Source organism: Salvelinus namaycush, chromosome 29 (assembly GCF_016432855.1).
Source record: "Salvelinus namaycush isolate Seneca chromosome 29, SaNama_1.0, whole genome shotgun sequence".
Taxonomy (NCBI): domain Eukaryota; kingdom Metazoa; phylum Chordata; class Actinopteri; order Salmoniformes; family Salmonidae; genus Salvelinus; species Salvelinus namaycush.
The window spans coordinates 355,924-500,102 of record NC_052335.1 but is presented as its reverse complement, the minus strand read 5'-3'; the positions used below and the strand labels follow the sequence as shown (position 1 = coordinate 500,102).

The 144,179-nt window shown below is 42.2% G+C and overlaps 2 protein-coding genes and 1 long non-coding RNA gene across 5 annotated transcripts; 1 reads left to right on the top strand and 2 right to left on the bottom strand.

Annotated features, from left to right (window-relative positions):
* Positions 1-23,741: 23,741 nt before the first annotated feature.
* On the bottom strand, positions 23,742-45,355 carry LOC120024434. 2 transcript variants are annotated; one of them, XR_005472836.1, is made up of 4 exons: positions 45,220-45,355; positions 45,075-45,127; positions 24,823-24,885; positions 23,742-24,706 (listed from the first exon to the last, which is right to left on the bottom strand). It is a non-coding gene; the product is annotated as an uncharacterized LOC120024434 (long non-coding RNA). The 2 variants fall into 2 exon arrangements; XR_005472835.1 differs by lacking the exon at positions 45,220-45,355 and having other exon boundaries at positions 45,075-45,206.
* Positions 45,356-50,920: 5,565 nt separating this feature from the next.
* On the top strand, positions 50,921-91,116 carry LOC120024366 (sorting nexin-3-like). Its single transcript, XM_038968594.1, has 4 exons — positions 50,921-51,395; positions 87,583-87,678; positions 87,808-87,932; positions 90,223-91,116. Exons 1-4 carry the CDS (start codon positions 51,234-51,236, stop codon positions 90,326-90,328), a joined length of 489 nt encoding a protein of 162 aa, XP_038824522.1. The 5' UTR covers positions 50,921-51,233; the 3' UTR covers positions 90,329-91,116.
* Positions 91,117-94,171: 3,055 nt separating this feature from the next.
* On the bottom strand, positions 94,172-104,774 carry LOC120024600 (nuclear receptor subfamily 2 group E member 1-like). Of its 2 annotated transcripts, none has more exons than XM_038968890.1 (9): positions 104,717-104,774; positions 101,961-102,106; positions 101,191-101,278; positions 100,692-100,927; positions 100,153-100,299; positions 99,853-99,949; positions 99,446-99,595; positions 97,935-98,040; positions 94,172-94,334 (listed from the first exon to the last, which is right to left on the bottom strand). In XM_038968890.1, exons 1-9 carry the CDS (start codon positions 104,772-104,774, stop codon positions 94,172-94,174), a joined length of 1,191 nt encoding a protein of 396 aa, XP_038824818.1. The 2 variants fall into 2 exon arrangements, with proteins under 2 accessions (XP_038824818.1, XP_038824819.1); XM_038968891.1 differs by having other exon boundaries at positions 104,750-104,774.
* Positions 104,775-144,179: the final 39,405 nt, after the last annotated feature.

The window sequence follows — 144,179 nt, the reverse complement described above, 5'->3', positions numbered from 1 at the left end:
TTTAATAACTGGTTGACCCTTCTTTGGCAGCAATAACCTCAACCAAACATTTTCTGTAGTTGCAGATCAGACCTGCACAACTGTCAGGAGGATTTTGGACCATTCCTCTTTACTAAACTGTTTCAGTTCAGCAATATTCTAGTGTGAACTGCTCTCTTGAGGTCATGCCACAGCATCCCAATTGGGCTGAGGTCAGGACTCTGACTGGGCCACTCCAGAAAGCGTATTTTCTTCTGTTGAAGCCATTCTGTTGTTGATTTACTTCTGTGTTTTGGGTTGTTCTCTTGTTTTATCACCCAACTTTTGTTGAGCTTCAATTGGCGAACAGATAGCCTAACATTCTCCTGCAAAATGTCTAGATAAACTTGGGAATTCATTTTTCTGTCGATGACAGCAAGCTGTCCAGGCCCTGAGGCAGCAAAGCAGCCCCAAACCATGATGCTCCCTCCAGCATACTTTACAGTTGGGATGAGGTTTTGATGTTGGTGTGCTGTGCCTTTTTTTTCTCCACACATAGTGGTGTGTGTTCCTTCCAAACACCTCAACTGTAGTTTCATCTGTCCAACACCCAGGTGCATTTTTGCAAACTCCAGACATGCAGCAATGGGTTTTTTTGGACAGCAGTGGCTTCTTCCATGGTGTCCTCCCATGAACACCATTCTTGTTTAGTGTTTTACGTATCGTAGACTCGTCAACAGAGATGTTAGCATGTTCCAGAGATTTCTGTAAGTCTTTAGCTGATACTCTAGGATTCTTCTTAAACCTCATTGAGCATTCGGCTCTGTCCTCTTGCAGTACCCTTTGCAGAACGACCACTCCTATGGAGAGTAGCAACAGTGTTGAACTTTCTCCATTTACAGACAATTTTTCTTACTGTGGACTGATGAACATCAATACTTTTGTAACCTTTTCCAGCTTTAAGCAAGTCAACAAATCTTAATCTTAGGTCTTCTGAGGTCTATTTTGTTCGAGGCATGGTTCACATCAGGCAATGCTCTTGTGAAAAGCAAACTCAAAATTTGTGAGTGTTTTTCATAGGGCAAGGCAGCTCTAACCAACATCTCCAATCTCGTCTCATTGATTGGACTCCAGGTTAGCTGACTCCTGACTCCAATTATCTTTTGAAGAAGTCATTAGCCTAGGGGTTCACATACTTTTTCCAACCTACACTGTGATTGTTTAAATGATGTACTCAATATAGACAAGAAAAAAACAATAATTGGTGTGTTATTAGTTTAAGCACACTATGTTTGTCTATTGTTGTCACAACAATAGACAAACATAGCGTGCTTAAACTTATAACACACCAATTATTGTTTTTTTCATTTAATAAAAAATTAAAAAATTTGATGACCAATTTATGCAGAAATCCAGGTAATTCCAAAGGGTTCACATACTTTTTCTTGCCACTCTACACGCTGTATCATTTAAAAAATATATATTTCACCTTTATTTAACCTTTACTTAACACCCATCCCGGATCCGGGAGCATCCTCATCAGTAAAAGCTGACTAGCATAGCCTAGCATAGCGCCACAAGTAAATAATAGCATATAAATATCATGAAATCACAAGTCCAATACAGCAAATGAAAGATTAACATCTTGTGAATCCAGCCATCATTTCCGATTTTTAAAATGTTTTACAGAGAAAACACAATATGTATTTCTATTAGCTAACCACAATAGCCAAAGACTCAACCGCATATTTTCACCATGTTTCTACCGCATAGGTAGCTATCACAAAACCGACCAAAAATAGATATAATTAGTCACTAACCAAGAAACAACTTCATCAGATGACAGTCTACATGTTATACAATAAATGTATGTTTTGTTCGAAAATGTGCATATTTGAGGTATAAATCATAGTTTTACATTGCAGCTACCATCAAAAATATCACCAAAGCAGCCAGAATAATTACAGAGAGCAACGTGAAATACCTAAATACTCATCATAAAACATTTATGAAAAATACATGGTGTACAGCAAATGAAAGATAAACATCTTGTGAATCCAGCCAATATTTCCGATTTTTTAAGTGTTTTACAGCGAAAACACAATATAGCATTATATTAGCTTACCACAATAGCCAAACACACAACCGCATTTATTCACCGCATAGATAGCATTCGCAAAAACCAGCAAAAGATATAAAATTAATCACTAACCTTGACCAACTTCATCAGATGACAGTCTTATAACATCAGGTTATACAATACACTTATGTTTTGTTCAAAAATGTGCATATTTTGAGCTGCAAACCGTGGTTATACATTGTGAATATGTAGCATCGATTCACCAGAATGTCCGGAGCTATTTTGGACACTCACCTAATCTGACCAAAGAACTCATCATAAACTTTACATAAAAATACTTGTTGTATGGCAAATGAAAGATACACTGGTTCTTAATGCAACCGCCATGTTAGATTTTTTAAAAATAACTTTACCATTACAAACAGCTTGCGTTATTGCGAGACAGCGCCCGCCAAAACGGCAGAGAATAGGAATAAAATTTTCCACAGAAATACGAAATAACATCATAAATTGTTCTTACTTTTGTTGAGCTTCCATCAGAATCTTGTACAAGGAGTCCTAGGTCGAGGATAAATCGTTGTTTGGTTTTAGAATGTCCTTTTCTCCTGTCGAATTCGTGCCACAATGCTAGCCAATGTTGATGACGTTCCCAGTTTCTCTCGACGCAAAGAACGGAAAACTCCAAAAGTCCCAATAAACGTTGAATAAACTGATGAAACTCGGTTGAAAAAACCTACTTTATGATGTTTTTCTAATATGTATCAAATAAAAACAGAGCCGGAGATATTAGCCGTGTATACCGAACGCTTATCATAAGACAATATGGAGGTACTTCCCGCGCCTTGGTAGACAAAGGAAATTCTGGACACGTCATTCCAAGAGCTCTTGTTCGACCTCAGATCAAGCTAGACACCCCATTCCACCTTCCACTGCCTGTTGACATCTAGTGGAAGGCGTATGAAGTGCATGCATATCGATAAATACTAGGCAATTGAATAGGCAATGCCTTTCACAGAGACCCATTTCAGAATTTTCACTTCCTGTTTGGAAGTTTGCCTGCCAAATGAGTTCTGTTTTACTCACAGATATAATTCAAACAGTTTTAGAAACTTCAGAGTGTTTTCTATCCAATAGTAATAATAATATGCATATCATATGATCTAGGACAGAGTACGAGGCCGTTTAAATTGGGCACGATTTTATCCAGAAGTGAAAATGGCGCCCCCTATTTCCAAGAGGTTGTTCTTAACTGACTTGCCTAGTTAAATAAAGGTTAAATAAAAATTAAAAATTAAAGTGGGTGCTTCATTTTGGTAGTAGTGAAGGAGTAGCTAGCTAGTTACCTACTACGGAGTTCATGGACAGCGAGACACCTTGATGAGACCGCACTTCCTGCCTGCCTACGGACTTTCTCTCCCCGCTTGACAACCTCCCTCAGATGACCACTCAAGCCATGAACTTTCTAATGACTGTTCATCTGATGATGTTGTTTTTCTAAATTACTTGTCCTTTTTTTGTGTGCTTTGAAGAGCTGAGATTCTTTGAAAAGCGCTTTATAAGTTGAATAATAATAATAATGTATTATTACTATATTGTGTTTCATGGAATTTTAGTGGTAATTAAATATAATTTATTTAGAATTTATCCAAATAAATTTTCAGAAAATAATTTTACCAGCTCCGTGTATTCTCAAATTGAAAAAAGTAAGGGAGAGCCGCTCCTGTTTGTGTGTGTGCGTATAGGTCAACACATGACAGCTGATCAGCGTCATGAGTCATTTCTATTCTCTCACCCTGGTCATGGTCATGGTCACACACACACACACACACACACACACACACACACACACACACACACACACACACACACACACACACACACACACACACACACACACACACACACACACAACCATCATCAACAATCCCTCGAGGTTGAGGATGATCTCTTCTTCACAGGTTTTTTGGGTGGCGTGCCTGTTGTGGATCCTGCTGTGGTTCAGCAGGCCGATAGTGGAGCCACTGTAGTCGCCAGGTGGATCTGTTTATAGCGTGGAGTTCCCAGTTTGTTTTTATGTTGCATTTTTTTAGGTTAGATTTCAAGGTGTCTTTTTATCTTGTCTTTTGTCCTCCTTGTGTCCCCTCTGCCAGTTGGTCGCAGATCAGTTGTTTGGGCAACCTTGAGTCGCACTCGCACACACCACTACACCTGACTGCAAATGGTCACAAAGCGGATTTCTGTCGAGGATAAGTATCTAAGCCAACGTGGTGAAGCTGAGCTAATCAATTAAACAGACTGAGTGAAGATAACGCCAATGAAAGCGAGAGAATGAGAGAATGAGACAGAAAGAAAAGAATAACAAAAAAAATGTAAGCAATATGAATTCGAACAGGGGCCACCATGGCAAACAAAGCAACTCCACAGATGGCCGCACACAGGTGTGTGAAGTGTTTGTGATTGTGTGTGATGGATGTCACTTTGTGAAGAGGGCCCTGACAGCGTTATTGTCCATGAGCTGCTGCTGGCCCACGCAAGTACTCTACTGTCATTATCTATTAGCACTATGGAACAGCTGCCCTTTCCAGCTCCAACACTGCATGGCAGTACAGTGAATCAATCAACGCATCATGTCAAGAGGACATTGACAAACATATGAGCAACTGATTAAATGACTATCTTGCCAAAGAGTAAAACTGTACTGTATTTCCATTCCCCCCAATATCTCTATGATCAATATAATCAATCTCCTTGGTCAAATCCACTCTAATGTATTTCATTAGGAATGAAGAAGTCCATGTAGAGAAGTACAGTAGGGTTGATGAACTTGTAGATAAAAGGAAGGGTATTCCTTTTATCTTATGGTCTCTCCCCCTCCTTACCGTCCCTCTCTTTTCCTCTCTTTTACTTCTCCGGTTTCATACAAACACTTATGACTGCCATACCCACAGCTTAAGCTGCCTTTCTTAGCCTGGAGTGTCTTCGGCTTTCGCATGCTAACCCCTCTGCCCTCTGCCAATATTACATTAGCATCTCAGCTAAAGCCTTGATTTTGCTACAGGGCAGCAAGAGGCACTCTCCTTACAGCAAATGAAGGTGTGTCTGTGTGTGTGTTACATCCACATAAAGCAAAGGTGCTGGGCCCTATATACTCACTGAATAGGCCTAATTTCCTCCAGCCGCTGTTTTTTATTTTCATTTCAAAAGAATCATCTAATTATAACCTTTTATCAAACCTGTATTTGTTTATTCATGGGCCCTAAACACACCGCACACTCCAAGGGCTGATTTTGATTGCTGAATATGAAGAGAGAGAGAGAAAAAGAGAGAGGGAGGGAGCGAGAGAGAGAGAGAGAGCGAGAGAGAGATAGAGAGAAAGGTTTCCAAGAGAAAAAGAAGAGAAGGGGGGGCTAACATACAGCACTTGTGCAACTGAAAAATGGTGCACCGCAGCCATAACCGCTGTCGATATTCAAATGAGCATCCAATTACTCTAGCGGGGAGTCAGTTTACTGCAACGTCGCACTTGGGTGCCAAATTAAGCCTCTTTTGATCTTACACCCCTTTATGTACAAAACAACACAACCTATAAGTAAATTTCACAAATAGGCCTCACTGACTGGGGGTCTGAGACAATGAAAGTCTGAAGCACTTTCTTCCCACTCTCTCACTCTTCTGTCTCTCTTCTCGGTCTCTTTCGCTCCATCTCTCCATCCCTCTCTCCGTCTCAGGCTTCCTTCTCAATGGACAGTATTCATTAGGGAGACTTGGAGGGGGGGCAAAAGTGGGGAAGACTACAAATTACTGATAATGGCACGCTGCTAATGAAGAGAATGGAGAAATGTCATTAGCATTTAAGAGGATAAGATCCATCTGACCTGCTGCCGCCGCCAGTCGCTTTCCAGTGCCACTCACTTAAGGAAGCAGGAGAGTGCGACTGATACCCAGATAGCCTCATTTGCATGGCTGAGTGGAGGAGGATGCTGATTGCTATGGACCCTCAACCACCCCACCTTGTTCCCCACTCCCTCCCTCTCGCCGTCCTCTTGTTTATGCATCACAAACAATGACACACGTGTGCGCTGTCCATATTCGCTGGTAGCAACAGTCGACAAGCAAAGAAAGCAAAGCAGGATGCAAGAGAAGAGAGAGAGAGGAGCTGCATGTGCGGCAGTTTAAAATGTGAAAAGGCAGAATGAAAGGAGATGCTCTTGATCCACACAGATGCACCCTGAGAGTGATTAGAGAGACAGTGCCTATGATGACCTTTGACACCCCCCCCCCCCCATAAGGATGAATGAAAGTAATAGTCATATTGTCACTCACTGAGAATCAAGGCCATATGTCTCTCAATGTAGATGGCACCTAGCTAACATGTCAAAGAGCTAAAGAGCAGAGTAGTGAATAAATCATTACTGTTAGAATTGTTGAGAAGGCAACAGCAGTTATTTTAATGCTTTTAAGAGGTTATTTTAATGCTTTTAAGAGGTGCATATGATCCAGAGTGAATATGAATATGTGCGGTTGCAGCTTCCTTGATATAATGAATAGCCATGTTAAAGGAGCAGTGCAGGCAAATATATGCTATTTTTCTGTGTGCATTAGGATAATGCACTTTAGGTGTAAGAGCAGTTTGAAAATACTGCCTAAAATTTCAGCTTTTTTGCTGGCTGGGATTTTTGGACTACCTGTTGATGTTAATATACCAATAACAAAGTTTGTCCTCTTTTCTGCCAATAACAGCTAGTTTTCAGGTTACACATCCCTCCCATTAGGCTCCTCCAATTAGCCCCCTCGCTCAGACCACTCCCAGACAGCCCTGGCAAAATGTTTGCTAAGAAGCTATTTCTGGTTACTTTTTACCCTTTTAATTGAAAACAATCACAGTAAGGTACTTAATTGTTACCCAGAAATGATTTGATATTGAGATAAAAACAGCTGCATTTGGACCTTTAAACATCTCTGTTTCAGTGCCTGATTGTGCCTGAGTATGATCTCACACGAACCGCTAGGTGGCTACAGACCTGTTTATGTGAGTCTGAGGAGAATCATTACTAAGCCCTCAGATGGCTCTGTAAGCAACAGGAGAACATGAAAACATGCTTCAGAGCCATTAGCCTGAGTATGATAGCCTCCTGTTCATTAGTATAAATGAGATGTTAATGTTTTGAAGGATCTGACAATTCTGCCTACCACATCACCAATAAATGGCACATAAAACTCCACAGATGAATTTGCCAATCTATCTTATTAGTTTGTGCAGTTCATAGTTGTGCTGTTTGTTACCTACTGTATAGCTTGTGTCCAAAAAGACCTGCTTGAGTTACCTCAAGTCCCCCTCCTTCACACACACATGCGAGCTCACCTGAAACTGTTCAAAACACAAGAGGCAGGTTTCATTGCTGATCTCCATGGTAACCGGCTAAATGGGGTCATAGGTGAACATTTTCCCTAGCCTTTGTTGAGGAGTGCTTTGTTTCCTTCGGTGGATCCCTTTAACAACGCTGCATAAGCGTCAGACACAAACATCTTAAAGCACACCTGCATCTGACACGTATCTGCGGTAATATAATTTATATGCATAATCAGAGTTAGGTAGGTTACTTTCTAAATGTAATACATTACAGTTACTAGTTACCGGTACAAAATTGTAATCAGTAATGTAACTTTTGGATTACATTCAGTTACTTTTAGATGACTTTCCCCTTAAGAGGCATTGGAAGAAGACAACAAATTTTGTTACCAATTGCACGACATCTGTTCAATAAATCAATGTTAAAGTTTACATAGCTGGCCATATATGGATGTACAATTTTACTTTATGGATTGGTTATGTAGGCTTTTCTAACCCATCGCTTTCTACTACATATAATAATATGATTCAATTATATATTTACATTAATAACCAAAGTCTATCAGAATTCCAGTCTTTCCAATAAATGTTATACCCCTTGATCTTCAAGAATAGAACTTGGAAATATGGAAGAATATATTAGCCAAATTGTTTTACCTGAGCATGACCCCAAAACTAAGGACTTATTAGCCAACCCTACTCTGTTGTTTATGATTTTATTGTCATGGAGGACTGACTGGGCTCATTGATTCGAGTTCAAAAATAAATGCTGCGCTCATGGAATGGCATGCTTTGAGCACGACTGAAAAAGTGCTATTTACATGTGAAAAATGTATGTAATTTGATTTAGGACTATTGTTTACCTTTTTGTTGGTGACACTTTGATATCTTGACAATATACAGCTGTTTAAAGGGCAAATCCAAAGATGAAACAATAACAAAACAATTGCCCCACCTCTGTTTTGGTAAAAAGCTGAGGGATGGGTCTGGAGAAATATAACCACTCTCAGATTAATAGACAGAGCTATGGATGCAAGGACTGACCATCCATGATATCAAAATTATAGTTTTAACCATGTTTTGTTTGTTTGCATTTACTTTGTTTACAAACATTGGAGTAAAACTAGCTTAAATTTTGGGTTCTCGTGGAGTGAAACAGTTGAACTAAGCTCATGAGGATTTTATAAGTTATTTTCGTCAGGAATCAATAGAGATATATATGTGGCACCTGTCAAAAGTTTGGACACACCTACTCATTCAAGGGTTTTTCTTTATTTTTTTTTATTATTTTCTACATTGTAGAATAACAGTGAATACATCAACACTATGAAATAACACATATGGAATCATGTAGCAACCCCCAAAAATTGTTAAACAAATCAAAATATATTTGAGATTTTTTTCAAAGTAGCCACCCTTTGCCTTGATGACAGCTTTGCAAACTCTTGGCATTCTCTCAACCAGCTTCACCTGGAATGCTTTTCCAACAGTCTTGAAGGAGTTCCCAAATATTCTGAGCACTTGTTGGCTGATTTTCCTTCACTCTGCGGTCCAACTCATCCCAAACCATCTCAATTGGGTTGAGGTCAGGTGATTGTGGAGGCCAGGTCATCTGATGCAGCATTCCATCACTCTCCTTCTTGGTCAAATAGCCCTTACATAGCCTGGAGGTGTGTTGGGTCATTGTCCTGTTGAAAAACAAATGATTGTCCCATTAAGCGCAAACCAGATGAGATGGCGTATTGCTGCAGAATGTTGTGGTAGCCATGCTGGTTAAGTGTGCCTTGAAATCTAAATAAATCACAGACAGTGTCACCAGAAAAGCACCCCCACACCATCACACCTCCTCCTCCATGCTTCACGGTGGGAACCACACATGCGGAGATCATCCGTTCACCTACTCTTCGTCTCACAAAGACACAGCGATTTGAAGCAAAAATCTCAAATTCGGACTCATCAGACCAAAGGACAGATTTCCACCGGTCTAATGTCCATTGCTCATGTTCCTTGTCCCAAGCAAGTCTATTCTTATCTTCTTATGGCTGCAGTCCCGTTAACAGCCAGTCGAAGTGCCGGGCGCCAAATTCAAAAAACAGAAATCTCATAATTAAAAATCCTCAGACATTCATGTGTCTTATATCATTTTAAAGATAATCTTGTTGTTAATCCCACCAAACTGTCCGATTTCAAATAGGCTTTTCAGCGAAAGCACTACAAACGATTATGTTAGGTCACCACAAAACCACAATAATCACAGCCATTTTTTCCAGCTAAAGATAGCTTCACAAAAACCAGAATAGAGATAAAATTAATCACTAACCTTCGATTATTTTCATCAGATGACACTCATAGGACTTCATGTTACACAATACATGCATGTTTTGTTTGATTAAATTCATATTTATATCAAAAAATCTGAGTTTACATTGAGGCGACTAGATTCACTAACGGCAAAAACATCAAGTGACTTTGCATAGCCACATTGTTTCAACAGAAATACTCATAAATATAGATGATAATACAAGTTATACACATGGAATTATAGATATACCTCTCCTTAATGCAACCACTGTGTCAGATTACAAAAAAACTTTACGGAAAAAGAAACCCACGCTATAATCTGAGACGGCGCTCAAAAGTAAAACACCACAGCCGCAAAGATGGCGTCAACATAAACAAGAAAATATATGATAAATATTCCCTTACCTTTGATGATCTACATCAGAAAGCACACCAGGAATCCCAGGTCCACAATAAATGTTTGTTTTGTTCGAAAAAATCCGTTATTTATTTCCAAATACCTTCTTTTGTTAGCGCGTCTGGTTTACATATCCAAACGCTAATTCTGGTCAGCGTTATATCGGACAAAAACTTCAAAAAGGGATATTACCGGTCGAAGAAACATTTCAAACTAAGTATAGAATCAATCATTAGGATGTTTTTAACATATAGCTTCAGTAAAGTTCCAACCGGAGTATTCTTTCTTGTCTTCGTGAGCAATGGAACGCAAGTGAGTACCATGAAGAAAAAGCATGATCAGAAAATGGCTGCTTGATGGACACCTGACTGATTCTGCTATCATTCTCTCCCACAACATCATAGAAGTCTCATTATAATTTCTATTGATGGTTGACATCTAGTGGAACCCCTAGGCAGTGCACAATCATTCATATCTCAAGGGAATTTCATTAGGGACTCAAGCTCAGATTTCATACATACAAGCTCAGATTTCTGACTTCCTGTTTTGATTTCAACTCAGGATTTTGCCTGCCAATAGGAGTTCTGTTAATCTCACAGACATAATTCAAACAGTTTTAGAAACTTTAGAGTGTTTTCTATCCAATACTAATAATAATATGCAAATATTAGTAACTATGACTGAGGAGCAGGCACTGAGCATGGGCACCTTTCATCCAAGCTACTCAATACTGCCCCTTCAGCCATAAGAAGTTATTATTGGTGTCCTTTATTAGTGGTTTCTTTGCAGCAATTCGACCATGAAGGCCTGATTGACACAGTCTCCTCTGAACAGTTGATGTTGAGATGTGTCTGTTACTTGAACTCTGTGAAGCATTTATTTGGGCTGCAATCTGAGGTGCAGTTAACTCTAATGAACTTATCCTCTGCAGCAGAGGTAACTCGGGTCTTCCTTTTCTGTGGCAGTCCTCATGAGAGGCAGTTTAATCATAGAGCTTGATGGTTTTTGCCTACTGCACTTGAAGAAATTTTCAAAGTTCTTGAAATTTTCCGGATTGTCTGACCTTCATGTCTTAAAGTAATGATGGACTGTCGTTTCTCTTTGCTTTTTGAGCTGTTCTTGTCATAATTGTCACGGTCGTTGAAAGGAGTAGACCAAGATGCAGCGTGGTATGTTTCCATCCTTTATTTTGGAATCGAAAACTTAAAGAACAAAAAAAATATATACAGTGTGTGCAAATGAGGTAAGATTAGGGAAGTAAGGCAACAAATAGGCCGTAGTGGCGAAGTAATTACAATTTAGCAATTAAACACTGGCGTGATAGATGTGCAGAAGATGAATGTGCAAGTAGAGATACTGGGCTGCAAAGGAGCAAAAAAATAAAAAACAATATGGGGACGAGGGATGTGGGATGGGCCATTTACAGATGGGCTATGTACAGGTGCAATGATCTGTGAGCTGCTCTGACAGCTGATGCTTAAAATTAGTGATGAAAAGATGAGTCTCCAACTTCAGTGATTTTTGCAGTTCATTCCAGTCATTGGCAGCAGAGAACTGGAAGGAAAGGCGGACAAAGTAGGAATTGGCTTTGGGGGTGACCAGTGAAATATACCTGCTGGAGCACGTGCTATGGGTGATCAGAGAATCACCAGTAGCAAGAGCGACATCATTGATGTATACAGAGAAAAGAGTTGGCCCGAGAATTGAACCCTGTGGCACCCCCATAGACTGCCAGAGGTCCGGACAACAGGCCCTCCAATTTGACACACTGAACTCTGTCTGAGAAGTAGTTGGTGAACCAGGCGAGGCAGTCATTTGAGAAACCAAGGCTGTTGAGTCTGCCGATAAGAATGTGGTGATTGACAGAGTTGAAAGCCTTGGCCAGGTCGATGAATATGGCTGCACAGTATTGTCTTTTATTGAGAGCGGTTATGATATCGTTTAGGACCTTGAGCATGGCTGAGGTGCACCCATGACCAGCTCGGAAACCAGATGGCATAGTGGAGAAGGTACGGTGGGAATCGAAATGGTTGGTGATCTGTTTGTTAACCTCTAACGCCTACCTAACCCGGATCCGGGATCCCCCCCATCACAAAAGCTGACTAGCATAGCCTAGCCTAAGGTTACAGGGATATCATAAAATAAAATGTTCATGAAATCACAAGTCCAAGACACCAAATGAAAGATACAGATCTTGTGAATAAAGCCATCATTTCTGATTTTTAAAATGTTTTACAGGGAAGACACAATATGTAAATCTATTAGCTAACCACGTTAGCAAAAGACAACTTTTTTTTACTCCACCATTTTCTTACTGCATCAGTAGCTATCACAAATTCGGCCAAATAAAGATATTGATAGCCACTAACCAAGAAAAAACCTCATCAGATGACAGTCTAATAACATATTTATTGTATAGCATAGGTTTTGTTAGAAAAATGTGCATATTTCAGGTATAAATCCTAGTTTGCCATTGCAGCCACCATCACAAATCTCCCCAAAGCGACTAGAATTACTACAGAGAGCAACGTGTATTACCAATTTACTCATCATAAAACATTTCTTAAAAATACACAGCGCACAGCAATGGAAAGACACAGATCTTGTGAATTCAGACAATATTTCAGATTTTCTAAGTGTTTTACAGCGAAAACACAATAAATCGTTATATTAGCATACCACATGTGCAAACGTTACCCGAGCATTGATTCAAGGCAAAAAGAGCGATAGCGTTATCATCACCAAAATATATTAATTTTTTCACTAACCTTCTCAGAATTCTTCAGATGACACTCCTGTAACATCATATTACACAATCCATATAGAGTTTGATCGAAAATGTGCATATTTAGCGGCACAAATCGTGCTTACACAATGGAAATACTGTCCAACTACTCAAGCAATCTGCCCGGCGCCATCTTGGAAAGACACCTATTTTTATCGAAAACTATTCATAAACTTGACTAAAAAAATACAAGTTGGACAGCAATTGAAAGACAAATTAGTTCTTAATGCAATCGCTGAATTACATTTCTAAAATTATCCTTACTGTGCAATACAGGGTGCGCCAAAGCGAAGCTACACAAAAAAAAATGGCGATATATGCGTTTAACATTTTTCAACAGAACAACGATTTATCATCATAAATAGTTCTTACTATGAGCTGAGCTTCCATCAGAATCTTGGGCAATGTATCCTTTCTCCGGTCTAATCGTCTTTTGGTCGAAAGATGTCCTCTTGTCCTGTCGAAATGGCCACTAACGTTCGGCATGTACTGGAAAAGTGCCCAGCTCTTGGAAGTGCGTCACAAAGAAATGCCAGAAAATCGCACTAAACGGATATAAATTGCTATAAAACGGTTTAAATTAACTACCTTATGATGTTTTTAACACCTATAACGAGTAAAAACATGACCGGAGATATATTACTGGCTAAACCAAAGCTTGGAAGGAGGCCAGTCCGACGTCCATCGTGCGTCAGGCACAGGGAGGAAAAGAAATGTACTTCCGCCCTTTGGTCTTTTATACAGTCCCCGATTGCGCAATCGACTCCATTCAAATTGTCACCACTTACTGACATCTAGAGGAAGGCGTAGGCAGTGTTTGTATCCCCATAGCATTCACAGGGACCTTAAAACTGACCTGGGAACAGGGGCCAAGATTTCTGAAATCTCACTCCCTGTCAGGAAAAGTGCTGTAGAATGAGTTCTGTTTCACTCAGAGACATAATTCCAACGGTTATAGAAACTAGAGAGTGTTTTCTATCCAATAATAATAATAATATGCATATTGTACGAGCAAGAATTGAGTACTAGGCAGTTTAATTTGGAGACCAATTTTCGCTAAGTCGAAACAGCACCCCCTATATTCTCAAGAAGTTAACTTGGCTTTCGAAGGCCTTAGAAAGGCAGGATAGGATAGATATAGGTCTGTAACAGTTTGGGTCTAGAGTGTCTCCTCCTTTGAAGTGGGAGATGACCGCGGCAGGTTTCCAATCTTTAGGGATCTCAGACGATAAGAAAGAGAGGTTGGACAGGCTAGTAATAGGGGTTGCAACAATGGCGGCGGATAATTCTAGAAAGAGAGGGTTCAGATTGTCTAGCGCAACTGATTTGTAGGGGTCCATATTTTTCAACTCTTTCAGAACATCAGCTATCTGGATTTGGGTGAAGGAGAAATGGGGGAGGCTTGGGCAAGTTGCTATGGGGGGTGCATGGCTGTTGACCGGGGTAGGGGTAGCCAGGTGGAAAGCAAGGCCAGCCGTAGAGAAATGATTATTGAAATTGTCAATTATCGTGGATTTATCGGTGGTGACAGTGTTTCCTAGCCTAGACTTTACAGTGTCCCAAAACTTTTGGGAGTTTGTGCTACAGAATGCAAATTTCTGTTTGAAAATGCTAGCTTTTGCATTCCTAACTGCCTGTGGTTCCTAATTTCCCTGAAAAGTTGCATATCGCTGGGGCTTTTCGATGCTAATGCAGTATGCCACAGGATGTTTTTATGTTGGTCAAGGGCAGTCAGGTCTGGAGTGAACCAAGTGCTATATCTTTTCCTGGTTCTGGCTTATTTAAGATGTTGAGGAAAGCACTTTAAAAGAATAACCAGGCATCCTCTACTGACGGAATGAGGTCAATATCCTTCCAGGATACCCAGGCCAGGTCGATTAGAAAGGCCTGCTCGCTGAAGTGTTTTAGGGAGCGTTTGACGGTAGCGAGGGGTGGTCGTTTGACCGCAGACCCATTACGGATGCAGGCAATGAGGCAGTGATCACTGTGATCCTGGTTGAAGACAGCAGAGGTGTATTTAGAGGGCAGGTTGGTCAGAATGATATCTATGAGGGTTTACGGATTTGGGGTTGTACCTGGTAGGCTCATTGATAATTTGTGTGAGATTGATGGCATCTAGCTTAGATTGTAGGACGGCCAGGGTGTTAAGCATGTCCCAGCTTAGGTCACCTAACAGTACGAGCTCTGAAGATAGATAGGGGGCAATCAATTCACATATGGTCTCCAGGACACAGCTGGGGGCTGAAGGTGGTCTATAACAACAGTGAGAGACTTGTTTCTGGAAAGGTGGAATTTTAGAAGTAGAAGCTCGAATTGTTTGGGCACAGACCTGGATAGTATGACAGAACTCTGCAGGCTATCTCTGCAGTAGATTGCATCTCCGCCCCCTTTGGCAGTACTATCTTGTCAGAAAATATTATAGTTAGAGTTGGAAATTTCATGATTTTTGGTGGCCTTCCTAAGCCAGGATTCAGACACAGCTAGGACATCCGGTTTGGCAGAGTGTGCTAAAGCAGTAAATAAAACAAACTTAGGGAGGATGCTTCTAATGTTAACATGCATGAAACCAAGGCTTTTACGGTTACAGAAGTCAACAAATGAGAGCGCCTGGGGAACAGGAGTGGAGCTAGGCGCTGCAGGGCATAAGGGTACGGCTAAAGGCTGTAAGAACTGGTCGTCTAGTATGTTCGGAACAGAGAGTAAAAAGAGCAGGTTTCTGGTGCGCGGAAGAATAGATTCAAGGCATAATACACAGACAAGGTGTAAGATGTGAATACAGTGGAGGTAAACCTAGAAATTGAGAGTTTTTGTCTCTAGAGACACCATTTAAACCAGGTGAGGTCACCGCATGTGTGGGAGTTGGAACAAAAGGGCTAGCTAAGGCATATTGAGCAGGGCTCGAGGCTCTACGGTGAAATAAGACAATAATCACGAACCAAAACAGCAATGGACAAGGCATATTGACATTAGGGAGAGGCATGCGTAGCCGTGTGATCATAAGGACCAGTGAGTAGCTAGGCGAGCCGGAGACACAGCGATTCAGAGAGCTAGCAGGCCGGGGCTAGCAGGCTAGCAGAAGGGCCTTAGGGGGACGTCACAACGAAAGAGTCTGTTGTAGCCCCCTCGGACGGTTACGTCGGCAGACCAGTCATGATGATTGGCAGGGCTCCATGTAGGCAGTAAAAGGGTCCAGGCCAATTGGCAAAATAGGTATTGTAGTCCAAGAAATTGGCTGATGGACCTCTTCAACTAACAGTCCGATATGCTCTAGACAGCTAGCGGGCCGCGACAAGCAGGCTAGCAGATGGGCCTTCAGGGGACGTCGCGATGGAGGCGCCTGTTGAAACCCCCTCGGGCGGATTACATCGGTAGACCAGTCGTGATAGATCGGCGGGGCTTCGTGTCGGCAGTAAAAGGGGTCCAGGCCAATTGGCAAAATAGGTATTGTAGCCCAAGGAGTGGCTGATGGATCTCTTCAGCTAGCCGAAAGATGGGCCTAGCACGAGGCTAGTTCCAGGCTAACTGGTGCTTGCTTCAGGACAGAGACGTTAGCCAGGAGTAGCCACTCGGATAGCAGCTTGCTAGCTGTGATTATCCAGGTGAAAAGGTTCAAAGCTTGCGGAAGGAATCCGGAAATGTGTAGATTTGATGGAGAAAAAGCAGTCTGGTATGCTTTTGGTTGAATCCCGCTGTGCAGACTGGCATTAGTTGACCGGGCTAAGGTTAGCTGATGACCGCTAGCAGTGGCTAACTGACTACTAGCTAGTAGCTAGTTAGCTGGCTAGCTTCTGTTGGGTGTTCTGGTTCTAAAGTATAGAAAAAAGCAGATCCATACCACATGTAATCCGTTACTTCCCAACCCTGTTTATAACGCTGCACAATTTTAGTATTGCATTAGGACCAACAGAGAGTGAGGTAATGATAGAATACAGAATGTATGGGAGGTGTTTGACTTGCTCAAAGTCAAGCCTCTGATAGCTGTATATGATAGCTGTATATTAGGAGATAGGAGGTAATATACTAGGATAATAAAAACTTTTGTGGATGTCCAACATGAATCCGTTGAAATGGACCCTTTTCTTACGTCCATTATCCACATGAGAGTAGAACATATCCATGAGCATGGTCTTTCCTGTCCCTGGAATTCACCTAAAAAAAGAGACAAGAAAGAAACATATGGATCATAAAATATAGCTAACAATATCTGAAGAAAGCATGAAACAACATGGCAATAACACAAGGAGTCAGTAGTCACAGGGTCAGCATCAAACAGAATGTAAGTAAGTGTTATAACCTGTAGATAATGTTTTAACTGGCCGATAATGTGTTATAACTTGCGGATAATGTGTTAAAACTTGCAGATAATGTCCGAGAAGCCGGTGTTTGGAAGATATATTGGAACGGGTGTTGTTAGGTCTGAAACGAAGGCTCAGTCTTTTTTTCTGTATCTATGGACGCGACCCAGTCGTTCAGTCTTTTTGTTCTGTATCTGTTGACACAACCCAGTTGTTCGCTCCAAATGTTCCATTGCCATACTGGCTGGCAACATTCTTGTCCCTTGGTTGCTAGCTAGCCAACTACGGCTAACTTACTGTCACGTTAAACAGTGCAGCCGGAATAACAGCAAAGTAGCTGCATTTGAGTTTGTTTAAGCTGTTTTCTAGTGACATTTATTTGGATGCATCCATAACAATGAGCTAATGAGGCAGGATTTCGCCTGGCATAGAAAATGTGCTCTCTCGTCAGGACACTATTGTTAAGAGGAGCTAGCTAAGAACACAGCTAACACAATGACTTCAAATTTAATCTGGAAATACAGTAAACTAGCTGCATTTAATTTAGTTTTACCTGTTTTGTATTGATATTTCTTTGTATATATCCATAAACATGATGCTGATTCATGATTTCGACTGGCTGAAAAAAGCTGCCTGCCTGTCTGTCTCATCCCGACTCCCGACACGTTCATTACTATGGGACAGCTGGAGATAGAATTTGAATATTGAAACAATGTGGCAAATGTTGGAGACAGACAGCAATGTTTATACAAATCTCCGCTGTTGAAAAGTAAATGTTAGTCTAAAAGAAATGTGAGATTATGTCTAGATGCTTTTTATAGTGGAGATCAAGTTTCTAAATTGCCTGGCTGCAGCTGATGATTGCGCAGTCAAATGGAACAGAGAAAATAGGCATTTTAACATCATAGATTTAGCCAGTGGTAATTTGTGGAATAGACAATGGCTAGAATGCGGCTTTAACCAATCAGCATTCAGGATTAGACCCACCCATTGTATAATGTGTTATAACTTGCAGATAATGTGTAATAATGTATCTTACCAGTATCACCATGGATATAGAACCCTCTGGTGGGGGCTCCTCTTGTGAAAAAAAAGATTTTGAATGAGAAGGGTCAATTCGAGAAAGGGGATCACTGAATATATGAATGAATGAATTATTGTTTAATCAAATTACATTAATAAGTATAGGCCTATGTAACATAGACTATTCATTAACATATCATTGTTTTAATCCATAATGAGTCAGGGCATCAAGCCACTGACTACTAAAGTATGGATTCCAGTTCTCTAGACAACTAGCCTACTGCAGCTGAGCAAGACAAAGGACATCTAATCAACAAAACAAGACAGGTTTCCCATGAAGAAAAGCATCAGCAGAACAATTGGGGGATGTGTCAGACATAACAGGGTTTGGACTGTAGAGAGAGGTTCATATGAGGTCTAGTGGACTTCAACAAACTCACTGGGTTGAACTGGCTAATTGTGATACTATGTTGAAGTGGTGTGATGGTGGCAGTTTTCAGTCATTCCTGAATTGTCAGGATTTTATCTAACAATCACATAGTCATCAGCCCACCATTCATTTGTCACGATGTCCCTGTTTGGTACTAGGTTGTTATGAAAAAATAGATTTAGTTGTCCTCAGTAAACTACCTCATAGATAAATAAAGTTCCTTTTGACCTGAAAATGGTTTTGGAGCGGATTTAATTTAGTCTGCAATTCAGCAGCTACATTAGTCAGTGTCAACTGCCCTTCATGAAGCACCAGACTGTCATATCTCAGGACAATGATGAAAAAAACATCCCTCCCTCCGTTTCCTCCACTCTCCAATCTCACTTTTCGGTCATCTCCTTCCCTCCTCATCCTGTCCTCTGCTCTCCCTCTCTCTCTCCCCTTTCCCTCCCTCCCTCCTCTCCTCCAAGTCCAGTCCTCCACTGGGGTGAAATGCTGAAAGACAGTGTGTGACTTCTCGCTGACTACCCAAGCTGCTCTCTGGCACCGCGGGCAGTGTAGGTAATTGTCGACGGTGGCCGCGGCCATGTTGTAATGTTAAGGCAGAGTGGAGAAGGACAACGAAGGCCGGCAGCCCTCTGCTCTGAGTTCAGCCACCTATTTTCACCTGGCACGCTCTCATCCTGCACCGGCCCTGGAGTGTAGATTAGCTCACATGCAAGAGTACACGTCAACACATTAGTGTCGGAGGTTGGGATCTTTGTTATAGACCCTGTTTTTACATCAATGAGGAATTTTATAATGGTTGGAACAACTGGTAATACTGACCAAGGCCTAGTAGAAAGGACAACCAGTCCAACGAGGGCCAATCTGACTTCAATGGGGATGGATCCTTCATAAAAACACTGTGCCATTGATTGCCACTACAAAAACACGACACATTGGGTCAATACCAAAGGAGAATGGAAATACTAGGATTTAGAACAGCAGCTAACAAACTGTAATTCGCCCGATTGGCATTGTTACGTCACTGGCAGGAAATAACATTTTGGATCTCCCAAAAATGGCTGAATTTACCGAGTAGCTCCGAGTCTGAGAATGAGTTTATTACAGAGAATGAAATAATGTTAGTTAGGGAGCCAATAAACCTACTGAAGCCATTCATGTTCGAGCCGATCGTTGCCCCAGATCAAAGAGTTTGTTCTAGTAGCAGTAACAACATAGACATGCAGCCTGAAACACCTCAGCTAGAGGGTTGGCATGTGTGTTGTAGAGAGATGGTGGCGGTACAGCACAAAATCCCAGTGGATGGTGGCTGTATTACATCCAGTCATAGGTTCCTGTCAGTCTGTCTGGATGGCAATGTATTTATTGGAGGTGTCACTAATCCTTATGAAGGACTTCCTGGTAGAAGAGGTTACTTCGACCGGTCAGCACCAATATGCCAGTTAAATAATTGGTAACATTTTGCTAGATTATATATTGTTTAAGGTTAATATCAGTAGTGGGTATACAGATGAAGTCGGAAGATTACATACACCTTAGGCAAATACATTTCAACTCAGTTTTTCACAAATCCTAGTAAAAATTCCCAGTCTTCGGTCAGTTAGGATCACCACTTTACTTTAAGATTGTGAAATGTCAGAATAATAGTAGAGAGTATTATTTATTTCAGCTTTTATTTCTTTCATCACATTCCCAGTGGGTCAGAAGTTTACATACACTCAATTAGTATTTGGGTGCATTGCCTTTAAATTGTTTAACTTGGGTCAAACGTTGCGGGTAGCCTTCTACAAGCTTCCCACAATAAGTTGGGTGAATTTTGGCCCATTCCTCCTGACAGAGCTGGTGTAACTGAGTCAGGTTTGTAGGCCTCCTTACTCGCACCTGCTTTTTCAGTTCTGCCAACAAATGTTCTATTGGATTGAGGTCAGGGCTTTGTGATGGCAACTCCAATACCTTAACTTTGTTGTCCTTAAGCCATTTTGCCACAACTTTGGAAGTGTGCTTAGGGACATTGTCCATTGGAATATTCATTTGTGACCAAGCTTTAACTTCTGACTGATGTCTTGAGATGTTGCTTCAATGTATCCACATCATTTTCCTACCTCATGATGCCATCTATTTTGTGAAGTGCACCTTTCCCCCCTGCAGCAAAGCACCCCCACAACATGATGCTTGGTCAGTATGGTCATTATGGTCATTATGGTCAAACAGTTCTATTTTTGTTTCATCAGACCAGAGGACATTTCTCCAAAAAGTACAATCTTTGTCCCCATGTGCAGTTGCAAACCGTAGTCTGGCTTTTTTATGGCGGTTTTGGAGCAGTGGCTTCTTCCTTGCTGAGCAGCCTTTCAGGTTATGTCGATATAGGACTCGTTTTAATGTGGATATAGATAATTTTGTACCTGTTTCCTCCAGAATCTTCACAGGGTCCTTTGCTGTTGTTCTGGGATTGATTTTCACTTTTCGCACCAAAGTACGTTCATCTCTAGGAGACAGAATGCGTCTCCTTCTTGAGTAGTATGATGGCTGGTTTTTATACTTGCATACTATTGTTTGTACAGATGAACGTGGTACCTTGGAAATTGCTCCCAAGAATGAACCAGACTTGGAGGTCTACAATTTTTTTTTCTGAGGTCTTGGCTGATTTCTTTAGATTTTCCCATGATGTCAAGCAAAGAGGCACTGAGTTTGAAGGTAGTCCTTGAAATACACCCACTGGTACACCTCCAACTGACTCAAATGATGTCAATTAGCCTATCAGAAGCTTCTAAAGCCATGCCATCATGTTCTGGAATTTTCCGAGGTGTTTAAAGACACAGTCAACATAGTGTATGTACACTTCTGACCCACTGGAATTGTGATACAGTGAATTATAAGTGAAATAATCTGTCTGTAAACAATTGTTGGAACAATTACTTGTGTCATGCACGAAATAGATGTCCTAACCGACTTGCCAAAACTATAGTTTGTTAAAACCTTTTCTCAATAGGGGGTGCTGTTTTCACTTTGTAAAAATTTCGTTCCCAAATTAAACTGCCTCGTACTCAATTCTTGCTCGTACAATATGCATATTATTATTACTATTGGATAGAAAACACTCTCTAGTTTCCAAAACCGTTTGAATTATATCTGTGAGTAAAACAGAACTCAAGTTGGAGCAAGCTTCCTGTCAGGAAGTGAGAAATCTGAAATCAGGCAATCTGTTCCAGGGTCAGTTTATTAATTTGCATGTATTCTATTGGTCGACATGCACTGCATACGCCTTCCCCAGGATGTCAGCAAGCAGTGAGAATTGGAATGGAGTTGCTAGGCAGATATGAGGCCATATAAAGGGTCTTGGAACGTGGGGTGCACTCTTTTCAACTTTCGCCATGATGCAAGACAGACCTCAGGAATGCATTCTGAAAAGCTCTCGTTATAGGAGTTAAATATATCCGGCTCTGATTTTATTCGATATAGGTGTTAAAGACATCATAATGTAGTTATTTTAAACCGAGTTATATCAGTTTATATCAGTATATTGCGATTTTCGGATATTTCTTTGTGCTGCGTTATAGTGAGTTGGGCACGTCTTCGCCACATGGCTAATGTTTACTGCTAATTCCAAAGTTGAAGGCGACAATCTACAACCGAGCAACGATTCTTCTGGACAAAGGACACCTTGCCCAAGATTCTGATGGAAGCTCATCAAAAAGTAAGAACTATTTATGATGTTAATTCGTTGTTCTGTTGAAAAATGTCAAACTACTATTCAGCCATTAATTTCGGTGCGTTCTCGCTTTAACGCACGCTGTATGTCGTAGTAACGTTAATTTTAAAAATCTAACACAGCGGTTGCATTAAGAACTAATGTATCTTTCATTTGCTGTCCAACCTGTATTTTTTAGTCAAGTTTATGATTAGTTATCGATTAGATTAGGTGCCTCTCCCAAGATTTCTCCCGACATTTTGTTGGCAGCTTGGCTACTATTCTCATTGTATAACCACGATTTGTGCAAACTCTATATGTATTGTGTAATATGATGTTATAGGACTGTCATCTGAAGAAGTTTGAGAAGGTTAGTGAAAAAATTCGTTATCGCTATTGTTGGCTTGAATCAATGCTGTTGTGTGGTTGGCTATTGTAGTAAGCTAATATAATGCTATATTGTGTTTTCGCTGTAAAACACTTAAAAAATCTGAAATATTGGCTGGATTCACAAGATCTTTGTCTTTCATTTGCTGTATGCTGTGTATTTTTCATAAATGTTTTATGATGAGTATTTAGGTAATTCACGTTGGTCTCTGTAGTTATTCTAGTTGCTTTGGTGAGAGTTGTGATGGTGGCTGCAATGTAAAACTATGATTTATACCTGAAATATGCACATTCTTCTAACAAAACATATGCTATACAATAAATATGTTATCAGACTGTCATCTGATGAAGTTGTTTCTTGGTTAGTGACTATTTATATCTTTATTTGGTCGAAATTGTGATAGCTACCTATGCAGGAAAAAAATGGTGGGAAAAAAAAGTTGTGTCTTTTGCTATCGTGGTTAGCTAATAGATTTACATATTGTGTCTTCCCTGTAAAACATTTTAAAAATCAGAAATGATGGCTGGATTCACAAGATGTGTATCTTTCATCTGGTGTCTTGGACTTGTGATTTAATGATATTTAGATGCTAGTATTTACTTGTGGCGCTATGCTTTTTTACTGATGAGGGTGCTCCCGGATCCGGGATTGTGTGCAAGTAGAAGTTAACAAGAAATTCGTAGAGCGGTTGAAAAACGAGTTTTAATGACTCCAACCTAAGTGTATGTAAACTTCCGACTTCAACTGTATATAATCGTTATATTACATTATATATCAGTATCCCTATGACGATATTTATCATTAGCTCTGTTTTGCGTGATGGTAATACATTTACCTTTTGGTTAACCAATAATGGGACGTGCTCATTATAAATACATTGTGATTTAGTTTTGGTATCAGACTAACTTTTGTTATGATTTTGTTTGGAGAGCCTACAGTTTATAACGCGCACTAATCCTGTGTCCCTGTCACTAGAGTAGTGACTTCAACTAGCTTTGGCTGCCATCTATTGGAAAGGAATGGTAACTACACTGGGCAGCTAGTTGGCAAAGTAGTCAAAGTATATTTTAATAACATATGACATTTAGCAGACGTCTTTATCCAAAGCAAACTGGGTACATGGTAGTGGAAACAGATCATAGAAACAGGAATACAATTTTGATATCATAGATTGTCAGTTCTTGCATCTATAACTCTGTCTATGAATTTGAGAGTGCTTACATTCTCCAGCTCCATCCCTCAGCTTTTTACCGAAAGAGGAGTAGGGAGAGACTTTGTCATTGTTTCTACTGCTGATTGCCACTTTAAGAAGTTAAGATGCAGATAAAATACACCAAAATATGTTACAGATACTATATAAATGTCCCATCACTCAACTCAGACAGTTAGTGATTACACAGCATCCAGTGCAGCAAACAATCAACCAATCAAATGTATTTTACAAATGCCCTTTTTACCTCAAAATAATAACGACTGTGGTTATAGAGGGTGCAACAGAACAACACCTCAGGAGCAAAGGTCAGTTGACTTTTCATAGCTGAGCATTCATAGGTTGAGAGAGAGAGTCGAAACAGCAGGACCAGGACAAGGTAGCACATTAGTTGAAACGGGTAAACAAATCAGTGGACAATTCCACTTTGATTCCCTTTATGGATTGGTGTATCTTTGAATTCGCTGTTGAATGGCCTGCTCCTTCTCCATTTTCGGAACACCAGCCCGCTCCCCCAAAGTGATTGATAGTATGTCTTGGCTCGCACTGTGATGATTGTGGCTCTGAGCTCTCAGGTTCATACAGTGAGTTCTGGTCTTCACTGATCTCACTCTCCGTCAGGTCCATCTGTGGCGTTTAGGGGCCGGACTCGGTTGTATGCTAATGGTTGTGAGCGCAATCTAGCTGGGCCCCGAGCTCTTTAGTGATGGTTCCGGTGGATCTCTTCTCCACTGCAGCATAGAAACACTCAGGCACCCAGTGGTTAGTTTGTCATGCTGTACTAACCGTTCTTTCCTGTTGGTAGAAACAAATGAAGGCATCTATTAGGCTGTATTTATATTCAAGAATCACTGCATATACTGTACTTGAAATGAACAAAAGCCTTAGAAATAACATGGATTTGCATGTACCTCCTCTGCCTCCTGTACAGTCTCCTCCAGGATGAAAACATTTTCAGGGATGAAGATGTCATCCTGAAAACAAACAAACGTTTTGTTAAGACAACTGAACACAAATAAATACATCAGTTGGCATTAACAAGCTACCTGTCTTGTATGCTTTGTCAACACACACACACACAGCAAATACAGGGACATTTATTTTTCAGCAAACATTAGCTATGTCAACTTCAGTCTAGCTGAATGAGGTGGAGCTAACAAAACATTACAAAAACAAATCTGTCAACAAAATGTATTACAGTACTTGACTATCTGAGGTGGAAGCTAGCTACAGTAACTACCTAATAACAGGGTGTCACGCCCTGGCCATAGAGAGGGTTTTAGTCTCTATTTTGGTTAGGCCAGGGTGTGATTAGGGTGGGCATTCTATGTGTTATATTTCTATGTTTTGGCCGGGTATGGTTCTCAATCAGGGACAGCTGTCTATCGTTGTCTCTGATTGGGAATCATACTTAGGCAGCATTTTTTCCTTTGGTGTTTGTGGGTAGTTGACTTTGTTAGTGGCACTATAGCCCTAGTAAGCTTCACGGTCGTTTCTTGTTTTGTTGGCCACATTCTAAATAAAAGAAAATATACGCTCACAGCGCTGCATTTCCACCTCGACGACGGCCGTGACACAGGGATACACGGAGAAACTGTGTTGCAATTTTAGTTGCAGTTGAGTTGCTCGCTAATGTTATTTGCTGGGGGGTGTTACACAAAACACTTCCGACGCAATTAGCTAGTTACCTTCAACTAGAGTTGCAACAAAGTTGTCCAGTGTCTAACGCTAGCCTAGTGAACAACAGTCATGACCGGTTATCATTTACTCAGGCTCCAATACATTGACTCACGTCGCCTCCTCCATTCAGTCGCTTTTGCTTGACTCCAAAGTCAGCGATGTTGATGATGGTCGGTCGGTAACCCCAACACCATAACTATCTACATTTCAAATGGAGGCGCAAGCAGAGGGCCTACTTAGGCCTATGACTCCTTTCCATTTGGAAACTCCCGGTTGCCGAAATCAAAATTGCCCTCATCACAAAGTCTGCCTCCGCAAAGTGTTGTCTGCTGATCCTGCTAGCTCGAGCTGGCACGTCCTTCCTCTTCAGGACATCGAGCCACTTCTTCAAAAGTTGTGGGTTCTTGGGTATCCGATGGTAGCTTACAGTGGGATTTTTTTGGAGCCAATTCATACAGCCTGGCGCTATACAGTTCATGTTTGCATTACTAGTTCTTGTTGGCATCTTCGTTGTCCACACTTAACCTCACTCTCTTCGATTCATTCTCCGCATGAAAACTCAATACCACAGACAATTTGCCGATTCCTGCCAGTAACGCACTGGCGTCAGTCATTACTATGGCAATTTAAAATGGTGATGACCATAGCTCCAGTAAACCTTGTCGTCGATCAAAATACTAAATATAGAGATGTTTTTATGTTAATTGCACATGTTTAGTATTAGTGGATTGAATACATCTCTTTGCTTAGATTTACTTCCTAAAGTGTTTCCATTCCCATTTATAAGATGGCGCCGGAGAAGAATGCAGACGTTTTACGTGCCCCAAGCCGATTGTGTTTTTTTGTTCATTTAATTGCGTTGTTTGTAACTTATATTTGTACTTATTTTGTACATAATGTTGCCGCTACCGTCTGTTATGACCGAAAATAACGGACTAGCAAATCATTTTTTTCCTTTCATGACTCTGACGAGCCCGACGCAGAGGATATACTGCTTCCTCGGGAACAGGCCCCGATCCCCATGATCTGCATGAAGAGGAGGCGGAGAAAGAGGGGCCGAAGGTTGGGCTGCCTTCTGAGAATTCATAGGCGATCGAATAAACCCCACTTCCCTCCATTCTGCGAGCAAACGTGCAATCTTTAGAGAATAAAATCGACGAGTTACGCGGGAGATTAAACTATCAACGGGACATTAAAACTGTAACATCTTATGCTTCACGGAGTTGTGGCTGAACGACGACAATATCAACATACAGCTGGCTGGTTATACGATTTACCGGCAGGATAGAACAGCAGCGTCTGGTAAGACAAGGGGTGGCGGTCTATGTATTTTGTAAACAACAGCTGGTGCACGATATCTAAGGAAGTCTCGAGCTCCAATGGCATTGAGGAGTACAGCACATCAGTCATTGGCTTCATAAATAAGCTCATCGATGACATCATCCACATTGTGACCGTACGTACATACCCCAACCAGAAGTCATGGATTACAGGCAGCATCTGCACTGAGCTAAATGCTAGAGCTGCCGCTTTCAAGGAGCGGGACTCTAACCCGGAAGCTTATAAGAAATCCCACTATGCCCTCCGACGATCCATCAAACAGGCAAAGGGTCGATACAGGACTAAGATCGAATCGTACTACACCGGCTCTGATGCTCGTCGGATGTGGCAGGGCTTGCAAACTATTACAGACTATAAAGGGAAGCACAGCCGAGAGCTGCCCAGTGATATGAGCCTACCAGACGAGCTAAACTACTTCTATGCTCGCTTCGAGGCAAATAACACTGAAACATGCATGAGAGCACCAGCTGTTCCAGACGACTGTGTGATCACGCTCTCTGCAGCCGATGTGAGTAAGACCTTTAAACATGTCAGCATTTACAAGGCCGCAGGGCCAGACGGATTACCAGGACGTGTACTGCGAGCATGTGCTGACCAACTAGCAAGTGTCTTCACTGACATTTTCAACCTCTACCTGTGCGGGTCTGTAATACTAACATGTTTTAAGCAGACCACCATAGAGCCTGTGCCCAAGAACACTAACGTAACTTGCCTAAATGACTACCAACCCATAGCACTCACATCTGTAGCCATGAAGTGCTTTGAAAGGCTGGTCATGGCTCACATCAGCACCATCATCCCAGAAACCCTAGACCCACTCCAATTTGCATACCTCCCCAACAAATCCACAGATGACGCAATCTCTATTGCACTCCACACTGCCCTTTCCCACCTGGACAAAAGGAACACCTATGTGAGAATGTTATTCATTGACTACAGCTCAGCGTTCAACACCATAGTACCCTCAAAAGCCATCAATAAGCTAAGGTCCCTGGGACTAAACATCTCCCTCTGCAACTGGATCCTGGACTTCCTGACAGGCCGCCCCCAGGTGGTAAGGGTAGGTAACAACATATCCACCATGCTGAACCTCAACACATGGGCCTGTGCTCAGTCCCCTCCTGTACTCCCTGTTCAATCAGGACTGCATGGCCAGGCACGACTCCATCACCATCATTAAATTTGCCAATGACACAACAGTGGCAGGCCTGATCACCGACAACGACGAGACATCCTATAGGGAGGAGGTCAGAGTCCTGGCCGTGTGGTGGCAGGACAACAACCTCTCTCTCAACGTGATCAAGACAAAGGAGATGATTGTGGAGTACAGGAAAAAGAGGACCGAACACGCCCCCATTCTCATTGACGGGGTTGCAGTGGAGCAGGTTGAGAGCTTCAGGTTCCTTGGTGTCCACATCACCAACAAACTAATATGGTCCAAGCACACCAAGACAGTCGTGAAGAGGGCACGATGAAACCTATTCCCCCTTTAGGAGACTGAAAAGATTTGGCATGGGTCCTCAGATCCTCAAAAGGTTCTAAAGCTGCACCATCGAGAGCATCCTGACTGGTTGCATCACTGCCTGGTATGGCAACTGCTCGGCCTCCGACCGCAAGACACTACAGAGGGTAGTGGGAACGGCACAGTATATCACTGGGGCCAAGCCTCATGTCATCCAGGACCTCTATACCAGGCGGTGTCAGAGGAAGGCCCTAAAAACTGTCAAAGACTCCAGCCACCCTAGTCATAGACTGCTCTTTCTGCTACCGCACGGAAAGCGGTACCGGAGCGCCAAGTCTAGGTCCAAGATGGCTTCTAAACCCAAGCCATAAGAGTCCTGAACATCTAGTCAAATGGCTACCCAGACTAGTTGTAGTGCCACCCCCCTCACCCCTCTTTACACCACTGCTACTCTCTGTTGTCATCTATGCATAGTCACTTTAATAACTCTACCTACATATACATAATACCTCAACTAATACCAGCATGAGCTGATTCAAACCAGTGTAATTGTATAAGAACTCTAGTCATAGTGTGTGTGTGTGTGTGTGTGTGTGTGAGAGAGAGAGGCAGACTGCAAAACAAGGATGAAGATGAGATGGAGTAATGGGAACCCAACACCCTAGAATTTTCAGTGCAGAATCAAAAGCAAATAGGGGAAAATGTACTAGACAAAATGCACTAGACAATGCACTAGATCCCTTCATTATGAGAGAGGGAGCGGAGAACCAGGGTCATCAAAAACATCTCATCCTATCCTGCTCCACCATCCCATCCTAAAAAAACACAACTGCATTTCACAAAGACCAAAACTGCCACAAACAAACACACACACCACACACACACAATCAAGCTATTTCATGATCGGACAATGGCAATATATAACGGTGTATGACTACGCCTAATAATGGTGTTGTGTCACGTGTATAGTCCTTATAGATCATTGAACCAAGGGTAGGTCCATTTGATTTCAATCACTTTTTCACCACACTCATTTTGATTTGAACTAAACTTTCCATACATATTTTCCCATGATAGAAGTGGTCAGAAAAGTAACTTTTTGGACCCGAATGCCAAAACATTTAGCAGATATCAGTTCACCCATTACGCCACCATTTACTTAAATAGGGATGTCCATACTAATTCATTCTATTTCTGTGGTTAGAGTTTCCAAGCCTGTTCTAACAAAAATATAAATGCAACATGTAACAATTTCAATGATTTTACTTAGTTACAGTTCATATAAGGAAATCAGTCAATTGAAATAAATTCGTTAGGCCCAAATCTATGGATTTCACATGACTGGGCAGGGGCACAGCCATGGGTGGGGCTAGGAAGGCATAGGCCCACCCACTTGGGAGCCAGGTCCATCCACTGGGGAGCCAGGCCCAGCCAATCAGAATACGTTTTCCCCACAAAAGGGCTGTATTACAGACAGAACTACTCCTCAGTTAAGACGCCGAACTGCAGTCAGGTCAAGACCCTGGTGAAGACGACGATCACGCAGATGAGCTTCCCTGAGACGGTTTCTGACAGTTTGTGCAGAAATTCTTTGGTTGTGCAATCCCTCAGTTTCATCAGCTGTCTGGGTGGCAGGTCTCAGACGATACCACAGATGAAAAAGCCGGATGTGGAGGTCCTGGGCTGGCTTGGTTACACATGGTCTGTGGTTGTGAGGACGTACTGCCGAATTCTCTAAGCGGCGTTGAACATCAATGCTCTGGCAACAGCTCTGGTGGACATTCCTGCAGTCAGTATGCCAATTGCACGCTGTGGCATTGTGTTGTGTGTCAAAACTGCACATTTTAGAGTGGCCTTTTATTGTCCCCAGCACAAGGTGCACCTGTGTAATTATCATGCCGTTTAATCAGCTTCTCGATATGCCACACCTGTCAGGTGGATGGATTATCTTTGCAAAGGAGAACAGGGATCTAAACAAACATTTTAGGGAAATAAGCCTTTGTGCGTTTGGAAGATTTCTGGGATCTTTTATTTCAGCTCGTGAAACATGGGACCAACACTTTACATGTTGCGTTTATATTTTTGTTAAGTATATTTCTATGGTTTCATCAACATTCTTTCCAAAGCACATAGGGCCATCATGTTTTGAGGGCAAGGCAAATGTCAGGAACATTATAATCAAGTCACTAATTGTTTCAAGGGCTTCTGAGTGGAGCAGCGGCCTAAGGCACTGCATCTCAGTGCTAGAGGTGTCACTACAGACCCTGATTCGATCCCAGGCTGTATCATGATCGGGAGTCCCATAGGGTGGCCACAATTGGCACGGAATCGTCCGGGTTAGGGGAGGGTTTGGCTGGGGTAGTTTTTAATATTGCTATGCAAAATAGGGCTATATAAGATCTCATGGCCTTGCAATACAATATGGACAACCATTCAACACACAATTATGTATTGCATCAATTTGTTGCATTAGTACATCAGTCAAGTGATCCATACCGCCCCTGTGTGATCATCATCCCCTTCCATTTTACTCAGTTTGGGGTCTTTTACTTTCTGTCGCTTTGCGTTACCATCTTTTGCCTCCTTCACTTTTGTCCGGGTGGGGTCAGGTAGATGCTGTTGGAATAGCTTTGAAGGGTTTTCTGCAGTTGCCCCAACTGATGTAGAGCATCTCTTTGCTGAGTGTCCTCCTTTAGCGAGCCACAGTGGATGAGACTATCGTAGTGCTGGCTTGGTTCAAGGGGGTCAATGGTGACGCAGATGGATTACCTATGCTTGTTGAGTAGCCAATTTAAAGTTTCAAGGGATAGGAATAGTATACATCGTCCAACGAAATGCTTACTTGGAAGTTTCTTCTCGACAATGCAACCACAATAAGAAATAAGAAATGATAAGATTACGAACATAAAGTAAATGTTTGTTTATTCCATGTGTAACTTTATGTTATTGTTTGTGTCGCACTGCTATGCTTTATCTTGACCAGGTTGCAGTTTTAAATGAGAACTTGTTCTCAACTAACCTACCTGGTCAAATAAAGGTGAATAAAACATTTGAAATAAATAAAAAATAATACAGGTGGTCAGTCCAGTTAAAGATTTCAGCAGTCTGATGGCTTGTAGATAGAAACTGTCTCTGAGCCTGTTGGTATCAGACCTCATGCTCTGATACAGTCTGCTTGATGGTAAGGGAGAGAGCAGCTTGTGCCTGGGGTGTGTGGAGTCCTTGACGATGCTGCGTGCCTTCATCAGGCACTGTTTCGAGTAAATGTCCTAGATGGGTGGGTGGGATGCACTGGGACGTTTTCACCACCCGCTGGAGGGCCTTGCGGCGGTGGACAAAGAAATCCCAGGACCAGGCCATGATGCAACCGGTCAGGACGCTCTCAATGGTGCAGCGGTAGTATTTTGAGAATTTCTTCAGCTGCTTTAGGAAGTAGACACTGTTGCGCCCTCTTAAAGAGCACCCTCTGTGTTTTGTTAGACAAGTAACTCTGTATCCACATATAGCAGGGGGTGTAAAGCCATAACACATATGTTTTTCCAGCAGCAGACTATGATCGATAATGTCAATAGTTTTTTCACCACAATCAATTTCTCTCAGCCAATCATCAGTCATTTCTGTAAGTGCTGTGCTTGTTGAGTGTCCTTCCCTATAAGCATGCTGAAATTCTGTTGTCAATTTGTTTACTGTAAAATAGCATTGTATCTGGTCGAACACAATTTTTTCCAGAGTTTACTAAGGGTTGGTAACAGGCTGATTGGTCGGCTATTTGAGCCAGTAAAGGGGGCTTTACTCTTCTTGGGTAGCGGAATGACTTTAGCTTCCCTCCAGGCCTGAGGGCACACACTCTCTAGTAGGCTTAAATTGAAGATGTGGCAAATAGGAGTGGCAATATCGTCTGCTATTATCTTCAGTAATTTTCCATCTAGACTGTCAGACCCTGGTGGCTTGTCATTGTTGATGGACAACAATCATTTTTTTCGCCTCTTCCACACTGACTTTACAGAATTCAAAAGTACAATTTATGTCTTTCATAATTTGGTCCGATACACTTGGATGTGTAGTGCCAGTGTGTCACGACTTCCGCCGAAGTCGGCCCTTCTCCTTGTTCGGGTGGTGTTCGGCGGTCGACGTCACCGGCTTTCTAGTCACCACCGATCCATTTTTCTGTTTCGTTTTGTTTTGTCTGTATTATACACACCTGGTTTCAATTCCCCTATTATGTTCCCTATTTAACCCTCTGACTTTCATTTCTTTATTTATTATCTTTTATTATCTTTTTTTCATTATGTAATTTATTCTTCTTTTTATTCAGTTTAGTCACATGATTTCTCAATTTGTAGTACGTTTGCCAATCGGTTGTGCAGCCAGACTTACAGTGCCTTGCAAATGTATTCATCCCCCTTGGTGTTTTTCCTATTTTGTTGCATTACAACATGTCATTTAAATTGATTTTTATTTGGATTTCATGTAATGGACATACACCAAATATTCCAAATTGGTGAATTGAAATGAAAAAAATTACTTGTTTAAAAAAAATAAAAAAAATAAAAACTGAAAATTGGTGCGTGCATATGTATTCACTCCCTTTGCTATGAAGCCCCTAAATAAGATCTGGTGCAACCAATTAGCTTCAGAAATCACATATTTATTTAAATAAAGCCCACCTGTGTGCAATCTAAGTGTCACAGGATCTCACTATATATACACCTGTTATGAAAGGCCCCAGAGTCTGCAACACAACTAAGCAAGGGACAACACCAAGCAAGCGGCACCATGAAGACCAAGGAGCTCTCCAAACAGGTCAGGGACAAAGTTGTGGAGAAGTACAGATCATGGTTGAGTTATAAAAAATATCCAAAACATTGAACATCCCATGGAGCACCATTATAAAAAAATTAAGAATATGGCACCACAACAAACCTGCCATGAGAGGGCCACCCACCAAAACTCACGGACCAGGCAAGGAGTGCATTAATCAGAGAGGCAACAAAGAGATCAAAGATAACCCCGAAGGAGCTGCACAGCTCCACAGCGGAGATTGTAGTATCTGTCCATAGGACCACTTTAAGCCGTATACTCCACAGAGCTGTGTTTTACGGAAGAGTGGCCAGAAATAAGCCATTGCTTAAAGAAAAAAATAAGCAAACATGTTTGGTGTTCGCCAAAAGGCATGTGGAAGACTCCACAAACATATGGAAGAAGGTACTCTGGTCAGATGAGACTAAAAATGAGCTTTTTGGCCATCAAGGAAAACACCATGTCTGGTGCAAATACAACCCCTCTCATCACCCCGAGAACACCATGTGAAGCATGGTGGTGGCAGCATCATGCTGTGGGGATGTTTTTCACCGGCAGGGACTGGGAAACTGGTCAGTATTGAAGGAATGGGGCCCCACAAGGGTGCGTTCTGAGTCCTCTCCTGTACTCCCTGTTCACCCACGACTGCGTGGCCATGCACACCTCCAACTCAATCATCAAGTTTGCAGACGACACTACAGTGGTAGGTTTGATTACCAACAACGACAAGACGGCCTACAGGGAGGAGGTGAGGGCCCTCGGAGTCTGGTGTCAGGAAAATAACCTCACACTCAACGTCAACAAAACAAAGGAGATGATCGTGGACTTCAGGAAACAGCAGAGGGAGCACCCCCCTATCCACATCGACGGGACAGTAGTGGAGAGGGTAGAAAGTTTTAAGTTCCTCGGCGTACACATCACAGACAAACTGAATTGGTCCACCCACACAGACAGTGTGGTGAAGAAGGCGCAGCAGCCACTGAAAAACTGCTTCTATCTCATGGCCATCAGACTCTTAAACAGCCTCCACTAACATTGAGTGTCTACTGCCATACATGTAAAAACATTATCACTAGCCACTTGAAACAATGCCACTTAATATAATGTCTACATTACTCATCTCATATGTATATACTGTACTCGATACCATCTACTGCATCTTGCCTATGCCGTTCTGTACCATCACTCATATATCTTTATGTACATATTCTTCATCCCTTTACACTTGTGTGTATAAGGTAGCTGTTTTGAAATTGTTAGGTTAGATTACTCGTTGGTTATTACTGCATTGTCGGAACTAGAAGCACAAGCATTTCGCTACACTCGCATTAACATCTGCTAACCATGTGTATGTGACAAATAAAATTTGATTTGATTTGAATGATGGATGGCGCTAAATACAGGGAAATTATTGAGGGAAACATGTTTCAGTCTTCCAGAGATTTGAGACTGGGACGGAGGTTCACCTTCCAGCAGGACAATGACCCTAAGCATACTGCTGAAACAACACTCAAGTGGTTTAAAACTTCTTATGGATCAAATCCCTTTAGCGGGATCAATTTGACAACATCCGGTGAAATGGCAGAGTGCCAAATTCAAATTAAATTACTTTAAATATTAAACTTTCATGAAAGCAGACATGCAATACACCAAATTAAAGCTACACTTGCTGTTAATCCAGCCGCAGTGTCAGATTTCAAAAAGGCTTTACGGCGAAAGCAAACCGTGCGATTATCTGAGGACAGCACCCCATCAAACAAAGACAGACAATCATAATTCTTCCGGCGCCAACCGAGATGGCCGCCTCGCTTCGCGTTCCTAGGAAACTATGCAGTATTTTGTTGTTTTATGTGTTATTCCTTACATTGGTACCCCAGGTAATCTTAGGTTTCATTACATACAGTCGGGAGGAACTACTGAATATAAGAGCAACGTCAACTCACCATCGTTACAACCAGGAATATGACTCTCCCGAAGCGGATCCTGTGTTTTGCCTTCCACCCAATACAATGGATCTGATCCCAGCCGGTGACCCTAAACAACGACGCCGTAAAAGGGGCAAACGAAGCGGTCTCCTGGTCAGTCTTCGGAGACGGACACATCGCGCTCCACTCCCTAGCATACTACTCGCCAATGTCCAGTCTCTTGACAATAAGGTTGATGAAATCCGAGCAAGGGTAACATTCCAGAGAGACATCAGGGATTGTAACGTTCTTTGCTTCACGGAAACATGGCTCACTCGAGAGACGCTAACGGAGTCGGTGCAGCCAGCTGGTTTCTTCACGCATCGCGCCAACAGAAACAAACATCTTTCTGGTAAGAAGAGGGACGGGGGTGTATGCCTTATGATCAACGAGACGTGGTGTGATCATAACAACATACAGGAACTCAAGTCATTCTGTTCACCAGATTTAGAATTACTCACAATCAAATGTCGACCGCATTATCTACCAAGGGAATTCTCTTCGATTATAATCACAGCCGTATATATTCCCCCCCAAGCAGACACATCGATGGCCCTGAACGAACTTTATCTGACTCTTTGTAAACTGGAAACCACACACCCTGAGGCTGCATTCATCGTAGCTGGGGATTTTAACAAGGCTAATCTGAAAACAAAACTCCCTAAATTCTATCAGCATATCGATTGTGCTACCAGGGCTGGTAAAACCTTGGATCATTGTTATACTAACTTCCGCGATGCATATAAGGCCCTCCCCCGCCCTCCTTTCGGAAAAGCTGACCACGACTCCATTTTGTTGCTTCCAGCCTACAAACAGAAACTAAAACAGCAAGCTCCCGCGCTCAGGTCTGTTCAACGCTGGTCCGACCAATCTGATTCCACGCTTCAAGACTGCTTCGATCACGTGGATTGGGATATGTTCCGCATTGCGTCCAACAACAACATTGACGAATACGCTGATTCGGTGAGCAAGTTCATTAGAAAGTGCATTGACGATGTCGTACCCACAGCAACGATTAAAACATTCCCAAACCAGAAACCGTGGATTGATGGCAGCATTCGCGTGAAACTGAAAGCGCGAACCACTGATTTTAACCAGGGCAAGGTGACCGGAAACATGACCGAATACAAACAGTGTAGCTATTCCCTCCGCAAGGCAATCAAACAAGCTAAGTCCCAGTATAGAGACAAAGTAGAGTCGCAATTCAACAGCTCAGACACAAGAGGTATGTGGCAGGGTCTACAGTCAATCACGGATTACAAAAAGAAAACCAGCCCCGTCACGGACCAGGATGTCTTGCTCCCAGACAGACTAAATAACTTTTTTGCTCGCTTTGAGGACAATACAGTGCCACTGACACGGCCCGCTACCAAAACCTGCGGGCTCTCCTTCACTGCAGCCGAGGTGAGTAAAACATTTAAACGTGTTAACCCTCGCAAGGCTGCAGGCCCAGACGGCATTCCCAGCCGCGTCCTCAGAGCATGCGCAGACCAGCTGGCTGGTGTGTTTAAGGACATATTCAATCAATCCTTATCCCAGTCTGCTGTTCCCACATGCTTCAAGAGGGCCACCATTGTTCCTGTTCCCAAGAAAGCTAAGGTAACTGAGCTAAACGACTATCGCCCCGTAGCACTCACTTTCGTCATCATGAAGTGCTTTGAGAGACAAGGACCATATCACCTCCACCCTAACTGACACCCTAGACCCACTCCAATTTGCTTACCGACCCAATAGGTCCACAGACGACGCAATCGCAACCACACTGCACACTGCCCTAACCCATCTGGACAAGAGGAATACCTATGTGAGAATGCTGTTCATCGACTACAGCTCAGCATTTAACACCATAGTACCCTCCAAACTCGTCATCAAGCTCGAGACCCTGGGTCTCGACCCCGCCCTGTGCAACTGGGTCCTGGACTTCCTGACGGGCCGCCCCCAGGTGGTTAGGGTAGGTAACAACATCTCCACCCCGCTGATCCTCAACACTGGGGCCCCAGTGTTGGGTGCGTTCTGAGCCCTCTCCTGTACTCCCTGTTCACCCACGACTGCGTGGCCATGCACGCCTCCAACTCAATCATCAAGTTTGCGGACGACACTACAGTGGTAGGCTTGATTACCAACAACGACGAGACGGCCTACAGGGAGGAGGGAGGGCCCTCGGAGTGTGGTGTCAGGAAAATAACCTCACACTCAACGTCAACAAAACAAAGGAGATGATTGTGGACTTCAGGAAACAGCAGAGGGAGCACCCCCCTATCCACATCGACGGGACAGTAGTGGAGAAGGTGGAACGTTTTAAGTTCCTCGGTGTACACATCACGGACAAACTGAATTGGTCCACCCACACAGACAGCGTTGTGAAGAAGGCGCAGCAGCGCCTCTTCAACCTCAGGAGGCTGAAGAAATTCGGCTTGTCACCAAAAGCACTCACAAACTTCTACAGATGCACAATCGAGAGCATCCTGTCGGGCTGTATCACCGCCTGGTATGGCAACTGCTCCGCCCACAACCGTAAGGCTCTCCAGAGGGTAGTGAGGTCTGCACAACGCATCACTGGGGGCAAACTACCTGCCCTCCAGGACACCTACACCACCCGATGTCACAGGAAGGCCATAAAGATCATCAAGGACAACAACCACCCGAGCCACTGCCTGTTCACCCCGCTATCATCCAGAAGGCGAGGTCAGTACAGGTGCATCAAAGCAGGGACCGAGAGACTGAAAAACAGCTTCTATCTCAAGGCCATCAGACTGTTAAACAGCCACCACTAACATTTAGTGGCCGCTGCCAACATACTGACTCAACTCCAGCCACTTTAATAATGGGAATTGATGGAAATTATGTAAAAATGTATCACTAGCCACTTGAAACAATGCCACTTAATATTATGTTTACATACCCTACATTACTCATCTCATATGTATATGTATATACTGTACTGTATATCATCCACTGCATCTTGCCATCTTTATGTAATACATGTATCACTAGCCACTTTAAACTATGCCACTTTATGTTTACATACCCTACATTACTCATCTCATATGTATAGACTGTACACTATACCATCTACTGCATCTTGCCTATGCCGTTCTGTACCATCACTCATTCATATATCTTTATGTACATATTCTTTATCCCTTTACACTTGTGTGTATAGGGTAGTAGTTGTGGAATTGTTAGGTTAGATTACTTGTTGGTTATTACTGCATTGTCGGAACTAGAAGCACAAGCATTTCGCTACACTCGCATTAACATCTGCTAACCATGTGTATGTGACAAATAAAATTTGATTTGATTTGATTTGATAATTCAACCCGCCAGGCGGGACACAAAACTCAGAAATAAATATATACTTCATGCCTTATGTCCCATAAACATCACAAATGGTCCTTTTGTTCGATTAATTCCGTAGTTATATATCCAAAATGTCCATTTATTTGGCGCGTTTGATCCAGAAAAACACCGGTTACAACTTACGCTACATGACTACAAAATATCTCATTAGTTATCTGTAATCTTTGTCCAAACATTTCAAACAACTTTTGTAATACAACTTTAGGTATTTTTTAACGTAAATAATCAATAAAATTTAAGACGGGAGAAACTGTGTTCAATACCGGACGAAAACAAAGAAAGCATGTTCCAGGTCGTGCGCACAAAATCATTAGAGTGCACCTGGAGTGACACATCAAAATAACAGGGCTACTTCTTCATGTCTCTAAAGAAAAACATCAACCAATTTCTAAAGACTGTTGACATCTAGTGGAAGCTATAGGAACTGCAAGAATATTTCTATTAAAACGGCCTTGCCATAGAAATCCAATGGAAAACAGATTGACCTCAAAAAACAATTTCCCTGTATGGATTGTGCTCGGTGTTTCGCCTGCCAAATCAGTTCTGTTATACTCACATACTTTATTCAAACAGTTTTAGAAACTTTAGAGTGTTTTCCGTCCAAATCTACCAATTATAAGCTTATCCAAGCTTCTGGGCCTGAGTAGCAGGCAGTTTACTTTGGGCACACTTTTCATCCGGATGTGAAAATAGCGCCCCCAAGCCATAAGAAGTTCTTAAGGGGAAACATTTAAATGTCTTGGAATGGCCTAGTCAAAGCCCAGACTGAAATCCAATTGAGAAACTGTGGTATGACTTAAATTGCTCTACACCAGCGGAACCCATCCAACTTGAAGGAGCTGAAGCAGTTTTTCCTTGAAGAATGGGCAAAATCACAGTGGCTAGATGTGCCAAGCTTATAGAGACATACCCCAAGACACTTGCAGCTGTAATTGCTGCAAAAGGTGGCTCTACAAAGTATTGACTTTGGAGCGGGGGGTGAAGTTTCACACGCTCAAGTTCTTTTTTTTTTGTCTTATTTCTTTTTTGTTTCACAAAACATATTTTGCATCTCCAAAGTGGTAGGCATGTTGTGTAAATCAAATAATACAAACCCCCCCAAAATCGATTTTAATTCCAGGTTGTAAGGCAACAAAATAAGAAAAATGCCAAGGGGGGCCACTGTATTTAACATTCCTTTTGCCTCATCCATAAAATTGTTCAGTTCCTTATGAATCCACGGGTATTTAACAGTTTTTACAGTCATTTTCTTAATGGGTGCATGCTTATTATTAACTGGTATAAGCAATTTCATAAATGTGTCAAGTGCAGCGTCTGGTTGCTCCTCGTTACAAACCACAGGCCAACAAATATTCTTTACATCAACAACATAGGAATCACTTCAAAATGTATTGTATGACCTCTTATACACTATATTTGGCCCAGCCTTTGGAACTTTGGTTTTCTTAGATATGGCTACTATATTGTGATCACTACATCCGATGGATTTGGATACCGCTTTAAACCCATTTTCTGCAGCATTAGTAAAGATATGATCAATACATGTTGATGATTTCATTCCTGTGCTATTTGTAACTACCCTGGTAGGTTGTGTAACGTTCGTCTTGTGGTAAATGAGCGGACCAAGGCGCAGCGGGTGATGAATACATAAATGAATTTATTAAATGAAAGACGAAACACTAATGAACACTAGAACAAACTACAAAACAATAAACGAAGTCAACAGACCTGAAACAAACGAACTTACATATAGACGAAGAACGCACGAACAGGAACAGACTACCTAAAACGAACGAACAAACGAAACAGTCCCGTGTGGTATACACAGACACAGGAACAATCACCCACAAACAAACAGTGAGAACAACCTACCTTAATATGGTTCTCAATCAGAGGAAACGTCAAACACCTGCCTCTAATTGAGAACCATACCAGGCAACACATTAACCTAACATAGAAAACACATAACATAGACTACCCACCCCAACTCACGCCCTGACCAACTAAACACATACAAAACAACAGAAAACAGGTCAGGAACGTGACAGAACCCCCCCCTCAAGGTGCGAACTCCGGGCGCACCCCTAAAACTCAAGGGGAGGGTCTGGGTGGGCATCTGTCCGCGGTGGCGGCTCCGGCGGTGGACGAGGACACCACTCCAACTCTGTCTTTGTCCCCCTCCTTAGCGTCCCTTGAGTGGCGACCCTCGCCCCCGACCATGGTCCAGGAACCCTCACCAAGGCCCCTCCTAAATAGAGGAGACAACTCAGGACAGAGAGGTAGCTCAGGACAAAGAGGTAGCTCAGGACAGAGAGGTAGCTCAGGACAGAGAGGTAGCTCAGGACAGAGAGATCGCTCCGGACAGAGAGGTAGCTTAGGACAGAGGGACAACTCTGGACTACTGGCAGCTCCGGACTGAGTGGCAGCTCCGGACTGTAGGGCAGCTCCGGACTGTAGGGCAGCTCCGGACTGTAGGGCAGCTCATGACTGTAGGGCAGCTCATGACTGTAGGGCAGCTCATGACTGTAGGGCAGCTCATGACTGTAGGGCAGCTCATGACTGTAGGGCAGCTCATGACTGGAAGGCAGCTCATGACTGGAAGGCAGCTCATGACTGGAAGGCAGCTCTGGCAGCTCCTGACTGGCTGGCGGCTCTGGCAGCTCCTGACTGGCTGGCGGCTCTGGCAGCTCCTGACTGGCTGGCGGCTCTGGCAGCTCCTGACTGGCTGGCGGCTCTGGCAGCTCCTTAATGGCTGGCGGCTCTGGCAGCTCCTGACTGGCTGGCGGCTCTGGCAGCTCCTGACTGGCTGGCGGCTCTGGCAGCTCCTGACTGGCTGGCGGCTCTGGCAGCTCCTGACTGGCTGGCGGCTCTGGCAGCTCCTGACTGACGGACGGCTCTAGCGGCTCCTGACTGACGGACGGCTCTAATGGCTCGGGACAGACGGGCGGCTCTAATGGCTCGTGGCAGACGGATGGCTCAGAAGGCGCTGGGCAGACAGATGGCTCAGACGGTGCTGGGCAGACGGATGGCTCAGACGGCGCTGGGCAGACAGATGGCTCAGACGATGCTGGGCAGACGAGCAGTGCAGGCGGCGTTGGGCAGATGGCCGACTCTGACCTGCTGAGGCGCACAGTAGGCCTGGTGCGTGGTGCCGGAACAGGTGGTACCGGACTGGAGACACGCACCTCAAGGCTAGTGCGGGGAGCAGGAACAGGGCACACTGGACTCTCGATGCGCACTATAGGCCTGGTGCGTGGTACCGGCACTGGTGGTACCGGGCTGAGGGCACGCACCTTAGGGCGAGTGCGGGGAGAAGGAACAGTGCGTACAGGGCTCTGGAGACGCACAGGAAGCTTGGTGCGTAGTGCCGGAACTGGAGGTACTGGGCTGGAGACACGCACCATAGGGAGAGTGCGTGGAGGAGGAACAGGGCTCTGGAGACGCACAGGAAACCTGGTGCGTGGTGTAGGCACTGGTGGTACCGGGCTGGAGCGGGGAGGTGGCGCCGGAAATACCAGACCGTGCAGGCGTACTGGCTCCCTTGAGCACTGAGCCTGCCCAACCTTACCTGGTTGTATGCTCCCCGTCGCCCGACCAGTGCGGGGAGGTGGAATAACCCGCACCGGGCTATGTAGGCGAACCGGGGACACCATGCGTAAGGCTGGTGCCATGTAAGCCGGCCCGAGGAGACGTACTGGAGGCCAAATATGTAGAGCCGGCTTCATGGCACTTGGCTCAATGCTCAATCTAGCCCGGCCGATACGAGGAGCTGGTATGTACCGCACCGGGCTATGCACACGTACAGGAGACACCATGCGCTCTACTGCGTAACACGGTGTCTGCCCGTACTCTCGCTCTCCACGGTAAGTACAGGGAGTATGCGCAGGTCTCCTACCTGACTTCGCCACACTCCCTTTTAGCCCCCCCCCAAGAAATTTTTGGGTTGTACTCACGGGCTTCCAGCCGGTCTGCCTTGCTAGCGCCTCATAATGCCGCCTCTCCGCTTTAGATGCTTCCAGCTCCGCTTTTGGGCGGCGACACTCCTCTGGCTCTGCCCAGGGTCCTTCTCCGTCCAGAATCTCCTCCCATGTCCATTCCTCCTTGAACCACTGCTGCTGTCGCTGCTGCCCGTTAACCCGCTGCTTGATCCGGGTTTGGTGGGTGATTCTGTAACGTTCGTCTTGTGGTGAATGAACGGACCAAGGCGCAGCGGGTGATGAATACATAAATGAATTTATTAAATGAAAGACGAAACACTAATGAACACTAGAACAAACTACAAAACAATAAACGAAGTCAACAGACCTGAAACAAACGAACTTACATATAGACGAAGAACTCACGAACAGGAACAGACTACCTAAAACGAACGAACAAACGAAACAGTCCCGTGTGGTATACACAGACACAGGAACAATCACCCACAAACAAACAGTGAGAACAACCTACCTTAATATGGTTCTCAATCAGAGGAAAAGTCAAACACCTGCCTCTAATTGAGAACCATACCAGGCAACACATTAACCCAACATAGAAAACACATAACATAGACTACCCACCCCAACTCACGCCCTGACCAACTAAACACATACAAAACAACAGAAAACAGGTCAGGAACATGACAGGTTGACTGAAAACCTGATCCAGGTTGCAGGCACTAGTTACAGTTTGAAGCATTCTTTTGAGTGGGCAGCCTGATGAAAGCCAGTCAATATTAATATCAACCAGAAAATATACCTCTCTGTCTCAACGCAGCATTATAACGCTGTGAAAGGATCCAGGAACCCAAATTATTTGGGTGGATCCCATCCTCCTTATAAAACGAGCTTTGTTTCCAGAAGGTATCAAAAGTGTCAAGAAATGTTAGAGCTGCAATAGTCTCGTAGCCAGTAATGAAGGGCTAAAAGTCTACTGAAACATTCAATGCCACGATTTAGGGAGGGCAGAAGACCAAATATTATGGGGCGTTTGTTTGTTTCAAGCAGTAACCCAATCAGTTCTTTAAAATCTATCTTCAGTTGTTCTGAGCTGCCATTCATAATGTCATTGAATCCCACATGAACTAAGATAAACTCAAATTCCTAATGCTGGTTTAAAATGTTTGAGAGCAGCTTATTGATGTCCTGTACTCTTGCTCCTGCATAGCACAACGTTTTTGCTTGAGGGCCTGAGACATTTCTCACCACTGAACTGCCCAATCCACGGAGAAGGGAATGGAGAAATCCACCCATTCCTACACCTCACACAATTCATTGAACCTTTCACGTGCGCACGATAAGCAGGATAGCGTACGCCCGCTGCTCCCGGCGATAGGTCCAGACCTCCCAGAGCAGGCAGTGCCCCGTCGCAGACACAGCCACAGATCAGGCACCAGTGCAGCGAAGCTATTCCTTATGTCAATCTGCTCAAAACCTCTCTAAGTCACTCCCGTCCACTTAACAGCATGCCGCTGCCTTCGGTTTCCACGAGCACTGATTGGAACAATCTTCTTGCTGTTCTCTACTTCACTACAGGATGGAAAAGAGGAAGCAGATGGAGATGCAGGCAAGGCAAGTTCCAGGTAGCACAGGCCATTCGGATAGGGACAGATGACAAGGCAAGGAAACAGCCATAAGAGTTGAGTTTGCGCAGAAGTTAAGTTTGCGCAGAATTGAGATTTGCTCGCTAAGCATAGGCACTTCATTCCTGTAATCCTCCTCTAGCAAATAATTGCTGCATTGTAACTCCGGACTGTCAATATTGTCCCGGACAAGAGCGTAATAAACACAGCTTCTACAGCGCTGGAAATGTTTGTTAGCTATTCCAGGCAAAGCAGGCTCCGTTGCAACCAAGCTAGTTAGCTAGGTATTGACACAAACACTTATGAACAAAATAAAAATAAAACAAAGTAAAACTTCGGAAACAACAGGCCAAAGCAAGAGGTCGAGGTGCAGGAGGTATCTGAGTTGGTGGTCTCCTTAAAGCAGGTGGGGACTACAGCCTGGGACAGGGACAGGTTGAACATGTCAGAGAAGACAATGATACAATGTACAAGACCATCAACACGTTCGTTAGATGACATACAATAAAACAGCAGATTATTATCAACTCACAACCAGAGTATTGTATGCTTATGTTTGGAATAACTTAGAAGATCATCATGCCAGTAAATCTTATCATAGGCATAGCACACTGTTTTTGTAACGTTAAGGGGAGCGTATCAAAGGCTAAGACTGTACAGTACATGAATGGGCTAACATAGATGTAATATTCATATGTGTAAACATACTGAATTGTAATTGGATGCATTTTACCGCCATATCATACTGTGCTATGATTGGTTAAGACCACCCAAATGGTTAGGTGATGAGCAGTTTGATCCTGGTTGGCCATACGTTAACATGCCAGTTATAGCTAGCTAATAAAGAGCTACGTTAAGAAATATCCTGTAGTACTGCATTTTATTATTTTGTACAAAGTGTGCAAAACAAGACATTGTGTCAGAGTAAAAGGTCTTAAAAGATGGATTCTTCTGGAGTTCCTTCACCTCGAATGGACTGGGAGTCTACAAACTTACCCGATGCATGGCGTAAGTACAAACAGCATGTGGAGCTCATGTTCACGGGTCCTCTGAAGGAAAGAGGAGAAGAGGAAATGTGCAGCTACCTACTCCTCTGGATCGGTGAAAAAGGGAGAGATATTTATAACACATGGACACTTACCGAGGCTGAATCAAAGGTACTGAAAACATACTACGATCGTTTTGAAGCAGACCAATGCGATATTCGCTAGGTACAAATTCCATGGGAGGGTACAGGGAGCTAGCGAGTCTTTTGAACGGTTTGTGACAGAACTGCGTCTGCTTGTGAAAGACTGTGATTATGCAAACAAGGATGAGATGGTCAGGGACCGTATTGTATTTGGAATACACTCACCGCGAGTGAGAGAGAAACGTTTGAATGTTGGGTCTGAGGTAACGCTGGACAAAGCTATCGACATAGCCAGATCTCACGAGCTAGCACAGGCTCAGATGAAAACCATTTCGCGCGGCAGCACGAGCGCATCACGTGAACAAGCAGTGCACAGCAGTCAGGCAGACATCAAAGCACACCTCCGGTGCGCAGAGAGGGCGTTTTAGAACTGAGAGAGACATAACTCCAAAACAGAGCGACACAGACTCAAAACGCCCCAAAACATGTGGATATTGTGGATACAAAGTGCATGGCGAACAAGGAAATTGCCCAGCTAAAGGCAAACAGTGTACTAAATGTGGAAAATGGAATCACTTTGCAAAAGTGTGCAGAGCTTACAGTGGAAAAACAGTACACACAGTGAGTGAAGATGAAATGTCAATCAAAGAGTCAAACGCTGATGAACTGTTTATTGATTCAGTGACACAGAAAAGTCAAATATCAGAGACAGAGCAAGCCTTTGCTGACATTGAGATAGGAACACAAGGCACAAAGCTAAAGTTCAAACTAGACACTGGTGCACAAGTTAACATTATTCCTCTGAATAAGTACTGCAGCTTGACATCTGAGTGCGAGCTACAGCCCACCACGCGCAGACTGACTGGTTATGGTGGTGAACAGCTCCCAGTAAAAGGCACATGCACCTTCAAATGCAAATACAAGGAAAGTGACATGATGTTGGACTTTTATGTTGTTGACACTAGAGCACCTGCAGTGCTAGGTCTTAAAGCATGTTTAGACATGGACCTCATCAAGCTAGTTTTATCAGTGACAGCACCAGTAGAGACAGACAATGTACTGGAGGAGTTTGCTGATGTTTTTACAGGAATAGGATTATTCCCAGGAGAATGTACCATTCACCTTGACCCAGACGCAACCCCTGTGGTCTACCCACCGAGAAAGATTCCCCTTGCTCTCCGTGCCCGTCTGAAGAAAGAGTTGGAGAGCATGGAGCAATCTGACATAGTCACCAAGGTTACAGAACCGACTGACTGGATAAACGCCTTAGTGGTGGTGGAGAAACCACGCACAGGCAAGCTCAGAGTATGTCTCGACCCAAGAGACTTGAACAAGGCTATCAAACGCCCCCATTATCCTTTACCGACGCTAGATGGCATAACACACAAGCTAGCGGGAGCACACTACTTCAGTGTCATGGACGCTAGATCAGGTTACAGGGCTATCAAGCTCACAGAAGAGTCATCTAAGCTCACAACATTCAACACACCGTTTGGACGCTACAGGTTCCGTCGCCTGCCTTTTGGGATTATCTCAGCCCAAGACGAGTTTCAGCAAAAGATCGACGAAGTGTACGAAGGCCTCGACGGAGTTGTGGCAATTGTGGACGACATCCTTGTCTATGGTCGAACCAAAGAGGAGCACGACCGAAACCTCCGCGCGATGCTGCAAAGGTCCCGCGAGAGAGGAGTCCGGCTCAACCCCGAGAAGAGCACAGTCGGCGCTACAGAGGTCAGCTACTTTGGACATCTTCTTACAGCGACTGGAATCAAGCCAGATCCACAGAAGATCTTAGCCATAAAATAAATGGAGCCACCAAAGAACCGTGCAGAGCTGGAAACAGTGCTTGGCATGGTCAACTACTTAGCCAAGTTCGCACCCAGCCTCTCAAATGCTAATGCACCCCTGCGTCAACTGCTAAAGCAGTCCAGTGAGTTTCTCTGGGACAAGCAACACGACATTGCTTTCCAGAATGTGAAAGACTTGATCACGAGAGAACCAGGACCAATCCTTGCCTACTACGACCCCGACAAAGAGCTCAGACTCCAAGTGGACGCGTCGAAGTATGGACTAGGTGCAGTGCTACTGCAAGAAGGAAAGCCCATCGGCTACGCTTCCAAATCTCTCACAGACTGTGAAATCAACTACGCTCAAATTGAAAAGGAGCTCTACGCCATTCTGTTCGGATGTAAACGTTTCCATCAGTACATATATGGACGACAAGTCATTGTGGAATCCGACCACAAGCCCCTTGAGTCAATCATGAGGAAACCACTAGCCGCAGCCCTGCCAAGGCTACAGAGAATGATCCTTCAACTACAAAAATACAACTTCACAATCACTCACCGTCCAGGCAAAGACATCCCTGTCGCAGACACACTCTCCAGGAAGTTTCTTACCTATAAGGACAGCAGCCTCAGTGAAGGCATGGACATGCAAGTGCACACTGTGTACAGCAACTTCCCAGTTAGTGACACAAAACTGAAGGAGATCCAAGCAGAAACAGAAAAGCACTCATAACTCGCACAGCTGAGGAAAGTCATACAGGATGGATGGCCTGAGGAGAGGAGAAAATGCCCTCAGAGCGTCTCAGAATTCTGGAACCATCGTGCTGAACTATCACAGATCAACGGAATAATTTTCAAAGGAGAGAAAATCATCATTCCTACCAGTCTCAGAGAAGAGATTTTGACAAAGATCCATGCTGGACACATGGGCATGGAAAAGTGCAAACAGAGAGCACGGGACATTTTCTTTTGGCCCGGAATGTGCAAACAAATAGAGGACATTGTTGGTAAATGCGCCATATGTCTTGAACGACGCCCCTCAAACACCATAGAGCCAATGTTACCTCACTGTATCCCAGACCGACCCTGGCAGGTCGTGGCAACCGATCTGTTTACCTGGAACAACGAGGACTACATCGTAACAGTGGACTACTACAGCAGATACTTCGAACTCGACAAGCTTCACAGCACCACATCTGCAGCTGTGATACACAAGGTGAAAGCAGCCTTTGCCAGGCATGGCATTGTAGAGACTTTAATATCTGACAATGGGCCCTGTTACAAATCAAATGAGTTTGAATCCTTCACAAAAGCATGGGAGTTTACACGTCACCACAAGCCCACATTACCCTCAAAAAATGGCCTTGCTGAAAAATCAGTGCAGATTGCTAAATCACTCATGGACAAAGCAAAAGCAGACAAGAGAGACCCCTATCTCAGTCTCCTTGAATACCGCAACACTCCAGTTGACAACTTCAAATCACCAGCCCAGCTGTTGATGAGCCGCAGACTTTGCTCAATCCTTCCCAGCACCAACCAGCAGCTACAACCTGAGGTCGTCAGCTACAAGGAAATGCATGGAAAACGTGCACAGAGACAACAACAACAAAAGCGATACTACGACAGGTCAGCTAGACCACTGCCACCACTGATCGACGGAGAGTCAGTTAGAATCCAGGAGCATGGCCTCTGGAAGACAGCAGTCGTCATCCAGCCAGCTGACACTGAACGTTCATATCACGTCCGCACCGCAGAAGGAGCAGTGTACCGCCGCAATCGTCGTCACCTACTGAACACAAAAGAACAACACACTGATGTGATGAACTGTTCCCCTGAAAGAGAACGTGATGGACTAAACACACACACAGCACAACATACACCATACTTACCTGCAACACCACAAGAACTGTTGACTGACACAGAAGCATGCTCAGCATCATATCGCACAAGGTCAGGAAGAGAGGTCAAGCCCAGAGCTGTCCTAGACCTGTGAAATGTCAAAGGGTGTAGGCGGATCGCTGCCCTAAAAGAGTTCCAGACTGTAAACTTGTTATTGAAAGTTCACTTGAAATGCTTTGGTATTGTATTTGTTTGAAATGTTAAGATGTTATTTCTACAGTGAAAGCTGAGTTGCTGAGAATCCCTTGTTTGAAAAGTAACAGTATGTTGGATTATTGTTTCAGAGTCTATGTTGATTCAGTTGGTATAGTATGCAATATAAATGGTTACTTACCTTGAGTTCAAACTGCAGAGCATGTTTTCAAAAGAAACGCTTAGAATATGTAAACATTTTTCTTTTGTTTTAAAAGAAGGGGGATGTAATATTCATATGTGTAAACAAACTGAATTGTAATTTGATGCATTTTACCGCCATATCATACTGTGCTATGATTGGTTAAGACCACCCAAATGGTTAGGTGATGGGCAGTTTGATCCTGGTTGGCGATACGTTAACATGCCAGTTATAGCTAGCTAATAAAGAGCTACGTTAAGAAATATCCTGTAGTACTGCATTTTATTATTTTGTACAAAGTGTGCAAAACAAGACAATAGATACTAGGTAAGGCAAGATATCTAGCGGGTAAGCTTGCAGAACAATGTCATTCCTTTGAATGTTCGCGAAATGAAACATTTGGACAAAATGTGGAAGCTCTCGCATTTTGCAATTCTGCTCGTGGAATACCAAGTGTTGTTTAGAGATGTCTTTCAGTGAATATCTAAACAAACATCTGGTTGCCAATTGAGTGATACTTTATTTATAATCAGCTAGAATCACCTGAATACAGAAGAGTGTTAGGGCCAATTCAAGAGAGAAAAAAAACTGCAAGAGGCGATGGTACTTATAAAGTGCACATTTTTCGAAAATAAAATGGCAATATTTCTAGAAAGAAGTTGAAATATTTTGTCAATAAAATGAGAATGTTTTGTGACAAAAGTGGCAATATTTCAAGAATAAATCCTAAATTGAATGTTGTGAATAAAGTGGCAATATTTTGAAAATAAATGAGCAATATTTAGAGAATCATGTGGCAAATTTTTTGAATAATGTGGCAATATTTTGTGAATAAAGTGACAATATTACAAGAAAAAAGTGGCAATATTTTGTGAATAAAGTGGCAATATGATGAGAATAAAGTGGCAATATTACAAGAATAAAATAATATACACTTCCGTTCAAAAGTTTGGGGTCACTTAGAAATGTCCTTGTAATATTGTTCTGTTTGCAGACAGAAGGAATATGTTATTGAAGAGTCTTTGAATGTAAAATGTTGCAACTGTGGTGGGGATCATATTTCTGAATTCCCTGAGTGCCCTGTTAGGGTGAAAGAGGTTGAGGTGTCAAGGATCAGGGTTGTACAGCAATCTCCTATGTGGAGGCGGTGAAGAGTGTTGAAGGGGTAAGAGGCCACAGTTCTGAAGAAGATATGGTGGTGGTTGCACCGCAACCAGTTGCAAAGGTTATACTTCAATCAAGTGATCTGGATACACTTATTGTGAAAAAGGTGGATTTTGTAGTATTTATAGCCACAGTTATTAATTGTACTGCACAAGTTTCCAAAAAGTTCAAGAAGATAGACATCATTATATCTGCAGCTGAGAAGATTTTGGGCCTCCAAGACTTAATGGAAGAAGCACTGCAAGGACTACTGTCGCCTGGAAATGTCCCGCCATCACAGGATCCTTCTGAGCCTGGGTAGGGACGTGATTAAAACAGAAAAGCAGGCTGATTTAGTTTAATTAACATTTCGCAGTTTGTATGGAATTTTTTACATGTATTTTTTACTGCGCATTGTTTTCCTTTTAGGATCCTTATTATCCACCCGTACAGTAGGTGGCGGAATGCACATATAAATGTTGCTAAGGCCATTGTACCAAAGAAGAAGAAATAACAGACGTAATTTCCTTTGTAATAAACTACGTTATGGGCGATTTATAAAGCCAATCAAAAGGGTTTACATGCAATATGTATTCCGTAAAGTGTATTTTGGTAGACGTATGTATCTATTTTGTTTAGTTTGTGGGGAGTGAAATGCAATACTTTACATAGCGCATATAACTCTGATTGGTCAATATTTCAGATAGTACACTTATCAGCCAAGAAAATGCAAATGCGCTGAGACATAGGTTGTAAACAAAACACAAGGAAGGTGCCAAGCGTCAGCTGCATCTCAGCTGATCGGAAGTGGAGCGCACAACCCCAAACCATTGAGGCTAACTTAGCTAGCTAGTGAGGGAGAAATGGCTGATACCATAGCTGATACAAGGAGGCTATTCTCCAAGCCTCAGAACTTGAATGACGCGTATGGACCACCTAGTAACTTTCTAGAGATAGACGTGAGCAACCCTGAGACGGTCGGTGTCGGCAGGACCAGGTTTACCACGTATGACATCAGACTAAAGGTGAGCAAACCATTATCTTGCTCTTTAGGGCAATGAACTTGGTCTTCTTGATAAAGGGGATTGAGTTTAGCTAGGGTCACACTAAGAGATGTGTACCAGTCAGATGTTAATAATATTTAAACTGTCAAATCAGTTACAGTAGCTAACGTTAGTTAGCCAACCAGCTTTTAAACACGGGGTAACTAGCTAACGTTAGCTGTTGTTAGCATAATAGTTAGCCAACTACCTGGTGGTTTAATTCAACTAACGCGTAGTTATAGTGACATTTTACCAATGTAGCTGTATATTAAAACAATTCAACTAATTCTAGTGAGGTTGTCAAAGTATTGATACATTGTATCATTGCATGGGCCTCCAGTTATTGTCGATAGCCTAGCCAACTTTCTTGCTAATTGTTAGCTAGCTAGCTAGATGTTATTTTAAGGAATGTGACGCCAATGGCAAGTTACAAATATGTTGTTGAAGGTGGGGGACTTGTTTGTGTCTTGTTAGCAAGAGCTCCATGTCAAACCGTCAGACAGCCATGTAGTTAGCCACATAAGCGAATGTGTATGATCTAACGTTACTTGCTACGGTCCTACGAACCGTTAACAAATCCTTGTGATCCAGCTACACCCCTGTCATCGGGTGTAAAGGGTAGATAATGGTATTTGTCACACACAGAAGTAAAGAGATTGACAAGGGCGTATTTAAACAGTCAATGAGACGTTAATTTCAAGTCTCTACCTAGAAACAGAGCTAGAGCTCAGAGTCCAGCTCCCTCACTCAGTGAAGAAATCTTCTCTTCTCTTATACCCTGACTCAGATATTGAGCAATACAGATTACCCCAGTGTTTTCCCCTTCCCCTCTGTTAGTCAGAGTAATACTATTCCAGTGAAGGGTCTCTGTGTAAAGTTCAGTGTATTGAAATTGTACTGGTCAGCTTCTCTGGAATGAAGACATGATGTTGAGCAGGCTCAGCATCAGCAAGCCCCACGGACCACTCACTCACCCCAAGCATTTCCTTCCTGCTCTGCTGAGTAAAGGATGGGGGGGTTAAACAGGACAAAATGTATGTCGTCACAAAGCCAGATCTCGGGTCCTCCAATTCTCTTCTTGCTTCCCACTGGTGGTGGGGAAAGGACAGTTGGATTGGAATCAAAGAAGGATTTTTGACATTCACCTGTGGTTTGATCCATGTTTTATAAACTGCACTATTAAAGTCACTCTTCAACAACTGTTGAACCCTCAAATCAGCTGAAGGTGCTCTTGAGTGCTTGTAAAGAAAGCAAAGTTACTCAAAGTATCATCATGACAATTAAGATGACAGACAATGCATGGGGTATAACACAATTTTAAGAAAATATATTTTTGAACATGTCTGGTGCTTGTTCTCATGTTTTTATGAAAACTAAAGCAAACCAACTGAATACGGTTACTAACGCAACAACACTTTTTTTATAGAATATACTTTTTTATAGAATATAGTATATATAATATACTTTTTTTATCCTCTGCATTTATCCTATCTTTCACACCACTCTTTCCGCCACCTACACAATGTGCATAATAGAAAACAAATGTCAAATGACCAGATTCATTGCATTTGAGGCAGTACATCAAGAGCTAACATGCTGACCAGACCGGACACGTCGCGTGCGCGAGCGTCACAAAATAAATTTAGAAATCCATGTTATTCAATTATTGCACCCACACTGCTCGCGCGCACCAACGAGCGTCTGCGTTACCAAGGGCTAAAATAGAAGTCATTCCTATTTCTGACGCAGATCACGCTAAAAGTCCTGCCTCTCCCATTTCCTCATTGGTTTATAGAAGCAGGTACCCACGTGCCATCTCCTCATTGGTTATACCCACGTGGGTGATTGAAAGACTAACTGTTTTGCCGGTAGTCGTGGTAATACTATGAAAGTTTAGATGCGATCACCATATAAGTTCAACGATGAAAAAGCCTGGAAGGAGGAGAGATGATTAGAAACGATTCAGTTGGCCGTTTTATGTGTGGATTAATTTGTCGGAGTAGAGGACCTTGTTCAGGTAAAATAACAACTCAATGTTTATATCCCAGGACAAATTAGCTAACAACAGCAAGCTAGCTAAATAGGACAAATTAGCTAGCAAGTGCAAGCTAACTAGCTAAATTGCCATACATGTTTAATGCTTTTCGACCTGTCCCCAAATTAATGTCATTGGTTCAGAGTTTGTTTCGATATTTTAACCTGCGTGTCGTGATCGCGTTTGGTGTAGGGAGACAAAATAAATGTATGCACGATAGCGCACGCGCTTTTTGGTTCCGTGTAAGCATGTTACCACCGTACGACCGTCAAGCCTGTCTGATTGTCTGGGCTGTCTCTCTGTTGTTGTTTGCCTCTGTGTCTGTCTGAAGCCTTGACTGACGGCCCCCATGGTTATTAGTTGTGTAGTGTTTGAGCTCCTAGCAGTCTTGTAGTATTTATAGCTTTCTCCTACCTAAAGAAGCCAGAGCGAGAGAAGCCTGTCTGTAGGCATTAGGTCTGAATATAAGGCTACTGTACTTGATTAGCGTGTAATAATTAGCATATGTGTGTAATCAGCATTAATTGTGTGCTTCGTAGCCCTCCTTGACCCTGCTTTGCATAAGAGCATGGAATAAGAGGAGCATCCCTCACTTCTCAACAAACGTGGTCTCAACTTTTCTTCGCTTCTCTCCTCATTCCTTTCTTTCCCTTTCTTTAGAAACTTTACTCCCGATTCTAAAGGTGTTTCAGCTATAGCGAAAGGCCTGTCTGGTACCTTGGTGAGCCTGGAATGCTTTGCAGAGTTAGTGTTTCAGGTTCCCTCACTACTTAGCTATAATATTATTTGGATCGCCCGCCCCCCCCCCCCCCCCCCCGTCTCCACTCTCCCGGTGCAACTCATCCCCCCCAATACGGCCATACTGAGAGAGCCTTCTTAATCCCCTCATTGAGGGGAGAAGAATGGATCAGGCCGGTGGGTAGGGGAAGGCCCCCCCTGGGAGGCCACAAAGGCACTCCCTCGCTCTTCATCTACCATATCCCTCCATCTCCAACGTCCCTCGTCCGCCCTTCCTAGTGGAGAGAATAGTCACCTTGGCTCATGATGACTCTTTAAAGTCATCTTTAAAGTACTCGTATGACAATTGACCTTTTAACAGGTGAAATGTGTGCTGTACCTGCACCAGCAGAGTCAGGGGTCAGGCAGGTCGCCTCTTCACTGCAATGCCTATAGGCTAGCTTCTATACTTTGAGTTCATGTTTCTTTGGTTTGTACTACTCATTCTAGGTGTCTGTCCCAACTTCAGTATCGGTGGTAACTGTTGCACAACTCTTTTAGACAAATAGTAAGCCTACTGTAGCCTACGTAACAATCATTCAATGTCTTTGTTTGGTAGTATACATTTTTGTCATTTACGGGTTTCACTGATATGGTCATATGACATTTCTTTCATGATCAGTGCAGTGGTCATTTTATGGTCACTCGCGTGGCGCATTTCATGATGAAAGGTGACTTATTATGGTCACGTGACAAAAAGTCACGGTGAGAGCGTGTGTGGTCAGTTAGTGGTCGTTTAGGCCTATCGTTTAGGCCAGTTTCTCTGCTAAAACCAGTGTCATGTCCTCAAGTTAACCTACAATTTGCGTGTTCAGACTCCTAAACCTGAGAAATCTGGTCTTGCAAAAAACAATGGAATGTCATCTTTGGTATTTCCATTTGTTATATTTGAAGTGTGCCTTCTTTCTGCCTATCATATGTAGTTTAAATAATCCCCCTGATAATAGAAGGCTATTGCTTATAGGCCTACATTTTGTGGACAACATGTTGAATAGCCTAATTTGAGTTCGCTTTCCAGTTAGTTCATCCACAGGCTTTAGTTGTTGTTTTGTTTTTTCATGTCTTGAATGCTGAGGGGACGCTACATAATCCTGATGTCTCTCAAATGGTTTTCAGTTGGGTGAAAGGACTTTTCTTTCTCTCAGCAGAGTAGTGTATTTGTTTTTTAACTCAACAAACAGGGGAGGAGGGTGGAAGCTTCGCCACCAACATTAGACCTTGCCTTTGGTAGCCTCCATCTCCCCCTTCAGAGAGCACACACTAGAGAGAATGGACTTTGGGATCTCACTTTATTTATGGACAGACGGGAGCATATAACAATGGCCCTCTTTCTTTCTATCTATCTTTCTATCTATCTATCTATTTGGGGGGGAAAATCTTTTTGGCCATTAATAAAATAGGGAGGGGTGTGGGTGTCTTGTCAGGCACAGTCAAGTGTAATCCAAAATCTACAGGATCATATCTGACAACTATTTTAATGGAAATGGAGAACATATTGTATCAAGGCTACCATGTCCTACTTGAAATGACAGTATCAAAAGTGGGAGTTGATACTATGGCAACAAAGCAGCTTTCTGTCAGCTAGGCGAGTCGGAGAGGAGAGAGGGAAGGCTGTCGAGCTGTAGGGGCGAGAGAGAGTAAGTGAGAGTGCACAGAGAAAACGATAGAGTGAGACCGATGGACCCAACGCCATTGTTCCCCCCTCTCTTTCCCTTTTGGAATAAGATATGATGAGATGGTATTGTTCTGCCATTTTTCATACTTTGTATTTTTTAAAGGGACAGCTAGGTAGGAAGGGTGCGGGGGAGTAGGAATGTGGCGTAGGCGGCCTTCAACCATTCTCACAGAAGAGGGGGGACCTTTATCTCTCTGCCCCCCCCCCCCCCCCCCCCCCCCCGTTTTTAATTACCTATGCTATTGTCACTTAGAAATGTCCTTGTTTTTGAAAGAAAAGCAACAAAAAAAATCCATTAAAATAACATAAAATGGATTAGTAATACAGTGTAGACATTAATGTTGTAAATGACTATTGTAGCTGGAAACGGCAGATTTTTAATGGAATATCTACATATGCATACAGAGGCACATTATCAGCAACCATCACTCCTGTGTTCCAATGGCACGTTGTGTTAGCTAATCCAAGTTTATCATTTTAAAAAGGCTATTGATTAAAAAGGCAGCTTCATTAAATAGTACCCGCAAAACACCAGTTTCAACATCAACCGTGAAGGGGCAAAAAATGGACATTTCTAAGTGGGCAAAAAGAAATGCTTTTCTTTAAAAAACAAGGACATTTCTAAGTGACCCCAAACTTTTGAACGGTAGTGTCTATATAATATTTTTACAATAAATGCATAATGTTGGTTTAATGCTGTAACACTAAATAAAACAATTAATAAAAGCCCATTACTGCTAATCACTTACTAACCTTAATTTAATCACATTAGGGCAATTCCACATTAATAGAGTGAAATATGTAAAGTTTTCTGTAGAAATTGTCAAAAGTAGTCCTTGTGCATAGAGTTGTATGGTTTGTTTAACTTTGCATTAATTGTTTTTTGTTTGACATCCATGTAAAGGGAAACATCTGTGTGTGTGTGTAGAATTATTTTAATTTAATGACTTTCTTTTTTCATTCAAAAGTAAAGTTTGTTTCCCATTAGTAAAATTATTGTGAAGGTTCTCACTTCACCTTTTGAAGGGAACAATGTTAAAGGGGAACTGCACCTGCTGATTTGGCCTTGTGTTTTGGCTTGCTCCTCAAGAAATGCTGGCAGCCACGACAGAAGCCAAACATGAGATTGCTTGGGGTCACTTTAATAATGTTTACATACTGTTTTACCCACTTTATATGTATATACAGATCCTCAAAAAGTTCTACAGCTGCACTGTCGAGCATCCTGACCGGTTGCATCACCTCCTGGTATGGCAACTGCTCGGCATCTGACCGTAAAGCGCTACAGAGGGTAGTGCGTACGGCACAGTACATCACTGGGGCCAAGCTTCTTGCCATCCAGGTCCTATATAGTAGGCAGTGTCAGAGAAAAGCCCCAAAAATTGTCATAGACTGTTCTCTCTGCTACCACACGGCAAGCGGTACCGGAGCGCCAAGTCTAGGACCAAGAGGCTCTTTAACAGCGTTTACCCCCCCCAAGCCATAAGACTGCTGAACAGTTAATCAACTGGCCACCGGACTATTTACATTGCCCCTCCCCTCTATTTGTTTTGTACACTGCTGCTACTCGTTGTTGATTATCTATGCATAGGCACTTCACCCCTACCTACATGTACAAATTACTTCGACTAACCTGTACCCCCCACACATTGACTCTGTACCGGTACCACCTGTATATAGCCTCATTATGGTTATTTTAATGTTACTTTTCTTTAACTTTTTTAATTTTTTTAACTTTAGTTTATTTGGTAAATATTTTCTTAACTCTTCTTGAACTGCACTGTTGGTTAAGGATTTGTAACTAAGCATTTCACGGTAAGGTCTACACTTGTTGTATTCGGCACGTGACAAATAAAGTTTGATTTGATTATACTGTATTCTAGTCATGGCTCATCCTATATAACTACTGTTGTGCACACCTTTTCTATTCATATACTATCCATACACACCATATGTATATATACAGTGCCTTAGGAAAGTTTTCAGACCCGTTGACTTTTTCCACGTTTTGTTATATTACAGCCTTATTCTAAAATAAATATAAAAAATCCTCAGCAATCTACTCACAATACCCCCATAATGACAAAACGAAAACAGAAGTACCTTATTTACAAAAGTATTCAGACCCTTTGCTATTAGACTCGCAATTGAGCTCAGGTGCATCCTGTTTCCATTGATCATCCTTGAGATGTTTCTACAACTTGATTGGAGTCCACCTGTGGTAAATTTAAATTGATTGGACATGATTTGGAAAGGCACACACCTGTCTATATAAGGTCCCACAGTTGACAGTGCATGTCAGAGAAAAAACCAAACCATGAGGTTGAAGGAATTGTCCATAGAGCTTCGAGACAGGATTGTGTCGAGGCACAGCTCCATCATTCTTAAATAGAAGAAGTTTGGAACGACCAAGACTCTTCCTAGAGCTGGCCGCCCGGCCAAACTGAGCAATCGGGGGAGAAGGGCCTTGGTCAGGGAGGTGACTAAGAACTTGATGGTCACTCTGACAGAGCTCCAGAGTTACTTTATGGAGATGGGAGAACCTTCCAAAAGGACAACATCTCTGCAGCACTCCACAAATCAGGCCTTTATGGTAGAGTGGCCAGACTGAAGCCCCTCAGTAAAAGGCACATGACAGCCCGCTTGGAGTTTTCCAAAAGGCACCTAAAGACTCTCAGACCATGAGAAACAATATTCTCTGGTCTGATGAAACCAAGATTGAACTCTTTGGCCTGAATGCAGGGACTGGGAGACTAGCCAGGATCGAGGCAAAGATGAACGGAGCAAAGTACAGAGATCCTTGATTTAAAACCTGCTCCAGAGCGCTCTGGACCTCGGACTAGGGCGACGATTCACCTTCCAACAGGACAATGTCCAGAAGCAACTCTTGCGTTGTGTGCTTAGGGTCAAGTCTCTGAATGTCCTTGAGTGGCCTAGCCAGAGCCCGGACTTGAACCTGATCGAACATCTTCGGAGAGACCTGAAAATAGTTGTGCAGCAATGCTCCCCATCCAACCTGACAAAGCTTGAGAGGACCTGGAGAGAAGAATAGGAGAAACTCCCCAAATAAAGGTGTGCCAATCTTGTGGTGTCATAACCAAGAAGACTCAAGGCTGTAATTGCTGCCAAAGATGCTTCATCAAAGTACTAAGTAAAGAGTCTGAATACTTATGCAATATTTCAGTTTTTATAATTTAGCGAAAATGTGTAAAAACCTGTTTTTGCTTTGTCATTATGGGGTATTGTTTGTAGATTGAGGTAAAAAAAAAAACATTTCAATCCAATTAAACATTTCAATCCAAGTGTGGGAAAAAGTCCAGGGGTCTGAATACTTTCTGAAGGCACTGTATATTATATATTTATATTCTGGTATTACTGCACTGTTGGAGCTAGAAACACAAGCATTTTGCTGCACTTGCAATAACATCTGAGAATCTGTGTACACGACCAATACACTTTGATTTGGGTGTGGTTTGATGTAGGTTATCTTGGTTGTGTCCTTGCCACCACCAAGATACACCCATCTGTCAGAACCTTGCCTGCAGTTGTTTCCCCCACACTCAATCACAACGAACAAACCTCCTGGAGATTGAATTCAATAACAACAGGCAGATGTATGGTTTGATGCTGGAGGAAGCTTTGAATGGGTCAGTAGCCTACAGACCTGTATGAGAAGGATGCAATTGCTGAATTTATTTAGATATTCTAAACTAAATGTTTTGATAACTTCCAAATGTAGGTACCGATCCATTTAGAAGAAACAACCCTTTACATAAAACAATAGAAGCAGTGTCCTGCTAATATAACAATGTGCACCTTTCATCGTCATTCCCAGCCGATACAGATACTGTGCCTATCGGCATTTTGTCTGTTGGTAATGGGGCTACCTTGGCAAACATGTCAGAGTGGTCATAATCTTCCTGTGTGGTGTCCCGTATATAACCAGAGTTCCCTAATCCTGGTGCAGAATACACAGGGTTTCTCCGTCCCCATATTGACTGATACCATTCAATTCAATAATTAAAAAAGACAATATCAGTGAAAGTTGTCCAGTAAAATTGTTATGCTGAGTGCCAGGTCTTTCTCCATTTAGAGATATCAGTATCAACCCATTTGTCAGTCTGAAGTGGACATCACATCATCTTGCAAGTGTCCATGTGCTGGCTGATACATGTTTCTGTGAACACAAACACACATAGTCATTGTTCTATTCTCAACGGCAGTTACAATGGTCATATCTGACACACAAACAGGTATTATATTTAAGTTTGAACAGGTCAGATAAAACCTACCCAATTATGGTCTCCCCATCAAACGACAGAGGCTGGCGTCTGGAAAAAGCTTCTACAGTCCTCTCCAACTGTAGAAATAGGCTTAGTTGAGGCAGAGTTCATCAGTGACTGATGGAATGAAAAGGGTGTTGCAAATACTGGACTGGATTTCTTCTATATTATTAGTAATCACATTCAGTCCCGCATTGTGGATGTGTTGAGTGCCAGGTCTCTCTCCATTCAGAGACAGTATCAAGCCTGTCTGTTGGTCAGGACTTCATCACATCAACTTGCAAGTCTCCAAGTGCTGGCTCCATAGATGCATATGTGAACACATCCACAGTCACTGTTCTATTACCAATGCCAGTTAGGATGTGTGATATCTGACAAATTAACATGTACTATGATGGAGTTGTAACCGGTCATACTAAACCTACCTAATTCTGGTCTCCCCATCGATGACTGTTGGTGAGCAGGCAAGAGGTGGGTGGAGGTAAGGTCTTTGATTAGCGTGGTGGAACCAACCTGATCACTGCATTCACCTTTCTGTTTCACTTCAGGGATGTAGTTTTGAGGGAGCATGCAATTGGCATAAGTGATCATTGTGCTGTTGCCTGTGTGAGAGAGGGTCAAATTCCTAAGCGATCTCCACGTGTCATTACGAAAAGAAACGGGAAGCAGTTTGATATTCAAGGTTTTTTACATGATGTACAGTTGAAGTTAGAAGTTTACATACACCTTAGCCAAATACATTTAATCTCAGTTTTTCACAATTCCTGACATTTCGTCCTAGTAACAATTCCCTGTCTTACGTAAGTTAGGATCACCACTTTATTTTAAGAATGTGAAATGTCAATAATATTATAGAATTATTTATTTCAGCACATTCCCAGTGGGTCAGAAGTTTACCTACACTAAATTAGTACTTGGTAGCGTTGCCTTTTAAATTGTTTAACTTGGGTCTAACGTTTCGAGTAGCCTTCCACAAGCTTCCCACAATAAGTTGGATGAATTTTGGCCCACTTCCTCCTTGCTCGCGCACGCTTTTTCAGTTCTGCCCACAAATTTTCTATCGGATTGAGGTCAGGGCTTTGTGATGGCCACTCCAATAGCTTGACTTTGTTGTCCTTAAGCCATTTTGCCACAACTTTGGAAGTATGCTTGGGGTCATTGTCCATTTGGAAGACCAATTTGCGATCAAGCTTAAACTTCCTGACTGATGTCTTGATGTTGCTTCAATATATCCACATAATTTTGCTTCCTCATGAAGCCATCTATTTTGTGAAGTGCACCAGTTCCTCCTGCAGCAAAGCACCCCCACAACATGAACCTGCCACCCCCGTGCTTCACAGTTGGGATGGTGTTCTTTGGCTTGCATGCCTTCCCCTTTTTCCTCCAAACATAACGATGGTCATTATGGCCAAACAGTTCTATCCAGCATCTTCACAAGGTGCTTTGTTGTTGTTCTGGGATTGATTTGCACTTTTCTCACCAAAGTACGTTCATCTCTAGGAGACAGAACGCGTCTCCTTCCTGAGCATTATGACAGCTGCATGGTCCCGTGGTGTTTATACTTGCGTACTATTGTTTGTACAGATACACGTGGTACCTTCAGGCGTTTGGTAATTGCTCCCAAGGATGAACCAGACTTGTGGAGGTCTACAATTTTTTTCTGGGGCCTTGGCTCATTTCTTTTGATTTTCCCATGATGTCAAGCAAAGAGACACTGAGTTTGAAGGTAGGCCTTGAAATACGTCCACAGGTACACCTCCAATTGACTCAAATGATGTCAATTAGCCTATCAGAAGCTTCTAAAGCCATGACATCATTTTCTGGAATTTTCCAAGCTGTTTAAAGGCACAGTCAACTTAGTGTACTTCTGACCCACTTCTGACCCACTGGAATTGTGAATTATAAGTGAAATAATCTGTCTGTAAATAGTTGTTGGAAAAATGTCTTGTGTCATGCACAAAGTAGATGTCCTAACCGACTTGCCAAAACTATAGTTTGTTAACAAGAAAATTGTGGAGTGGTTGAAAAACTAGTTTTAATGACTCCAACCTAAGTGTGTGTTTAACTTCTGACTTCAACTGTATTTAGCATTGAATAGAATTGAATTAATCCCTGATTTTGAATTAGCATTTTCTTACTTCCACAACGCATTCCAGGAGGTATTCAATAGGCATGTCCCTTTCAAAAAATGCAGGATTAAGTGTAGAGAACCCTTGGTTTACTGATGAACTTGCTAAAATCATAAGGGAACTAAATGCTATGTGGGCTATAGCAAGAGGATCTGGTTCGGTGGGCGATAGGATGGCTTTTAAAAGTCTTCGAAATATGGGTGTGGCTTTGACCCGAAAACTGAAAGCAGACCACTACCTTTAAATCTTCTTCAGATAATTTAAATAATCCCTCTACATTTTAGCAAGTAGTGAAAGGCTTGGAGAGCAAAAAGAATACACAGCTTCCCAAACAATCGTTGATAAACACACAGCTTATAACTGAGAGAACCTATATTATGAAACCTTTCAATAATTTTATAGATATAGGTAGTTTATTTGAAAATGTCTAAATGAGCCCTCTGTGAATTTACCAGACGCCCTTGTGCACTCCTTCGCCATGTTCTCCTTCTCATCCTTCTCGGTTTCAGAAGTGCGTAAAGCACTGAAGGAAATTGATAGAAAGAAATACCCTGGCCCTGATGATGTAGACCCCCGCCCCCTACACCTAGCTACAGACATCATTGCTCCCCCTTAACATGTATTTTTAACCTCACGCTTGATGTTAAGAAAATCCCAAGGTTATGGAAATCTGCTATTGGAGACTCATATCTGAGCTACCTGATAACTATCGACCCACATCAAAATTGTCTGTACTGTCTAAGGTACTTTAGTCTTTCGTTAGTAGGCAGCTGAAGGCCTACGTCCAAGAAAACATCTTAAATGGAATGCAATCAGGTTTGTTCTGGCCACAGCACTGTTTCAGCAACATTGAAGGTTTTAATTGACATACACTGTGTTCTTGACAAGAAGTTACATTATGTGTCTGTCTGTATTGTTTTGTCAGAGGCATTTGACACAGTGGACCATACTGTGTTTGTGCAAAGATTAAAATGTTGTGGAATTACTGGTCATCCTCTACATTGGTTTATAAATTACCTATCAACTCGTACACAATGTGTAATGGCGGATGGTTGTAAATCTGAGTCCATAGAGTTGTGCTCAGGTGTTCCGCAAGGTGCTATTTTGGGCCCAATGTTGTTAGTTTTGTATATCAACAACATTGGGAATCATATTGAAACAGCGGATGTTCATTTTTATGCAGATGATACCGTTCTTTATTCACGTGGTAGCAGTTTCTTTAGCTTTTCAAATGCCCAAAGAGCATTTAACAACAGAATCTGTATGATTTGAAGCGGGTTCTGAATTTGGGTTAAACAAAATGCATAGTATTTTCAAATGCCAGGCATGTTACGAATCATGTAATTGCTACATTGGTATTTTTTCACTTACTTAGCTAGCTAATACAGCTAATACAGCTAGCTAATTTAGCATACTCAAACACCCAGTTCAAACTGATGAATGCTATTTATGTTGGCTAGCTGGCTAAGGCTATCCAGCACTGGAACTCTTTCAAGTCAAGGTAAGCTTTCGGTTTTATGCATCTCTCCATGCAGACAACGGGAGAAGATGTCACTACTGGCTTATGAGGATAACTCTGTGTAAGATGATATTTTACCTAAACATGAAAACAGGCTGAACCATCCCTTTTAATATTTATTAATTATTGATAATTTTTGCTAGAGTGAACGCCACCATTATTTTGCTTGAGAGGTGAGTGTACTAGGGACGGTGGATTACACAGATGAGCTGCTGTTCGTGCTGAGCGATTACCCACCACTTTTTCCCCCCACGATTTTATTAAACAACTAATTGACTGATGTCGGTTCAATTACGTGTATTCCATTAATTAGGTAAGACAAACTTATTTTTAAGATTTCAGTTATATAATCAATCAATAAATCAAAGTATGTTTTTGGGCTTGTTCTGTAGTCATGGCACACTTTGTGTAGCTATTAAAGATTGAAAGCTGGAAGATAGAAATATGTAATAAAAATCAATCATGTGTATTTGTCTCTATCCTCCACTGATTCAGAATATACCATTTTCATTAGAGGTTATGCCAACATGGCCGTAATCGTATCCGTAAATTGACAATTGATAGTCGGATCGGATGATACTCATGAATCTGATAGAAAAAATAACGGAAGTGTTGGCAAAATACCTTACCTGCACATTCTTGCTGCAAATTAGGAGCAGTGTGTGTTGTGTCTGTGTGTCCTCAACTTGCAACAGGCAGCCAAGCTTTCTGTCACTCAGTCACATTGCACATCAGCGTTTAATCTTTTTTCCCTAATCTTGCCCCGCTTGTTAGATATTATGCACATTGATAGCTTGATAGCAAACGTCCTCACCATGTGATTTGTCATAGTAGCAGGCAGCAGACTAAAAACACGTGAGGAAAAGTGATCGTTTGAAATTATGAAGTTAGTGAAACCGAGAAATACAGCTTCACTCTATCCAATCAGAGCAGCAGGGTCAACACATAGCCCGCCGTTCTCTTTACAGACAGGCTAACTAGCCAGTTAAGTTATTTAGACCACATAGAACTTTGCGCATGACTGATTGACATGAGAAAGATGCGTGCTGGCACCCAAAAATTACTTTATTTTTGATCACAGACAATTACAAAAAATACTTGGATCATAATCGTAGCCAGAAAATGTCCCATATTCGTTGCAATACTCGTTTCGTCCGACTACTCGGCACACCCCTAATCTTCATGGTCATGACATGCTTGGGTCATTGACAAGAGAGAACCGAATATAAAACATTTACCTACATTTACCTCTGTTACTGACGGTATAGCTCCAGATTGGATTAGATTCAGGCCGGTGACGCCGTTACCATTTGTTGCTCTTAGTTCACTGTATTAGTCAAACTCAGACATTTAAAACCATTTTTGTTATTTATTTCACCTTTATTTAACCAGGTAGGCCAGTTGAGAACAAGTTCTCATTTACAACTGCGACTTGGCCAAGATAAAGCAAAGCAGTATGACACAAACAACACAGTTACACATGGGATAAACAAATGTACAGTCAATAACACAATAGAAAAATCTATATACAGTGTGTGCAAATGTAATAAGATTAGGGAGGTGAGGCAATAAATAGGCCATAGTGGCGAAATAATTACAATTTAGCAATAAACAGTGGAGTGATAGATGTGCAGAAGATGAATGTGCAAGTAGAGATACTGGGGTGCAAAGGAGCAAAAAAAAACTATATGGGGATGAGGTAGTTGGGTGGGCAATTTACAGATGGGCTGTGTACAGGTGCAATGATCGGTAAGCTCCTCTGACAGCTGATGCTTAAAGTTAGTGAGGGAGATATAAGTCTCCAGCTTCAGTGATTTTTGCAATTCGTTCCAGTCATTGGCAGCAGAGAACTGAAGGAAAGGTGGCCAAAGCAGGAGTTGGCTTTGGGGATGACCAGTGAAATATACCTGCTGGAGCGCGTGCAACGGGTGGGTACTGCTATGGTGACCAGTGAGCTGATATAAGCCGGGGCTTTAGCTAGCAAAGACTTATAGATGACCTGGAGCCAGTAGGTTTGGCGACGAATATGAAGCGAGGGCCAGCCAACAAGAGTATACAGGTCGCAGTGGTGGGTAGTGTATGGGGCTTTGGTGACAAAACGGATGGCACTGTGATAGACTACATCCAATTTGCTGAGTAGAGTGTTGGAGGCTATTTTGTAAATGACTTCGCCAAAGTCAAGGATCGGTAGGATGGTCAGTTTTACAAGGGTATGTTTTGCAGCATGAGTGAAGGATGTTTGTTGTGAAACAGGAAGCCGATTCTAGATTACATTTTTGATTGGAGATGCTTAAAGTGAGTATGGAAGGAGAGTATGCAGTCTAACCAGACACCTAGGTATTTGTAGTTATCCACATATTTCAAATCAGAACTGTCCAGAGTAGTGATGCTAGACGGGCGGGCGGGTACAGGCAGTGATCGGTTGAAGAGCATGCATTTAGTTTTACTTGGATTTAAGAGTAGTTGGAGGCCATGGGAAGGAGTGTTGTATGGCATTGAAGGTTCTCTGGAGGTTTGTTAACACAGTGTCCAAAGAAAGGCCAGAAGTGTACAGAATGATATTGTCTGCGTAGAGGTGGATCAAAGAATCACCAGCAGCAAGGGCGACATCATTGATGTATACAGAGAAAAGAGTCAGCCCAAGAATTGAACCCTGTGGCACCCCCATAGACTGCCAGAGGTCCAGACAACAGGCCCTCCGATTTGACACCCTGAACTCTATCTGAGAAGTAGTTGGTGAATCAGGCGAAGCAGTCATTTGAGAAACCAAGGCTGTTGAGTCTGCCGATAAGAATGTGGTGATTGACGGAGTCGAAAGCCTTGGCCAGGTCAATGAAAACGGCTGCACAGTACTGTCTTTTATCGATGGCGGTTATGATATCGTTTAGGACCTTGAGCATGGCTGAGGTGCACCCATGACCAGCTCTGAAACCAGATGGCATAGCGGAGAAGGTACTGTGGGATTCGAAATGGTCGGTGATCTGTTTGTTAACTTGGCTTTCGAAGACCTTAGAAAGGCAGGGTAGGATAGATATAGGTCTGTAACAGTTTGAGTATAGAGTGTCTCCCCCTTTGAAGAGGGGGATGACCGCAGCAGCTTTCCGATCTTTAGGGATCTCAGACGTTAAGAAGTAGAGGTTGAACAGGCTAGTAATAGGGGATGCAACAATTGCGGCGGATAATTTTAGAAACAGAGGGTCCAGATTGTCTAGCCCAGATGGTTTGTTGGTGTCCAGATATTGCAGCTCTTTCAGAACATCAGCTATCTGGAATTGGGTGAGGGAGAAATGGGGGAGTCTTCGTCTTCGGTAAAGTTGGTTGCCAACCGCCATATAAAGTCCAAAGAAGAAAAAGAAGCCCGTAGGAAGGTGAGACGACGAGAAAACAAATTGGATTTACTGTTTTATCTGTGGATTATTTGTTAGAGTAGAGGACCTTGTGCATTTCAGGTAAAATAACAACCCAATGTTTATATCCCAGGACAAATTAGATAGCAACAGCAAGCTAGCTAGCTAAATTGCCATAAATGTTTAATGCTTTTCGACCTGTCCACAGATTAATATAATTGGTTCAGAGTTTGTTTTGATATTTCAACCTGCGTGTTCTGATCGCTTCTGGTGTGGGTGAACAAAATCAATGTGCGCGTGATGGCATACGTGGACGCACACACACACGTCCGGTTTGATCAGGATGTGAAATGCTTTGTGGATATAGGTCCTGGAAGGAAGCTATTGCCCAATACCTTTTGAACACCACAGAACCCTAGAGGTATTGAAGTTGAATCTCAACTGAATATTGTATGTGAATAGTCATACATCAATGACACAAAAAAGGGTTGAATTTTCAGCAACATGTATGTAACCACTCAAATTCGTAGGAACTGCTACAAGTGAAAGCACCGACTTACACCGAGTGTACAAAACATTAGGAACACCTGCTCTTTCCATGACAGACTGACCAGGTGAATCCAGGTGCAAGCTTTGATCCCTTATTGATGTCACCTGTTAAATTCACTTTGTAGCTAAAGGGGAGGAGACAAGTTCAAGTTATTTTTAAGCCTTGAGACAATTGAAACATGAATTGATTATGTGTGCCATTCAGCGGGTGAATGGGCAAGACAAATATTTAAGTGCCTTTTAAATGGGGTATGGTGGTAGGTGCCAGGCACACTGGTTTGAGTGTGACAAGAACTTCAACGCTGCTGGGTTTTTCACACTCAAAAGTTTCCTGTGTGTATCAATAATGGTCCACCACCAAAGAACATCCAGCCAACTTGACAACTGAGGGAAGCATTGGAGTCAACATGGGCCAGAATCCATGTGGAATGCTTTCGACACTCTGTAGAATCCATGCCCCAGCGAATTGAGGCCGTTCTGAGGGCAAAAGGGGGTGCAACTCAGTAGTAGGATGGTGGTAGCAAGCCTCATCCAAGTTGAGGCCTGCTGGTAGCAAGCCTCAACTTGGATGCAGAGAAATGTCCTGCCTTGTAGTATGGTTGCGTCTATCTCCACCAGGCGCCAAGAAATCAGATGACAAACCTGCAGAGATTAACAAAAGAAAATGGTACCTTCATTTAGGATTCATGTATCAGTTTGCCTATTTCATGTACCATGTCTGTAAATGACAACAATAGAGCTGTTAAAAAATATGACATGCCATTGGGTAGCGATACCTTGCGAACGTAGCCGCGGGAAGTAGGGGTGCGCAAGGTGCTGCGGCACCCCCTGGAAAAGCATAATAAATAAATGTATGTTAATGAATTGTTGTGCCCTGAGCCTTTACTAGTCCTGTATTAGTGGACCGATATAGCCATATGTATCGCGGGCACAAAAAAAAAATCTCATCTCGTCTAACTGCTCAGGTCCAGCTATGTATTATATTTCAAAATGCATTGTCACTGCGATTAGTCAAAATTAGTATGATAAGTTAGTCAAGTAGGCTGCAGTGAAATGCAATAGGTTGGTGATATTTAGTCCGTAAGTGAATAAAATCCTGTTCGATCTGAGATCACACTGAATGTACTGTCACATCTTGACAAGAAGATCATGTTTTTGTCCACATAGGCCTACTTTGTTGGTTATAAAAGGCTAATGACACCCCCCCTCCCATCCCTTAACCTCATTGATCTCTGAAAGTTAGAGACGCAAAGTGTACTTTTTGAATAATGTAGGAAATAAAGATATGCCTTAATTGAACTAAAGCCCCAGCCTGAACCATTTCCCCCCCAGCCCCAACCTTCAGCCAGGCGTGAAGAGGATTGAGAAATGTGAACTTTGACTTGTAGAGCTCCCACTCACCTCTTTAAATGAGGAGGCGGGGTGGGGTTGTTTGTCTGGGTGTATCAAATCAGAGTTTATTGGTCTCGTAAACAGATTTGCAGATGTTATCGCAGGTGCAGAGAAATGCTTCAACAGTGCAGTAATATATACAGGTAGCAATTCAATAACAATATTAAGAAATTAAGAAATATCAGAACGAGCAATGTCAGAGTCTGGAATATATAGTTGAAGTCGGGAAGTTTACATACACTTATGTTGGAGTCATTAAAACTCGTTTTTCAACCACTCCACAAATTTCTTGTCAAGAAACTATAGTTTTGGCAAGTCGGTTAGGACACTTTGTTCATGAGACAAGTAATTTTTCCAACAATTGTTTACAGAAAGATTATTACACTTATAATTCATTGTATCATAATTCCAGTGGGTCAGAAGTTTACATATACTAAGTTGACTGTGCCTTAAACAGCTTGGGAAATTCGAGAAAATCTCATGGCTTTAGAAGCTTCTGATAGGCCAATTGACATAATTTGAGTCAATTGGAGGTGTACCTGTGGATGTATTTCAAGGCCTACTGTCAAACTCAGTGCCTCTTTGCTTGACATCATTGGAAAATCAAAAAAAAATCAGCCAAGACCTCAGAAAAAAGATTGTAGACCACAAGTCTGGTTCATCCTTGGGAGCAATTTCCAAACGCCTGAAGGTACCACGTTCATCTGTACAAACAATAGTACGCAAGTATAAACACCATGGGACCACGCAGCCGTCATACCGCTCAGGAAGGAGACGGGTTCTGTGTCTTAGAAATCAACGTACTTTGGTGAGAAAAGTGAAAATTAATCCCAGAACAACAGCAAAGGACCTTGTGAAGATGCTGGAGGAAACAGGTACAAAAGTATCTATATCCACAGTAAAATGAGTCCTATATCGACATAACCTGAAAGGCCGCTCAGCAAAGAAGAAGCCACTGCTCCAAAACCGCCATAAAAAAGCCAGACTACGGTTGCAACTGCACATGGGGACAAAGATCATACTTTTTTCCCCCGAAATGTCCTCTGGTCTGATGAATCAAAAATAGAACGGTTTAGCCATGATGACCATCAATATGTTTGGAGGAAAAAGGGGGATGCTTGCAAGCCGAAGAACACCATCCCAACTGTGAAGCACAGGGGTGGCAGCATCATGCTGTGGCGGTGCTTTGCTGCAGGAGGGACTGGTGCACTTCACAAAATAGATGGCTTCATGAGGGAGGAAAATGATGTGGATATATTGAAGCAACATCTCGAGACATCAGTAAGGAAGTTAAAGCTTGGTTGCATATGGGTCTTCCAAATGGACAATGACCCAAGCCTACTTCCAAAGTTGTGGCAAAATGGCTTAAGGACAACAAAGTCAAGGTATTGGAGTGGCCATCACAAAACCCTGACCTCAATCCTATAGAACATTTGTGGGCAGAACTGAAAAAGCGTGTGCGAGCAAGGAGGCCTACAAACCTGACTCAGTTACACCAGCTCTGTCAGGAGGAATGGGCCAAAATTCACCCAACTTATTGTGGGAAGCTTGTGGAAGGCTACCCGCAACGTTTGACCCAAGTTAAACAATTTAAAGGCAATGCACCCAAATACTAATTGAGTGTATGTAAACTTCTGACCCACTGGGAATGTGATGAAAGAAATAAAAGCTGAAATAAATAATTCTCTCTACTATTATTCTGACATTTCACATTCTTAAAGTAAAGTGGTGATCCTAACTGACCGAAGGCTGGGAATTTTTACTAGGATTTGTGAAAAACTGAGTTGAAATGTATTTGGGTAAGGTGTATGTAAACTTCCGACTTCAACGGTATATACAGTACCAGTCAAAAGTTTGGACACACTCATTCAAGGTTTTTTTTTCTTTAATTTTACTGTTTTCTACATTGTAGAATTATAGTGAAGACATATAAACTATGAAATAACACATACGGGATCATGTTATCACAAAGTGTTAAACCATCCAAAATATGTTTATATTTGAGATTCTTCAATTAGCCACCCTTTGCCTTGATGACAGCTTTGTGCACACTTGGCATTCTCTCAACCAGTTTCACCTGGAATGCTTTTCCAACAGTCTTGAAGGAGTTCCCACATATGCTGAGCACTTGTTGTCCGCTTTTCCTTCACTCTGCGGTCCAACTCATCCCGAACCATCTCAATTGGGTTGAGGTCAGGGGCTTGTTGAGGCCAGGTCATCTGATGCAGCACTCCATCACTCTCCTTCTTGGTCAAATAGCCCTTACACAGCCTGGAGTTGTTTTGGGTCATTGTTCTGTTGAAAAACAAATGATTGTCCCACTAAGCACAAACCAGATGGTCATTTGGATTCATCAGACCAAAGGACAGATTTCCGCCTTTTCTAATGTCCATTGCTTGTGTTTCTTGGCCCAAGCAAGTCTCTTCTTCTTATCGGTGTCCTTTAGTAATGGTTTCTTTGCAGCAATTCGACCATGAAGGCCTGATTCATGCAGTCTCCTCTGAACAGTTGATGTTGAGATGTGTCTATTACTTGAACTCTGTGAAGCATTTATTTGCGCTGCAATTTCTGAGGCTGGTAACTCTAATGAACTTATCCTCTGCAGCAGAGGTAACTCTGGGTCTTCCTTTCCTGTGGCAGTCCTCATGAGAGCCAGTTTCATCATAGCGCTTGATGGTTTTTGTGACTGCACTTGAAGAAACGTTCAAAGTTCTTGAAATTTTCCAGATTGACTGACCTTCATGTCTTAAAGTAATGATGGACTGTTGTTTCTCTTTGTATATTTAAGCTGTTCTTGCCATAATATGAACTTGTTTTTTTACCAAATAGGGCTATCTTCTGTATACCAATCCTACCTTGTGACAACACAACTGATTGGCTCAAACACATTAAGAAGGAAAGAAATTCCACAAATTAACAAGGCACACCTGTGAATTGAAATGCATTCCAGGTGACTACCTCATGAAGCTGGTTGAGAGAATGCCAAGAGTGTGCAAAGCTGTCATCAAGGTAAAGGGTGGCTACTTTGAAGAATCTCGAATACAAAATATATTTGGATATATTTAGATGACTCAACACGTCAGCTACTACAGCGACTGAATTGACTCCAACACTTAACTAAGAACCGCAGTTCGTTTCAGAATGGGTGGCAAGGGATAAGTTAGTCCTAAATATTTAAAAACTAAAATCATTGTATTTGGGACAAGTCATTCACCAAATCCTAAACCTCAACTAAATATTGTAATGAATAATATGGAAATTGAGCAAGTTGAGGTGACTTAACTTCTTGGAGTAACTCTGGATTGTAAACTCGCTGTCAAAACATATTGAAACAACAATAGCTAAGATGCGGAGAAGTCTGTCCATAATAAAGTGTTGCTCTTCGGTAACAGCACTATTAACCAGGCCCTAGTTTGGTCAGGTGCCACAGACGGACTTAGCCAAATTGCAATTGGCTCAGAACAGGGCAGCACGGCTGGCCCTTGGATGTACACAGAGAGCTAATATTAATAATATGAATGTCAATCTCTCCTGGCTGAAAGTGGAGGAGAGATTGACTTCATCACTACTTGTATTTGTGAGAGGTATTGACATGTTGAATGCACCGAGCAGTCCGTTTGAACTACTGGCACACAGCTTGGACCCCCATGCTTACCTCACAAGACATGCCTCCAGAGTTCTCTTCACAGTCCCCAAGTCCAGGACAGACTATGGGAGGCACACAGTACTACATAGAGCCATGACTACATGGAACTCTATTCCACATCAAGTAACTCATGCAAGCAGTAAAATTTGATTTAAAAAACTGATAAAAATACACCTTATCGAACAGCGGGGACTGTGAAGCAACACAAACATTGGCACAGACACATGCATACACACACACACACACAATAACATAAGGACTATACATACACATGGATTTAGTATTGTAGATATGTGGTAGTGGTGGAGTAGGGGCCTGAGGGCACACCGTTTGTTGTGCATGTATTGTAAAGTTTTAAAAATTGTATAAACTGCCTTAATTTTGCTGGACCCCAGGAAGAGTAGCTGCTGCGTTGGCAGCAGCAAATGGGATCCATAATAAATACAATCCATTGAATTGGCACCAGGGAAAGCAAGGTGTCTTATTTGTGATAAAGATGTAAGCATGTGGTCAGCAATTGCTAAATCAAAAAATACCACCAACCTGTTGAATCACCTTAAGAACACCCATCTAAAAGCCCATAAGGAAGCAATGATGAAAATAGCAAAGGCAAATTCTTCACAAGGAAAAGACAATACAGACACGTCACAGACATCGCAGGCTACAATCTTACAACTTTTTAATAAACAAGCAAAATGGCAGGACAAAGACCCAAGGGCCAAGAAGATGGATGAAGCAATTATTGAGATGATTGCCACTGACAACCAGCCATTCACAGCCAGCCATTCACAGTGGTGTCTGACTTTGATTTTCAGCGGCTGATTACTCTTGCTGAACCCCGGTACTGGATCAAAGATGAAAAATTATACTGCACAGAAATACTAGATAAAACGTATGAAAGAGTTGTGATGAAAGTGAAGAATCTGGTGGCACCAGTGAATGCTTCACACATGGCAATCACAACTGACTGCTGGTCAGGCACTACAGAGTCCCTGATTTAAAATGTTTTTATTTAACCTTTATGTAACTAGGCATGTCAGTTAAGAACAAATTCTTATTTACAATGACGGCCTAGGAACAGTGGGTTAACTGCCTTGTTCATGAGCCTTACTGGACAAGAAAGCAGGTTGTGCTAAATGTCAAGACTATGATTGGATCACACAGAGGAAACTACATTAGCGAGATGTTTTTGGCCATGTTGGCATACTGTGAAATCCACACAGAACGTGTAGTGCTGGTCCTCAGGGACAGTGGGGCAAACATGGTGAAAGGTATAAGACTGGCAGAGCTTCCATACTTCAGCTGCAGTACACACACCCTACAGCTTGTAATCAATGATGGACTATCCAGTCAGAGAGCTGTGCTAGACATTATTGCCATGTTGAAGAGTGCAACTCACTTTGACCACTCTGTACTGGCCAAACAGAGGCTGAAGGCCATTCAGGAAAAGCTTGGCCTTCCCAAACACAGCATCATCCAAGCAGTTCAAACTCGCTGGAACTCAACACTACACATGTTGCAGAGGATGTTTGAACAGTGGCGTGCACTGAATGTGTACGCAGGTGAATACGGACACATCAGCAGTTTGTCTGCTGCACAGTGGGACATTGTCTCTAACCTAATTGAGACTCTGGCACCTATGGAGGAGGTGACACTGGAGATGAGCCACTCCAACTCTACAGCCGCATGCATCATCCCCAGTGTGTCGGTGCTGAAGATGATGCTGCAGCAGGAGGGTTCTTTTACTCAAGGCATCAAAACTTTACGGAAGATCGTGTTGGACAGTCTGACAAGGCGGTTCTCTAATGCCGAGGAGACAAAGTGCCTGGTGCTGGCAACTGTCCTGGATCCCCGTTACAAGAGCTATGCCTCACTTCAGGGACAGCACTAGAGAAAGCAAAAGAGCGGCTGAAGGAGGAATCTGACCTACTAAGGTAACCAAATCCCAGAGCCACAGCAGAATTGACTAGTGAAGAGGAGGATGCAGATTCAGGTGCAAAGAGTCCGGGTAGATCAGCCACCCAGTCTAGTGGACAGCCTCTACGCTAGAATCCTTGGAAGCCAAGAGGGCAAGGCTGAAGTCCAGTGCAGTTTTGAAATTGAGTTGGAGCGTTACCTCACCGAGCCATTGACAGAAAGAGTGGCTTGCCTTTGGAGTGGTGGAAGCAGAATGAGGACAGACTTCAATCACTCGCTCCACTGGAAAAGACCAAGTGAGAGAGTGTTCAGTGAGGTGGGGATCTGTTATGATAAGCAGAGGAGCAGACTGACAGGGGAACATGCAGACAAGCTCTGCTTTCTGCTCTACAACCTAAAATGTCTTATCTGGGAATATTGAAGACTCATGTTAAAAGTTACCACCAGCTTTCATATGTTGTCATGTTCTGAACTTAAACGTTAGCTTTTTTACTAGGCACATATTGCACTTTTACTTGCTTCTCCAACACTGTGTTTTTGCATTACTTAAACCAAATTGAACATGTTTCATTATTTATTTGAGACTAAATTTATTTTATTTACACTACTGTTCAAAGGTTTGTGGTCACTTTGTTTATTAAAGAAAAGCATTTTTTTTGTCCATTAAAATAACATCAAATTGATCAGAAATACAGTGTAGACATTGTTAATGTTGTAAATGACTGTTGTAGCTGGAAAAAAAAGATTTTTTTATGGAATATCTACATAGACGTACAGAGGCACATTATCAGCAACCATTACTCCTGTGTTCCAATGGCACGTTGTGTTAGCTAATCCAAGTTTATCATTTTAAAAGGCTAATTGATCATTGCAAAAGTTTTCTAATGATTTTAGCACAGCTGAAAACTGTCGTGCTGATTTAAAAAAGCAATAAAACTGGCCTTTAGACTAGTTGAGTGTCTGGAGCATCAGCATTTGTGGGTTCGATTTACAGGCTCAAACGCTGAATTGTCTAATCGTCAAGTGCGTGTGTGTGTATTGTTGTGCAACCTTTTTGAATGTGTTGTCCAACTCTAGCGCCTGAATGTCCACATACAGAGTTATGCTCCTGTGTGTGTTGTGTGTGTTGGGCCTGATGAGATTAGCGCCTCGGCGGTGACAGATTACCTGTAACCATGATCTGTTGTCGTGGGGATTAACTTCCCAGCATTCCGTGAAGCGCTCCATGCTGTGAAGTACCAGAACACTGGGGGACAGCCCACTGAGAGGGGAGAGAGCAGCTAAGAATTGACGGGCGCTAAAGTTAGGCTAATCCCCTTCTCCTGTGACCTGAGAGGAAGGGGGGGGGGGGGTGGCTGACAACCTTACCTGGCGAGAAAGGGAAATGGGGAAGGAAATAAAGAGTAAGAGGAGAGAGAATGGCTGGATAGATGAACAAGAGAGGAAGCCTACTACTTGAGAAAGGAGGTAACAAGAAGGGGGGTACTGAGAGGAAGGATGAGAGGGGAAAGAAAGGAGGAGCAAGACGGGGAAAAAAAGTTGTAGTGTTCTAGAGCCCCTCAGACAAAAACTTTTGTCTCGACCTTGTTCTTTATAGGTTTTTTTCCTCTGTTATCAACTGTCAGAACCTTCACATTAGGCAAAGTTTTCTATCTTATCTTTAATTTTACCTTTACATTTTAGTCATTTAGCAGACACTTTTATCCAGAGCAACTTACAGTAGTGAGGTCATAAATATCCATTAAAAAAATTATTCTATACTGGTCCCCCGTGTAAATTGAACCTGAACCCTGGCATTGCAAGTGCAATTGAGCCACATGGTTATTTGTAATACATTTTCTGATATTAGTAATTGACTTCATTGTAGTTTTTGTGTTATTAAAAATGGAGTGGCTGCGGTTCCGGATTTTCTGGAACCTGACTTGCTGTGTTTAATGATAGATTTCTGTGTGTTTGCAGGATTGTTTTTTTTATGTAGCTGCTGCCCACTCTGCTGTCTTACGTAGCTTCCGCGTCCCCTTCCTTGACATGGAGGGTAAACTTCATGTAGTACACTAAAGACTTATTTATTTACAGTCTATGCTAAAGACATGGTTGACATGTTCAAACCATGTCTCAAGCACGATTTTGTGTTCTTTTTTCAGAATAGGTGTTAGGCTACATGTAGCTATCATGTTGTACACAAGCGACATGATCAACATGTTTGTACAAACTTTGCAAACATAAGTGTGACACAAAGGCACTCTAGCGATTTCATGTTCTTCTTAGCTGCTGAGTTGCATGTAGTCTCGGAAACCCGACCCTAGGCAACACAGTGACTAGGGTCTGGTTTCAATGATAGACTATTTTGGCATAGAGGAACTACGTCACTACTTTATCTGCTTTAATAAAATACAGAATATTAGCTAGCAAGATGGAGATCACGGTGGGTATTTTTAATGAGTGCATTTCACAAGTGGCTAGTTTGCATTAACTACCTTAAAGACGTGCTCTGGGACTTGGGCAACAAAGTATTTTTTAAACCTCCCGCTTTGGGATGGATGTGTCAATGTGTAGCTCATACATGCATACATACATACATACATACATAATCTATGAGCAGAATTTCTGTTTTACCTCAATTAGCCACGAAATCCCTTGTTTAAAAGCGACTGTTTTCTTGAAGCTGTGCTATGCCATTTTCCTACATTTCCCCCCACATGGGCCAGCCCCCTAGCAATTCAAGTTCTAGCCCATGAGCTCCAGCCCCTCACATTTGAGTGACAGCTAACAAGGGGTATGCCCAGCAATATCCAATGAGGATGCAGGGCCGGCTCAATGGACACAGCATTAAAAGATCGAGAGAGGGCAATGATGTGGTGCACGTATGTGAAGTGGTATGCAATTTTCAGGGACCACTTTTGCTTGCAGGTGCTACTTTCAGAACTACTGGCTAAAAAGTATACAAAAGTACTGTAGAATCTCTTTAACTAAAACCACTGCAAAGGTTTTGCCAGCAAACTTGGGTTTTGAATCACAACGTTCTGGCATGTCTGCCTTGTGATTTGTTGGGTGAGTCCCCAGAATATTTTTTTATTTTATCGACGTTTGCAGTGACGTAGTTCCTCTATGCCAAAATAGTCTATCATTGAAACCAGACCCTAGTCACTGTGTTGCGGTCCAAATGCAAAGTAGACAGCCTTCGGCCCTAAATCCAATTGAGGGATGGTGATGAATGGTGTGGCGACGTCCTTGGTGGGAATATTGAAGTTGAGCTTCAGCTACCTTTAGCTGGCTAGCAATTTTGTATAGTTTGGTCCTTTATTCCGAATTCCAAAAAATATGTTTATGAAGCTAGCTACGTTTTTTTATTGGCTCCTCACTACGAGTCCGAGGCACTTTGAGCGTCATTCCGATTTGCCAACACTAAAATCAATGTTTTAAAAAATCTATTATCCAGCCGTGTTTATTCAATTTCACACTTTGTGGCCACCGGACTTTGACACGTGACTACAGATTGCATTGAATTGTGGGCTAGATCAACCTGGCAAGTGATCAAAGTTGTTCACTCGCTCCCTCAAGCTAAAAAGAGGGCCGAGGAGGTAATTTTTGTGAATTGCACTGCCACTTAAGATGGCAATCAAACTGCGTCCTGTTTCGAAGGGGATTCCCCCGAGGGAAACTGGCTAGCACGGTGGTGCTGATTAAAAGCAAGTCTAAGAAGTGGTAGATCTGTTCTATGTGTGCTATTTCTATGCTTTTCGTTTTGCATCTTTAATTTTCGGTTTTGTACACCAGCTTCAAACAGCTGAAAATTTAATATTTTTGATTATGGAAAATATGTTTCACAGCGGTTTAGATGGTGCAATGATTCTCTACATTATACTTCCTTGTTTTGTCACACAAACTGGAATTAGGCAAATTATTATAATTTTTGCAACCAGGAAATGGCGAAGAGATTTCTGCATAGTGCATCTAAAAAAAATAGCAATTGTTATTGTCAAATAACTTTGATTTGTTGTTATGAAAGCCTGCCAAAAGATTGCTCTCTTCTACCTCTCGTTACCGTAAAGGAGAAAAATCCATAATTTTAAAGAGAGAAGGGAGGACCGAGGGGGGAAAAATGGGGGTAGAGAGAACCGAGAGGACAGAAGATGAGAGAAAGGCCTTTGTTTTTCACAGTGAAAAGACTCAAGAGGGGTCTCAAGGGCAAAACACTGACTTATTATAAGAGAGGGAACATTTGAAGAGGCAGGAGCGAGAGGGAGACCATGAGGACCTTCATTCTCCTGCTCATCAATCAGTTTGCCTCTGCTCACACACACATCGCCCCGCATCCATCCATCCAACTAGATAGCAGGCTGTCATGGTCAAAACATTTAGACTCCATGGTTGCTAAAATGGGAAGACGTCTGTCCGTGATAGGGCGTTGTTTTGCCTTCTTGACATCGCAGTTGACCAGACAGGTCCTACAGGCCCTAGTTTGGTCACACCTGGGCTACTGCCCAGCTCTGTGGTCATGTGCGGCAAAGAGGAACATAGATCAGTTGCAATTGGTCCGGAACAAAGCAGCACGTATCGCACTTAGATGTACACAGAGGGCAAGTGTCAGTAACGTGCATGTCAATCTCTCCTGGCTCAAAGTTTAGGCAAGATTGACTGCATCACTGATTTGTGCATGTAAATCTTGGCGGGACAAACTCAACAACAACAAAATGCATGCCAGCAAAGACACTACAACACTAAACAATACATTAATTGCACTATAACGGCGACAAGCGGTGCCCACAAACTGTTAGAGGGCCTACATAAGGCTGTCCCAACAGCAGAGCTTTCTTTCCAGCACAATGGAGTGAATCCTTACCACTGCTACACCTGGCTATCAGCGGAGCCTTGTTTGGCAGCGAAACAATTAATTCAGCCTAGTTTACTGCCTTTTAAAAAAAAACATAGCTGTATGGCTGACATGGCTGACTTGCTTAAGCAAATGTGGTTTCTATTGACAATTGAGATGTACAAACTATGGCATAAGGGAACAGTGAGCGGATAAGAGGCATTTCATAATTTCGATTAAGACATTAATGAGTGAGCGACAACGGACGTAATCAATATAACTATGTGTTCAGCACTTTTGAAATGTACAGCCACAGAATGCAGAGCATGGGCTACTCTTCCTGTATTTTCCCTGTACACCAAGTACAGGATAAATAAAGGGGGCATATAAGTAGACAATGAAACCTCTTTTAGATGACATTTCTCAAAAACAGGTTATAGGCTACATGTGCAGCACCACCGAGTCAGAACATTAACTTTAGGTGAAATTAAGAGGTGAAAATAGACAAAATTATTAGGGTGAGGCACATGGGCTACTAACAGCTTACTACACAACATTAAAACATGCTGTTTTAATTGCTATATTGTATTTACTTCGCCACCATGGCCTATTTATTGCCTTTACCTCCCTTATCTCACCTCATTTGCTCACATTGTATATAGACTTATTTTTCTACTGTATTATTGACTGTATGTTTGTTTTACTCCATGTGTAACTCTGTGTTATGTGTCGAACTGCTTTGCTTTATCTTGGCCAGGTCGCAGTTGTAAATGAGAACTTGTTCTCAACTTTCCTACCTGGTTAAATAAAGGTGAAATAAATCATATAAAAACATACACTTAGCATTACTTTCTTAGCTACAGTATACATATCTCCCTTGCATATTACATAATTTATGCAGCAGCATACAAGACATTTTTGGACTCACCTTGGCTTGTGATGTGCTCACTTAAACATGAAGGTGGTCCTTTGTGGGCAAATTTTGTCATCAAAGTCATCTGACTCCATTGAATAGCAGGCTACTGGTTGCTTTGCAATGCTTGCAGTAAACCACTGATTCCTTCCAAAAGACTCATTGTTGAATTTGCGATTTCCAATTTGTGTAATCTTTATGTCCAATGGCCGATTTTAACGTTTTATCTATCATTTATCTTCATATGACAAGGATTTGCCAGTAGATGGTCAACTTGATTCATGATGATGACTGCTAGCTAAGACTTTGAAAGTAAGATGTTGACATGATCAGTCCAATCAAAGCTACTGTACATATAATGTGATTTTACATAATTGTATCTGTGGCCAATGACCTTGAGCCTTCTTGGAAGGGCACTTGTAATTTAACTATGGCAGGACCCAAAGGGCTGAAATTTTGGATTTCTACCCTTACTAAGGACTTCAACTTGGTGATGACGTAGTGTCCCCATGAGTGACAGAACACTGAGCCAATCACAGCGCAATGGTCCTATTTTTTGCTGGCTACTCAACTCAATTATCTTGGCAAAGGAGAAATGCTCACTAACAGGGATGTAAACAAATTTGTTCACAAAATTTGAGAGAAATAAGCTTTGTGTGCACATGGAAAATGTCTGGGATCTTTTATTTCAGCTCATAAAACATGGAACCGACACTTTACATGTTGCATTTTATATTTTTGTTCAGTATAGTTCAGTCCTTGACTAATCATTTTCTGTACTATGTATTATTTCATGTGGAGCACGGGAAGAGTAGCTGCTGCTTTTGCAGCAGCTAATGAGGATCCTAATAAATACCAAATCCCAATATCAACTGCTCAATGGTTCTGCTCTTGTGACCTTCTGTGATTCTCATCCATCTATGGGGACATTTAATTTTTTTCCTCCCGGCTGTGTATTGTTGCTGGAATGGCCGACGGATGCTGGTTTCTTGTCAGGTGAAGAGCTTTGGCATTGTGTTCTAATGTGCTGCAGTTCGCTTCAGTGAAACATTTCATGAAATTTACATTCCAGTGCTCTTTAAACAGCAACTTACATTTCTTTAGAGTCCGGTCACCACATCCACTGTCTACTCTCTCTCTATCTCTAAGATCATCCAAAGTGCATCAGAGCTTGGTGAGCAGTATGCTAACTTTTTTTTATTCTTCAGTCCTCAATATGTATTTTTTAATAGCCATTCCCCAGAGAGGCCATGAGCAGATGCGCTCCCACATTTTTCTGCATGTTTAAAAAAAAAATAGATAGATTTGGAGTTAGACAAACTTAGTTTTTTGGGATGGACATATACAGGATGATATCCTAAACAACATAATCTTCACTCCAAACCTACAACCTGATTTTGGATGGAATTACTTGGAATGCTTCCTACACTCAAGGATTATTATTCCCAAACTATACAGTCGTGGCCAAAAGTTTTGAGAATGACACAAATATTAATTTCCACAAAGTTTGCTGCTTCAGTGTCTTTAGATATTTTTGTCAGATGTTACTATGGAATACTGAAGTATAATTACAAGCATTTCATAAGTGTCAAAGGCTTTTATTGACAATTACATGAAGTTGATGCAAGAGTCAATATTTTCAGTGTTGACCCTTCTTTTTCAAGACCTTTGCAATCTGCCCTGGCATGCTGTCAATTAACTTCTGGGCCACATCCTGACTGATGGCAGCCCATTCTTGCAAAATCAATGCTTGGAGTTTGTCAGAATTTGTGTGGTTTTGTTTGTCCACCCGCCTCTTGAGGATTGACCACAAGTTCTCAATGGGATTAAGGTCTGGGGAGTTTCCTGGCCATTGACCCAACATATCTGTTTTGTTCCCAGAGCCACTTAGTTATCACGTTTGCCTTATGGCAAGGTGCTCCATCATGCTGGAAAAGGCATTGTTTGTCACCAAACTGTTCCTGGATGGTTGGGAGAAGTTGCCCTATTCATGGCTGTGTTCTTAGTCAAAATTGTGAGTGAGCCCACTCCCTTGTCTGAGAAGCAACCTGACACATGAATGGTCTCAGGATGCTTTACTGTTGGCATGACACAGGTCTGATGGTAGCGCTCACCTTGTCTTCTCCAGACAAGCTTTTTTCCGGATGCCCCAAACAATCGGAAAGGGGATTCATCAGAGAAAATGACTTTACCCCAGTCCTCAGCAGTCCAATCCCTTGCAGTCCAATCCCTGTACCTTTTGCAGAATATCAGTCTGTCCCTGATGTTTTTCCTGGAGAGAAGTGGCTTCTTTGCTGCCCTTCTTGACACCAGGCCATCCTCCAAAAGTCTTCGCCTCACTGTGCATGCAGATCCACTCACACCTACCTGCTGCCATTCCTGAGCAAGCTCTGTACTGGTGGTGCCCCGATCCCGCAGCTGAATCAACTTTAGGAGACGGTCCTGGCTCTTGCTGGACTTTCTTGGGCGCCCTGAAGCCTTCTTCACCACAATTGAACCGCTCTCCTTGAAGATCCGATAAATGGTTGATTTAGGTGCAATCTTACTGGCAGCAATATCCTTGCCTGTGAAGCCCTTTTTGTGCAAAGCAATGATGATGGCACATGTTTCCTTGCAGGTAATTGACAGACATGATTGACAGAGGAAGAACAATGATTCCAAGCACCACCCTCCTTTTGAAGCTTCCAGTCTGTTATTCGAACTCAATCAGCATGACAGAGTGATCTCCAGCCTTGTCCTCGTCAACACTCACACCTGTGTTAACGAGAGAATCACTGACATGATGTCAGCCGGTCCTTTTGTGACGGGGCTGAAATGCTGTGGAATATTTTTTTTGGGGGGGGTGTTCAGTTCATTTGCATGGCAAAGAGGGACTTTGCAATTAGTTGCAATTCATCTGATCACTCTTCATAACATTCTGGAGTATATGCAAATTGCCATCATACAAACTAAGGCAGCAGACTTTGTGAAAATTAATATTTGTGTCATTCTCAAAGCTTTTGGCAACAACTGTACATCAAATGCTCTGGCAAACAAGCAGAGACCTGAAAACCCCTTCCAATCTGGAGCTGAGTGAGTAATACTTAGTCTGAAGCAAAATACATTACAATTATATATTTTACTTAATAAGGACTGAATGCTCAGGCTACCAAGCTTTGCTAGGACAAAGAGATACCTCTCGCTTCACACGTCAGTGCTAATTGAAGTTGTGTCGAAGCCTTTTGAGCCCAACAAATGGCAGGCTACCTCCACCCAGATCCAGAGGCCTTGAAGCCCCCTCCTGCTGTTCAAAGACCATCCACTGGCATTTTCTACAAGAAATCTGCCTCCAGACATAAAAGCTTCTCCCAAGTGGGTGACACCTACTCCCATTGCCTGCTGCACTGCTGCTTGGATTCCACCTGGCGATCTGTTCACCGTCTGCCCTGGCCTGTCTCCCCCTGTCTGGTAGGGGTAGACCGTGACATCCCCCCCTCCCCCCTCTCTCTCTCCCGAGCTTTCGCTCGCCTCCAGCACACAGGCACTGTTGGGGCGAGTGACTCTGAACTTCCAATGGCTAGCCCCAAGTCGTTTATATATTTTTTAAAAGTATTGTGTGGTGGTTAAGGAAGAGTGTTTTGAATACTGATGTTAACCTTTCTGGTTATAACCTTTTTCGGCAAGAAAAGGTGGGGGAGTGGCAATCTTTACCAAGGATCACCTTCAGTGCTCGGTTATCTCCACCAAGTCTGTCCCCAAACAATTTGATTTGCTTGTTTTAAGCATTCAACTTTCAAATAGCTGTTTGTTGACAGTTGCAGGGTGCTATCGTCCTCCATCAGCACCAGCCTGTACCCTACCTGCCCTAAGCTCTCTCCTGGCCCCTTACACCAAGTCTGAATTTGTCCTGCTTGGTGACCTAAACTGGGACATGCTTAAACCACCTGACCAAGTCCTAAATCAATGGGACTCCCTAAATCTTTCTCAGATTATTACTAATCCCACAAAGTATGACTCCAAACACCCAGAAAAGACTACTCTTCTTGATGTTATCCTCACAAATAATCCTGATAGGTATCAGTCTGGTGTTTTCTGTAATGACCTTAGTGATCACTGTTTTACAACCTGTGTTTGTAATGGCTGCTCAGTAAAACGACCTGTCCTGATTTGTTATAGACGCTTGCTAAAAAACTTTAATGAGCTCTGTCGAAGACGCTTGGACATTCTTTTTTTATATTTTCAGTGGTATTGTTAACAAACACGCCCCCAAAAAGAAAATTAAAATTAAAAACAGGTTTAGCCCCTGGTTTGACCGTGATCTTACTCCACCTCAAGAATTGCATTTGGCAAAAGGCTCGGCACACGCATACTCAGGCTGACTGGCTCTTGTTCAGGCAATTTAGAAATAAGTGCACTCAGGCTATCCGGAAGGCCAAAGTTAGTTACTTTAAGGAACACCCTCTCTCTGTGGGTCTAACCCCAAGAAGTTCTGGAAAATGGTTCAAGACCTGAAGAATAAACCCTCCTTCACAGCTGCCCATGTCCCTTAAAGTTGACGATGTGGTGGTTACTGACAAGAGGCACATGGCTGAGCTCTTTAATCACCACTTAAGTCAGGATTCCTATTTGACTCAGCCATGCCTCCTTGCCCGCCCAACATTTTCGATCTCCCACCCCTTTTAATGCGACTATCCCCAATGCTTCTCCCTCTTTTTCCCCTGCCCCGCTACAAAGTTTCTCCCTGCATGCAGTCACTGAGTCCGAGGAGCTCCTGAAACTTGGCCCCAAAAAACATCTGGGTCATATGGTTTAAACCCTTTCTTCTTTAATTAAGGTTGCTGCCCCTATCATCGCCAAGCCGATCTCCGACCTTTTTAACCTGTCTCCTTTCTGGGGAGGTTGCCATTGCTTGCAGGGCAGCCATGGTTCGTCCTTTATTTAAAGGGGGAGATCAAGCTGCTCCAACTGTTATAGGCTTATTTTTATTTTGCCCTCTTCATCAAAAGTGTTGGAAAAACATACAATAATCAACTGACTGCCTTTCTTGATCTCTATAGTATTCTCTCGGGTATGCAATCTGGTCTCCGCGCAGGTTATGGGTGTGTGATTTTATGCTACTGCTACTCTCTGTTCATCATATATGCATAGTCACTTTAGTCACTTTAACCATATCTACATGTACATACTATCTCAATCAGCCTGACTAAACGGTGTCTGTATGTAGCCTCGCTACTTTTATAGCCTCGCTACTGTATATAGCTTGTCTTTTTACTGTTGTTTTTATTTCTTTACCTACGTATTGTTCACCTAATACCTTTTTTGCACTATTGGTTAGAGCCTGTAAGTAAGCATTTCACTGTAAGGTCTACACCTGTTGTATTCAGCGCACGTGACAAATAAGCTTTGATTTGATTTGTCACTGCAACCTTAAAGGTCCTCAATGATGTCACCATTGCCCTTGATTCTATGCAATGTTGTGCTGCTATTTTTACTTACTTGGCCAAAGCTTTTGACACAGTAGACCATTCCATTCTTGTGGGCCGGCTAAGGAGTATTGGTGTCTCGGAGGGGTCTTTGGGCTGGTTTGCTAACTACCTCTCTCAAAGAGTGCAGTGTTTAAAGTCAGAAAATCTGCTGTCTCAGCCACTGCCTGTCACCAAGGGGGTACCCCAAGGCTCAATCCTATGCCCCACGCTCTTCTCAATTTACAACAACATGGCTCAGGCAGTAGGAAGCTCTCTCATCCATTTATATGCAGATGATACAGTCTTATACTCAGCTGACCCCTCCCCGGATTTTGTGTTAAATGCTCTACAACATAGCTTTCTTAGTGTCCAACAAGCTTTCTCTACCCTTAACCTTGTTCTGAACACCTCCAAAACAAAGGTCATGTGGTTTCGTAAGAAGAATGCCCCTTTCCTCACAGGTGTGATTACTACCTCTGATGGTTTAGAGCTTGAGGTAGTCACTCCCAAGTACTTGAATGAGGTATGGCTAGACAGTACACTGTTTTTCTCTCAGCACATGTCAAAGCTGCAGGCTAAAGTTAAATCTAGACATGATTTCCTCTATCGTAATCACTCCTCTTTCACCCCAGCTGCCAAACTAACCCTGATTCAGATGACCATCCTACCCATGCTAGATTACGGAGACATAATTTATAGATCAGCAGGTAAGGGTGCTCTCGAGCGGCTAGATGTTCTTTACCATTCGGCCATCAGATTTGCCACCAATGCTCCTTATAGGACACATCACTGCACTCTATACTCCTCTGTAAACTGGTCATCACTGTATACCCGTCGCAAGACCCACTGGTTGATGCTTATTTATAAAACCCTCTTAGGTCTCACTCCCCCCCCATCTGAGATATCTACTGCAGCCCTCATCCTCCACATACAACACCCGTTCTGCCAGTCACATTCTGTTAAAGGTCCCCAAAGCACACACATCCCTGGGTCGCTCCTCTTTTCAGTTCGCTGCAGCTAGCGACTGGAACGAGCTGCAACAAACACTCAAACTGGACAGTTTTATCTCAATCTCTTCATCCAAAGACTCAATCATGGACACTCTTACTGACAGTTGTGGCTGCTTTGTGTGCTGTATTGTTGTCTCTGCCTTCTTGCCCTTTGTGCTGTTGTGCTGTGCCCAATAATGTGTGTACCATGTTTTGTGTTGCTACCATGCTGTGTTGTCATGTGTTGCTGCCTTGCTGTGTTGTTGTGTTAGGTCTCTCTTTATGTAGTATTGTGTTGTCTCTCTTGTCGTGATGTGTGTTTTGTCTTAATGAGCTTTGCTATGGCAGTGAGCGACCCTGAAGCAACGGAGCCAACCGCCAAGACCTAATGTGTTGTCATTTTCTTTCTAATAAATGGTTAAAAGTAATACGTGGTGTTTTTCTGTCTGAACTACTCATTGGTGGTGGATTGATAGATGGTACCATACAGTGTGCTGTGAGACCGAGTGAAAAAGCTTTATAAATGTTTAGTATCAATACATTTTATCACTGACTTATACTTGAATCAATCTACAATGTAGCCAACTTTCCACTCGATAAGATCGTGGTTTAGTTCAAGTGTTCTTTTATACTCGAACTCTTTATACTCGAAGTCTTTATTTGACCCTACAATTTATGCTACCCTGATACAGTATGTTAGCTCTGGTTCCCCTAAGTCTGATTTCTCTCTCTGTGTTTCAGACCAACCTGCCCATCTTCAAGTTGAAGGAGTCTCGTGTGCGGAGACGGTACAGCGACTTTCAGTGGCTCAGAGGGGAGCTGGAGAGAGACAGCAAGGTGAGCCCTCTGGGGCTGTACAAGTCTCAATACACATTACACAGGAATAATCTAATCAAACCTGAGAGATAAAGACAACAATATAACTGATACAAGATTTTAACTTGTTAACATGTGTGTCCCTCTCAGGTGGTGGTACCCCCTCTCCCAGGGAAGGCTCTGTTCAGACAGCTGCCGTTCCGAGGGGACGATGGGATATTTGACGATTCTTTCATCGAGGAGCGGAGAGCTGGGCTGGAGCAGTTCCTCAACAAGTGAGTCTACACAGACAAGATCCTCTGCTTCCTAGAGCCAGGATGTTGTGTTTGGTTGCGATATTACTACTTTTTGATTGATGTCAGGCGTGTGTGTTTGTTAAGCATTTCATTTGCAGCCACTCTTAGCTCAATCTTAACCTTAGGAGCCTATGAAGCACTTAACATAAATCTGATTTTCTCTCGTCTTTCTTGGTGTCGTTAACAGACTGAATACATACAGCAGGACGTCTACTCCTTCGTTCTCCTTCATAATTGCCTAGTAAAGGAACAAGAAAAGCCAAAGAGGCCTCAAGTGCATCCCTTAGTACTTATTTTTGTCCTACATTAGTTTTATTTTATATGTGTAATTTATGATAATTGAGTCTCAAATTACAGTGAACGGTTCCTCGACGGGTGGTGTGTGCACCCCTGCTTATTTTTTTACCCAAGGTGTTCTCACTCCCACGTGGAGAACAATAAAAGTTACAGTGGGACTGTTATTGTTTGCTTTGATTGCAGACTTGGCTATTATCTTTGTTTCATGTGCAAATTATACCTGTTAGAATATTAAGTATGCCTAAAGACTACGGTGAGAAGAGAAAAAAATCCGTAAATATTTTTTTCCCCGAAAGAGCGAAGAATGTGTTGGTAATTAAGATTTTTTCCCCCCTCGAATTAAACGCTACTGTTGATCATGGCATTGTTCGGACTTAATAGCTGCACAGCGGAGTGGAGTTGGTTCGCTCTGCTGTTATGAACTGTGATTGAGTGTATTGTGGAGAGGAAAACCATTTACCTAGAGGTAAACATGGTTATCATTTCTAAACAACCCAGCAGAGGAGGAGAGAACAGCACAGTGAAGTTTAAAGGGAAGTTTGCAGGCCATATTGTTCAAAAACAAAAGGTGAGAATATAGTCGGAGTTAGGATGGAGGAGTGCGATCAGGGGCCAGCTGATTTACAGTTTTAATTCAACCCCATAAAACATATAAATGCCCGTTTTGATTGAGTCATGGAGTGTCGGGAGGGGGGCTCAACTTGCTCATCTAATGGGAAATGGAAGCCTCCTCAAATCCTCCACAATGTTCTTGTTGTACATGAACCCTTTGGGTCATGCTTGCCCTTCAGAAATATTTCCCTTTTAATAATGTAGGATGATGAAAGTACGTCTGTAATGGGAAATTGGTCTGTTAAGAGGAAGTATATTATTTTTGGTCTCAGGTGCCCTTTCACTTTTTTTGCTCTCTTTTCTCCTTTGCGTTCCCCCTCCATCTTTCTCTTCTTTCTTTATTTCTTCTCTTTTGCTTCAATCTCCCCATCCCTCTCCCTGACCTTGATGGTAATTATGAGCAGGTTTCCAGAATCCTTTCCTCTTCATCAAATTCTCTGCCTCCTGCTTCAGATGTAACATGGGGACTTTATGAATTTAAAGATAGGTCAGTGGTCTTCTAAATTGGATCTAACCTAACAATTTGGACACTGAAAAAATGGCAAACAAACCTGATGAAAATGTGGGCATATTTTGCTTAACTTTTGACGACACTTTTCACAGTACTTTAATGCTGTCCAATTATGGTCAATCTCTCTCGTGGCACTCTCTCATGGAAACCTTATGTTCCACATAGCGGGCCTGGCCGTGCTACTGCTCCAGTTTCAACTGTTCTGCCTGCGGCTATGGAACCCTGACCTGTTCACCGGACGTGCTACCTGTCCCAGACCTGCTGTTTTCAACTCTCTAGAGACAGCAGGAGCGGTAGAGATACTCTGAATGATCGGCTATGAAAAGCCAACTGACATTTACTCCTGAGGTGCTGACATGTTGCACCCTCGACATCCACTGTGATTATTATTATTTGACCCTGCTGGTCATCTATGAACATCTTGGCCATGTTCTGTTATAATCTCCACCCGGCACAGCCAGAAGAGGACTGGCCACCCCTCATAGCCTGGTTCCTCTCTAGGTTTCTTCCTAGGTTCTGGCCTTTCTAGGGAGTTTTTCCTAGCCGCCGTGCTTCTACACCTGCATTGCTTGCTGTTTGGGGTTTTAGGCTGGGTTTCTGTTCAGCACTTTGAGATATCAGCTGATGTAAGAAGGGCTTTATAAATACATTTGATTTGATAGGAACGAAGAGGATTAAGTAAGGGTGTCGTTATAGTAAAGAATGTATTTTGAGATTTCTTTCCAGGAAGAAAAATGTGTACAATGTGTTCTTTGTTACCATGTATTTTGTGGCCATGTCAGACAGACTAACAACAACATGTATTCATAACCACTTGTAACCTTTGTCTCTCCCTATTTTGTGTTTCAGAGTGGCTGGTCACCCCTTGGCCCAGAACGAGCGCTGTCTGCACATGTTTCTACAGGACGAGTCTGTGGACAAGACCTATACCCCCTCCAAAATACGACAAGCCTAAGAGAAGCGGGCCACCACGCGGCCCAGCCCCGGGCCACTCTCGGCCCTGGTCTATACTCGGCCAGACCCCGCTCCACAACCCAAAGCTCTCTGTACTGCTAACGGTCCTGCTCTGCTCCGACCACAAACACTATGATCTTTCTTTCTTTCTTTTGTTTGCAATCACTTTCTTTCTTTCTTTGTCTTTTATCTCTGTGTTGATTAGTGATCTCATGTAGTGCTCGTTTTCAACTCTCGATTGGATCAAACTAGGAAATGGTCTACATGTAATAACTGTGGTGAAAATAATATATCATTGTTTTTGTTGTCTCAATGCCACTACCTTGAGTATTTTACAGTATGTTATCTATATTTATCAGTGAGGTATGTCTTGGATATTTTCATTTTTAAAGAAATATAAAAAATACCTTTCCATGTATGCAAACCTCATGTTAAAACCCCATACATTACACACTGTTGTTTTTACTCAACGTCCAATCGGAATGATTGTCCTCACCACCATAAATGTGACTTGGCACACTTTGTCCCTGACTCTGAAAATCACCCTTTGTGGATGGTCCATCACTTCCATGAACTGAAGCATGTGTGTGTCTGTGTACTACCAGCCAGCAATTGCACTGTTAGTTAGCCTGTAAATTATTTTATAATGACGAAAAAATGCACCAGAGAGGGGAACCACACAGCATTTCTACCAACAGATCATGTGTTTATGAAATGTGCATACTGCTGTGCCATTTTGTTTATTTAGAAAATTTTCCAATAAAATAGGTCAAACACTCATATGCATGAGGTGATGTTGTCATGTTTTTCCTGAGTAAAGATTTCAGTGATAGACACACACTTTGGTCCATGCTGCTTCTGATATACAGCGGTTAGAACCACCTGTCAATGGCAACCACATTCATTGGATTGAACGACATTAATGTTTTTAATTGTGCTTGGTTTTTTCAATCATTATTCTAAATATGAAACGCAATTAAAGGTAAAGCCCTTGATTCATCAGAAAATACTTGAAACCCCTGTGAAAATGTAGTGCATCTGGGGCATTGCATTGGCCATGGCTCAATGTGTACTTTACTAGCTTTAAAACCCATGGCATTTGTTCTCACTGGAATTTCAGGGTAACGTACCCTTCACTCTGGGTCACGCTCAAGTGATTTTGGATTCCAAAACTGCCTTGTACAGTGCTTTTACTTTTTCCACATTGTTATTTGACGACATGAATTTTAAATGGATTAAATTGAGATTTTGTGTCACTGATCTACACAATATACTCCATAATGTCAAAGTGAAATTTTGTTGGTTGAAAATGTGATAAATTAATACAAAATTAAAGACTGAAATGTCTTGAGTCAATAAGTATTCAACCATTTTGTTATGGCAAGCCTAAAGTTCTGGAGTAAAAATCTGTTTAACAAATAGCATAAGTTGCATGGATTCATTCTGTGTTCAATAATAGGGGTTAACCTGATTTTTGAATTACTACCCCATCTCTGTACCCCACACATACAACTATCTGTAAAGTCCCTCAATCGAGTAGTGAATTTCAAGCACAGATTCAACCACAAAGACCAGAGGTTTTTCAATGCCTTGAAAAGGACACCGATTGGTAGATATGTAAAAAAATATATTAAAAAATAATAGAAAATTCAGATGCTGAATATCCATTAGACTATGGTGAAGTTATTATTTAGGCTTTGGATGATGTAATATACACCCAGCCACTACAAAGATACAGGCATCCTTCCTAACTCGGTTGCCGGAGAGGAAGGAAACTGCTCAGGGATTTCACAATGTGGCCAATGGTGATTTTAAAATAGTTAAGAGTTTAATGGTTGTGATATGAGAAAACTGAGGATGGATCAACATTGTAGTTACTCCACAATACTAACCTAAATGACAGAGTGAAAAGAAGGAAACCTGTACATAGTAAAAAATATTTCAAAACATGTATCCTGTTTACAGCAAGGCGCGTAAGTATTACTGCAAAAGATATGGCAAAGAAATTAACTTTTTGTCCTGAATACATAGCATTATGTCTGGGGCAAATTCAATCACAGAGTACCACTCTTAATGTTTTCCAGCACAGTGGAGGTTGCATCATGGGTATAATTGTCACTGGCAAGGACTAGGGAGGTTTTTTTGTAGCACAATAAAATGTGGAATAAGTCAAGGGTTATGAATACTTTCTGAAGGCACACAATTTGGGACACCCATATTTCAATATCATTTATTCTTCTAATATATTTCAGTACAACTCTCACAAGAATAAAACTCCCACTTTGTACAACAGAGAAAAATATTTACAGCCAACAACAAAATCCACAAATCCAAGTGCTGAATGTTTTTTTCCAGTGTTAGTGTTTAACTTCACAAAGTAGGCCTAATCATTTTAATACTTCCCCACACAATGACACACAAACAGGCGACATTTCTTTCACTCAGCCTTGAACACTGAAACCTGCACATACCAAAAGTCGTTTTATTTCTCAATTATCGGGTAGCGTTTGTCAAGTCCTTCTGCCTGTCAATCCTCTCTTGTATGGGATCATCACACGAGCTCCTGGAGGACAGTCAGCGTTCTCCTACCTTGAGGAGGTGGCCACTCCACTTCATGCAGGCAGTTGTGACGCTTCACACCCTTTGATTTCAGCATTGGGCAAGGGGGCAACGACCCTATAGCACATCTGACCGTGGATCGTGCTGTGAATCATCTTTTTTGGTTTCTTCCATTCGATCAGATTGAACATTGCAATAAAAGATTGAAAGGGCATTGGTCGTAAAGCTTATTGGTCTTAGAGACACTCAAAAACATCTATTTTAAAAGGTTCATCAATTGCGCACAGGTGGCTCATTTCAACTAAAGATTTTCCTTATTTTGTGTAAACCAGAAATTGCACTATTTAGCAAAATTGTAACAATCTTAAATTGTCTAGACAATTCTATTATTATACTGAACAAAAAAATAAATGCAACATGCAATAATTTCAATGATATTACTGAGTTGTAGCTCATATACAGAAATCAGTCAATTTAAATACTTTTCACATGACTGTGCAGGACCGCAGCCATGGGTGGACCGCAGCCAATCAGAATGAGTTTTTCCCCACAAAAGGGCTTTATTACAGACAGAAATACTCCTCAGTTTCATCAGCTGTCTGAGTGGCTGGTCTCAGACAGGTAATGAAGCCGGAAACGGAGGTCATTGGCTGGCATGGTTACATGTGGACTGCAGTTGTGAAGCTGGTTGGATGTACTGCCAAATTCTCTAAAACGACGTTGGTATGGTAGAGAAATTAACACTAAATTGTCTGGCAACAGCTCTGGTGGACATTCCTGCAGTCAGCATGCCAATTGCAGGCTCCATCAAAACTTGAGACATCTGTGGCATCTGTGACAAAACTGCACATTTTAGAGTGTTTTTTTGTTGTTTTCCCCAGCACAAGGTGCAGCTGTGTAATGAACATGCTGTTTAATCAGCTTCTTGATATGCCACACCATTCATGTGGGTGGATTAATTTGTCAAAGGAGAAATGCTCACTGACAGGGATGTAAACAAAATGTGCACCAAATTTGAGAGAAATACGCTTTTTGAGCGTAAGGAAAAATTCGGGGATCTTTTATTTCAGCTCATGAAACATGGGACCAATGCTTTACATGTTCCGTTTATATTTTTGTTCAGTATACATCCTCAAAACGTAAGCCTAACCCAAAGATTGGTAAAATCGAGGTTTTTATGTTCTTCAAGTTCAATTTGCCACGTGCTCATTAGAATGTTTGTGTCTGTGAGCCTTAACAGACACTCTTGGTTAGTGCGCGTAATGTTGATATGGCGGAAATAAACTCATATATCGCTTGATTTGTACATGTCAGAGAGGAGCCTTGTGATGGGCACGTTCCCGATGGTCTTCTTGAAAAAGACTTCTTCTATGGTGGATGGGCTGACTGACCGCAGAGCTGGTAGAAGTAGGAGCAGCTTCCCAAAGCGGCAGGGCTGAGTTGGATATCTGCAAATAACAAAAAAGATGCAGAGATTTAGGGTGTCCACCCACTCTGCCCAGAGTGACCAAAAAAGTGCTTTGGTGATAAAATGTCACTTCCCTATGTTTTAAAATGCAACCAAACTATGATTATTCATGTTCTGAATTGTTCAGTGTGTTCTTTCTCTAACGTATCATTAACATTATATCCAAAAAGTCAGATTTGGTAACGTAATACATCTGATAATAAGCACCAAGCTCTGTTGACATAGAGCTGCAGATTTCTCGAACTACTTTTGAGGATTTATATTTTGTGGTGGTCATCTTCAAAGTTGTTTCCACAGGTTGCAAAAAGCTAAATTAGTATGACACGAGCTGAATTAAATGTAAAAGGCTTTGAAAAGAAAAAGCTTGGTATAGTGCTCCTTGAGAAATCTTCGAATAAGAACAGGAATTTCGAATAAATATGAAAAGTGCATACTAAAATATTTAAATAGTTTATGTCATGTCTCAAAATCGATATCCGTCTTACCTCTCTCTCTATTGTTTAATGTCCTGCGGATTCGAGAAGAAAGATGACGAGAACACAGAATCAAGCCTAGGTGAGATGATGCAATTTTCCTGTTTTTTTACAACTTTTTTTCTCTGGTCATTGATTTAGTCACCCTAATTCTGGCCTTCCTGCAAGTGGAACATGGGTTTTCTTCGAAGATTATCTACACAATTAACACATTATTTTACCCATTGGACAAAATATGCTTTTTTGATTAGACACTGAATTATTTCATCATCTTTAAATTTCATTTGAGACTTTTGAGTAATTGCACAGTGACTCCCTCAACATTTTGTGCTTGTAACTGTTTATATGAATTGAACAAGTACCCAGCAAACAGGGGATGTCCTAAGGACATTAGGCGACGTTCCCATTAGCTCCCTTTTAGGGTTTCGGCGAAACGTTATCCCACTGACGTTCTTAGATCATTCGGGGAACATTAAAACATGATTGGGACCGTAAAAGGATGTTCATTACAGGTCCCGGTTTGGTCGCAGTATAACGTTATAATAAGGTATTTTGATGTCCACTAGCGACCATTACAAATAGGTTCCTATTAGATTATGACATTACGTTATGCTCGGGACATGTAATGACCGCAATGGGAAGTTTCAGACAGGTCCTGGTTTGCTACCGACAGAACGTTACGATAAAGTATTTTCATGACCATTAGGGAATGTCCCTTTTGGCTCTGACAGGACGTTCTCCTTATGACGACCACAAAGGGATGTTTCATACAGGTCCTTGTTTTCTCACGTTAGGACGCTGTCATGGTCCAAGAGGGCTCTGTCTAGTTCCCAGTACGTTCCGGGGATGTCATCAAGGACGTTTTTAGGACGTTCTCATAGAGCTGGCGAATATGGACAAAAAGTTATACATTATGTATGCAAAATTATGTGGACACCCCTTCAAATTAGTGGATTTGGCTATTCCAGCTACACCCATTGCTGACAGGTGTATAAAAAAAAATCGAGCACACAGCCATGCAATCTCCAAAGACAAACATTGGCAGTAGAATGGCTTTACTGAAGACGTCAGTGACTTTCAATGTGGTGCTGTCATAGGATGCCACCTTTCTGCCCTGCTAGAGCTGCCCCGGTCAACTGTAAGTGCTGTTATTGTGAAGTGGAAACATCTAGGAGCAACAGCGGCTCAGCCGCGAAGTGGTAGGACACAAGCTCACAGAACGGGACCACTGAGTGCTACGCGTAAAAATCATCTGTCCTCACTTGTAGCACTCACTACTAAGTTCCAAACTGCCTGTGGAAGCAACATCAGCACAATAACTGTTTGTCAGGAGCTTCATGAAATGGTTCCCATGTTCGAGCAGCCTCACACAAGCCTAAGGCACAATGCAGGCGTTTCTATCTCAATATCAAATAATTTCTGGGTAACAATTAAGTACTGACTGGGATTGTTTTCGATTAAAATTGTCAAAAAGAAACAAAATAGCTTCTTAGCAAAGAGAAATGACTCAAGCAATAACTTTGCTAGGACTGTCTGGGAGTGGTCTGAGTGGGGAGGGGAAAACTGAATACTAGCTGTTATTGGTTTATTACCTAAATTTATGTCACCAGGCAGGCCTAAACTCCATTCCACCAAAACAGGCTGAAATTTCAGACGTTCTTTTCAAACCATTCTTACACTACAAGGGCATCATCATCATTTTACAATTTCACAGTATTATTCCAACCTCATAGTGTGGAAATATATATTAAACACAGGTAAATCACGTTTTTGACTGCACTGGGACAAAGTATGGCAGTAACCCAACTATAAAAGGCTGCTCCCTTCCGGCTGCTGCTGACAACAATAAATGTACTGATAGATTCATCAACTACATGGCTATTTAGCAACAATATCATATTTAGAGATGGCAATCTAGCTAATTTGTTGTGAAGTCCCACATCCTCAGGGGGTGTCGCATAGGCCTATAGATTAGGCCAATATGCAAAATAAAAAGATGGCTATCTAGCAACAAAATCATATTTAGAGGTAGCAATCTTGCACACGCACTCTTAGAAAAAAGGGTTCCTTAAAGAAAAGTGTTATATCGTTTTCTTCACATAAGGAACCTCTAAAAGTTCCATATAGAACTCTTGAATCAAATAAAATATGTTATTAGTCACATGATTCAAAAGGTGTAGGTAGCCCTTACCGCGAAACGCTTACTTACAAACCCTTAAACCAACAATGCAGTTCAAGAAATAGAATGAAGAAAATATTTAGGAAATAAACTAAAGTGAAAAAAATATATATATATCTTAAAGTTACACAAGAAAAGTACATAACAATAACAAGGCTATGTACAGGGGGTACTAGGCTGCTTGATGTGGTCAATGCAAAAGTTGCGCTACTCTCTGCGGGCGCATCGTTTCAAAACCATATTAGCCTACATACTGGGATGGAACGTGCTGTCATTTGTTCAATATTGAGAGTTGAGAAATAATACTCACATAAAGCTTAGGCTCTCCTCTCTTTATCAAAGTTGCTTTACAAACCGTGTTTCCCCCACAATTGCAATGTTGAAATGTTGTGCAATCATCGTATGCTTGCGCTTATCAGAATGTATATTTCCCTCTACTTTGTGCGCACAGGGGGCGAAAGGGAGCGAAAGCTGGCAGCGAAATAGGGACAGGGCATATACTTTCATTCCATGGATTTTAATAATACACATTACTGTTGACCAAATAATGGTTTTACAACCAAAAAAATCAGCGTATATATCCACAAACCTCCACAGGACAATGATACAACGTCCAGAGAACAACCCTGGGGACGTCCCCGGAACAAACCAGAAACTAGACTAAACCTTCACAGGACCATGGCACAATGTCCAGATGACTTTAGGCAACCATTTCGTGACGTTCTGGGGATGGCCTAACGATTAATTTTGTTTGCAGGGTAACCTATCTAGCTGCATATTAGCCTATTGTAGATTCAGTAAATATGGCTATATTGGCCACCTGTGTGCCAAGCATTTTGGTAAATGGAACACACAGCTGAATTGAACAAGAGCATATCTGTTTCGACAAAAATATCTAGCAACTGTTTGTTTTTATCAAATGTCTCACCTGGTGTGTATGTAACTGTTTAGGGTGAGCTGTGCCTCGTCCTGGAGTGCAGCAATGGCACTGGCGTTGCGGAAACTCCTCAACTCCGACCCGTCATGCGTTGGCACTGCTTGACGGGAAAAGGCATAAACAGCATGGTTACTGACTGCCATTATATTCACGCTGCACCTGACAAATGCATTGCTTTCAATGGAAATGTTCATACATGAAAAAATACTTCAGACATCTGCAATTGTAATGTTAAAAAAACATGTTATTTGGCTTTTATGTCCTTGACTATTCGATTAAAAAAATACAAAATATCTGAACTATTGGTGACCTTGCAGGGTTGGGGTCAATTCCATTTAAATTCCAATCAATTCAGAATGTACACCAAATTCCAATTCCAAATGTTCATAATTGAAAAGCATTGAAGATAATTGGAATTTGAATTTCAGTGTACTTCCTGAATTGACTGGAATTCAAAAAATCGTGTAGGCACGGGTGGGCCTGGATGGGCCCAGGCCAACCCAGTGGGGAGCCAGGCCCACCGAATCAGAAAAAAAGGGGGGGGGGGGGGGGTGAAATGCTCTCTACTTGCCAGGGTTCCAAACGGGACATTATTTGCCTTTTTACCTAAACATGCAAACATCATTAAATATAATTCTTATCATCATTATTCACGATTCAGTCAGGATTATCCGCAATCACACATTAATAACATAGACGTGTTTAGAAACATATTATTTTCTTATTTACAATAAACGTGACTCCAAAATGACACAATATATTATTTACCATTCATTTGTAATGGGCCCAAAATAATCTGAAACGCAACCAAAACAAACAGCAAATGCATCCAACAAATTGGTAGAGTCACAAGCTTGATGTAGTCATTGCGTGCTATGAATATGTGACCAAATACTTCACTTTTTACTACTTTAAAACAACACTTTTGGTCCCATAAAATAGTGGGACTATGTACAAAAAGTGCTGTAATTTCTAAACGGTTCACCCAATATGGATGAAAATACCCTCAAATCAAAGCTGCACTTTAACATCAGATTCATTGTATCATTTCAAATCCAAAGTGCCCGAGTACAGAGCCAATACAACACAAAATGTGTCACTCTCCCAATACTTTTGGAGCTCACTGTAAATCAGTGCTTCTTTTGCGATATGCCCCATTCCACTGACTATTTAATTTGTTCATTTGGCAAACAAGACAGCTCATAGTCCAGTTTCTTTATCACAGTCAACACAAATATATTTGAGCTTTAATGAGCTTTAAAAATGCTAAACTTTATCTCAGCCTAATGGCAAAATGTGTACAACAGCATGAGATTAGCTATAAAGCTGCACATTGTTATATTTGCCCCATGGCAAAATGTGTAGAATTGCTGTCCCCCACTAACGAATATCTGACTATTTTACTGAAATTAAATTACATTGACCCCAACGCTGCCTTCTTATGACTTTAGTGAGGATAATTTCATTTAAAATAAATGTTGAGTACCCCCTCTTCAACTCACCAGCTTTAAACGTGACGATGCACTTCAAACAGGCGAACTCAGTTGCGTCCAGACGCAGCTGTCTGAAGCAGGTAACGACCTCTTGCAGGGTTTGTATTTCTGAGATTATTTTATTCATCCGCTGGGACTCTGTGTTGTCTGTATTCATACCTTCATTGGGAGGGGGGGGGGCAACAATAACGATATTTGCTACGAAACAACGAAACATATGCAGAAACATTTACAAAGTTATGTTACATTGTACTGAGGATAATGTGAATATTTCGAAAAACAGAAAAGGAATGCAAAATCTGTCTCCATTTTCGTTCTGAAAATTGAAACGAAAATAATCTAAACGAAACATAACGATAGTAAGTAGCCTAAGTACAATAAGTAGAGTTAACCTGTTGATCATATAGGTTACATACCGGAAACAGCGAGCAGGGTGTTGGAGTCCACCGGAATGGCCCACTGCGCTATGCCCAGAACAAACAGTTCCCTCCAGGCTTCCTCCAGGAGGATCAGCTGCAAAACGGATTACAAACCTCAGTCAGCCCCCATGAGCATGGCTAATATACGTTTAAGAAAATATAGATAGGGATGTATGCTTTGCACACAGTCATATTATTCGATTAACGGATTTAGGCCTATGGAATTGCAACTTTTCTTTTTGGAAAAGGATAGCTTAATAAAGTCGCTATTTGGATATACTGAATATAGTGGCTTACCTGGTCAGGTAAGGCGAGCGTGGAGAAGGCGGGCACGCTCTTGGCCCACTTGATGCTCATGAACAGCAGGCGCGCGGCTGACTCACACACCGACTCAGTGGCAACCTCATAGAGGTACATGGGCGTGCCGCTGACCTCGTGAGGGTACTGCAATTCAAGAGGTCAATAAACAAATAGCGCCTGTGGGTGCTATTTGAATAAGAAATAAATAATGTGTTATAGGACTAATAAATAACATGCTGATGTATACTGCACGTTGGTGACAAATAGTCCTATGTGTGTATCTCATAAAAACTCTAAGCACCAACACTAGACTAAGATGTAGGCAATAAACTCATGTTGCCTGCGTTGGATTTAGGTGAAAACATGAATGACAGATTGTGTCCCTCGAAGCTGCTGAATCAGGACCGGAATATCAACTTCTAAACCGCTTAAATGTAGAGAAGATAAATAACTTTGCAACGTGCACGGCCTCGTTGACTCATTGCCCACATAGCGCTGCTCCGTGAGTGAAGAGCGAGCGGAGGACAGAGGCTTACCTTCGGGGTGGGCTGGGCCAGTCCCACGATGGCCTGCCTCTCCGGCGTGCAGGCTACTGTGCTCATCTCCAAGTTATGTGGCTCCAGTTGTGTGACCGTAGTGAAAAAAGGTGGCCCCGGTAGGCTCGAGCCCGGGAAGTGGGTCGATGAACCGTTCACCTCTTTGTGCCCCCGGAAATATAGGGCGACCTGCTTGCGTATGGTGGACGTCCTGGGACCCCTCTCGTGCTGAACCGCTAAGAAATGGAGAGCAGGGACAAGACTCTTTAGTAAAATAATGGTCTGTGAATGCCTTATTTTTAAAAAAGTTTTTATTTTGTTCGAAGATTGGTAAGGTAAAAGGCTTAGCCTCTCATGCGAACTTTATGAACACGTCCACTGTTTACCTAGCTCTCAGCTGATTCCGTTAAATACAGTTTTCCATCAGATTTGGCCACCCTAAACCGAAATGTCATAGCGGGCGTATAGCCAAAATAATTATTTAATTAAGCATGTGTACCATCTTTATTCATGTTCACTTCGAGACACTTTTTCAAGCGACACGCTCGGCATTGGTTTCTGTGCGTTTTGTCCACGGGGCATCCTCCCTATGATGGAAAAGAGAGAGAGAGGGAAAGAGAGAGACAGAGAGCGAGAGGGAGGGAGGAGGAAGCGAGAGAGAGAGAGAGAGAGAGAGAGAGAGAGAGAGAGAGAGAGAGAGAGAGAGAGAGAGAGAGAGAGAGAGAGAGAGAGAGAGAGAGAGAGAGAGAGAGAGAGAGAGAGAGAGAGAGAGAGAGAGAGAGAGAGAGAGAAAATCACAAGAAAATTAACACGTTGTTTGAGGGAAGAGAAAATCTACAGGTGAAGGATGTGTTATTATCATAGCTATTGACTCGATCCCCCGCGGCTCAGCAGCGGTCTTATCCCCGAGGATAAGTAGGGTTATCCCGCCCACTGCTGGCTAAATCCTCGGGTTAGTGTCATTACATTAGATTGGATTACACCTGGTAAATTAAAGCAGGACTGTGTTTAACGCCAGTCAATGGCCCTGGTAGGTGATGCAATTAGGCCTTGCCGTGCCCTGCATCGCCGGGCCCTCTCAGAGACACATCTCAGGGGAGATTTAACCCTGCAGACTCAAGGCTGACCAATAACGTAAGACGCGTAAAAATGTGCAGTGTGTGCGCCAAAACTACAGGTCATATTTGCATACATTTAGGATAAAGTCACCGCCTGAATTGAAAATAGATTTACCATGAAATTGAGAAACACTGTAGTTAGGCCTATTACCTGACAGCCTGATTTACAGACGTATGTTCTGTTTCTGCGGATGCTCCTCTTGAAGAAGCCAGAGCAGCCGTCACACGCATACACGCCATAGTGTTTCCCAGAGCTCCGGTCCCCACACACTTTACACGGGATATCCAAGATACGACCTGTATAAAAAATAAATACAAATTCATTAATTCATCTTTATTACTTTTGATAGTTAATGTACTTTGTGCCTCAAAATCAAGAATCAGAAAGGTGTTTTACGCGTCATCAAAGGCTTGGAAGAGCACCCATCAGAATAAATGCTGTATTCAAACTCATGCACTGTACCCCCTCCACCTCATCACCCCCTCCCTCCCTTTTAATGAGGGACGACAAAACAAAATACACAACGTGACAATGGGCAGCGTCCCGTGCCTTAATAGGTCGCCCGGCCATGGGCATGTACACGCGCGCGTATCTTGTGAGTTCGTGGGAAGCGTCATATCTGAGGTCTCTAAAGACAATGCCCGGGGGCACACAATAGAGACATTAGGGAAAGTGTTAACTTAATGATTTTCCCCATTGAAGCTCGTCTGACTGCCCCGATCTCGACAAGCTGCCAACTCCCCCTCATAATGGGAATCGACAGCTGCTTTATCCCGCAGGTCTATAGGCCTGCGGATTAGGGAGTGAGACAGCACAGAGAATAATGCGCACCAACTCGTTTCACCAACTCAAATGAAGTGTATGTAAATTGACCCGGGAGTAAATGAAACAAAATTGATTTCTATAAAGATTTGTATTCAAATCTATTTGAAAGAATTATATTTGTATGTATATGAGGGAGTATTTTTATGGCGGGATACGCCGGCTATGTAATTACACTGACGTTTTGCCACCTGCTCATTGATTCACCAGTGACCATGAAAAAGGATAGCATGGGAATTCGGATACAACCCCATAACGACAGAGCAGCAAAAACAATCGACTTCGGCGAGGAGTTGGGACTTCAATACACCAATTATACAAAGGGTCTCAAGAGTGGTTGTCTATTAGGCTACATTTCTATATCACGGGGTTAAGGATTAAAAAATACAGTATACATCTAAAATATTTAGAAAAAATATTTGATGCCATGGCTACAACAAAAACAAATAAATAGGCGTAAACGAAGTGACTCAAACTATTCGTTAAAAAATAATGACTGTATAACCTTTAAAACAATTAATACAAGTTGACAATAGCCTAATTGCGGATCTGAAACTATTATAGGCCTAGAAGTAGGCCTAGGCTTAGAAGTAGGCCTATATAACGAATGAATCCAATATAACAATGTTTTCCTCACTGAACAATTATAATTAGGCCTACGCACTAATAAAGGGCAGAATTAATATAATGCTGTTGGAGGAAAATAAAATAAAATGAGCTTGATTTTGGTGTGAGTGGGAACACGTCTTAACTTCTCTCCATGGGGGTCCCAGTCGTCGCCATTGTGTGCCGTAATTGCTTAAAAATATATGGCATATTCCATTACCTTGATTACCATCAGTCCCAAAACCTGCTGAAAGACGTTCGTTTTACTGACTGAGCGAAAGATTTTTGTGACCAGCCATAATGTGTGCAATGAACTTGGAGGAAAGCAATAGGCAAAAATAATGATTGTGATGTTGATGTAAATTATTCTAATTAAAAAGCTATAATAAAGTGAATAATTGTAGATTAGGCTACTGCCTGAGATTTGCCAAGGCCTAAATAGCAACCAACCAGGCATTGGTGAAACGAATAATAACCTATGCGTTTTAGGCATATTTGGTTTGGACGTGCATTCAGTTTAGCAACACTTTATGTAAGAATAAAAATACATGGAAGCTAGTACAGAATATATAATATATGGCTAATTGTTGTCTCATTATTCCAGTTATTTGCACACACATTCTGTATTTCAACGCACGCATGCACGCACACACACACACACACACACACACACACACACACACACACACACACACACACACACACACACACACACACACACACACACACACACACACACACACACACACACACACACACACACACACACACACACACACACACAAATAGACATCATCACGACTAAGTTGTTTATCAATAACTGGGCTAGCATGCAATGCTGGCACATTGGCCCATTGTCCTACCTCGATAACCCTCACTATAGACTTTCGAAGTGCAGGACTTTAAATTGGAAACAGCAAGAAACTGTAGCCTATAGTTTGTGTTCTTATTCAGCCTCGTGTAGGCCTAGATAGTATGTGTCTTTCGCACACTATTTCAGGAACATTCTAACCCTAACCCCTTTTACATGTTTTACCTCTATTCCTTCTCTCACCTCCTCAGTCTTGTAACTCACTGTACTTTTCCATGAGATACTAATGCTATAATAATCAACAACAAATAACTAGAATTAAACAGGTAATTCATCAGCGCATTATCTTGTACAGTGCTCAATGAGTCATATTTGTGGGGAGTATGCCTAGGCTACCATTCTCAGATTGGAACATTTAAAAAAAGCAATTTTATGTAATAACAAAATTGACTTCATCATTTAAGTTATAAAACGGGTTAGCAGATGTAGCCTACAGTAACTCCAAGGGTAAACGCAAATTGTCGCTGACTTTATTTCAGAATGTTTCAACGCTTTTCACATAATATCCTATTACTTTTCGATTAATACATGTTTGAACTAATACAATTATAAATACATGAATACCTAATTATATGTGAAGGACAAATAGGAACTGTAGCCTACTTACTTGACTTAACACTCAGAATATCCAAACACCCACTTGTTGAACAGGTGGGTTTGCTCATCATGTACAGTGTCGTTGTACACTGTTTTATATTTTAACAATCAAAATCCACTGTCGGTGCAAAAGTAACAGCTGAAGAATATCAAAAAATGAAATATAGCCTACAGTTTTCCTTAAAACAATTCGATTTCTGTAATGTCGCCCAACTTGATATTTTCCAAGGATGACCAAATTCTAGTTACCAAGATGGATTTTGGAGTATTTGCAAATCCTGGACGTTGAGTCACACAAGGTCCAGGCAGTGTGGACAGTAGCGCGAAAACCGGATAGAGATCCGTCTACAAGCGGCGAGTGGCAACAGCTCCACCGTTGCTCGGAACTCAACACCGCGCACAAAGTTGTTTAGAGAACTGCCGGATCGGCGCTCGGACGGACTACCCAGCGAGTCCAGTCTAAACCAACAAAAAACAAGGCTCTTCTTAACTGTAATATTTACGAGAAGTGTCAGAAAAGGCGGAGGGTGGAGAACTCCGCTTGCTTCACCCACTTAGCTTTTCCATGCTTTCTACTCCCAACTTCTGTGTGCCAGCATGACGTCACCCGGCTCACAGGGACTCGCAAGGAGGCAAGTGAAGTGGGAAAGAAAACACTGGGCTGTATAGATGCGACTATCGGTGAATTAATATTAAGGGGTGTTGTACGTCGCTATTGAATGATTCTCTCTATGTCTTACCATTCTTTCTGACTGCTGCGTCTATAATGTTTTAGTGCAAATGTTTAAATGGGTGCAACCTCTTCAAAGGTTAGTTAACACATTTGAACACAATTGAATGTGCACCTGTTGCGCTTCTGTGCATGGTGCATTAACTTGAAAGTGAGTTGTTACTAGTATTGTCTGAAACGAATGTCGATCGATTATCATCGAGAGAGGGTGAGTTATGGATTTTGTCAACGGTAGACCGTTTGGGCATCCCTCCAGGGCTATGTGTGAAAGACAGCGGTTCCCACAGACCTTTTGTAGTCGGTAACGAAGCAGGGGTTCTGGGTCGGGGACTCACACGCTAATGTAGCCTCAACTAGAGCAGTGTGGTGGTCTCTCCCTCGCCACCTTTGCCCGCTTGCCGGGGCGGAAAGATGCAGCCTCTCCTCTTCGTCTGAGGAGCAGGGAGTGCCGGGGAGCTGGGGCGAGGGATCCGCGCCGGTAGACCCATCATTGACTCACTGACCTTGACAGCTTGTGACGCTTTCGCCCGGTAACTCCAGAAATCCATAATTCTGTTTCTAATTATGAACATTCCCACGGTAGCCCAGAGGTCATATGGACGTTTAAAGTGTCGATTTAAACAGACAAGGGCGGGGTACAATGGCGTAGTTAATTGCAATTAGTCGTTGTCATGTCTTTCATCGTTAAAAATGCCTTAATCATGGCTTGCTTGGTTGAGTCAGTTTTGAGTATGCTCGAGCTGGTCCAAGTACTAACTTCTCTAAGTATGTTATAAATAAATACAACGGATATGTTAAAGCTAGAATACTTAACTGAAACAATAACAAAGCTGGCATCCGCCTCTATTTTGGTTTTGGTAAAACCTGAAAGATGTGCCTGGAGAAATGTAACCACTCTCAAATTCATTGACATAGCTATGGATGCAAGGACTGACCGTCTATGATATACAAAGTTATAGTTTTAACCATGTTTTGAGTCTATACATTGTTTGTCTACATTTACATTGGAATAAAACAAGCTGATATTTTGGGTTCTGATGGGGTACGACGGGTGAACTAATCTCATGAGGCATTTATGCCATACGTAATATTCTTCAACAATCAATGGGTATGTCATTAATAAATTCAAAAATGGATGTCGCAACTAAGGATTCTAGTTTTAATGAGCAAACTACACAAGTTGATATACACAGGCTACAAGTGCAAGTGCCTCAGATACTGTCAAAAAAAAAATAAAACGTTGTTTTTACATATGAAGGAAATAATTGCTTTCACAAATTTTTTATGATATTCCATATTTAGTACAATGAGCTTTATTTCACACAATTGTTTCTATGCTAGGCTATGCCAGGAAAGGGGGGGGGGGGTGAATGTGCGAGATAATCTCCCTAATCCTCGTCATTCACTGATAGCCTTTACACAAATAGAACCAACATCATTGTTGCCCGAGTTGCTTGCTTTAACTTTTTGTTTTAGTAACTCCCTTCATCTCCAGCAGTCAATGAAAAATCGTTAACAAAGGACAGTGGATTGTGTAGGGGCCTATCTGTTTTTTTGCTTGACGGCATCAGTATGCATCTATACTTACTGTAAATTGTCTTTAAAAATTCGAGAGATTTATTGGAAGTCATTACAACCCTATAAGCTATAGAATGCAGATATCACCACCGTGAATTGTTCCACTATGAAAATCAAGGACGAAGACGAACAGTTTATGTCGCAACCGATCTTAATAGGCATATACATTATTAAAGAAATAATAAACAGGAAACATAAGTCTGTGAAAAAGAAATGGGCTATTAAATAATAAAATAAGGTGAATAAATTCAAATGTTCTAGTTTTGAAATATGCAAATCTCAAATTATACAATCAGCATCACAAATTAGTCAATAACGGATGGCTAAATAACGGATGGCTAGACTACAGTAGTAAACAAGTCAAATTTCATCACCATGGACTGCACCGATGAAGAGTCGACAAAACATGAGAGACAGATAACTGGCGTTGAGGTCTGACTGTGGGTTGGGATGAGGGGTGAAGGTAGAGGCAATCACCCAGACCTTGCCCTGTGTCCACAATTTCGGGTTTAGTGAAGTGTGGGGGACTGTGTTCATTGTCTTGAAGGGCTTCTCTGGAAAACAAAGTTGGAATGATTAAAAAAATTTAATAAACTGCAACCTCAAAAAGTCATCATGCAATTACCATCCACTATAATCCCACATTTTATTCCTACTCATATTTGTGGCCCTACATTAACATGCCCCTATGGATGGGTGCCATTGTTACATTTTAGTGGCCCTTGGGGCATTGGTCTGGGCTTACCACGGGCTCTGTTTCTATTCCGCTATCACTACCATGCCAGTGTCCCAGTTTCCTTACCACTACTGATCCCAGACAGCCAGAGGGATGGCACACCCCCTTGACCTGTTGAATGATGGGTGGCCAGACTACCATCCCTGGCCCACTACCCTCCATTCCCCCCCCCTACCCCTCTCCACCCAACCATTCCTGAACCACTACTCCACCCTCCCACCCACCTCCCTCCTCCAAACCTGGCCTGTCAGGGGGTCAACCCAGGGCATCCCTCTCTCTGTCTGTTTCTTTGGGATTGGTACAAAGAGGAAGAAACACCCAGCCTCTCATAGACTCCGACTCCCTGGTCGAACACACATGCACACAGCACACACTAACAGGCACATCTCCTATCCCGCAGACACACCTACACCCCTCTACCTGTACAACACACCTGGCTGCAGTTAACCAAATTCACCTAATAGGAACCTTACAACAGCTCATCATGCCAGAACCCAAACCTGCCACAAGTCGGTGCCGTACGGTTTGGTCGGTGCGGTAGGATTCTCATTTGATAAATCTATTTGGGGCAAATTGTCAGTGAGAAACTTCCGCTCGAACTGCCTCGGACAAAACTGGCTGTTGGGGAGAGCAAATCCTGCTGCATGAGGGTGGGGACAATGGGATTGAATGTGTTGATGTGCGGCCGGTGGCTGGGGAGGGACAATGGGCGGATTAGTCCGTCCCCTGGCTCACTGATTTGAGATGGCTCCTCTCGGGCCCTCACTGTGGGGAGTCCCATTGTCCACCTCCTGATTCCCACTTCTCACAAACTCCAAACAAAAGTCAATCTCTTTCTCAAGGGGGAAAAAAATATCAACCCGGGCCATATTACCCTCTCCACTCCGGAAAGTGACTCAAAACATTATTTGCCAGGGATGACTAACTCTGCTAACTTCTTCAACTTTTCTAATTTTCCCCTCTTCTTCTTCTCTCTCGCCTTCCTTTATTTAGGGTTTCTATCTGAGGGTCCATGGTGGGTAGTGGGAAGGTTCTATACCCCTCCTTGATCTGAAGGACTCTCAGCTGGTGTTTTCCGAGTGAAGTGGAGCTGTAAGGCACCTGTTGGAGGCTTAGGCCTGCAGCCTGCAGCTTTGCGGCTCGTGGTCCATTAATATTAATATATAGCTACAGAGATGCCATCACGGGCCGCTCTGAAATCGGTCTGATGTCGCCCCTGGGTTCCCTCTGGACCGACCTCTGCTTTCAGTCACTCGTGAAGAGCCCCTTCTTTTCTTTATTTTTTCCCGTCTTCGCTTTTTCTTTTTTTCTATGAAAAGGCTCATTAACAAATTATGACAGCTGAGTAGAGAGGCTTAGGCCGTTCACACTGCAAAGACAAACATGTTAGAGCCTAGGAGGCCAGAGAGCAGGCTGCAGTATAGCAGAGTAGGGAGCACTGTTGGGCTGGCTGCTTATAGCTGCTGCATGACTTCATTGTCAACGTCGTGTGTATAGGTGGCAGGGAAGTCAGGCGCAGGAGAGTTAAACGAAGTGTAAATGGAGACTTTTAATACATGTCCACATAACATGCTCCAAACACGAAAATATACATACATAAAATAAACATGGGTACGAGGACCCGTCGCGCACCTATACACCAAGAATCAACACTTGACATAAAACAATCTCTGACAAACACATGAGGGGAAACAGAGGGTTAAATACACAACAGGTAATGAATGGGATTGACAACAGGTGTGTGGGAAGACAAGACAAAACCAATGGAAAATGAAAAATGGATCGATGATGGCTAGAAGGCCGGTGACGTCGACCGCCGAACACCGCCCGGACAAGGAGAGGCAACGACTTCGGCAGAAGTCGTGACATTCATTGATCTATCTATGCATCCATCCACACATCTGCTGTGTATAGAACAAACTGTCTACTGTATACACACAGTTTTTTTTTTTTTTTTTTTTTTTTTTTTTTTTTTTGGGGTGGATCAGCTTAATATTGCGGAAAGAATGTTGCTTCCAATGTAATTGTCTGCATCATTTCCAATCCCCCATATTTTTTGGGGTAAATATATATATCCATACACGCATGCATACATATATACATATATACATACACATACCTATATAGACATACATACTTTTTTAAAGAATATACCTTTATTATTATTCCCCGCAACCCTACCACCGCTCCCCCAATTGGAGTAAACTAATAAACACTTCTGCTTTTACCTTCAATTTATACATCTTATACCTATTTTACAGACACAGACTACTTTATAATAGTTCTCTCTTGTTTGTTCTTAGTCCTTCCTCTATTTCTGTTGTCCATCCAATTTTATTTCCACTTGTAACTGTGCTATTTCACAAAAGCTCCGCACCTATACAAATTTCACAGATCCCGTATGCCCTACATTGTTTATCTTGTTATTAGTCCCACCCTTCAGTTCCACTCAACCCTTCCCATCTATCTTCCAACATCATCCATTTCGGATTTTTATTTGCCATATATTTTTCAACTGTGCTGTGATGCTTCACAAAAGATTTGAACCTTCCTATTCTCATAGCTTCTACAGATTGTAAATTAAAAATAAACATTTTTGCTAAAATAATTATTATATTATTGATTGATTGACTATGGCTTTTCAAATCCCCCAGTATTGCTATCTGTAGCGTTAGTTCTAGGCAAATGTTGCAATTCTTCAGCCATTCCTGGACCTGTGACCAAAAACGAGCTACATATGGACAATACCAAAATAAATGATCTAATGACTCTGCCTCCTCACAACAGAATCTGCAGAGCTGGGAAGATTGTATACCCCATATATATAACATTCTATTAGTTGCAAGAATTTTGTACAGTAATTTAAATTGAAAAATTCGAAGTTTTGAATCCGGCGTTGTTTTGCGTATCAATTCATAAACCATGTGCCATGGAATGGGTACATCGAAAATCTCTTCCCAACTATTTTGCAATTTATATGGCACAGCTGTCAGTTTTTTGGTCCTTAAATGAAATTGGTATATGTTTTTATTTATCACACTTTTCTTTAACCATTTATGTTCTTTAATACAGGGCCGACATACAAGTTCCTTACTTTTTTCCCCTTCTACTTGCCTCTTCCATTTTTGTGGTAATGCTGCAATTAATTGGTTGTAATTTTGGGTAGAGCAGACATTTCCATATGTCTGTGTTAGCTGCATGTGTGACATAACTCCACCAGTCCTATTTATGATATCATTCACAAAAATTATACCTTTTTTAAACATTTCTTCGATAAATACAGTTTTTTTATCAATTACTATATTTGAATTTAACCACAAGATTTGTTGTACTATTTGTTCCGTCCTTTCAGGTGGATTAAACTGAAATTGCAACCAACTTTCTAAGGCTTGTTTAAAAAATAAGGATATTTTGGAGATTATTTCCTTTTCAAACAACCGAAAGTGAGCAGGTGTAATCTGAATAAAGGGAAAAAGGCCCTTCTTGAACATAGGATGAGACATTCGTACCAATTTACTAGAGAACCAGTTTGGATTTAAGTATAACTTTTGTATGACTGATGCCTTTAGTGAGAGGTCTAATGCTTTAATATTTAATAATTTCTGCCCTCCGAACTCATATTCGTTATATAAATAGGCCCTTTTAATTTTATCTGGCTTGCCGTTCCAAATAAAATGGAATATTTTTTGTTCATATAATTTAAAAAGCAGGTCACTAGGTGTAGGCAAAACCATAAGCAAATAGGTAAACTGTGATATGACTAAAGAGTTAATCAGGGTGATTTTTCCACAAATAGACAAGTATTTTCCTTTCCATGGTAGCAAGATCTTATCTATTTTTGCTAACTTTCTATAAAAATTTATTGGAGTGAGATCATTTCTTTCTTTTGGGATTTTTATACCGAGTATGTCCACATCTCCGTCAGACCATTTAATTGGTAAACTACATGGCAATATAAAATGTGTATTTTTTAGTGATCCAATACGTAATATGGTACATTTATCATAATTTGGTTTTAATCCAGAGAGGATAGCAAAGGTATCTAGATCCTCTATGAGGCCGTGGAGAGACTCTAGTTGTGGTTTTAAAAGAAAACATGAATCATCAGCGTACAATGACACCTTAGTTTTTAAGCCACGGATTTCTAATCCATTAATATTAATGTTTGATCTAAGTTTAACAGCTAACATTTCGATGGCAATAATAAATAGATATGCCGATAGTGGACAACCTTGTTTTACTCCTCTAGATAGTTTAAAACTTTCTGAGATGTAGCCATTATTTACTATTTTACACCTAGGGTTACTATACATAATTTTAACCCATTTTATAAGAGATTCCCCAAAATTGAAATATTCTAGGCATTTATATATAAACTCCAGTCGTACTTTATCAAAAGCCTTTTCAAAATCAGCTATGAAAACCAGACCTGGTGTCCCCGATATTTCATAGTGTTCTATTGTTTCCAGTACTTGCCTTATATTATCTCCAATGTATCGTCCATGTAAAAAACCTGTCTGATTAGGATGAATAATATCTGACAAAACTTTTTTTATTCTATGCGCCAAGCATTTTGCTAGGATTTTTGCATCACAACACTGAAGTGTAAGAGGTCTCCAATTTTTTAATTGGACTGGATCTTTATATATACCACTTGGGTCCTGTTTCAGTAATAACGATATCAGACCTTCTTGTTGCGTGTCTGATAATCTACCATTTATATAGGAGTGGTTAAAACAAGCTAATAATGGTCCTTTGAGTATATCAAAAAAAGTTTTGTATACTTCCACTGGTATGCCATCCAGCCCTGGAGTTTTCCCATCCTTAAAGGCCCCAATTGCATCAAGCAGTTCCTCCTCTGTAATTTGGCCTTCACATGAGTCTTTCTGTACAGATGTTAATTTTACATTATTAATAGGAAAAAAATCCATACAATTAGTTTCAGTTAGTGGAGATGGAGGAGCCTGAAACGAAAACATATTCTTAAAGTACTTTACTTCCTCTTTCAAAATATCATTTGGTGAATCATGCGTGACTCCATCATTTGTAACAAGTTTTAATACATTTTTTTTGGTAGCATTTCTATATTGAAGATTGAAAAAGAATTTGGTGCATTTTTCCCCATATTCCATCCAGTTCGCTTTATTTTTATAATATATTACACTGGATCTTTCTTGAATAAGTTCCTCCATTTCTTTTTGTTTTTCCTCTAACTTATTCTGTGCCTCTATGGTACCGTTTTTATTGCTATCTAACTGTACTGTTAGTCCTTCAATTTCCTTTGTTAATATGGACTCTTTTGATCTAAATTCCCTTTGTTTTATAGATGAGTACTGAATTGCATGGCCTCTAAAGGCACACTTAAAAGTGTCCCATACAATAAGGGGATCTGCTGTACCTATGTTATGTCTGAAAAAGTCAGTTATAAAATCTTCTGTCCTAGTTCTAAACAATTTATCATCTAGTAGACTTTGATTAAATTTCCAATATCCTCGCCCACGTGGAAATTCTGTAAGAGAAATATATATGCCAATTATGTGATGATCCGACCGCATTCTGTCCCCTATCAACACTTTTTTAACTTTTGGTGCCAGAGAGAATGGTATAAGAAAGTAGTCAAGACGACTAGCTTGATTCAGCCTCCGCCATGTATATCTCACTAAATCAGGGTATTTAAGTCTCCATATATCCACTAATTCCAATATATCCATGACATTCATGATTTCCTTAAGTGCCTGAGGGTGATAGTTTGTAGTGTGAATTCCTTTCCGGTCTATAGAGGTATTTAAGACCGTATTAAAATCTCCCACTATAATAATAGAGTCTAGTGTTGCTTGTAGAGTTGATAAATTCTTATATATATTTTCAAAGAAGCTTGGATCATCATTATTCGGACCGTATAGGTTAACAAGCCATATTTGTTTATTGTCCAATAACATATTTAAAATAATCCATCTACCTTGAGGATCTGTTTGGACAATTTGCACATTTGGATCAAAATTATTGTTAATTAAAACCATCACCCCTTTTGAATTTCTTTGCCCATGGGAGAAATATATTTTGCCCCCCCAGTTCTTTTTCCACAAAACTTCATCTAAAACTGTTGAATGGGTTTCCTGTAAACAATAGATATTATAATCCTTCTCTTTTAGCCAGGTAAATACTGATCGTCTTTTCTTATTATCTGCTAAGCCATTACAATTGTAACTGGCTATACTTATTTCACCACTTACCATAATGAGACACACCTTTCATTCTTTTAATCAGAATATATTTTTGTAAACGTACTATTAAAAAGTAACCTAATGATTGAGTGTCTATATAGTTGTACCATGATATTTGCATTTCTACTAAGTAAACCTCCAATTGGTCCCTACTATTCCACCCGCTAAAAGGCCTCATCTCGAGATGGCTTGTCATCCCAATGCCCGGTAGACCACCCTCGACCCCCTGTATCCCATAGCCCTGAACCGACTGGGATCCATTCTTTGAAAAGAGCATACAGTGCCATTTACCGAATTGAAGAAGATCAATTACCATATGCATTTCCATTGCCCTCACCTCGATTTGTATTATATATATCTGTGGATCATCCTCTATTGTCCCTAACATCTTTTACTTCTTCCTTCGCAACAGTTGTGGGATACACACATACACCCACACACACTCAGCCCTTACCCCCACACAACCATAAGCTCACTTTCTCAACAATTGCACCATCCCAGAGCCCAACTCAAGATGGGTCATGATTTACAAATGCACTTGCAGTTGCAGCTGCATGAGAAGGCCTGCAAGACCGCACAAAAAATTAGCAAAAATTGAGAGATTTATTTACCATTGTCATATCCTAGATAATGGAGGTCAAATGTACACCTTATTCCTGAAACACCCACAATACGGCCACCCGTCATGACCATGTCCCCACGCATCTCCATGCAGTCCGACTTTGATTTTGTGCCGCCAGGGCCACAATAATATACCCCCTCTCTGAATGTCCGAGTGTGACCCCCTCCCCATGGGTTACTGCAGCTAGTGTTGCCAGCACTGCCACTGCCTGGGTGGGGGCACCCCACCGGAATCCCCACCGGCTAGGTACAAGGTCGTCAAGGTTCTCATTAGCAGCTTTGAGAATTTCCTTGTATATTATGCTCTCCCTTTATGGGGCTTTGGCTTTGCAGGACCAACCCTGCCAAGCAGGCTCAGAATCTTGAGGGGGCAGTGCTGCTCTTGGTCTCTGACCTCATTTTAGCTGCATACAGACCGCTTACAGCGGGCACATAAAACAGTTAGGGACTTCTCCTTAGTATCTGGGTCATTCAGGTGGGTGTCTAGGGTATAGTGCCATGGACCGTACCATTAAAATAGGATAATAAATAATTAGATATAATTTATAAAAAAATAAATAAAAAATGTAGTTCTCCATGATAGGACAATAAATAAATAAGACGTATAATTCATTATAAAGGTATATCCATCATCTGAACAACATTGAAAGCCCTCTCATACCCGGCTCACAGCAATACATTGGCTCTGGGATATGCAACCATTTCATTACTCACTCACTCAACTTTCCAAACATAACAAATAAAATAAAAAATAAACACAAACCATACCATCCACACATACTGTGCCTTCTGTTTACTTAGTTTTTATCTTCACTATGTTGAATTAGTGCTTGTGTGTTCAATTAGTTATATGTGAAGATTTATAGAAAAGCTATATTTTTTGTTGTATTGTTACAATCAGTAACCGGGCTTGAATTGTGTTTATTTCCCTCGTCTATGAGAACTTTGTAATTTTTAAAATAACCATGGAGTAGTCTTTGTGTCTCTGAACAACTGGTTATCAATATATAGTTTATCAACGACGAGAGCTACTCGTTTCGCTTTTAATCTATTTTCTTTGAAAATTGGATACAGAACTTTGCGCCGTTCTGCAATTTCCTTCGGAAACTGATCATTCATGCCAATTTTGGTCCCAGCAAGTCTTTTACCCAGGCTTTTAACCATTATTTTATCTTTAAATGAAGCAAATTTGGCAACGATTGGGCGTTCGTACCTCTGCCCTCTCTGTCCGAAGCGGTGAACGCGTTCAAGTTGGATTTTGTCGATAACTTCGCGTGGAATCTGAAGCGCTGTAAGGAGGAACTCTCTAACTATAGATTCAGGAACTTCTCCTTCTTTTTCTTGGATACCTGTAAGTACCAAATTCTCTCTCATGGATCTAGTTTGTATGTCTAGTAAGGTTTCCTTCAGAACGGTGTTCTCCTTTTTAATTCCATTCATTTCGGTTTCAATCTTATTGACTGTCCCTTTTAGCGCGTGTGTTTGCTTCTCCAATGTCGCAGCTTTTTCATCACTCATCTCTAGGCTTGCCTTCAACTCTTTTATATCCTTACTAACTAATTCAAGTATACCCAGTTTGTCATTTATTGATTTTAACAGATCGGTTTCGACCTTTACCATTCCCGGTGGTGAGAATATTAAGTCATCAGTGTCTGTAGAAGAGTCACGTTTTCGTTTTGTAATCGGTTCCCCTGTCTTACTCTCCGTCATGTTTGGTTGTTGCCTGTTTTCGTAATATTTGTCGATAAATGTCTCTAGTTTTAGGATTTGTTTTGTGTTATTGTCCAGATTGAAGGTTATCACTCACCAGATTAAGTAGTGCTAATATTTTAGTCTAATTTAGCAGATATTTCGAATATTATGTTTTATCTTGAGGTGCTCTACATAAATCCCTTCAGTCCGCCATTACCCTTACGTTCAAAAAAAATAAAATAAACATGGGTACGAGGACCCGTCGCGCACCTATACACCAAGAATCAACACTTGACATAAAACAATCTCTGACAAACACATGAGGGGAAACAGAGGGTTAAATACACAACAGGTAATGAATGGGATTGACAACAGGTGTGTGGGAAGACAAGACAAAACCAATGGAAAATGAAAAATGGATCGATGATGGCTAGAAGGCCGGTGACGTCGACCGCCGAACACCGCCCGGACAAGGAGAGGCAACGACTTCGGCAGAAGTCGTGACATTCATTGATCTATCTATGCATCCATCCACACATCTGCTGTGTATAGAACAAACTGTCTACTGTATACACACAGTTACAGGGCCTGCCGAAACTATACAATGAGGCATTTGGTTATGATTATGATAAGTAGAATTGACACTAAGCAGAGGCTTATGTTATACATTTTGGATTCCTTAATGTTCTGAGTTCAAAGACTTTAATAAAACAGGGTGAAATACTATATTCTAAGGAGGTACAATAACTATATTGAGTAGTTGCACAGTATCTGAAAACTAATTTCAGGCTCAAGACAAAAAATAATTAAAGAAAAGTGTACAATGAAACACAAACACACACACGCACACGCACACGCACACGCACACACACACACACACACACACACACACACACACACACACACACACAGTCTAAATGCCAGCACTAACATTCTATCATGTCTGTGAACACTACGACAAAGACTGGTCGTGGTCGTCAAATGGATTAGTTAAACAATGGTCGTCATTAGGTTTGACCACAACAATGGTCGCGGTCCTCTCTGGGTTCAACTGCTATCATCATGGTAGAGTGAGAATCATTATACTCAAACCACTCATTTTGTTGTGGTTGCAGTCCTCAGACAATCAGTTTAAAGTCACGGTCAACCCTCAGGTGCAACAGAGCTCCATGCCCAAGTTGGCTGACCAGGCCTGTGTACGAAGTGGCATCCTAGTCCCTTTACTGTATAGTGCACTACTTTTGATCAGGGCCAATAGGTAGTGCACTATACAGTATAGTAAATAGTCTGCCATTTCAGACACTGCCCAGGTTAAACTGTCATAGCTTGGGGTCATGATCCTGCCTGTCATTGACCCCATTTAACCCTACAACATTGGAGTTGTCATGAAGACCCTCACAGTCACTTAGTGTGTCTTAATACAGAGCAGACCAGGTGGCTGGGTGTTACTGGGGTCTTTACTCAACACTCAATTACAATTTCCACAACACGTGTTCAATTATGCAAATCATTATTATATAACAAACAAAGAAAGAAAAAATAATAACTCATAAACCACACAAGTTTAAACTAAAAATGTATCTTCTAGATACTGTTAAAACAATAAAGAGTAAAAAGCATATTGAATTCAAATCTTTTCAATAGTGAAAGATGAACAGTACCATTGTGACGTGGACACTATGTTGTTGACGATGTGTGTAGGCTACTGTGGGAAGATCACACCCCGGTCATTATGTGAGGGAGGCTTGTCGTCTGACTAGGGGGGGCACAGTGTCAGTAGGGATAGTGAGGTTAATGCTATTGTCTTTCAGAGAAAAAAAACACACTGGTTGTGTTGTTGTGGGGACTCAGGGCTGTCCTCTCTTTGACCGGTATGTTGTTAGGCCAATGCAACCTCCAATGACCCAACTGCTGGGATGCAGGTATTGGGTCACTTAGTTGGGTTGTGTTCTTTAAAAAGAGCAACGTTGGGTTTTTGATTCTGGTTATTGATAATGGGTTGTTGAGATATGACCCAGCGGGTCAGATCAGCAGAGTGGAGGCATAGCTTAGTAGGGGTGTGGCTTTTCGCTAGTTCTTTTTGGTCACCCGCGAGAGTAAAAGTCATTCCGGTTCATCTGTTCTGTTGTATTTTTATCACAAGTTAAGGTTGAACACTGACAATCTTGTAGTTTTAATGAGGCTTACACAAGTGTATGAGTTCCTCAAGAGCCTATGCATATCTAAATGTTTGTATAGTTACTCCTTTGTTGCAATAAAATAATGTTATTCATTTTATAATAAAATATGTAATGTGCAAAACTATTGAAGGAAAATTGAAATTTGCAGTGTACAAATTTAACATCATGAACAGGAATAACATTTACCTTCACGGGTGACCAAAAATAACTATCTGAAAGCTACACCCCTAATAGGCTACGCCTCCTGAAAATAAACTATGGATTACTTAGAAAAATAGGCCCAGCTGCTGGGTCAACCCTTGAAAGTGAATAAAAACTCAATTGACGGTTAAATTAAAGTAATCCAAACAACCCAACTGACAAGGTCAAAATAACCTAAACTGGGTTGTTTTTAACCCAGCATTTTTTAGAGTGAAAGCACTATGATGATGATTTGTTTTACGACTACTTCATATTTTTTTCTAGGAAGGAGGAATGGGGCAGGAGGTAAACGATTGGGGAGGCTTCGTTCTTGTAAAAAGTATTAACAATAATGTTGGCAAAGAGGTATGTCTTTGTTTCTAAAGTTCACCTATTTTTTCAAGTCAGTGCAGTGTCTTTCCCATCCTTTAATTCCCCACTAAAGTTTCAGATGCAAACAAACAGATGCTGTCCTTACGCCCCAACCAAGAACTATGATTCATAACCTTTGAGGCGAGAGAGAGAGAGAGAGAGAGAGAGAGAGAGAGAGAGAGAGAGAGAGAGAGAGAGAGAGAGAGAGAGAGAGAGAGAGAGAGAGAGAGAGAGAGAGAGAGAGAGAGAGAGAGAGAGAGAGAGAGAGAGAGAGAGAGAGAGAGAGAGAGAGGCTTATTTAGAAGACTTCCTTTATTGGAACATGTGCAGACAGTTCAATCACAAAGGACTTAAATAGGATATTTTCTGTTCCCTATAGTTACTTTCCCCTTTTAAGTGCAGAGAGGGAAAAAAGTAAGTTTACAACTCCCTCCTCAATGGGGGCTCTTCACTCTCAGGTTTCTGGGACCTGAGTGACCTACGAAAGTTAATTAGGAGGTTAACAAAGAGCGAGCCGGAGCAGAATGCCTCCCCTCTCCTCCAGCCAAAGATGTCATCCATTAATTAGGAAAATCTTTAAGGTGGCCTTATTGAATTTACCGAAAGCCCGGCAGTTGGAGGGCAACAGATTTTTGATCAAGCCCTTCCCCAAACAATGCTTTTTCTGGGGGTTAAAAAAGAAGAACAAGAACAAGAACAAGAAGAAGAAGAAAAAGGGAGGAGATTGATAGGGTTGGAGGAGAGAGTGAGAGAGCGTGAAAGAGAGAAAGAAAAAAAGGGAAAAGAAAAATAATACATGTATGGGTTTCCAGTGTGGTACAGTTTAATGGGGGTACAGCTCAGATTCACATGGGTATGGGGGGCATACTTTTAGGATGATGTCATGCAAAGGCAACCTGGGGGCTTGGGAAGAGGGAGAGGGAGGAGGAGGCAGCATGGGTGTATGAGGGTCGTAGGAGGGCTCACCATGCTCAAGCCACATGGGCCACTCAAAGTTAACATTGCTGTCTGCATCTGGGCCAAGTCCTTTTCTTTTGCAGATCTGGGAGAGGCTTTCCTCAGCACACACCCTGCACCACCACCCTCCTTTTGCAAATCAGAGCAGCGCCTTCTTTACAAATATCTCCTAGTTAACTAACTGCTGAAATTCAGGGGGGTAAAATAATCATGTAAGTTAACAAATTAGTGAGTAAATTCACACACATCAGGTATGCTTGCTTTCAATTCAGTCTTATTTACGTAAATACACCCATAACCGGGTAATGCATAATTAAGTCAAAATTCACATTCCTCCCGCAACAATAAAGCATGTTTGAATTAACATGTAGTGAAGTATCTTTTGATTTTGCACAGTAATAATTTTTGTTGACTTTTATGAGAATATGAGTGAAATGTCTCACAATAGGATACGCCTGGGCCTGTCCACAAGCTCAAAGTAACCAATCACAGAGGTCGAGTAGTGAATGAGGTGAGCCACCTCTTCTCCATAAAGGGATCCACTCGCCCACCAACTGGTCATTCTCGAGCATGCCTCTCTTCCTTGCGCTCTCACTCATATTCTCATGGAACCGGTTCTATTTCAGTTCTATTTCAAATACTTGTTTCAATGTCTCACTATGGGATATAGCCAACTCCCGTAACGCAGACATGCTCTCCGAGCCCGGGTACTTCCAACAGCATCACCCAACAGAGGCTCTGACACTAATTGAGTATGCCCGACAAAAAAGGTGCAGTGACAACCAGTCGGTAAAGACCTCATAAAAGTATGAGGGGTGGCCCCATAAGCCAAAATGCAAATCCCCCATCAGCAGATGCCTTAGAACAATGCCCAAGAGGTAGCCATATCTCTCGTGGAACAAGCCCTTCAGGGCTGTAACCCTTGCTATTATATTTTCCAATACAATAGCTTCCACTATCCAAAAATAGCCATTGACGAGGTAGGGGGCCTCCCTTTACAAAGATAGCCATTAACAAGGTAGGGGGCCTCCCAAAAAAATGCAGGGGTTGTTGCTGCTGAAGCGCAAAACTCTCGCTTTCATCTAAGAAAATGTGCAAGGCACATGCTGGACACAAACGGTGGAGTGTAACCACAAACTCCAGGGCGCAACAACACAGAGGCCACTGACCCTAGGCATAAAGGTGGGGTTTGTGTACCAAGGTTCCCAGGAGGACACCGGGGAAAACTGAAGGCACGAGCGGTGGGCTGACAGCACGTGCAGCCCACTCACTCACTTTGCAGGCATAGGGAAAAGCGGGTTAGAGAAATATTACCTCCCTGCTTTTCAGCGGCACAAAGGTCGCCATGGAAAAGCTTCAAGCACAATAGAGGGCTTGAAGTTGTGTCACAAATCACCTAGCAACCGCACCAAGTGTCATGTTGGAAGACCAAACTCAGTCTGTTGAAATTCCTCCAATCGTCCACATGGCTAGCTGCATTTTGCATTTTGCTACCAATGGAAACTTTGGGAAGATTGGCCATTATTTAGTTTTTCTAAGGACCCAGAAAACAGAAGCAATGGGAGAACCTATTCAAGTAAATAAATATATGTTGAAAGTGATAAAAATTCAATGTATTATTAGCTAGCTTGTACAGAAACGTAGCTAGTGTGCAGGCTAACTCAAATGAGCTGCTAACATAATGTTAGCTAGTTAGCTAATTATACATACTGTATAGCTAGCTACGTGAATTAAATCACAAATTTGCTAACTTCATATTAGCTAGTTAGCTATCTACATGTATTTATCATTCTAACTCCAAATGCATTTGTAGCTAGGTAGATAGCTAACAGCCATGGAAGAGGTTGAAGGGATTAGCTAGCACCTCCAGCTATCAGAGAAGGAAGAGTAAGCTACTCTGGATAGGGCAAGTAGCTTTGTGGGAGGAGGTTATGAAACTATTCTCCAGTTCTACTCCCTAGCGAGAAAGTATAATAAGGCCTGTTTCTTTGTTTTCTGTCCTCGGATACAGAGAGCCGTCAAACCTTGTCTGCAGATGAAGAGGTCCCAGTGAATGTCCCAAGAGAATAAGGGTACAACCTTGTATACCATGGTACAATTGGAGCAGGCCAACCCTGCTGGGTGTGCAAGGTTCTGTTCCAGGCCAGTACTAACACACCTGATTCAATGTATCAAACCTAATTAGTTAATAATCAAGTGTGCTTTTGCTGGGCTGGAACGGAAGTCTGCTCACCCAGTAGATCAGGGATCAGTGGAGCGATGTTGGCCACCTCTGGTATTGACATTTTTTTGTTCACCTTTACATATATGACTTAGCTTACTTGTACACTTTGAAATTATACGGGGTGGCAGGTAGCCTAGTGGTTAGAGCGTTGGACCAGTAACCGGAAGGTTGCAAGATTGAATCCCCAAGCTGACAAGGTAAAAATCTGTTGTTCTACCCCTGAACAAGGCACCCACTGTTCCTTGGTCGTCATTGAAAATAACAATTTGTTCCTAACTGACTTGCCTAGTTAAATAAAGATATGAAAGTGTTGATTATTTGAAGATGTGTTTTAATTGTGAACTTAACTATTATTCAAGATAGTTAAGTTGATGTTGATTAATCACAGATCAATAAAGAGGGGAAGGGGCGGGCGGAGCTAGCATGTTGGAGTGAACGGCGGTGTGTGAGAGGCTCCTGCAACTTTTTTGAGAAATAATCTAACTTAACCTACTTTATGATACTTTTTACAACAAACGTTTCTTTCTAATACAACATTATAACTTTCTGTGTAAAAATGCCGAGTAATAAGTGACCAAAGGACAATAAATCCACATCGGAGGCCTACTCCACACCAAACAACGAGACAGACATGGCGGAAGGCACAGGCAACAACGTGACACTTACAGAACTTACCCGGGCTTTGGGAGAACTACGTGTTGCTTTAGCTGAGGATCTTAAGGCTACTATTGCTTAACTGGACACCAAAATCGAGAGCACCATTCGAACGGTCGCTTCGCATGGCCAGAGTATTGTGGACATTGAGAAAGCTTCTGAATTCAAAGCTGGTAGGATCGACGAGTTAGAGAAGCTATGCTCGTCACTGCAGGATAGGGTGCAGAGGCTTTCTGTGAAAGTGGTCGACCTGGAGGGCCGTTCCAGACGTAATAACCTTCGCGTTGTTGGTCTGGCAGAGGGGGTAGAGGCGGGCTCTCGCCCCACCGACTTCTTTGCCAAGCTATTGAAGGATGCAATGGGATCGGATGTTTTGGCTTCGGATCCCCAGCTGGACCATGCACATCGCACCCTTGTCCCAGTGCCTGGACCGGGCCAACGTCCTCGCCCAGTAATCATCTGTTGTCACAGTTTCAAGACCAAGGATCTTATCCTGCGCGAGGCCCGAATGAGGGGCAACCTGTTACATAAAGGGCACCCCTTCCGTGTCTATGATGATTATGCGCCCGATGTGGCAAAGCACCGCGGCGGCTACAGAGATGTCATGACCAAACTCTACAAACTCCATCTTCGCCCAGCCTTGCTCTTCCCTGCAAGACTAAGAATTTCCCCGCCTTCCGGTGAGAAGATTTGTCTCTCCTCCGTTTTGGACGCAGAGAAGTTTATCCGGGAACATACGCCAATCCCCCGTACAGGTTAGAGTGCCTTGTCATTGTGTGTTAGGTTCTGCTCATGGACTCGAACCCATACTATACCATTACGGGTGAAACCGTATTAAACGGTCTCAACAAGGGCTACCGAACATGTAAGACGCTGTGGAGGGCGGTCAGCGCTCTCCGTTTAAGTCACTTTATTTCTGGCTGTGTTCAGAGCGATGCCTATTTGGGATGCCTTCCAGGTTTGATCATTGACACTTTCGGATGAATATACTTATATTCCCCCATTTTTGTTTTGTTTCGTTATTTATTTTTCAATTCTTACATTTATTGTTATTACAATACCATTTATTTATTGCTTGCAGGGGACTGGGGGTGATGGTTGGGAAGGGGCAGACACAGACACCTGGATAGCAAGTTGATGTTTTGTGCCGTTCTGCCTTTGTTTTAGCCGAGGGCCGCTCTCCCGATTAGATCCCCAACATCCCTCTGTAGTGCTTGTGTCTGTGTAGGTGTGCGTACATATAATTATTATTTGTACTTTATAATTATTTTCTCTTAGCATTTTACTATTATGTATGTGTATATATTAAATTAGTGTAGATTATTATTCTGGGGTATGAATGTTTGTGTATGTAGATGTAGGTATGTATGTGTATATATGCATATGTATGTGTGTGTGTATATGTATATATTTTTTTTAAATATATACTTTTATATGTATTTTTTGGGGTGTGTGTGTGTGTGTGTGTGTGTGTGTGTATGTATGTATGTATGTATGTATGTATGTATGTATGTATGTATGTATGTGTATATATATATATGTATATGTGTGTGTATGTATATATGTATGTATGTATGTATATATATATAACATCTTTTTATTTATTTTCTGATTGGGGGGTACGTTTAATTTAGAAAAATTCTTGTTTCCGATCTCCTAACCCACAATATGTAAATGTACTGCTGTCTATGTCGGTTGCTGATGGTTCATGTTTAGACCGGCATTGCTTAGCAATATAATCTTGTGATGCTATATCTTGCTTATCTCAGGGATTGACCCAAGATGACGCTTAAGTGCGCAATATGTTTAAGTTGCAACTTATTCTGTTTAGGTTTATTAGATGCTAATTGAACACTTTATTCGCGGGAGCCTCCTCAGTTCATATGTTAGTAGAAGTTCTAGGATAGTGAGAGGTGAACGTATAGTTGGGATTTTATTGTTGTTTTACCTCTTGTTCGAGGTCGCGCCGTGCTTTTTTGGCATCGGCCAGACAATGTGTTTATTATTTGTATTTTTCTATTTTTTTCTCTCCTATTTGTGTATGCCTGTTAAAGGTGGGTTGATCGGGGGGGTAAATGGTGGGGAAAGTAGGGGAATAGGGTGGGAAGTAAAGGTGCTTGCAGGGGGGGAGGGGCTGGTTGGATACTGCTCGGGTGTAGATGCTACATATGCTGATCGTGATGGTTTGGTGCGCTTTCTTACCTTTTTATTGAGTTACATGTTATGCAGGCCACCATAGGAACTACAAATGAAAGGGGGGCGGGGCTCACATTCACTTCCTGGAATGTCAAGGGTTTAAACGAACCAATTAAGAGAGGCAGGGTCCTAGCCCACTTGAAAGCACTCTCGTCTGATATTATATTTTCGCAAGAAACCCATCTGAAAAATAATTAGGTGGGTGGGGCAAGTGTATCACTCTAACTTCTCTGCCAAAACGAGAGGCACAGCGATTCTGATACAGAAAGGAATTCCCTTTCTACATAAAACCACTATTGTGGATAAAGAGGGTCGTTATGTGATCGTAATAGGAGAGATCCACTCTACTTCTGTAACTCTACTAAATATCTATGGGCCAAACATTGATAACCCCTCTTTTTTCAAAAGAGTCCTTGCCCTGATTCCAGATATCTCCCATACTAACCTGGTCATTGGAGGGGACCTTAACTGTGTGCTAGACCAATATTTGGACAGATCCTCTACCCGGCGAACCCCCACCTCCTATTCAAGTGAATTCTTGAATACCTACATAAAGAATTCGAACTTATTTGATATATGGAGGATCACTAACCCTACGGGTAGGGAATACTCCTTTTACTCTCATGTTCACAATGTTTATACTCGAATTGACTACTTTTTGGTTGATGCTAAACTACTCCCCTATACCTGTAATGTGAGGTATCATGATATTATAATATCGGACCACAGTCCACTCACCTTCTCCCTGAGATTGGGTGACATCGTACCAAACGAGAGGGTCTGGAGGTTGAATCCTCAGCTCCTCACAGAACCAACATTCTGTGAACATCTTAAAGACCAAATTAAATTTTTCTTTGATACCAATGACAACACAGAGACTTCCCCAGCATTATTGTGGGAAACACTAAAGGCTTATTTGAGAGGCTGTATCATCTCCTATCAGACTGCCAGGAGTAGGCAAAACAGGGGAAAATTGGTAGAACTGGAGGGACAAATTCACTTACTGGATAGGGAGAATGCTAGACATCCATCTATGGAGAAACATAAAAAAAATACCTCTTTAAAATTTGAATATAATCAGATTCTCTCAGCTAAAATTGCTAAATCTTTTCTCTATGCCAAGCAAAAATATTTTGAGTTTGGTGACAAACCACACAAATTACTCACCAGACAACTTCGAAAAAATGTGAGTGACCGAATGATTCACAAAGTTAAATCTGCATCTGGGGAATTACTCTCTTCCCCCAAAGACATCAATGACAGATTCTGTCAGTTTTATGAGACTCTTTATACATCTAAAGCGGATCCTAACCCCTTAATTATGCAAAGCTTTTTGGAGGACTGTAATCTGCCCTGAACCAGGAAGATTCTAACTTCCTGAATAAGGAAATATCTCTTGAAGAAATTCGAGAAACAATTAAATCTCTAAAGAGTGGCAAGACCCCGGGCCCAGATGGATACCCTGGTGAATTCTATAAAACATTCAGCAACATGCTCTCTCCCTACCTGCACAAAATGTTTGTTCAGGCCAAGGAGGATGGAGCTCTCCCATCTACTTTGGATGAAGCATTCATTACAGTTATACATAAGAAGGGTAAAGATCCGGAAGAGGTAGGGTCATACAGACCAAATATCCCTCCTCTTGGCAATAGGGGGTGCTATTTGCACTTTGTAATAATTTCGTTCCCAAATTAAACTGCCTCGTACTCAATTCTTTTCTCGTACAATATGCATATTATTATTACTATTGGATAGAAAACACTCTCTAATTTCTAAAACCGTTTGAATTATTTCTCTGAGTGAAACAGAACTCATTCTGCAGCACATTTCCTGTCAGGAAGTGAGATTTCTGAAATCGAGGTCCCTGTTCTAGGGTCAGTTTATAAGTCCCCATGTAAGCTATGGGGCTACATGCACTGCATACGCCTTCCTCTAGATGTCAGTAAGCGGTGAGAATTTGAATGGAGTGGATTGCACCATCTGGGGCCCTATATAAGACTGTGGAACGGAAGTACCGTTCTTTTCAACGGGGCGCCTGGCGCAAGAGGGACATCACAATGGCGTCCTGAAAAGCTTTCATTTTAGCAGTTCTATATCTCCGGTCATGTTTTTATTCGTTATAGGTGTTAAAGACATCATAAGGTAGTTAATTTAAACCGACTTATAGCAGTTTATATCAGTTTATTGCGATTTTCTGGGATTTCTTTGTGACGCGCTATCAGGAGTTGGACACCTTTCCGGCACATAGCTAGCGTTAGCTGCTATTTCTACAGGAGAAGGGGACATCTTTCAACCAAAAGACGATTGTTCTGGAGAAAGGACACCTTGCCCAAGATTCTGATGGAAGCTCAGCAAATAGTAAGCAGTCTTTATGCTGTTAATTCGTATTTATGTTGACAAATGTCAAATAATAATTCCGCCATGAATTTCGGTGCGGTCTCGCTTTAGCGCACGCTGTATTGCGCAGTAAAGTTAATTTTAAAAATCTAACACAGCGATTGCATTAAGAACTAATTTATCTTTCATTTGCTGTCCAATCTGTATTTTTTAGTCAAGTTTATGATTACTTATCGATTAGAATAGGTGCCTTTCCCAAGATTTCTCCTGACATTTTCTTTGCAGCTTGGCTACTTTTCTCATTGTATAACCACGATTTGTGCCGCTAAATATGCACATTTTCGAACAAACTCTATATGCATTGTGTAATATGATGTTATAGGACTGTCATCTGAAGAATTCTGAGCAGGTCAGTGAAAAAATTTATATCTTTTGCTGGGTTATACGTTATCGCTATTTTTGGCTTGAATCAATGCTGTTGTGTGGTTTGCTATTGTGGTAAGCTAATATAATGCTATATTGTGTTTTCGCTGTAAAACACTTAACAAATCTGAAATATTGGCTGGATTCACAAGATTCACAAGACAAACACACAATTTTGGAGAACTCTCCCAATTTCTCTGCTCGGAAGAATTAATGCCATTAAAATGGTCTTCCTCCCACAACTGCTCTACCTATACCAGAACATCCCAGTATTCATACCTAAATCCTTTCATAAACAACTGGACTCAATTATCAATCCTTTCATCTGGGATTATAAAACACACAGGATAGGTAAAAAACACCTCTGCAAATCCAAAATGGAAGGAGGATTGTCTCTCCCAAATTGTATATTTTATTACTGGGCCGCTAACCTCCGCGCTGTTACGTTTTTGCTGGATGACGCACGTCCGTCACCCAGCTGGCTTAGTATGGAGCGTGAGGAGTGTCACCCCTTCTCTATTGGTGCTGTGATTTTGACGCCTGTCAATCTGGAGAGGTCACTTTATCGTAACAATCCTATTATACATAGCACAGTCCGAATCTGGAAGCAAATTAAAACCCACTTTGAGCTTAGACCAATGTCATTCATGCTCCCTGTTGCCAGGAACGCCTCCTTTGCCCCCTCTAACCTTGATAACACCTTTGAGCAATGGGGAGAGTCGGGGATAAGTACCATAGGGGATTTATATATAGAAGGGACCTTTGCTTCCTTTGAGTTGCTGAGGGAAACTTATAATCTTCCCAGAAGTAACTTTTTCAGATACCTACAAATCAGAGACTATGTTGGAAAACACCTCCTAACATTTGGGAACGCTAAGCCTTCCATGTTTGACGGATGCATAAAAACATCCCCCACCTCAGACAAACTGATATCTCGTTTATATGATGCTTTTCAATCTGTTAGCACACCTTCTACAGATGCCATTAAGGCAAAATGGGAGGAAGAACTAGGGACTGACATTTCGGTGGCAGACTGGGAAGATAGCTTGGAGTATATCCACACCTGCTCCATTAACTCCAGACATCGTCTCATACAATTCAAGGTATTACACAGATTACACTATTCCAAAACCAAACTGCATAGGATATTTCCTGATACATCCCCTATGTGTGATAAATGTCAGGCTGCACAGGGTACACTACTCCACTGCTTTGCCCTATGCTCTAGCTTGTATGGTTATTGGTGTGGAATTTTTAGGATCCTCTCTGAAGTTCTGGAGACTTCAATTGACCCCTTCTGATAATCCTGGGAGTGTCTGATTCCCTAAACGGATTAACCAACCCTCAAAAACAACTCATCTCTTACAGTCTCATTTCGGCAAAAAAACTAATCTTGTTGTTTTGGAAAAGGAGGGAAGCGCCCACTACCAAATTATGGCTCAGCGAATTGGCAAACACTGTACAGTTAGAAAGAATTAGATATATACTGAACAATAAATTATCAACATTTGATCAAATCTGGCAGCCTTTCCTCTCTTACTTGGACCATTCGGCACTGTGAATTTGTACTTTTTAACGCACTCTCAATTGTAATATTTTAATCCACCTTTGGGCAGCATGTGCTGGCACCGCCACCCGAGCAGTCGGGAGGGGAATAAGGGGAAGGGATAAAGGGGGGGAATAAGTGGGGGAGGGATAAGTGGGGGGTGACATCTACCCTCTTTCTTTCTACCTGTCCTTGTTCTGTATGTCTTGTTTTGTAATATTTGTTTTGTACCCAGAACTCTGGGTCTTTTTGTTTCTGTCTGCTCTTTTATGTTTAGATAAGAATTGTATACCTGTCTTTTATACCTATACACCATTCTTGTCTGTGTTCAATAAAAAATATTTGAACAAATAAAGAGGGGAAGGGAATCTGTTTCTGTGTTGTATTCTCAAATGAACATGACCTTTTTGTTCAGTCATAAGCTCTCCAATTTGTTTTATTTGATCGTCACAATTCTTTCAGGATATCAGCCATGTGAACCCATTTTGCAGACGATAATGGCATGCAACACCAATGCAGCCTTAGGCTACAGCAGTGGTTCCCAACTCCAGTCCTTGAGTACCCCCAACAGCACACTTTTGTGTAGCTCCGGACAAACATACTTGATTAAACTCATTGAGGGCCTGATGATTAGTTGACAAGTTAAATCAGGTGTGTTTGTCTGCGACTACAACTGTACTGTTGGGGGGTATTCGAGGACCGGATTTGGGAACCACTGGCTTACAGAATGATGGCGTAAGAGACAAATTATACATGATCCGAAAATGTGTTCGGAGGCATTGTATGGATGGTGTGATGCAATTGTGGCGTCTCTGGAGGCACGCAGAGGCCAAATTGAGCTCCGTACCGCATTGCTGTGCGCCTCTGACATTTTGTAACAATGCAGAGGGCTCCGTATAGCTCCGCATTGACATGCTTGGTTGACGGTAGGTGGGGGCGGGAGGTCCTGTATAAACACAAACTCACTTCCTTGACAACTTTCTTCACAACAGCTCTGCGCTGCTCCGCAAAGCGCAAGAAGTATCAATGCCCTGACTTCTGCAGAGGCCATATCACCGTAAATGCTGCACAGCCAATGCAGACAAAGGATTGACTACGCAGCGCCTTTAAGCCTTATGGGCATTTGTTCATATTATTTAGCTATATGTCCTCAATTTAAAAACAATACCAGTAGACAATGTATATGAAGCTAATCATTATACTAGATTTTGTACATGCCTTGTGCTGACATTTGTGGGTGAAAATCCAACCCTTTGTCACAGTTCCAAACGTGGTGAGTGAAGGAGTCAGGCGCAGAGAGCAGGGTAGTCAGAAAAGACGTGGATTTAATATTCCAAAAATCTCAGAGAGACGGTCATGCCACACAAAACAAGGGCGCGTAAAGTCCCAGTCCAAAACAAACAGGACTAATCCGAAATGGAACAGACACCACAGGAATGAACAAACACCACCAACAGAAAAACAAGCCCGCACAAAAGTCGGCGGGCCAACTGGGTTTAAATAGCCCACAATAAACCTAAACACAAAACAGGTGCAACAAATCAGACAAAACTAAATGAAACAGAAAAGGGGATCGGTGGCAGCTAGTAGGCCGGAGACGACGACCGCCGAGCGCCGCCCGAACGGGAAGAGGCACCATCTTCGGCGGGATTCGTGACAGTACCCCCCCCCTGACGCGCTGCTCCCGCAGCGCGCCGACCCTGGCCTCGAGGGCGACCCGGAGGGCGAGGAGCAGGGCGATCCGGGTGGAGGCGGTGAAAGTCCCTCAAGAGGGAAGGATCCAAAATGTCCCCCACCGGTACCCAGCACCTCTCCTCCGGACCGTACCCCTCCCAGTCCACGAGGTACTGCAGGCCCCTCACCCGGCGTCTCGAGTCCAGAATAGCTTGTACCGTGTATGCCGGGGACCCCTCGATGTCAAGAGGGGGCGGAGGGACCTCCGGCACCTCACCTTCCTGAAGGGGACCAGCTACCACCGGCCTGAGGAGAGACACATGAAAAGAGGGGTTAATACGATAGTAAGAGGGAAGTTGCAATCTATAACACACCTCGTTTATCCTCCTCAGGACTTTAAATGGCCCCACACACTGCGGCCCAAGCTTCCGGCAGGGCAGGCGGAGGGGCAGGTTTCGGGCCGAGAGCCAGACCCTGTCCCCTGGTGCGAACACAGGGGCCTCACTGCGGTGGCGGTCAGCGCTCTTCTTCTGCCGTCCACTGGCCTGCTGAAGAGAGTCCTGGACTGCCCGCCAGGTCTCCCTAGAGCGCTGTACCCACTCCTCCACCGCAGGAGCTTCGGTCTGACTCTGATGCCACGGAGCCAGGACCGGCTGGTAGCCCAGCGCGCATTGAAATGGCGATATGTTCGTGGAGGAGTGACGGAGTGAGTTCTGCGCCAACTCCGCCCATGGGACGTACCTCGCCCATTCTCCTGGCCGGTCCTGGCAATAAGACCTCAGAAACCTACCCACTTCCTGGTTTACTCTTTCCACCTGCCCATTACTTTCGGGTGATAACCAGAGGTCAGGTTGACCGAGACCCCCAGACGCTCCATAAACGCCCTCCAAACACGGGACGTGAACTGGGGACCTCGATCAGATACGATATCCTCCGGCACCCCGTAGTGCCGGAAGACGTTGGTAAATAGAGCCTCCGCAGTCTGTAGGGCCGTAGGGAGACCAGGCAATGGGAGGAGACAGTAGGACTTAGAGAACCGATCCACAACGACCAGAATGGTAGTGTTCCCCTGAGATGGGGGAAGATCAGTAAGAAAGTCCACCGATAGATGAGACCAGGGCCGTTGTGGAACAGGGAGGGGCTGTAACTTCCCTCTAGGCAGGTGCCTAGGAGCCTTACTCTGCGCGCACACCGAACAGGAGGAGACATAAAGCCTCACGTCCTTAGCTAGAGTGGGCCACCAGTATTTACACCTAAGACCACGCACCGTCCTCGCAATCCCCGGATGACCTGAAGAAGGTAGTGTGTGAGCCCACCGAATCAATTGATCACGGACACCAAGCGGCACGTACCTGAGGCCGGTCGGACACTGTGAGGGCGCAGGTTCCAACCGCAACGCCCGCTCGATGTCCGCATCCACCTCCCATAACACCAGCCTAGAAGCTGGAAGGATGGGAGTTGGATCGATGGACCGGTCCTCAGTGTCATAGAGACGGGACAGCGCGTCGGCCTTAGTGTTAAGAGACCCTGGTCGATAAGAGATGGTAAATCTAAATCGGGTAAAGAACATGGCCCACCTAGCCTGACGCGGATTCAGTCTCCTCGCCGCCCGGATATACTCCAGATTGCGGTGGTCAGTCCAGATGAGGAAAGGGTGTTTAGCCCCCTCAAGCCAGTGTCTCCACACCTTCAGGGCTTTTACCATAGCTAGCAACTCCCGGTCCCCCACATCATAGTTCCGCTCCGCCGGATCCAGCTTCTTAGAAAAGAAAGCGCAGGGGCGGAGCTTCGGTGGCGTGCCCGAGCGCTGTGACAGCACGGCTCCAACCCCAGCCTCGGACGCATCCACCTCCACTATGAATGCTAACGAAGGGTCCGGATGCGCCAACACGGGCGCGTCAGTAAACAGAGCCTTCAGCTGGCTGAAAGCTCCATCTGCCTTGGCCGACCACCGTAAACGCACCGGCCCCCCCTTCAGCAGTGAGGTAATAGGCGCCGCCACTTGGCCAAAACCCCGGATAAACCTCCGGTAGTAGTTGGCAAACCCTAAAAACCGCTGCACCTCCTTTACCGTGGTCGGAATCGGCCAATTACGCACGCCGTTAACGCGGTCACACTCCATCACCACCCCCGAGGTGGAAATGCGATAACCCAGGAAGGAAACGGCTCGTTTGGAGAACACACATTTCTCAGCCTTGACGTATAGGTCATGCTCCAGCAGTCGCCCAAGTACCTTGCGCACCAGGGAGACATGCGCGGCGCGTGTGGCAGAATAGATCAAGATGTCATCAATGTATACCACCACACCCTGCCCGTGCAGGTCCCTGAGAATCTCATCGACAAAGGATTGAAAGACGGCTGGAGCAGTCTTTAACCCATATGGCATGCCGAGGTACTCATAGTGGCCTGATGTGGTACTAAACGCTGTTTTCCACTCGTCTCCCTCCCGAATACGCACCAGATTATACTCGCTCCTGAGATCCAATTTTGTGAAAAAACGCGCTCCGTGGAATGATTCCACCGCCGTAGCGATGAGAGGTAGCGGATGACTAAATCCCACTGTGATCGAATTTAGACCTCGATAATCAATGCACGGACGCAGTCCTCCCTCCTTTTTCTTCACAAAAAAGAAACTCGAGGAGACAGGTGACATGGAGGGCCGAATGAACCCCTGTCTCAGAGTTTCCGTGACATATGTCTCCATAGCCAACGTCTCCTCCTGAGACAGTGGGTACACGTGACTCCTGGGAAGTGCAGCGTTTTCCTGGAGGTTTATCACGCAATCCCCCCGTCGATGGGGTGGTAATTTGGTCGCCTTTTTGTTACAAAAAGCGATCGCCAAATCGGCATATTCGGCCGCAGTAGGTGCAGGAGGAGCCTCCTCCGCCGGTCCCCCTAGATGCAGCTCCTCCCAACTCCATCGGAGTTGGAGCGGGAGGGCTGGGAGGTGGAACTGACAGGACCCCCTCTGAACGCCCGCAGGCAGCTAGCAGGTTGTCCAGTCGTACCGACATGTCTATAAGCTCGTCGAGGGAGAGTGTAGTGTCCCGACAAGCTAGCTCCCGGCGGACGTCCTTGTTAGTGGAATTAAATAATTCCTCTAATGTACTCATTAATTAAATTCAATCTGTCTATTTATAAGAATTTGTAAGATACTTATTAACCTGTTTGGGCTGCAAGCCCGACACCGCCCACACTATGACAACATCCAGCTCAAAGTGCAGGGCGCGACATTCAAAAGCTAGTTTTTAAAAATATTTAACTTTCACACATTAACAAGTCCAAGACACCAGATGAAAGATAAACTTCTTGTGAATCAAACCAACATGTCCGATTTTTAAAATGTTTTACAGGGAAGACAAAATATGTAAATCTATTAGCTAACCACGTTAGCAAATGACACCACTTTTCTAACTGCATCAGTTTCTTACTCCATCAGGTGCTATCACAAATTCGACCAAATAAAGATATAAATAGCCACTAACCAAGAAACAAATTCATCAGATGACAGTCTGATAACATATTTATTGTATAGCATATTTTTTTTCGAAAAATGTGCATATTTCAGGTATAAATCATATTTTACATTTCAGCTACAAATCAGAAAGTGCACCGAAAGCAGCCATAATATTTACAGACACCAACAGACACCAACGTCAAATAGCTTATTACTCATCATAAAACATTTCCGAAAAATATATAGTTTGCAGCAATTGAAAGATAGGCAACTTGTGATTCCAAACAATATTTCCGATTTATTAAATGTTTTACAGCGAAAACAAAATGTATCGCTATATTAGCGTAGCCACAATAGAGAGACACATTTGGGCGCCCACGACCCGTTCACATGCACGACAGATATATGAAATAACATCATAAAATGAGTCTTACTTTGGCTGATCTTTCATCAGAATGTTGAAACAGGCGTCCTCTGTCCAGATGAGTCGTTGTTTCGTTTCAGAATGAGAAATATCCCTGTTAATTTACCATTTCCAGTAGCCGTGGCCCAACGTAAACACAGTCATACGACGGAACACGGCAAAACTCCCGAATAAAGTTTCAATAATCTGATTAAACTATATTGAAAAAACATACATTACGATGATATGGTCACATATATCCAAAAAAATTCGAGCCGGAGACGTTAGCCGTTCGTTAGGAAGGCAAAACAGAAGTCCATCCCACTTCCTTCAGAATACCGGAAGTTGGCGCTCAGGTCAAAGAAATAGGTTTTTTTCCACCACAGACCAAGAGGAGCAAAAAAAATTCTTCTCTGACATCCTCTTTACACCAATAGGAAGGCGTATAGACTGTCAGCAGACTCGTAGGTGTTAAGACCATGTATAGGCATCAGATTGAAAAGAGCATAGATTTCTGACATTTCACTTCCTGGTCAGGAAAAGTGCTGCAGAAGGACTTGTGTTTCACTCAGAGAAATAATTCCAACTGTTTTAGAAACTAGAAAGTGTTTTCTATCCAAAAAGAATAATAATATTCATATTGTAGAAGCAAGATTTGAGTAGGAGGCCGTTTGAAATGGGCACGATTTCACTGGCTACTCAACACTTTGCCTTGCAGCCATAAGAAGTTAACATAAAATAGACAGGATACAGTCTTATCAAAATTAGATAATAGTAGTGTTTATTCTCGGAGCAAGCTGCCATTTGATCATAAACACAGGTTTATATACAAGATATGACGTCATAGATTACAGAATTAAGTCTCATTGTCCTGACAAATAGAAAACAGGTTCAAAAGTTCATTCCAACTTCACAGGGCACTCACATGAAACACCATATAATCATTTATCCTGAAGGCTCACTATAATTGATTACCACTTTAGCAGACAACTCAAGATAATGGAAAACCTAAAAAGTTTATCTAAACACCTCAGGGCTAAGTTGGGTCAGTTCAACCATAGTTTAACGACCCTTTCTGCTTATTTTATGACCCACAACACAAATCTCTTTTCACCAGGCATGCAGAGTTCAATTAGTTATAGTTTTATCTAAAGCTAGAATTTGTTTTAACTATTTATTAACAAAATTCCTAACAATCCACCCTAAATAACAAAACAATTCATAGCTACATATCAAATATCATATAGAAACATAAATGTTTATACAAGAATAAAACCACATCAATACATGTATTTACACTCCATCAACATCAATGACTGTTCTAACCTACATCAGAAACATAACTCCATATTTAGGATTTTCGTTACAGTCTTCATTAAAGAAACAGTCTATCCATTGAAACATGTAACCGTCTAAATTCTCTAAACGTCAAATACAGTCTCGTCCAATCTCGGTTCCTCATAATTAAAAGATCCGGAATCGTTCTCCACTAGATCCGGCCCCATACATTCATCCTTCCACTTGTCAGAGCTTAGAATTGGTCCGTACTTCATCATCTGTTGTGTCATCGATTTCTCCAGAATCCTGGAAATGAGAACTTTCACACACGGAATCAAACCACATCCACACAAAACTAACACAGTCACACAGGTGAAGGTAGCCCATAACACAGTAATCATGAAATTTTTCCATTTCCCAAACATACTGTCAAACCAATTAGTCAGAAAAGTATCCACCCCTGAGGTCACTGCCAACTCGTGAGCTAGGGTGGTTCCAAGGCCTTAGTCACAGATCCATCCGGAGCTGTGTTACTTGGGATAAACGTACAGCACATCGACCCGAATAACACACAAACCCCACCCTTTTCTGCCAATAACATATCTATCTCGATTCTATTCTATTCTGCCAAGCCATTCATTACATCTCTGGTATAATTGATCTAGTCCACATTCTTATTGAGAGTGGACCACTAGAAAATACTTGACTCTAATCCTGCTAAGATCTAATTCCTCGCTTTGAATTGGATCTGAGTAAGGGTAAAGAGCATGCCTAACTGCACTAGTGCACAACTACCGTTCCAATTGGTAGGCAGGTTAGGTCACAGCTTCATACCTCCACACTCTAAACCTTTTCATCTGCCAGTCAGGTCCCTCATTGTCTTCTCGGTTGTAACATTCTCAGTCCTATTGCATGTACTGACTCCCCCTACTTCCCATCCGTGTGTTATGTAACGATCCATAAAATCCTGTCACTGTGAAAGAGAAAATCTGGATGTAATCGGCACCTGGGGACACATATCACAGATCAATGCAACTGTCATAGTTCAGCTTCCTGCCCTCTTGAACCGCTTTATCATACAGGCCATTCCATGGGTGTAGCAATTCCATCAAATGGAAAGGAAATGGTTATGAACTGAGGTTTTGCTGAGGCATGCCTAACCATAGGTTAGAATCCCATAACAGTTTCCACCTCAATCACTTCCTTAAAATCTTTCATCTGAACCATCCACATCGGCCTTGGCTCTGGACAACTCTACGGTCAGTATCTGCTTTGTCTGGGGCTCTGCTTGTATTCTGGCTGACTATCATCTGCTCTAACTTCTCGTACTTGGAATGGTACTAGGTTGTCAACTGAAACCCTTACTTTCACTACCCTCCATCTTCCATACTGGGTATGTAGATTTATGTAGCCCTCTCTCATGATGTGAGCTATAACCTGTTTCCATGAGCTACACAGGGACTTGCATAAATGTCTTCCACAATGGCTGCTCTTAGTCCTAAACTGCCAAGGAGTCAGAGGCCCCATTTGGTCTACATAGAACTCCACTGAGACATCCTTCCCAATCTCTACTCTAACTTCCTGTCAATCCAGATCAAGTGATCTCTTATGCTTGGTTTATACAAAATCCTCATTGCCTAACTATGTGTCAATATTACCCTCTGGCCTTCTTGGGGTTCATGGTGTATCAGGAATATGGCTCCCACAACCAGACAGCTCAGGATGGACCGCCCACCTATAAAGCCCCACCCTCTCCCAGAGAAAACATCATCAGCAAGAAGCCAGACACACCTTCACTTCTATGAACAAACACAGGAATGGAATGACGGGAAAAGGAAATCTTCATCCGAGAGATGGCCCCCGGAATTCTGTTAATTCCAGTTCTCCTCTCGGACACTGTGCTTGTTCGACAGTGTCAATGTGTCTTACCCTCCCGCAGTGTGATATGAATCCGGGTAGCTCTTTCAGCTAGCTGTTACCAGGAGTCCTTGGTATGGTCCCCCCAACAAGCCTCAGGGACTGGATTGAGTGACTTCACCTGTAATTCACCTGTAGTGCATAAAATCTTGGACATACAGGTTTGGTTAAACAAACAACCTTTTCATGTAATTAACAATACTTCTTTCTATTTCTATATCTGCTTGTTTAGCTAGATTTTTTTATTTATTAGTTTATCATCCAATAGGCCACATCCTATCCTAGACCACAACTTACCCATCCCCCCTTTGTTACCTGGCTCTGCCAGGTAACAACCTTGCCTAACCTAACCAATAACTTAGGTAAAATTAGTGTAAATTATCCTTATGTCTGACATTATCATGTAGGAACGCCCCTTTCATTCGCCGCATGTCCAATTCTCCCTTGGGCGTCCATTCATATCTATCCTTTTCCAATTCTCTGTCAAGTGACTTATCTACTTTAAAAGGTATCTGTGCTGCTTATATATGTTCTTAAATATATATATATTTATTGATTTAAACCGTATCCCTCTTCTCACCTATTTTATTTCACAGCCTACCTTGCTCATGTCCTGGTCCCCCCCTCTCCACTCTGCTCTCAAACCTTCAAGATCTCAACAGTGCGTGGCGGACCCCTCTGTATGCCTTTTTCTCATAATAGTCAATAACAACTATGTGTTTCATCCAAATATTAACTAAGTGTCTCACTGTTTTGGCTTTATCTAAAATCATGGATTTAAAAAAACAACATGTCTTATAGTGTCAATCTCTAAAATCCTTACATAACCTTAATCAACCTATCAATAATCCCAAATCATCACACATGTCATATACCCCTGTCAATTTTAATACTATTTAAATAAAAATCTTCTAATGGCCAAAACAAACGGTAACCATATCAAATCCTTTCTTTACTAATAAGCTCTCTCCCCCAGGAGTCCACTGTTTTTTATTAAATAATAATATTGGTTAAACTTAAACTCAGTCTCATAAATAATTAATATATGTTTTACAGTGTGGATACCTTATCCACAGTAAATTACCACTCCTAAGAACTAAAACTTATTTATTCTCATAAATAATTTTAATGCTTATGTATTTTCCTGCCCTATTGGCTTAAAATATCTCCTGTCCAAACCTCAATGTATCATATCTTCCCTCATTTATTATTGATGACATAGGGGATTTTTCCAGTTGTAATACCAAATCAATAATAGTCAATTCATTTACCTCAAAACTAGTATCCCAAATGACCACAAATGCATTATCTACATGGCCCTCCCCTGAAGCTGATCAGACTTCAAGAGACAGCCATGATAAAGGTCAAAGGTTATACCACCCCTGTATAGTCATGTTCCTAGACATTTTAAAGAACCCTTTATCCTTAAAATAAAAAAATTCACTTGTGTAATTAAAACTCAGAAGATAAAAACTCATAAAACTCCATATGTGAGCATGCCCCTTTAAAATACCTTTGCACTACAACAAAACAGTCCTAACAAATGTTTTATGTGTGTATATTTGCAAACCTTAATGAAAAAACAAAAACCTTTCAGGCCCTTTCCAATTTGGTCGTTTATGGCCTCAATCTGACTCCTCAATCTCTCCCCAAGATAATAGTCCCTTTAAACATTCAAGAAGACAATAAAACTCGCACTCTCCCAGGAAAAACACAAAGCGCCTAACTAGCATTCACTGTGCTACATCGATTCAGAAACTCAAAAGTGAACTATTAACCAAACCTAATGATAATTTCCAATTTACCTCAAATCATTAATCATAAGTTTTAAACAACGTCCATGTATATGCCTACTTAAGTGAACATGCTAGCCTTAGATGCAATTAACCTGATATTTATTATCTAACCGTATTACTTTTTTCCTCTGTCGCAAATGTCGTACATTTCTCAGTGTAAGAAATCAGTAATTTAATCCCAGGTATTTAATAAAAATGTAAACGTATTTTCCCATGGCTCCTTCAACTTACATATTTTAGATAACTTCCATCCGTCCCGGAAGAAGGAATCCTACTTAAACACACCAGAATACAATGTTTATAATCAATAACCATCAGAATCCATTATTACTATGTTTTACGATTCAGACATTCAGATCTCCCTTCACACAGGTGAATATAGTCCAATAAACACCATAAATCAATGATGCCCACCTAGCGAATCTGTTGCTAGTTTTTAGCATCTTTCCTAACTACCCTGACGATTTACAGCTTCTTTTAAAAATGTATTTGGAAATGACTATCAACTTCTGAAAAGTGACTCAAAACAATAATGGACGCATTTTCCTTCTAAATGACACAAACACTTTTCTCTGCCACACCCCAGTCACAACATCATTGCCGTGGCGACAAAAGTGCCTTGTGAGTGATGTCATCAACAGGCGCTCAACCCAGACCCAAGCCGCAACGACTTTCAATGAATTGTAAATAATTGTTGGCTGTCTGCAGCAACAGTAGTACGGGTTCGATAAACCAAACCTAATTTATCACATCTGTTGAATCAGAACTTACAACATCTCTCAATCAAAATTGTACTGCCAGAAGTACAGAAAAGAGTGTACCTGAACAACGGTCAAACCAATTTAAATAACGTTATTGTTTATCAAACGTAATGATGCAGTTTTACGTTATTCCATAACGAACCTCTAACAACTTACTCTGAAAATTAGTAGCCTACACAGCAACTAACTCTCTTCCTTACTCACACCTAAATCACTGTCAACTTTACATATTCTATTCCTTTTTCCCAATGGGCAAAAATATATATAACCCCTCTCATTTCCACTTTTTTCCTTACCCCTATCGTAAGCTTAAAAACCAAACTTTATAACTTCCTCTTCTCTTTGCTCTTCACACTTATGAAATGTATCCTATTTCTTTAAAAATAACACACGCAGCGCCAAAATTATAACATATGTCAGTCAATCTATAAGAATGAAAACATTTCGGTAATCACTTTCTATCGCCATTATCTCTCCGCTATGGTTTAGAATTTATTTAATTTAGTCAACTGTCTCTTCCTTGATTCAGCATTTTAATTACGACTATATTCCCAATACATTATTCAAACATATAATTTAGGCAACAGACATCGTCTTGCATCGAAATTCGCTTCGTTATTATTTTAAGTGGAACGAATTAGTCTATTAATTTAACCTATACAATCTATTAAAACGTTCAGTTTATATCTTATACAAACACTAGCAACTATAACTTTCTAGGCAAAACATACAAATAGTTTAATTAGAATCAAAAACTCTGATTCTAGTCAAAGCATTTACCGGGAACCGAACCCGAGACTCTCGCGTTCCAGGCGAGAATTCTACCACTGATCCACCAAAGCCATGTAAATAACAAAAATGTATTCGCATTTAAGCCCACTTTTCTCGACTTATTTTCTTTCTCTACACCGATAATCCTTGCCTTTACTAGTAGTTATGGTATTTATCACCTATTTATGTCTTTCTATTTATTTATTTATTTCTCTATGTGTGTGTTACCACTTCCTACCGCTCTCACAATTTAGGTGAATATATTTCTATGTTATGTGCGTTTTACCATTACCTAGTTATATTCTATGTGTATGAATTTATATGATTCTCTTCCCTGGAAACTTTATCTATAGCGTTGTTATTGATCGGACATTAGATCTCACTTTAAACTATCAGTTATTAGCCAGGGGACTTACTTCCCTGGTCAACTCTGGTTGTATTTATCCAATCTCACTTCGCTATATTAAATTTCCCTCCCACCCTTTTGAATATTCCCTTTCAGTATTGAATAGGATCAGTTATTCCGTTCGCCTAGGATTACCCTGCCTTCTCACCACCTAATTTATCCTCACCTGTTTTAGGTTAAAACTTCATTTAGGTATGTCTTTTGAATTAATGGCTGTCCTATTTGTACAAAACGACCGTCCTATCTAACAACACTTACTATATCCTCCCTAAATAATCCTTACGGTTTGCAAGGCCAGGATCATTTAAGACCAATTTTTTTTTCTTCGGTAATGCACCCACCATAGGTCTTTTCGGACCTTGTATTTCGGTCATACAAGTCACCCACAATATGTTTGGAATATCCGAAGCTACTATTATTGATAAATGCTAAACACGTTTAGAATTTAAAATCAAAGATAACTTACATCATACCCCCCACATTCGAGAATAAAGACTATTTACCTTCGTCTTGCAGACTGGAAAAACAATGCCGGTTTGATTCCGTCACTGTCTCTGTCGACCTCAGATATATATATATACCGGCCTGTTTTTTAACCTCAATTCAGAGGCCAGGACTTTAAATAACGGATCTAGACCCGCCCGTGCACGGTTTCCGGCTAATATCTTCGGATGACAGAGGCAAAGTTTGGAAATCCACTCGAAGGACCAATTGTTAGTGGAATTAAATAATTCCTCTAATGTACTCATTAATTAAATTCAATCTGTCTATTTATAAGAATTTGTAAGATACTTATTAACATAAAATAGACAGGATACAGTCTTATCAAAATTAGATAATAGTAGTGTTTATTCTCCGAGCAAGCTGCCATTTGATCATAAACACAGGTTTATATACAAGATATGACGTCATAGATTACAGAATTAAGTCTCATTGTCCTGACAAATAGAAAACAGGTTCAAAAGTTCATTCCAACTTCACAGGGCACTCACATGAAACACCATATAATCATTTATCCTGAAGGCTCACTATAATTGATTACCACTTTAGCAGACAACTCAAGATAATGGAAAACCTAAAAAGTTTATCTAAACACCTCAGGGCTAAGTTGGGTCAGTTCAACCATAGTTTAACGACCCTTTCTGCTTATTTTATGACCCACAACACAAATCTCTTTTCACCAGGCATGCAGAGTTCAATTAGTTATAGTTTTATCTAAAGCTAGAATTTGTTTTAACTATTTATTAACAAAATTCCTAACAGTCCTCCCGAAGGCTACATCGGTAGTGGTCCATCAGGGCCCTGTCATTCCACCCCGCACCAGCAGCCAAGGTCCGGAACTCCAAGGCGAAGTCTTGTGCGCTCCTCGTCTCCTGTCTGAGGTGAAACAGTCGCTCACCCACCGCTTGGCCCTCCTGAGGTTGGTCAAATACGGCCCGAAAGCGGCCGGTGAACTCTGGGTAGTGGTCCCGAGCCGAGTCTGGGCCGTTCCATACAGCGTTGGCCCATTCCAGGGCTCTACCCGTCAAACAGGAGATGAGGAGGCTAACACTCTCCTCTCCCGAGGGAGTCGGACGAACGGTAGCCAGGTAGAGCTCCAGCTGGAGCAAAAACCCCTGGCACCCAGCCGCCGCTCCATCGTACTCCCTCGGGGGCGCGAGACGCAACGCGCCGGAACCAGACGACGACGTGGGAGGAGTGGGTTGCGTCGTCTGTGGAGGAGCTGGGGTAGATGTCGGGAGACCACTCCTCTCCCATCGCTCCATCCTCTCCATCATCAGGTCCATCGCCGAACCGATCCTATGGAGGACGGCTGTGTGATGGAGGACACGCTCCTCCATCGATGGAAGAGGGGTGGTCGCTGCTCCTGCTGACTCCATGCTTTTGGTGCGGGCTTCTGTCACAGTTCCAAACGTGGTGAGTGAAGGAGTCAGGCGCAGAGAGCAGGGTAGTCAGAAAAGACGTGGATTTAATATTCCAAAAATCTCAGAGAGACGGTCATGCCACACAAAACAAGGGCGCGTAAAGTCCCAGTCCAAAACAAACAGGACTAATCCGAAATGGAACAGACACCACAGGAATGAACAAACACCACCAACAGAAAAACAAGCCCGCACAAAAGTCGGCGGGCCAACTGGGTTTAAATAGCCCACAATAAACCTAAACACAAAACAGGTGCAACAAATCAGACAAAACTAAATGAAACAGAAAAGGGGATCGGTGGCAGCTAGTAGGCTGGAGACGACGACCGCCGAGCGCCGCCCGAACGGGAAGAAGCACCATCTTCGGCGGGATTCGTGACACCCTTGTAATATAGGTGGTGAAAATAAATGTCTGACAGCAGGAGATGGGATCCTTGG

Excerpts from the sequence above, each read along its gene's own strand:
- LOC120024366 (XM_038968594.1), top strand. The coding sequence starts at position 51,234 with ATGGCTGATACCATAGCTGATACAAGGAGGCTATTCTCCAAGCCTCAG. Across the intron at positions 87,679-87,807 it reads AGCTGGAGAGAGACAGCAAG|GTGGTGGTACCCCCTCTCCC; the intron begins GTGAGCCCTCTG and ends TGTCCCTCTCAG. Across the intron at positions 87,933-90,222 it reads CTGGAGCAGTTCCTCAACAA|AGTGGCTGGTCACCCCTTGG; the intron begins GTGAGTCTACAC and ends TTTGTGTTTCAG.
- LOC120024600 (XM_038968890.1), bottom strand. The coding sequence starts at position 104,774 with ATGAGCAAACCCACCTGTTCAACAAGTGGGTGTTTGGATATTCTGAGT. Across the intron at positions 98,041-99,445 it reads CATCGTCACGTTTAAAGCTG|TGCCAACGCATGACGGGTCG; the intron begins GTGAGTTGAAGA and ends CCCGTCAAGCAG. Across the intron at positions 94,335-97,934 it reads AACAGTTACATACACACCAG|ATATCCAACTCAGCCCTGCC; the intron begins GTGAGACATTTG and ends TGTTATTTGCAG.